Genomic DNA, 131,819 nt, shown 5'->3' on the forward strand with positions numbered 1-131,819 from the left:
CTTCCCTTGCCTTCCCTTCCCGGGCAGACCCAGGAAGCAGCCCAGCCACTCACGCGCGGCAACGGAACCATCAGGCACAGCATCAGGGTTTGTTTACTGCAGGCAGGCCTGTGCCCAGGGGGATCTGAAGTGCTTCAGTGAGATCCTCTAGACGGTAGTTTTTTTTTTAGTTATTTTAAAATAACTGTTTACCTTCAGTAAACTACTTCAACAATATAACTTAACGTTTCTTGATTTGCCTCTGCTATTTTGACAAATTACAGTTATGTGAAATATGTTGGCCTTCTCCCCTTCTAATCTTTGTAGTCCACTCAGGAAGCCTCTGAAAGACAACCCCCACCCACCCACTCCTCCCCACCCCCACCCACTGTTTCTCTCTGCCTTTGGCTCTGCTCGGTAAGTGAAACGGGAAGGGAGGTATTTAATACACCTGCTTTGACTATGCGAGCCATCGCTTCACTATCCCAGTCTTGTTTGACTTTACTAGAGGTTCCTGTGGGCTGCCTCACCTAATTGGACTCCAGTTGTCGGTTTCGTACTGCTGGAGAAATCTTCTGGATTTGGATGGAAGAGTGAAGGACAACAGACACTGCCAGGCAGCTCCATTGGCCCCACTAAGAATTCCCCTTCCTGCAACACAGCAGTTTGCTCCCCTGCGAACCTGTCCGTTTTAACAGAGGCACAGGGGGGCTTGGGTGGGAAAGGCAAGGCAGAGAGGGACCATATGCTCGCAGGTTTCAGTACTCCGAGGGTCCTGCACTTTCCATGCGCCCTTTCCTGCAGCCTGAGATGAAAATGAAAGTGGGTGGATCTGAAGTAAATGGGCAAGTAACGGTGGCTTACACTTATGTGTAAGATTTATGAAGAATAACACTTAATTCTGGGAGATGAACACATCACTTGTAAAACGTTTCCTTTTTCAGCTCATAGCTTGCCCTTTAGCCTGTGATGGCTTTTTCTTTTAATGGCGGAGGCTTCAGTTGTGACACTTTCCAAACCTTCGTAAAGAAATACATTTCTTCAGACAAGTGTGCACTGAATGTCTCTACTTCTTCCCACATTTTCTGTACCTGCTTGTTTGACAGGGCACATGGGAAAATAACATGGGCAGATTCTACCGTGGCAGAAAGTGCCGGGAAGGCCTGACTTTCTCAAAGAGTCACATTTTTCAGCTGTGAGATAAAAGGGACTTACAGCGCGGTTTGTCTGGGGCCTTCCCTGGGCTCCTGGTGCCTGCAGACACCAGCGTGAGCCACAGAGCTGCTCCGGGCGTCTCACAGAGTGGGAGGGACCAGTCCGTGGGTCCTCTCGATCGGCGTTGCGCAAGCGAACATCAAACACTTGCATTTCTCGGCCCCTTCGTGCGGGGCTGGCCGTGGGTGCGTCAAGCCGAGGTCCACTCCCTGTTTCTGTGTTGCAGAATTACAGTTGGACTGGATCGACGGGTCAGGTTATGTGAGTGCCTCGGAGGGAGAGAAATTCCTTACCATGACAGCTTAGGTCAGATGCAACAGTGGGGAGTCTCTCGTGGGCTTCCAAGGACAGAAAATACGTGTGCTGAAATGAAAAGGCTTTTTCTTGAGGGAATCAAGGGATAGCTGCCGCGGAAAGTGGGCGGGGAGGCGTGTTGCCACAGCAGCGGCAGGAGTAGCCGCAGCAAGAAGCAGAGTTAAAAACCCTGACTCCCTGTACCACGTACCTGCTGTGAAACTCTAAGAACGTTGCTCAACCTCTCTGAATCTCTGTTTCTTCATCAGTGAAATGAAGATGATAAAAGTGCTTTAGAAAGTTGCGAGGCTGAAATCAGATAAGGTGTAAGCTCCCCTCAGCTTATCTGACACAGTAAGTGGCCCAGAAGCGGTTCCCCGGAGCTTTGGATGGGCTCTGGTCTCTCTTCCACACAAACGAAGTTATTGGATCTTTGGCAAGTCACCTGACCAGACCTCAGTATTTTTGTCTTGAAAATGAATTTTTAACTGAATGTTTATGATCTTTTTTTAGCATTTCCCCTCCACAGGGAGAGGAGGAAAAATAGGAGGCATGTTCTCCCCTGGCGTTAGTGGCACAGACCAGAGGGTGGCCCAGAACTACCGGCTCTGGTGACTGCAGACCATTCTTCCCATGGCCATTATTATTATTATTATTTTACCATATTATCATCATGCTACAACAGCAGAGCTGAGTTTGGGGGCATTGCTGACAAAGCCTAAAATAAGATATTCAATATTTACTATCTGGCCCATTCAGAAAGAAACCACTAACCTGTGGCCATAGCTAAAAGAACAAAGAGGAGGGTTGATTCTAAGTTGTATCAGTTATGTTAATAATAAAAGCTTTTTATTTTCCTTTGATAACGTTTTTATTCTCTCGATGCTACCATATTGACCTTTGTCTCTGCCTGTGCTCACAGCCGAGGAGTGTCACATTGTATTACTAACGTAGGGTTTGTAAATGAGGATCCTGATGGCTTCTTGGAAATTTCCTGTTGGGGAGGAAGTGTTCCATGAAATGCACTTTGTTTTGGGTAACTCGCATATTTTAACAGCAGTGACTTTGGAATTATAGGTCAGTGATGCCTTTTATGTATAAAAATGAATGTAATCGAGTCTTTAGATTACTTTCCAGCCTGCCTTGGGAATTTGGTTTGTTAGTTGAAAATTCCCTCACTTTGTTTCCTTTTCTGCTTTAAGTATTAGTGATAGAACTGGTAACATTCAAGATTTGTATTTATGGTAGATATCTAAAAGTATAAGCATACATAATGTTTTAAAGGAGAGGGCTGAGGTGTTGGCAGGGGAAATTATGAAATCAAAGTGATAATAAGCTACACCAATTAGAGAGCATTTAAAATCACTGTTTTCTAGGGACATCACTAATTTTAGGAATTTTGTTTCAGTAAAGTTAACTTGTTACTTTAAATAATGCTTGGAAATTAAAATGTTTCTAGAATCTCTGCTCCCTTCTGCAGGGTTTATACTTAGATTACACGGAGTAAGGGAACTAGGAGCCTGGAGGTGAATTGTGAGGACGTGGGGGGAGGGGTGGGCACAGAAGTGAGTGGGAGAGGCTGTAGGTGTGGTCAGCAGGGGCCTTTCAGACACTGTGTGTGGAGAGGGAGCAGGACACTATTTGAGAGAGACTTGGTGGATGAGAATGTGTGAGAGGTAAAGAAAAACAGCTCCAGAGACCCAGACATGACTGAGGAGAACTGTTGGAACCACAGTTCTCCGATCTAGTCTGCCAAAGGCTGAGATGCTGGGGAGGTAGGTGCAGGGGAAGACAGGGCCTGATGGTGTCATTTTCCTGTCAGGTGTCTTCTACTCCACGTTCACATGTGTCACACGGCAATGCGAATGTGTTGATGAAGACACAGCCACTGAGCACTGGCCAGGTCAGGCCCAGCGTGGGCTCCTGCCCTGCAGACCTTTGCATTCTAACGGGGAAGACAAATTCGGGAGAGCTACTGACACGTGTGTGTGTGTTGATGTATAAATTTAATACATATGTGCTCTATATGTGTAAACCTAATAAATATGAGATATGCATGCATAAATATGTGTGTTACGTGTATAAATATGACCCTATGGAGGTATGTATATGTCTTTACACAGGCAATACATGCATAAATGTGTGTATGTTACATGTGTAAATATGACTCTATGGAGGTATGTATATGTCTTTACACAGGCAATATAGAGAGCTTAGGTATGTTTTCTCCAAGATTTAGCTTGAAACCAACACTCAAGCATCCAGTGATTATTTGAAAACATGTCTGTTAATATTGTTTATAGTACTTGTGAGTTGAATGAGTATTACATGTGTTTCTAGCATTTTATGAGATTTTTAATATATAAAATTTTAGATGTGGTCCTAAAGATGAGCATAGACTTTTATGTATTTATTTACTAAATCAAAAAATTGCATGCATTTTGAACTTTTGTTTACTTAACAAAATGCTTAGCTTTTGAAATTGTAAAAACTGACAAGGGTACAGAGAACACTGAGAAGGAGTAAAAACCTAACAGTTGCCGCAGACTGAGGAGTGTTCTCCCAGAGATGTCCATAGAATCTGGAACCTGTGAATATGTCACCTTGCTTGGCGAAAGGGACTTTGCACATATGATTAAATTTGGGCCTTGAGATTATCTGTGGGCCCCATGTAATCACATGTGTCCTTACGAGACAGAGACAGAAGGATCAGAGTCAGAAGTAGGAGATGTAATGACAGAGCAAGAGGTTGGAATGATGCAAGGAAGGGGTCGTGAATCAAGGGACACAGGTGGCCCCTAGAATGTGAAAAAGGCAGAAACGGATTTTTCCCTCGGAACCTCCAAGGCGACCAACCCTGCCAACACAATCACTTTAACCCAGTGCAACTGATCTCCAGAGCTGTCAGATAACAGTGAGGTTTTAAGGCACTAACTTTGCAGTAGTTCATTATGGCAGCAATGGGAAACTGATATAATAGTGTATTATAAAAGGAGCAATAAAATAGGTCAGGAAAGTAACAAAACACCACCATGATAGATGTGAAAACACTGAGGAAAGGAAAGAAGGGTTGGCACTAAGAGAGACAAATGCCAAGCCAAGCAAATAGAAGAGAATGTAAATAACAAGTTGCCATCCTTAAAAAAGGAATTATTGAATGCTACAGTAAACATTGCAATGCACATAAGCATCTCTCATTCTATTGCCCATAAATACTCCTTTCTCAGTCAAAACATGAGTTTCTTGCATGATAAGTCTTTTAGCAAATCCACCAATAATTCATCACCAAGTCCCAGGGAACTGAGTCTTGAGAGGCTTGTAGAGGAGGAAAAATAATTTTTCTCCTACCCTTCTAAATTCTCCTACTGGCTGGTCTAACCATCAATTTGACACGAGACAGATTAACTGGAGAAAAGAACCAAATTTATTACGTCCTCAGGGGCTCCATAAGAACTCAGGACAACACAGGCAGCTGAGGCTTTATGCCATTCCGAGCTCAGGAGAAAAGCGGTACTGGCTTGTACTTCAAAGGGAAAGTGGGCAATTCTTAGGCAGAGGAGAAGGAGCAGACGTTTGGTAAATACATCTTGCTCGCAGAAGCAAAGGGACTTGGAGGAGAGTTAACAGATAGCCTGTGCGTGACTCTTCCCTGCCTGCTCACTCAGTGCCTGTGACGATCAAGTGGGGGCTCCCTTCCTTTAGACAGGTGTTTCTGTTTGAATTCCTTCAGGCACATAAGGGGGAGGTAAAAGGCTCTGAGTCTTTCTTAGAAATAACCAGCTTACAAAACAAAAACACAAAAGGCATATTTTGGGATTACACACTCTGCTCCCTCTGAGGATCTTCACTTCTAAAACCCATGTTTAGTCCTAGACAAGCAGTTTTACAATGTTTGTTAAAGAGTTTAACCATTGGATACAGCAAGCGTGTCTCGAAGAGTGGGTTATTAATTGTGCTTACACTCTTGTTCTTCCCAGACGCATTTCATGTGTGAGTAGACAGAATGCATTTGTGTCTTACTAATAGCTAATTTTTAGGTAGCACCTTACTAAGTTACAGGACCTATTCTAAGTGCTGTTTCTATATTAATGCAGTTGTCACCAGGACGCTATGTAGGGAATATTATTTCATGATCCCGATTTGCAGATGAGGAGACCGAAACAAGAGGAGCTAAATGACTAGCACAAGGTTGTGCAAGCAGTCACTGGCAGGCGCCGTATGGCACCCGAGTTGTGTGCTCTTACGCTCTAGCCACACTGTGTTCACTCTGAAGGTCTTCTAGAAGTGTGTGTGGTACACTGGGTACAACTAGTTTATCCCATATGCAGTTAAATGCTGTAATAAGTGCATACAGACTCTCCTTGGAGCAGAAAGGAAGGGGTACCTGCCTGTAACTGGGGTGCGAGACGGTAGGAAAATCTTCACAGAGCAGGTTATGTGCTTGCTGGGCTTTAAAGGTGAGTAAGACATTACCAGATGCACAAGAGGCAAGGATATTCCGGGTCACAAAATGGCCCAAGGACAAACATTAAAGGCCTGAGCTGTACAGTATGTTTGGGCAACAGCGAGGATTTTTATGTGGTGAGAGCATTTATGTGAGGGTGCACAGGGGAGGAGGTGGGCGATGAGCCTGGAACCGTCGAAAGTAGCCTTAAGAGGTAGCAAGATCAACCTTCTGCTTATCCTGTCTATTCTGTCCGGTATGATATTTGCAGTGTGGCTTGTACGACTATAGAACATAATTTTAACATTTATTTATTTGATTATAATTTGGTTACTTGAAGTTTAAATAGCCACACATGGTTAGTGTCTGCTGCATTGGACAATGTAGTCCGTCCTGTATGGATATAAGGTGTTTAAATTTTAGGAGGCATAGGGGAAGTTACAATGAGTTTGAAGCTGGGGAGTGACATGATGGCATTTGTGTTGGAAAACTCATGTTCAGCTGTGTCCTTACTAGGGAGACAGTTATAAGTTGCTGTGTGCTATGCCTGGAACCCACTGCTGAGTGTGTGCAAGGCTTAGAGGAACCGTGCAGTGCTGGTGCTTTGGTCACTGCTGGCTGATGTAAGGTGGGTGTCCGAGAAAAACTGTCCTGCTATGGCTCACCAGCAGCCCCGGAGATGGGCGGGTACAGACTTCTACCTATGGGAACTGAGGGTGGGATGGTGGCTGACCAACTCAGACAGATCTCTCTCAGGGGATTTAAACTGCTACTTGTGGAGACTGTGTTAAATTGGTACCATGTTGGAGAGAAGAAGCAGGAAGAGTCAGAGGTAGGGGAACTGAGTCATGGTAAGGAGACTCGTGGAGGTGCTATTAGCCGCCCAGAGTTGCACCAAACAGCTTGTGTTGCTTTTGCAAAGTAACCAGCAGGAAATACTTAATTTCTCAGAAAGGCTGCTGACACTGCATACTGTCTTCCTTTCAGTCCCCTGAATCTTTACACTAAACCTCCTGTGCTGTGAGGGTTAAGTCCAGCAGTCTCGGTCATTCTACAGAAAAAAGAAATAAATAATGCACAGCTCTGATCTGAAGCACACCAGCTTACAGTGTTGCTTTGTAACCGTGCGCCCTAGAGTTTCAGGATGGTTTGTCAGCATTGTTTATGGGTAGCGGTGAGACTGAAGGCTTGTGTCTGGGGAGACTTCAGAAGGCCTGGTCACATTGCAGGAATGTGCGTATGTGACCAGCAGGGTGTTAGGAATTCCAGCTGAGTTTCCATTTGGGTGTTCTGTTCACAAGTCAGCGGTTCTTTTTTTTCTTTTTCTTTTTCCTTTTTTTCATGAGGTGAAAACTTTAATTGGCTTGATTTGGGGTCAGATGCATGATTCAGACATTTTTCTACCAATTGAAAGATACAAAATATCCTAGACTTTTCCCACAATTTTCTTTTTGCCCATTTGATTTTATTCCTTCCTTCCTTCCTTCCTTCCTTCCTTCCTTCCTTCCTTCCTTCCTTCCTTCTCTCTTTCTCTCTTTCTCTCTTTCTCTCTTTCTCTCTCTCTTTCTTTCTTTCTTTCTTTCTTCTTCCTTCTCCCTTTCTTTCTTACTGTTCATCTTTTCATATAAATGTAGTGGTTCTTGATCTGAGAGAGAAAGTGCATCCTGTAAAAACACTTTTGAGGGAAGGCAACTGGAGCTTGCAAGTGGCTTCGCTGACCCTTTGCTGTGAAGAGACAGCCTTTAGATGTGACGCTTCTCTTTAAAGTGCTTGCTACATTGCATCTCTTCCCTGCAATAAACTGCAGAGTTCTAGGTGTTGTTGTTTTGGGGAGTGTGGGTCTTCCCTGTTGAACTGCCACTGTCAGTGTGCTTCTATCGACCTCTGATCTTTGCAGCCTGAGAGGGGCTGACACAGTAGAGGAAAGGTTTGACCAGGGAAGAGCCCAGTTTGCAGTCGTTTGGAGCAGTGTTCCCTTACGATGATGAGGTTGGAACCAAAGAAGGGGCGGTGGGAGTCAACGGGAAGGGGAGGGTTAGACTGAATTAGGAAGTATTTGGAGTCGACAATAATGGGCAAGTGACCATTTAACTGGGTGTAGATGTGAAGAGGGTGAGGGAGGAGGTTTCAACCTTGGGCAATAAATTCAGCTATGGTCATTGTTATTTGAGCAATTTCCATATATAATCTAGAGAAATCTTCTCTTGTTTTAAGAGAACACTGAGTGTTATGGTGAGTTGAAGAGCTGATGTTATGGTCTTTAGTTCAGGCTATTAGAGTCTATTCATTAGCCAGGGATAGAAAGGTCTGATAAGAAGAACAGATTTCTAAAACAGATAAGCCAGAGTTTTGGCAAACAGTGAATACCCTTTGCGTGTGCACACTTGTTGTTAATGATCATTATTCCTTCATTAAAGAGCTAGTACTAAGTGCTATTCTGAGTCAAGAACTGTGCTATGTATTTAGATAGAATAAGGACAAATTGAAAGGCCTGGTCTATAGAATATTTAGTGATGAAGAGACTAGTGCAAAGTGGAAAAACTGCCTGCCAAGTGAAAAAAATCAGAAATGATGATTATGGAATTATGATATAACTATCTAGATTTAAAAGTAAGACTTTAATTATAAAATTAGATTTGCAATTCTAAGTTCTTCAGTGGAAGAAAGAGCAATTCTTCTGATCTTTGTGGAATTGTTTATTTTCACATGTGGCCAGGAGGATTAGGGTATGTTTGCTGTGTCACATGTTTCTCCAGCTGTGAGACTAGGAAAATGTAGACACATAGCCCCCCGAGTACTGCTGGGCAGCAAACATGCTGGTTTGGGGGGCGTAGGAATTTCAAGCAGGATTTGTCAACACTGGCACTGCTGAGGAGAGTTTGGCAGCGAGTCCTGCCTACTCCATTATATCTCTGCTCCTGCTTCTCCCACTGATTGGAGAGATCGGTGATTGCTCAGATCGCCAAACCATGACCTACATTCATAAGCAGAAATCTGGAAGATGTTAAGAAGAGGATCCAGGAAGGCAGAGTGGACCAATGACCCTTTTTCCTCTTGACCATCTAATTAGTGTCCACTCAAACTTTGAAACAGTCCACGTCACCTCCACAGTCCAGGTGGAATTCTTAGTCTCTCTCCTGTCCTTACCCATGCTTGAACATTACTCTGTACCACTCTGTCCTGCTGTGTTACAGCTGTTTGATTCATCTGTCTCCCTGAACACAGTGAATTCTTGGAGAGCAAGCACCAGGCCTCCCTGATGTTTCTGTCCCTTGGGACTGAAACAGTTCTAGAAGCATATTGGGTGCCTAGTATTTGTTAAATGAACACATGATGAAAGAAACAAATGCAAATAGGAGGAATAAACTGGTAAATCCATTACAGAGGACAATTTGGTAATATTTATCCCCCAAAGTTAAAATGTACAAATCCTTGGATCTAGCAAGTGTACCTCTCAGAATTGACCCTACAGATATATACACGTGTCAAATGTTTGTTCACAGTGTTACTCACTGCAGCATTGTGTGTTAGCAAACCTTAGAAATGATGGGACTATCTGTTAATATTAATGACATAGGTTGTGAAATACCCATGCTGTGGAATGCCAAGCAGCTGTGAAAAACACAATGCAGAAAGATCTTCAGGATATAATGTGACAGGAAAAAAAGCAAGGTTCAAAACAGTGTAACATGCAAACAATAGTGTAAAAATGGAGGGAATAACCATATATTACATTTGCTTATATACATATAAATGTCTCTGGAAGGACCCTGATGAAACTAATAATTGCTTTTTATTTGGAGACTGAAGTTTAGAGGGAGAGAAAGACTTTTATTGTACTCCTTTTTATACTTTTAATTTCTGAAAAATATAAATAAATGACTGATTCAAAATATTGCATAAATTTTTTAAAAAACTGCATATAGATGGTTATATAAAACTTTATTCATAAAAATTGCAAAGACTTGGCAGCAACCAGATGGCCTTCATTAAATAAATAAGCTGTGGCATACTAAGACAATGGAGTATTATTCAGCACTAAAAAGGGAGATGCTATTAAGCCATGAAAGGTGTGGAGGAAACTTAAATGCAATATACAAAGTGAAAGAAGCCATTCCGAAAAAGCTACATGCTATCTGATTCCAGCTCTATGATACTCTGGAAAAGACAGAACTGTGGAGGCTATAAAAGGTCCATAGTTGCCAGGTGCTGGGAGTAGGGAGGGATGACTAGGCAGAGCACAGAGAGTTTTAGGGCATGAAACTACTCTGCATGATACTATAATGCCAGATACATGTCATACATTCATAAAAACCCATAAAATGTTTTTTTATGACCCATAAAATGGTTAAAACCACCAAAAGTGACAGCCTGGTAGAAATTGTAGACACTGGGTGATTATGATATGTCAGTGCAAGTCCATCAGATACAATAAATGTACCACCGTGTAGGAGATGTTGATAATAAAGGAGATGTGTGTGTGAAGGTAGGTGCGTAAGGGAAAGCTCTGTACCTTACTTTCCATTTTGCTATAATCCTAAAACTACTCTAAAAATAGTCTGTTTTAAACCCTGTCCTGTGTGGCTCAGTTGGTTGTACATCGCCCTGCAAACCAAAAGGTCGCCAGTTCAATTCCATGGAAGGCAATGGGAGGAGGCAACTAATTGATGTTTCCCTCTTGCATCAAAGTTTCTCTCTGTCTTTTTCTCCCTCCCTTCCCCCACTTAAAAATCAAAAGTAAAATACAATAATTATAAACAATTCTTCCATGAAATCATCAACAACTGGAGTTATAAAAAATTTTATTTAAAAGGAAAAAAGTAAAAAAAAATTACTGTTAGATTTACACTATGCATAAAGGACCCTAAATTCTGAAGCGATTCCAGGTCATTCTGCGGTCTGACGTTGTGATTCAATGTACGTAGGCTATGATATATTACTTTTGGTGCTATGAGGGAGATAGGTACATACATTTATACATATTACATGTGTTTTCTGCTAAAAGCCACTGTTCTTTTCTGTCACCTAATAGTCAGGGCTCAGGCCTGCTGTAAATTTAGCTCACCCTGTACCCTGGCCACAGTCTCCTGATTCAAGCGCCTGCTCTTTCTGGTGCTTTGGAGAAATGGTAGAGCTTCCTGTCCAAGAATGCGGTCTCTGCAGCCAGCCTGTCTAGACTGGAATTTTGGACACATCTACTTCCTCGCTGTGTGACCTTACACCTTTGTTTTCTTATCTCTGTCATAGATATAATAACAGGTCCTTGGAGAGTAGGGTTTTTGTGAGGATCAAGTGAAATAATACATGTAGTGCACACAGCAGTGATTGGCACATACTTAAACTATTGTTGTGTTGTTCTCGTTATTTTTATTATCATCATTATGATCATCACCAGCCATGCCTAATCTCGGCTAATTTCATCGGGAAAGAGTAAGTTCATTGCCTGTTTGAAGCATGAAGAAGACTCAGAAAGCTAGGAACTCTGGCCTAAGTCTTCTTGGTTCCTCCTGATGTTGCTGGTTGGAGCACAGGTTTGAGGTCCTGGTTTAAGACACCTGATATCCTCATTGTGACCTGTCCAGTTGGTGAAGAGATTGATCTCATCAGTCTTACTGCACCAAGGAAGCCATGGGCGAAGGGGCAAGAGGTTTGCCATAGTGAATAGCGGGTCTGCACAGACAATGGATTCTCGTCTCCTGTGGGCTCTCTGCTGTGCTCTGCTGTGCCCTGCACCTGCTTCACGGTGGTGCCGTTGATGCGAATGAAGCAATGCACCAGCTCTAGCAGCGCTGGCAGTAATTCATGAATTCTGGCATCCATCTACTCTCAGCCAAAGAGAAATGGTTCCATAATTATCCCCATAATGACATATTCTTGTTTTAACGTGCACGTTGCATATGCTTTCTCCACCTAGGAAGACCATTGGGAACCCTCTATCTTCCAACCCCTCAAAAAGGCCCAGCCCAATATTGGTAGCTAGAGATGCTGATTTGCTCTATCACTATTTTTTTTTTTGCATTTTAAGCATCACTTTTGGAATCTTTCTGGGGTGAAGATATATCTTAGTCCATTCCAGTTGCTTTAACAATATACCATGGACGAGGCAGCTTAAAAACAACAGAAGTTTGATTCTCACATTCTGGAGGCTGCAAGTCTGACACCAGGGTGCCAGCATGCTTGGGTGAGGGCCCTGGTCCTCATTCATAGCAGCAGCTTCTTGCTGTGTCCTCCCATGGTGGAAGGGACTCTGTAGGGTCTTTTATAAGGACACTAATCTCATTCATAAGGGCTCTACCCACTTGACCTAAGCACTTGGCAAAGGCCTCCCTCCCCATACCATCATATGGGGGTCAGGATTTCAACATATGGGTTTGTCAGGGCATGAGTGACCACAAACATGCAGACCATAGCAGGAGGGAACAACCATTTAATAACAATTGTTAACTTAATGTATGACAAGCAGTTAGAAAGATGCCTGGCACATTCACAGTGTTATATACATTTTTCTATATTCATTATAATGTAGGGATAAGTGCCCTTTTCTGACTGGCTGTTTCATTGGATCCAACACATAGAAAAAGCACTGTCCTGTGTCAGGAGACAGGGTCAGCCAACACTTCCCCGTCTGGGAGTGGTGGCAGACACTGCTAACTAACCATGGCGCTCTCCCCGGGAAGTCCGAATCTGTCCTACAAACCTCATGGTATCTCCAGGGCAGCCAGCACTCAGCAGGGCCAGCCAAGAATACCATGTGCCATCGCAGGCCTAGGAGCGCATGCTCCAAACAGACCTCAGGAACTCCGACACTCACAGTGAAGTAGGTGTGGTGGAGTCAAGTTATGCTAAGTATGCTCAAGGCTTCCTAGTTCAAGGCCCGAGTGAAACCAAGGCCAAACCCTATTTGGCCACCTTCACACCCATGCACGTTCTTGACTGACCTCTTCACACTCTGAAATTCTTAGTTTGGGGCAGATTTTTTGCTGAATGCCTGTTTAGTGATAAGGTCTGAATTTTCCCCGAGCATTTAGAACTAGCTCTTCTTTGGAATCAAAGATTTGGTTCCAAATGAAAGGACACTGGTGTGGTTTAGTGGTGTGGGTTCCTGGTACGAAAAATAAGAGAAACCCTCAATTATGCACAGAAATAATTGCTTAAAAGCTCAGAAGACTTAAATGCAGTGCATTTTACTTCATTACATGGTAAAAACTTATTTTTCTGGTTCTATATTTTATGAAGAACAGAACCATACATTTAAACATTCCCTATAATGGAAGTCACTACCTGTCCCTACAAGTCAGCTCTGAAACTGTGTTAGCCCTTCATTTGGCCAAATGAATGCTGAATATAACTTTTAATTTATTTTTTTAGTTCAGCCACATCATACCTTGATGTTTTAATTTTCTCATCTGTAGTATTAACATCCAACCTCAATCCAGCCAACATTTATGGGCATTGCCAAATTTAAAACATATTTCTATCATATTTTGCACACATAAAATTCCATAAAAGGGCTGAATAAACATACACACATGTATGCATGTTACTTTGAAGAACAATTTCCGTTTTGGATTTTTGAATCCTTCAGCCAAGAATAAGGGCGCCTTAAAGAGCTGATGTCCCCGTTCACAGTGGCTGCACACTGCAACTGCTGTGACTTCCAATCTGAATCTTTCTGCTTCTTGTTATAGTCACTTCTGTGACAATAGTTCAGCTGAACTGTCGTTTTCAGGAGCTGTCTTAAAGCTGGGAGGATGGGTTGATTGCTGGTGTGACAGATTAATAAAGATGACCCATGGAATTCTAATTACCCGGCTTCTCTCAGCGATGTTCCAGATGTGCTGAGCCCCTTTACGGCCTCTGCAGCCGTGACAGAAGGTGTGTTTCAGAACCTGTGTGTTAGGAGCCCCCTCCTGTGCTGTTCCTTCCTCACCAGAAGCAGGTGCTGGGTTTCTGTTCGGGAGCAGGTGGAGTCTGCTGCTGCCCCTCAGATGGGAAAGGAGTTTTAAGCATTCTTTCCACATTATTGTGCATGGTGAAATAATAAAAGGATCAGAATTCTTATATTTCAGAATATATTTTCCCTCTGAGAGTTTTACAAAACACTCCCTGTGTAGAATTTGTGTAACAGATTCCTCTCATATTTTCTGATCTCAGGGTTCCAAAGGACTTTTCTCTCTTTAAGGATCTTGGTTCCTCTGAGTGATGTACTTCCTGTGGGTATATCTGTACCCCAGCCTTCGGGTACTATGAGCAGATAGAGATTTCCCGTATCATGAGTTTTTTCTTTTCTTTTCTTTTTTTTTTTCAAAAAGAATCCAAAATGGGTTGGGTACTATGCCACCTTATCAGTGATATAGTTGTGTGTGTTGTTGATAGCAGTTAAAAGAGCAATAACACCAACACATTTTTTTTATTTGTCTGGGTGTTTGGCCAAACAAGGCCATAAATTATATGAAGAATTCACCAAACAAAGATGGTGGGTCTGTGAGAGAGCCTGTTTTAATTGAATTGGTATTTATACAAGGTGACACCCTGTTTCACACCACCCACATCCTCCCTGCCTGAATGACTCAGACACTGAGGGAGAAGCCTCTGAACTGTTCATTAACACAGTCAGGTGGAGGTGGAAACCAGACTCAGTAAACTCCAGGCACACACATCGGTTTCAGCTGGACCCACCTGGGGAATCACTGTCGGCTGTTCAGACAAAAAGTCCTGGTTTTCTGCTCAAGAGAGGTAAGTTGAATTATATCTGCAAACATAAGTATGTCTGCTTTCACCTGTATAACTTTCTCTGTTTTCTAAGCAAATGATGAAAATGAGAACTTACTGTATTAACTTTGTCTTTTTTCCAGTTAACATTTTGACAGCTTCCAATGGGCTGTTCTGCTTGTCGACAGCTCGTTACTCCTTGTTGTGATTTAGATCACATTGTTCTCAACTCCCTGGCAGTTTTACACATCTGCAGGCATCACAGAAATACCTGGGAGCCTTTTCGAGTTTCTGTTTGGGAGCTGTCAGCCAGAGAGTCCCATCCTGCCTAGGAGAGGAAATTCTTTCAGTCATGGGACCAGCACCCACCCGCTGGTCTATTTTCTCAAGTGACTACAAAAACATTTTTTAAAAAAGGATCTCCCTGTTTCTACAGATGATGCTTGTAGTGAAATGATGAAACCTATTGTTTTATAGATAATAAATTCTATCTGGGGGGTTTCGACTACTAGAAACATTACACGTCACAGAGCTGTGGGAGAGGTGCCAGACACATTCCCCATCCTCTCTGTTTTCCCCATTAAGAAAGTCACGCAGTTTGCATTAATGTGCCAAGGAATGAAGCAGGTTGGGGTTAAATAGGGTGTGTGGTTTCACAGGGATTTGTGTGCATGGTCAGCTTCTCTACGTCATGCCCTGAGTTTCTGCCCTGAGAACTGATGAATGTGTATGGGGGCAGTTTTCAATTTCTATTCATATCCTCATCCTGAAAAACCAGTTTTAGAAGCCCTTTGATAAGAATAGAAAAGTTATTTTCGTCAGGCTTTCCTTTATAAATAATAGCTAAATTGACTTGTCTGACGTATTTTTTTCTCCACCGTCTCCATTCGTGATGCAGAGCTGCAGGAATCAAATGCAGGGGCCACTCAAAATTTGCAACTAGCAGCTCTGTGTCCTTCAGAGAGGCACCTCCCACAGTGTCACCAGGCTGAACCTTAAGTTCTAGAGTTGTCATCACTTCCCTCGCTGACCAGGTCACATCTGTCTCAGGAGGGCCTGGGGCTCAGGTCCTGAAGGTTTACTGAAGAATTTTGTAACTTGGCTTTCAAACATTTATAGTGATCAGAGAGCTAAAGTTTAACATTTGTGAATTATAATTTTACTTTGCATGAAACATGATCAAATTTAAAACTGACTTTCACTTCCACAGTTATAACACAGATATAGTCTTTCTAGTATTTGCTGTACCAGTGTTTCAAGCACTGAAAAATCAATTTGAGAAAACAGATATGACATCAGTACAAATTTTAGTAAAACATTTGCTTGATTCTAAATGTCAGGATAGAAAGAGAATGGAGATAAACAGGCCAGGAATTTTATTAAAATTTCAGCTTCTCAGATCCAGCTGACATAATTTTCAGTTAGAAAAGGCATGGGGTCTTCTAGTCTAACTCATGAATTTTCTAGATGAGGACAACAAAATATAAATGTTAAGCAGCTAGTCAAGATCACAGTAAAAGAACCAGAGCAGAAGCCAGGTCACCTACCTGACTTTTGTCTTACTAAATTTCCTCAGTGATTTTTCAAATTTCTTTTGCATTGAATATGTAGTAGCAATAACTGAACTTTTTTCTGGTTTTGTAAATGGACTACAAATGATATAGAAATGAGAATTCTTACCCAGTGACACTTGAAAATTTATTACAGGGTGCATGGTATGACTATGATATAATGAGGTATATTTTTAATTTGTGGCTTATGGAGTCCATCTTGTTATTTATCATGTTGATGAGGTTTTAATCTCAGGAACTGTTAGCCCCTCTGTAGGAAGGTAATGCCTTTTATTTCTTTTTCTTGCCTAATTGCTGTGGCTAGCTAGGACTTCCAATACTATGTTGAGTAAAAGTAGTGAGAGTGGAAAATGTAGACAACTGTACAACAGTTTTAAAAAATAGAGAGTAAAAAATAAAGTAGTGAAAGAAGGCATCTTTGTCTTGTTCCTGATTATATAAGAAATTCAGCTTTTCACCTTAGGGTATGATATAAGCTATCATTTTGTTATATATATATATATATATATATATATATCTTTTATTATGTTAAGGTATGCTCTGTCTGTACCCACTTGATGAGAGGTTTTTATCACATAGGGGGCTCAAATTTTGCATCTATTGAGATAACCAGGTGATTTCTATCCTTCATTTTGTTAATATGGTATATCACATTGATTGATTTGCAAATGGAAAAACATCTTTGCATCCCTGGAATAAACCCCACTTTATTATGGTGTTGATCCTTTTATTTTATTGTTGATTTTGGTTTGCTAATATTTTGTTGAACTTTTTGCGTTTATATCTTCAGGGACAGTGTTATTTATTTGTAATTTTATTTTCTTGGAGTGTTTTTGTCTCGTTTTTGTATCAGGGTAATGCTGACCTCATAAAATGAGTTTGAAAGAGTTCCTTCCTCCTCTGTTTTTTGAAAGAGTTTGTGATGGATTGATATTAATTCTTCTTTGCCTGTTTGGTAGAGTTTCCCAGTGAAGCTGTCTGGTCTTTGACTTTTGTTTGCTGGGAGGTTTTTGATTAACCACAGGAATTTGGAATGCAATACCTGAGAGGTTTATTTTTCTGGTGACTTTATAAACAAAACAGAGGATGTGTTTTGAATGACTGAACTCATACTGTGGAATAAATCGCATGTAATCATATTATTCACTAAGCAGTAAACTAAAGAAAACATGATTTAGCTGATAATGTCACCTATGATTTTGCCATTAACTTAAAATGTTCTTTAAGAAGGAAGTGATAAAATCCTTGGCCAGCAGTCCAAAGGCAATCTTTGTTGGTTTCATACAGCTTATCTGCTGATATCCTGCTTCTAAGCCCTTTGTTGATTTCTTTTCCCTTGCTGAGAACTTTGAAATAAGGGTTTGACATGTTAATTGCTGCATATCTGTCTGCAATTGTTAAGTTCACTTTTTAATCAAAAGTCTTTATCACATATATCTATGTATTTCTAGTTTATTATAAAAATTCATGAGATTTTAGAATTTAGGAAAGATCTCTTCACAAGTGGATGCTTTGTCAAGTTACAACTACATTTACTAAGTTTGCATTTTATATTAGTTGCTATACTTTTTAGAGATATAAATCATCCTTTTATTGTGATCATTAATTGGAAGAATGCACTTTATAGCTATCTATTAAAGACAACTGGCTTACTTGTAGACATGGGAACACATTTGAGTCCCGAATAGTCATTGTAATTGTATGCTTGAAAGTTCTAAACATCTAAATAATTTATTCTGTGTTTCTAGACCCAATTTCTCTGGCCTTAAATCTGATTATGTTTGCTTTATATGGACTCTTTGGGGGAAAGCAGCGAACAATAAACCACACTTTCAAACTGGGATACACACATCCGAGAGACTATGGCAATGTTCCAGAAAAGCATAGAAGCCACAAGATAAGCATTGTACATCTACATTGAGAGTTAATTTTACTTAATTTTTATTTTTTATTGTTGTTCAATTACAGTTGTCCCCTTCCCCCTCCCCATTGCTCTCCCCTGCCTCCCCACCCCTCACCTCCCACAGTCAATCCTCCCCCCGCCCCATTGTCTGCATCCACGGCTCCTTCACACTTACTTGCTTCTCAACTTGATCTTTCCCCTTCTTTCCAGCATTATCCCCTTCCCTCCTTGCCTCTGGTCACTGTCTGTTCTTTATTTCCATGTCTCTGGTTATATTTTTGCTTGTTTCTTTTGTTGATTATGTTCCACTTATAGGTGAGATCATATGGTGTTTGTCTTTCACCACCTGACTTATTTCACTTAGCATAATGCTCTCCAGTTCCATCCATGCTGTAGTGAGGGGTAGGAGTTCCTTCTTTCTTTCTGCTCTGTAGTATTCCATTGTGTAAATGTACCATAGTTTTTGATCCATTCATTTACTGATGGACACTTGGCTGTTTCTAGCACTTGGCTACTGTAAATAATGCTACTATGAACATTGGGGTACATAGGTTCTTTTGAATTGGTGTTTCGGGATTCTTAGGGTATAATCCTAGCAGTGGAATTGCCAGGTCAAATGGCAGTTCCATTTCTATTTTTTTGAGGAAATTCCATAGTGTTTTCCATAGTGGTTGTACCAGTCTGCAATCCCACCAACAGTGCACTAGGGTTCCCTTTGCTCTGCAACCTCACTGGTACTTGTTATTTGTTGATTTGTTTATAATGGCCATTCTGACTGCTGTTAAACAGTATCTCATTGTGGTTTTAATTTGCATCTTTGTGATGGCTAGTGATGCTATGCATCCTTTTATGTGTCTCTGGGCCCTCTGTATGTCCTCCTTAGAGAAGTCTGTTCCAGTCCTTTGCCCACTTCTTAACTGGGTTGAGTATCTTCCTGGTGTGGAGTCCTGTGAGTTCTTTATATATTGTGGAGATTAAATCCTTGTCGGAAGTATCACTGGCAAATACATTTTCCCACATGGTTGTTTCCCTTTTCATTTTTGCTAATGTTTTCTTTAGCTGTGCAGAAGCTTTTAAATTTGATAAAGTCCCATTTGTTTATTCTTTCCTTTATGTCCCTTGCTCTAGGGGACCTATCAGTGAAAATATGCTGTGTGGGATAGCTGAAATTTTCCTGCCTGTGTTCTCCTCTAGGAATTTTGTGATATCATGACTTATATTATTTCATTTTAGTTAAAACATTTTTCAAAAACCCACTCACCTGACACCCTGCCCTCTTCCCTGCTCCTTCCCAGCATACTCTTTTGTCATTAGTTAACAGTTCGAAAGGATTAAATCCACGTCCACCTGACATGGATTTAATCACAACCCCACTTTAGCCAAGGGTAGCTTGCATGATTCTGCTTATCTCACAGCACCAACACATAAAGAGAAAATTTCGGGTTCTTAGTGAATGATATATAAACATGTATATATCATATGACATCCTATAACCCTTTATATTATTATTTCTTTCATAGTAGCACAAAGAAATGTAAAACATCAAGAAAAAAATCTCTGCAAGAAAAATGTGGTTCTCAGATGAAGAAAATAAAAGTATTTACTGTAAAATCTCCTTTAAGCACTGTTCCTGGATGGGCAAATTGAGTAGCACAAATGTCAGCTCTCCCTAAACCATTACATAGGACTCATGCAATTCTAATAAAAAGTTCCAATAGAATATGTATCCCAACATTTGGGAATCAGACAAAATGATTTTCAAGTTTATCTGAAAGAAATGAATGAGTGAAGATAGCTGATAGAATTTCAGCAAAGAAAATTAATCAGGGAATGTTTGTTTAGATATTAAAATATATTATTAAAAAAGAATAATTAACAAATTTCTTGAATAGAAAAGATGACTACAGAGCATATTCTAGACTATATTAGAGTTTAATGCATGGCAAATGAATTATATATCAATGAGCACCAACCATGACCAAAGTAAACCCACATAGGTTAGAGAAAAAAAGTGTAAACATATAATTAATCTCATTTGTCCAACAAAATATTCCTCTGAAACTGACTATGTGCCAGATGCTATGATAAACTTTTGAAATACAACTGGGGAGAAGACAGTCTTGGTTATGCTCTCAAGATTTACATGTATGTGTGTGTGTTGGGGATGAGGGAAGAATACTCAGTCAGACAAACAGGCAGTCAGTATGGAAATGTTATAAAGAAGGACCCCTTGCCCTTTGAATACTTAGTAGGGCCCTTCACTCCACCTGAGCAGGAAGGCATGGGACAGGTTGGGATGATATCACTGAATACTTCCAGGAGAATATCTAATGCATGACTTCAAATACTAGTCTTTCCTGAAAATAAATTACACAGTGAACAGAGTATTCTAGACACACGCCATAGAGTGAGCTCAATAGCTTAAAGGTGATGAAAAGGATGGAGCCCTCAAGGAATTGTAATGACTCACTGTAGCTGAATGAAGTTGGAATTGAGTGAGGAATGGGAAGTTGGAAGAAATAAGGCTGTAGAGTGTGGACTTGTGAGCCGTATTAACTATTTGGATTTTATCCTGACCAAAACAGAGCACCACTGAAGAGTTTTAAGGTGATAACGGATTAGAAGAGAGCAAATCTAGAGATCAGAAATGGAGCTGGGAGGCTTTTAAAACAGTAAGGTTATGGTAACTTGAACTGGTGTCCTGAAAGTAAAAAGTAACTCAATCCAGAGATATGTAGAAGTAGAGTTGTAGGACTTGGGTGACTTCATGGATTTCGAGGTCAGAAAGTTTCATGAATGGGCTACAGGGATCGTTAAGGACTAGAAGAGTCCATAAGACAGGGAATGCAAAATAGAAAGCTGCCAATCAAAAGAAAAATCACAATTAGAAGCTCAATGAAAACCTGGGAAAATACAGATGAGTATCTCTGATAAAGAAAATATTAAGAAATCCATAATAATAACCAATGGGTAATTTACAAAACAAGAAACAACCAATAAAATTAGAGAAAACACAATTGAAGCAGAAAAAATGTCATCTATTAAATTATTAAACAGATTAATAAGTGATGATTCAAACTCCTGGCAAACATATGGACACTTATATGTTGCTGGTGGATTATAAATTTGTATAAGGTTTATGGAAAGAAATTTGACAATAGGGACCAAGAACATTTTAAAAGTTATACCCCTTGGCAAGTAATTTCACCTTTAAGGATCTGTTCAAAGAAAACAATCAGAAAGATATTCAATGATTTTTGTATGGTTTTGTTGCAGAAAAATAGAAAACTTACACTATATTGATAAGTAGACCCATAAGATGAAATACTCTATAGTTGCAAAAGAAATAATTTTTAAGTGGCATTTGAAAAACATGTAACTGTAGCATCTAATAGGCACAATGATTGATGAAAAGTGTCTGATTTTTTCTTCGTACTTTCTTGTATTTTCCACATTCTCTTTAATAAGCATGCATGACTAATATAATGAGAGAGACATAAAATTGCTTATATATAAAATTGAGATAATAAATGACCACATGACAGAGATGTTGTGAATATGAAATATGATAAAGTATTTAAGGTAACTAACAGGGCTTTGGCTCATGGTACATGGTCAAGTTTGGGTCTTCACTCATTTAACAAATATTCTCAGAACTGGCAATAACCTGTGAGTGGCTCTGGTGATAGGTCATTCTTATTAGACAGTATTCTTATTAATGAATATTAGGCCAGTGTTTTTCTCAAATGAAACAGATCAGTGTCTCACAGAGTGGCATACTTTATGTTTATACTGAATGTTATCATTCTGCAGGAAAGATAACTGGTGGGAACAAGGGTGGGTGAGGGTTTTTTATCAAAAATAAAATAAAACAGTAAGAAAATCTTATGGTTGGTGGGTATCAGACTCTAGACCTCTAGCTAGCTAAAAGATTTCATCTGTGCTACATTCTGAACTTTTTCATCACCAGTGAGCAGGTTTCCCAATGTTAAACTCAGATTGTGAGACCATGTGACTAAAGAAATAGTCAGTTTACAACCCTTATGAGACACAAGATGGCAGAGGAGTAAGTGGAAGCTACAATAACCTCCTTCCAGGACCAATCTGGAATTCAACTTACAACCACTGCAGCAGGCTATATGTGTCTGCCAGCCTGATTATTTTCAATTTCCTTCTCCACTGCACATTTAGAATAAACATGGCCCATTAATTTAAATGGACTTGTTGACATTTACACTTTATGAAACCCTGTTTGTTTCCTCCTTAGGTAGTATTTCATGTTCTTTTAGGTAATAAGTAGTTGTTTGATGTTTTGTTTAATTTATCATCTAGAAGATAATGCTTCTTTTTTATGTGCACTTTATTTTATTTGTTAAATTATATTTTGATTATGCTATTACAGTTGTCCTTATTTTTCCCCTTTTGTCCCCCCACTAAGTACCTCCAGTCCCTCAGACAATCCTCCCACCATTGTTCATGTCCATGAGCCATGCACATAAGTTCTCTGGCTACTCTGTTTCCTATACTGTACTTTACATCCCCATGGCTATTCTGCAACTACCTATTTGTGCTTCTTAATCCCCTCACCTCTTCCCCCATTCTCCCCCACAACCCTCTCCCATCTGCCAACCATCAAAACACTCTCTGTATCCATGATTCTATCTCTGCTCTTCTTGTTTGCTTAGTTTGTTTTTTAGATTCAATTATCGATAGATTTGTGAGGGTTGTGTTTTTTTGCCATTTTATTGTTCATAGTTTTGATTTTATTCTTTTTCTTAAAAATGTCCCTTTAACATTTCATATAATATTGGTTTGGTGATGATCAACTCTAGTTTTTTTCTTGTCTGGGAAGCTGTTTATCTGCCTTTCAATTTTAACTGATATTTTTGCTAGGTAGAGCAATCTTGGCTGTGAGTCCCTGTTTGTCATGACTTGGACTATTTCTTGCCAATCCCTTCTAACCTGCAGTTTCTTTTGAGAAATCAGCTGATAGTCTTATGGGAACTCCTTTGTAAGTAATTATGTGTTTTTCTGTTGCTGATTTTAAGATTCTCTCTTTATCTTTAACCTTTGGCATTTTAATTATGATGGGTCTTGGAGTGGACCTCTTTGCATCCATCTTGTTTGGGACTCTGTGCTTCCTGGAGTTGCTCATCTATTTCCTTCACCAGATTAGGGAAGTTTTTCTTTTTTTTTTTTTCCAAACAAATATCCAATTTCTTTCTCTTTCTCTTCTTCTTCTGGCATCCCTATGATGAGAATGCTGGACCTTTTGAAGTTGTCTCAGAGGCTGCTTGCACTATTCTCATTTTTTTTGGATCCTTTTTTCTTCTTCTTGTTCTGATTGATTGTCTTTTGCTTCTTTACATTCCATATCATTGATTTGATTCCCGGCTTCATCCACTCTACTGTTGTTTACCTGTAGATTGTTCTTTACTTCAATTAGTTTCTCCTTTGTTTCTGACTGGATCTTTTTATGCTGTTGAGGTCCTCACTAAGTTCCTTGAGCATCCTTATAAACAGTGTTTTAAACTTTGCAACTGATAGATTCTTTATCTCCATTTTGTTTAGTTCTTTTTCTGGAGTTTTGATCTGTTTGTTCATTTGGGCCATGTTTCTTTGTCTCCTCATTTTGACAGGTTCTCCTCTATTTGACAGATTTGTATTAGGTAGAGCTGCTTTGACTCTGTGTCTTGGTAGTGTGGCCTAATGTAGTAGATGTCATGTTGGGTCCAGTGGCATAGCCTCCCCTATCACCTATGCTGGGTACCCAAGGTGTGCCCTTTCTACTGGCTAAGTATATCTTCCTTTGTAGTTGAGCCTTGGATGCTGTTGGCAGATCAATGGGAGGAATTTACCTGGGCCCATCAGCTGCAAGGATTGGCTGTGACATTTACCACCAATCTCACCCTCTGTGGCAGATCAGCTGTGTAGGGGAAGGGTGGTGGTGCTCCTACTTGGTCTGTAGCTGCCTACTGGGTGCACCAGCTCTGAGGTCCCAGGTGGTGTAGGCTAATGTCATCCCCCACTTGTGTTTTCCCCGGGGCCACCCTACCTAAGCTATAATTCAATCTGAGATGGCTGCTACTTGTGCTGGGATTGGAGATTCCCAGGCACAGCCAAGCTGTGAATCTAGGCTGGCTGCTGCTAGTGCCAGGTCTGAGGCTCACTGAGGCCAGCTGTTGCTTGTTCCAGAGGATTTATGAAGTTGTAAAGCATGAGCCAAGATAAGCCATTCATATGGAAAAGCAGCTTGGGTGGTATGGAGTTTCTGGAGATCTCCAAGGTAGGTCAAACAGTGTTAGCCAAGCTGATGGAGTCTAGATATGACACCAGCTTGCCAGCTGTGTGGGGGCATAGTTTAGAAAAGGAACAATGGTGTCTGTTTGCCTTGATGCTAGACACTTCAGTCTCTCCCTATATACCACTGGTGCCTTTCAAGCTGCTAGGGTAGTGCTGGAGCTCAGAGGGAGTGAGTCTGAGTAGGTGAGTCTGTGTGTGGGTTCAATAAGAGGAACTGCTTGGGGCTCCAGCAGTTTCTCCACTGACTCAATCCTCATTGGTTTTTATAACCACGAATTGTGGGGACTTCCCATCACTGGAACCCTGGGCTGGGGGGTCTGGTGTGGAGATGGGGATGCGACTCCTTGCTCCTAAGATATCTCTCCTGAATTCGTATCCACCACATGTGTGTGTGGGATCAGCCAGATCTATGTCTGTGCCCTTCCTACCAGTTGTGATGATATGGTTTCTTTAAGTCTGTAGTTGTCAGACTTCCATTTGACTCAATTTATGGTGGTTCTGAGTGATGGTTGTTCTATATTTTAGTTGTAATTTTGATGTGGTGGTGCAAAGAGGTGAGCCATGTCTGCCAATGTTGCCATCTTGACTGGAAGTCTTGATAATGCTTCTGTTTATTGGTTTGCAATTATTGCATCCCACATATTCTTCTATTGAAAAATGGTTTAATAGAATGTGTCCTTTTGAAGTTTCTCAGGAGTTTTCCCTATTACAACTAATTTCTAAGATTGAAATGCTAGCAGTAATGGCACTATTATTGGGCTATGAAACCCTCAAGACTTTTCATACACAAAGGTGAATTCCACCAGGGTGTGTACATATGCCATTTCCTGGACATTTTTGCTGTATTTCTTTCCTTATTTTCTGTTAGCTTTTTAATATTTTCTATCACTATGAAGATTTTCCCTAGGTGACTATTTATATTTGTTTTTTCTGTGAAGACATTAATTCACATAAGTTTATAGAGACTTGATAAATTGATTAGAAAATTTTGGAGCAGTTACTATATTCAATTATCACTCTGTGCTGATCTCATGAGACTTTGGAAAACAATCAAAGAAAGTCTGCTCCATGTCTCACTCTTGGTTGAGGCCCGTCATGAATCTGTACTGCAAAGGGGATGTCATTCTTCTCACCCTTTCTTTCAGTCTGGTAACTTTGTACCTGTTGGTCCTTTTATGTTTCCTGGGCTTCTGGGACAGGAACTTTGGTGTCAGGCTGATTTGGGTTAGAATCCCAAAGGTGTACTAGCTATGTAACCTCAGGCAAACTACTCATCCTAAAACCTCTTTCCAGAAAGAACCAGTTTTACCCACTTCCAGCTCCTGCCCTGCTCTTTTACAAAAGGAGTCTGACTTCATTGAAACCATTGGTCATAAAGTGTCACTTAGGTATGCAGTGAGAATAATAACAGTGTCATCTTTAAAGCCTGTGTGAGTCTTACATGAAACAGCACATATAAGTTTTAGCTCAGGCAGCTGAGACTATCACATGTTCCAAAATATCAAGAGTCAGAATAGGATTCTCTTTCTTGTTTTTTTCTCATCCTCTATTTTGTTCATTTATTTTTGTTTTATTTTTTTCCTTTTCTGTCCTACTTTTCCTATTCTCTCTTTTTTTGGTCCTCCCACTTAATTCCAGTTTCTTTGCTTATATCATCTTTCTTAAGAGAAAGTTAGCAGGGAATGGTACAAATGATATTATAAGGCAAGTCAAGAGACATTTTGTCCTTAGGTGGGAAGGGAACAGTGAGACTACAAAGGTTTTATGTCACGAGGACCCAAAAGATGAAGAATAAGATTGTACTTTAGCTGGGAGGTGGCCCAGGGAATTCTTGGAGCTGGGACAGGAGGAAACTGGACTACTACTGGGGTATGGGAATAGCAGATTACCTAATGGACCTCTATATGGTCCCAGGGAAGCGCTATTTATTACTAAAAAGAGAAATGTAGTGAAGGAAATTGAGAACAATCACAAGGAGATAAAGATAAGCCCAATAGAAGACAATTTTAAAAATAGGAGATGTTTTAGAGTTTCAAATACATCCAAAGAGAACTAAGAAAGTTGATTATTCATGATTCAGAACTGTAGATGAGTGGTTTCATCTAAAACTTAAAGACAGATGTCTTTGGGCAAAAGCTGTAGGCCAGAGGTGGGCCGGAAGTTGAAAAGGTTTTTTTCCCCTTTATTCTCATTAACTTTGACATCATGATTTCACATCAGAGTTTCCAGCTTGTGTATTAATGCTTTTTTAAAGGGAAAGAAGGTTTTTGTAGTTTCTAGCAAAATGGAGGCACACAGTTTCCACATATATTTGCCATAATATTCCACAATAAAGCACAGTTGCTGGCATCTGGCACTGTTAGTCATATGCAATGGTAATAGTTTTTGGAGGGGCCAAGATCAGAGTTTCCTTTTTTTGTGGGAAGTTAAAAACTTCATTAGAATGAAGCTGAATGGTCACACTAAGATATCAGCCCAGTTGGCTGAGCTAAGACTGGTAAGGTGTCATTATTTGGGTGTTGAGTAGATTTGTAACTCAGGATAACCTCAGTCCCTAAATAAGTAATTCCTTTAAAGAATGTAAAATTAACATTTAGCTGCACATATTTTTTATACTACCAATTTGAGAGGTTTGTAGTCTCTAATCCACTCTATGAAAGGCTGTGTTTTTAACAAAGGCATTATTCACAGAGACATATGTGGTTCATCCATTTATAATAACGAGAAATATTCAGGTATAAAAATACTGCTTTATATTCTGGGCAAGATGAAAAGAGTCCCATTGCAGTAACATTTCTGTGAAATTAGAGGTTGATGAATTAGGGGCTTGCGCTTCAGCAGTTCTGGATTGGAGTCTCTAAACTTGTTCTGAGGTCCCTGATGGGTTGACATGAGGAGATGGTTAGGGTGAAATGGCCGGTGGGTTCTAAGGAAAGAAAAGAAAGAAATCCAGAGCAGGTGGGGCCAACAGAGGTGGTACAGGAGATGGAGGAGAAACACACATAGATTTGAAGAGAAACATTTTACTTTCTACAATATTGGTCACCTGCATTAAAAACTCCTGCATACTCATTCAACTATGATCACCTAAAAATAGAATACATGATAGTTTTTTTCTCATTTACCTTCTGTCAATGAGTAGGAAAAAGTATAAAATATTATCAAGCTCTCTAGCAGGGTGACAGATCCTGGGAAGGATATAGTGTGAGGCTACTCATGGCTTCAATGTGGCTGTGAAGCAGGTGAGGCTCGAGGCTGAGCTGTCCAGGGATGATGGAGCAGTCATTCATTGCTGCTGTGCCTCCCAGCTACTCTCCCATTACCTTCCACTTTCTGGGACTCCAAGGTATTGACCATCTCACGTGGTTCTTTAGCTGACTTATAGTATGGTGTACAGTAAAAAGACCGTAGGGCTGTAGTCATCTACACTTAATCACCGTATCTGGTTCTGTCATTTACTGTGTGACCTTGGGCAGATTATTCAGCCTCTCTGAGTTTTGGGTTCCCATAACTAAATATAGTAATACTCACCTGGGAGAATTAAGTAAGATAACATGCATCACACATGTGGCACAACTTGAAACATATAGTAGAGACTCAGCATGTAATCCTTGCTGGGAACATTGAACAAATAAACATATTTGCTAGAAATAGTATTTTACTAATAAATAAGTCACTAATATCTTATAATTTTTAGACTTTCTATTTGCTCCACAATAACTTCATAACAGGTAGAAAGGACATAGGCTTGAGTAACTGAAATATGGAAATACAATCTCCTGAACAAATTAGGAGGTTTGTTCTTCTCTTGCAAGGAGAAGTTCAGAGATCAATACTCCAGAGCTATTGTGGCAGCTCTATGACACTGTGAAGGAGCCAGGCTCCTCCTAACCTCCTGCTCTGCCACTGCTAATATGTGACTTTAGTCCTTAGGGTCGGTTCATGGCCCCAGGTTGTCTGCACCTACCTTCTGCAGGGCATGCTAGTTTCGGAGCAGGGGAGGGTGAGGCTAAAAGGCCAAGGGACTTTCATGCAAGAGGCAACAAGATAATACAATTGGGAAAGCAAGTGGGTTTGTTGGAAACTATTCCTAGAAAATGCATCAGAGACTGGGGTGGAGCTAAAGAGGTGTTCTAGGATACCCAGGGCTATTGATTGGCAGGGAGAGAGAGGTTAAGAGCCATGCACTTGTCTGGAAGTCTCATCTCATTCAATCCCATTTCGTTAGGCCTTCTGGAGAATGCCTAGCTGCCAAAGGCATGAAACTATCAGACCCTCTCACAGGATGTTGGATCTGACTAGAGCCAGCCCTAGATATAAAGAAGAAATACCTGCTTTTCTCTAGACAACTTTCTGCAGGAATTGCTGACCATCTGGAGTCTCTGGCATAGAGAAAAAATGATGAGTCTTGAGCTAGAAAGCCTCAGGTTGAGTCCCAGCTTTGCCACGCATCATCAGCTACTCAAGCTGATTCTCCGCTTCTGTATCTGCACAGGATGGATTATGTCACTCTTAAAGTGCTGTTGTGGAAACTAAATGAGATCAAATATAAGTTACTATAAAATCATCTAAAGTATTAGTATTGTCTGAACTCTCCTCCTTGCCCAGCAGAGCCAAAGAGAAGAGGACTGAGGTGGGACACCATGGAAAATCTAAAAAACAACATCCATGTAGAATCATACATGTGTTATCTTTTACGTCTGGCTTTCATCATTTAGCATGTTTCAAGTTTCATCCATGTTGTAACATGTTTCAGTACTTTGTCTTTATTGCAAAGTAATAATACCATTGTAGGGATATAACACATGTTATGTATCCATTCTTTCCTTGGTGGGCATTTGGGCTCTTTTCATTTTTTGGCTATTTTAAATAATGCTGCTGTGACCGTTGGTGCACAAGTCTTTGTGTTGACATGTGACAAGGGAGTATCAGGGAGGACACGAGAAGGCTGCTCTGTGCGGGTTTGTCTGCTGCAGTGATGCCTTGGGAGGCTGCCCCGGCGCTCCTGCTTCCAGGCACTGGAGGCAGAAACCACGGGCCTTCCAAACAGTGAGCTGTCAGGAGTCATACAAGGAGCCGTGTATGGCGCCTGCTGTCTACCTTCCCTCTCTCACTCTAATGCCAGGGGACCAGTCCGGACTTGCAAAGATCCGTGATGAGCATTACTTCTGGTTGCTGAAGAAGGAGTTGGCTTTCGTTTAGAAACTAGATTCTGCTTCTTATAACCCTTCCCATGTTGGATACTCCCTCTGAGCTTCAGTTGTTTCATCTGAGAGGAGAAGGTAATGATAGCTGTCTTGCAGAGTTGATTTGAGACTGAGAGGCAATGTCTATGAGGTAAACTGTTCAGAGCAGGTGCTCAACTCGTGGATATGGACATTATTAGCAATTGCCCTGTGCAGTAGGACAATTGAAGACACAAGGGCATAGGTCAGAGACAGTGTGGCACAAAGTTCTTGGAACAACCTAGCTCCTATAAAAATGATTGCATGCCATTTCCCATAATTACTCTGTTCATGTGAGAGGATTGCTATAACAAAGCCTCAGACTGGGTGACCTAAACAACAGAAATCTGTAGTCTCCCAGTTTTGGAGACTAGAAGTCCAAGGTCAAGGTGTTGTCAGGTTTTTTTTCTCCTTGGCTTGCAGAGGGCTACCTTCTCTGTGTGTCCTTGCAGGGCCCTTTCTTTGTGCACGCACGCCTCTGGCATCTCTGTGTGTGTCCAAATGTCTGCCTCTTACTAGGATACAAGTCAGACTGGATTAGGGCCCATCCTAAAGGTCTCATTTAACTTAATCACTTTAAAGACATTAAAAGTGATAATGTCTTTAAAGACATTATCTCCAAATACAGTCACATCCTAAGGTACTGAGGCTTAGGGCTACAATGTGTGGATTTTGGGGGTGATGCAGTTCAGCCCACAACAAGCATCTAGGGAGCACCTACTCTGGGGATATAGGAGAGAAAGACTTCGGCCTCACCCACAGGAAATTCAGTCTTTGGGAGAGATGGACAAATCAGCAGATAATAATAAAATGCCTTTTCTCCCTTTATTCTACTCTGTGTCTCACTGCTGAATTTGCTGTCTCTGCAAATGTATCATCAAATATACATTCAGCATTTTGACCACCTCAAAGCCGAATTCTATCCACTATAAGCCCTTCAGGTCTTTCACTTGTTCAGAGGAAAAGAATTTATCAGAGCCCAGTTTAGAAACAGGGAACACATTAGCCAAGAACTCAGAAAAGCAAGGCCGGACTGAGGCAAAATGAAGAGGTAGTTGAGACTGAAATTTGTCATAAGATGCTTCTTTACCTCTCTTTCTGCCAAAGTTTTAGCAACTTCCAAATGCAGACAGCCAGAGGCTCCCTGCTTGCCCAGGACCCAAATTCAAGGCTGCTCCACACCCCTGTGCCGCACACCCAACCACACCTCCCCTCTGTCTTGGCTCTCGGCTTTCTGAGGCAGTGGAGGAATGGAGTTAAGACTTACTGAGCACCTACTGTGTATTGGGCAATAATTAGACACTTTACATGTCACCTAATTTGATCTTCAAAACAGCTCTCTTTCATCAGGGGGCTGAACTATATAACATACCCAAGGTGACACAGTCAGTAAAGAGCATCTTTACATGCAGATCTAACATCAGAAAGACCTTTGAACCCTCAGCCCTTGGTATAGTGAGCAGCTGCTGGTCGCTGTAAAGATAAAGCCTAGGCTGACTACACTGGTTGCTGGTCTTAGGTTGGGTCCCTTAGAAGCAGTGCCTGAGGGTGTCTGTGACTTACTGGGAGTGTGCTCTTGGGACAAGGGGGAAAGGGAAGCAAGAAGGGGAGGCAGGGAAGGGGGCTGAGTGGGCTGCGCTCTCTGCTGGCCTAACTCAGCCGGACCCCTTGGTGAACTCTGGGGCACAGACCACCTGCAGAACTGGCTCTGCCTTGAGGCAGGAGAGTGACCTTTTTTATCCTGAGTCAGTCAGTCATCTGCTACAGGTTGTGGTGGCTAAGGGCTCTTCCCCAGAGCAGGTGCAGCCTGGACTTAGAGCCACGAAGCACCAGACTGGTCAAGGGGACCTGTCCGGGGCATCAGTAGCTTCCGTTTCTCATGGACTACAGGGGAATTTACATTCTATAAAGGATTCCGGGGAAAACAATGCCTTGATCCAAAGGAATGTATCTTTACCACTTCAGGTCATATGACAGTTTACTGTAGGAGATACTTTTGCATCAGAGGTCAGGAGATGAAGGCTTTCAGGAACCCCAAGTTTTACCTATAAACAGCTGTCTGATGATAGTACCTTAAGTCCAAGTAGCATTTATTGTTGAAAAAAATGATTTTGTGCACATTATTCATTGGCTCATGACAAAACCCTCATGGAGTCCACGGCAGGTTTCATGAGCCCCATCTGACAGGGAGACTAAATGCTCAGCACAGAACCTGGATGGGATAAAGCTGCACCTTGAACTTGCTTCTGACATGAGGTCTAACCCCCCTCCAACATTCCATAGCCTGCCTGCTCGGATGAACTCTGCAGAAACATAATACCCCACCTAGGGTGACCAGACACCTCTGGTTGCCCAAGTATTTTCCAGTTTTAGAACTGAAAGTCTCACATTAGGGGAAACTCAGAGGCCGAATTGCCCATCAAATAGAAAGGCGATGCCTAGGGCCCATGATTCTATGAGGGGCCCACAAAAAGGTTCTAATATTAATTTATTTTACTGGCAGAAGAAAAAATGAATAATGAATATAATAATAATGAATATATAATACTGAAGCCAGCCTGGATTATTATTCGTCTTTATACTAACACAGTCAACATTAAAACTTTTAAGTGTGTGTGTATATAAAGGAAGTTTCTAAAAATTTGGTATGTCCTAGTGTGTTATCAGTCGAAATTAAAAAATGCATGTTACAGAAAAAAACAAGGAAGAGAACTGCAAAAGCTCCTAGGATTCACAGAGTCGTAACTCAGCCCTGCACACCCAGTCAGCACCCAGTCAGTTCCAGACAAACCGGGACTGCGGGCTGTCTTCACTCCTGCACAGCTCAGAAGTGGTGGAGAGCTGACACTCTGGGCTTTCCCAAGCAGTGGTCACCTATAATCATCCATGTTTCCCAGACCTGTGACTTCCATGCCTCTGGCTGCTTCCTTTCTGATCACGCACCAGCTGCCTGGGTTCCTGCTGGCTTCCCCAGAGGAGCCCCACACCCTCCTCAGGGCACTCTGCAAAACGTGCTCTCAGCTCCACATCTTTTTATTGACCCGACCAGACACTTATCTTACTCATCTCTTGTCCCCAGCTCCTGGCTCAGTGCCGGGCATGTCAGAAGCATTCAGTGCATGTTTATCGATCGAATAAATGGGTTAGCTGGTGGCCTGATTCAGCCAACTATTTGTTCTCTAACATCAGGGGCACTACACACTCTGGGCCTCAGTTCCTTCATCTGCAGAACAAACACAGCGGAAGAGATGAACTCGCGGATCCTTAGGGGGCACTTTATGTCATGTGCTCATGATATGAGATCCGGTGACTGCGCCAATGCCATTGAAAAAGGTGTCTTGTCAGCAGTGGAAGAGCCACTTGTAGATTGCTAGAGTCATTGTCATGTTTCCCCTGCCCCCGTTTTTCTTTTAGATCTGTGCTGGAAGGCAGTATGTCCAATTTTGCCTTAAGAAAAACGTCTCCCACAGGAAATGGCAATGTAGATGATATTTCCCTTACTCAGAAAACTCAAAAATCTGGGGAAAATAACTCACAGGTCCTAATTATTTTATATAGATATCGAATGCTTAGAAGCAACAGTCTAATGTAATTGCTAAAGCTAGGCTGAAGAAAAAAGTGAGGCTGCAACAGCTTTTACTTACATAATTGCAATTCAAACATTTTTCAATTAAATCAGCAAAAATTGTTTTGTGTGTGACCTTTTATGTTTCTGACTCCTGTGAGATCAAAGAATTAAGTTATTTATAATCAAAAGCACCAGGCCTGGTTGACTATCATTTTACTAGGTGCCTTTAGAATAGTCCTGTGTGTATTTCTGAGGTATATTTCTTCTCTGGGTAAGGTGGCCTCCCACCGAGCCCTGCCCTGGTTTATCCCAGGCCCAGGGTTCCACGTCCCCAGGTGCCAGTGGGGCCGCCTGAGCTGCATGGGCAGTTTCAGTTGGCACCTGAGCAGCTGCACGTTATCTTTGATGATGGGGTGTGGGATTTGTTTTTTCTTGCTGGTGCATCCTACTTTGAAACAGTACTGGACTTGCCAGCCTAGAAGATTGATGCTGGCCAATCAGATGTGCCTTTTGAGATTTCCAAGTTAACAAACCCACACTCACCTCCATGCCTTTACATCTCCCTCTCTGTTTTCGTTTTTCTGTTGATAGCTATGACGAGCACTACTCGCGGGACCACACAGAGACAGCAGGGCTTTCTGGAGGTGAACAAAAGAAGGACTTTCTTACAGGATAGCAGCTGGATAAAGAGCCGCCCTGAGGAAGAAAGGTAAGACAAGGTGGAGTGGGTGGATGAGGAGAGAGAGAGCCAGTCTCTGTGTGGGAGGCTAATGGCCATCTAAAAACGGGATACTTTCATTGTAAAACACTATGTCGCATGGCCTAACTTTTGGTAAGGTTTATTAAGCATAAATTGGTAACATCAGATTTTCAAGAATATCGCCACCATTTCTAATATCCACATACCAGAGAACAGGAGTCATCGGTGAGAGAAAGCAGAGTCTCGTGGCTGTAACTGAACAGACCTTGTGGTAGGGGGGGCTTCCCGCCGCACGGTGGTCATGTCGGTTGTGTCAAACACAGTCTGTATGATTGTACATTTAAAAATGTAATAATGATTTAAAATAATTTAAAATAAAATTTATGCACAAGTGAAATCAATAAATTCTTAACTTATTTTAGCCCCAACTAGCCATATACCTGCAGGTAGTAGTAAATATGGTATTACTTTGCAGGGGAAAGGCTCAACATTGAGAAAGTTTCATCTGCTTTGAGCATTATTTCAACTATGATTTTAGAGCTATGACCATGTCGCCTTTTTGCACACATAGATTCACAGCAGATGTTCGTCCAGCCCAGATGTCCATTCGTTATAAATTCTGTACATACACACGCACACATGTTCTGATTCCCTCTTTTGTGTTAGGCTTGATACTGGGAACTTTACACATCGAGCATTACTAGATCTCACGGCAATCACACAAGTGGGCATTATATCCTCGTTACACAGATGGGAAATCTGAGGCTCGGAGAAGTTGAGTGGCTTGTCCAGTGACACACAGCTGTTAGGTGGTGGAGTAGAGATGTTAATGTGATCCTTGTCCTTCATGCTACCAATGGTTTTCACTCCGGTCAGGGAAACTTCACCCCTCGGGGATGTTTGGCAAGGACACAAGAAACGTTTTCAGTTGACATCCGGAGGGTAGATGCCGGTGTTGCTGCTAAATGTCCTACAATTCACAGGGCACTTCCCAGAACTAAAAATGGTCAAATCCATAATGTCAGCAACACTGAAGTTTGGAAACTTCACCTCATAAGATACTTACCTTAAATTTACTGCCAAACTGTCTATGGGTGGTTATCCAAGAAGTGTACTTGTAACTGTTACGTAAAAATGGCTATTGATTTCTGTTATTAAATATTATTTTAAGGGACTGTTGGGGGTGTTTGGGGACTCACACTTTCAGAGTTAACACTCTCGGACAACAATTATTTCCTTCTGTGAAGCAACACTTCTTACTTCTGTCAGAGCCTGATGTGGCATTTCTGCGTTTTCATAGTGGCAGAGTGATGTCAAATATAGAACATCAATTTTGGGTTGCAAATATTTGCACAGATGGGTAAAGATAGAGATGTCTAAGACAAATTACAGTTGGCAGGAATGGTGGTTTTATGCCTGGCATGCCTCCTTAAAAAGACCCAGGGAAGCCAGCGTGGATGGTATAACAGCTGCTGATGAAGGGGAGTTTGGCTCCGCCGCCTCCCCTACTCCCACCAGCTCAGTTCTGGGCTACGTGTTATAACTTTTCTTCAGGTGAAGACATGTCCCATGGCTGCTACGCTCTCATAAGTTTAGGGAGGGATACCAAGGGAGATAGAAAAGTCCTCTTGGGATTTTTGAGGGTGTATATTTGCTGGAGCTGTTTCACTAACCCTTCTTTTTAATTGTCTACTTATAGCTTTTTATAGCTTTATGCTACATGGTTTCAGAGTGTTGAGTAACAGGAGTGGAGGAGAACCAGGAGAAATGTGGTATTTCAGGTTCGATGAGGTTGACATGAAAGAGGTTCAGGCGCTCACTCTCTGCCTTGGCTGAAGGCCAAAGGCTCCACTACATGTTTTGACATTTCCTCCCATCGCCTGTACTTTCCGTCCTGCTGTAGAAAGGAGGAAGGACATGGCTGTGGGGTTTTCAGCCTGAAGGTCTTTTGCAGGGTTGACCGACAGGAAACGCAAAGGCTTGGAAGAAATTGATATGGATCCTAGACCCACCACTGCCACTTGCTCACCTTTTTGCCCTAGGAAAGCCACAAAGTCGCTTTCCGTGCCTGTGAATTGGGTGTGACAGTGTCTTCCCTGCCTGATTCATAGGGTTATTTTAAAGGCCACACAGAGCAAAGTGTATATTCTCGTAGTTCAAAAACAAGCTAAGTCTCCTATGAATAATCAACCTCTTTAACCACAGCTATTGGCAATTATTTTCCTCCTCTCGTCAAGGAAAACGGTCAAGTCCATAAAATGAAGATGCCCAGACATAATGGGCTTCATTAAACTTAGAATGCTATTATAGAAAACTTTTGCCTTCCTGCAGAAAAAAAATGACTCTCCTAATAGATACAAAGTAGATGGCCTTGTGCTCCCACACTCGGATGGAAAGTCAGCACAGAACAACAGACACTTACTCCATTGTTGAATCACTTGGAAATCTCATGCAGTAAATTAGAATGATGATCATTTGTACGGACAAACTTGTTTCTTTTCACCATGCTCTTTCAAGTGGTGACTGGTTAAAATAAATGCATAGATATGTTTTTATGCCTGAAGTAAAATGAATTAACCTTGCCAAAAGTTGTGAGCTGTTTCATGTCTCCCTTATTTGGTGCTTACTAAACACTGTGGCTACTTTCCATGTGACTTAATTCTGTTCTTTCTCTGCAGAGATGAAAATTATGGTAGGGTGGTGCTCAACCGACATAACTCCCAGGATGCTTTGGACAGGTGAGTGTTTCAGATGAGCTACATCATTAGCAGAAACACAAAGGCATCATTTTTGAGAAGACTTGTTCAAGACAGGCCGCATAGTTGTGGCTGCCCTCGGGCTTGCCCTGACACCCTGGGCACGTGAAGGCTCCTGGGTGATATCACCAGGGGTTCCCACAGGGCACGCTCTGTGCTGCTCCAGCCCCGTGCTGCCCTAACTACACAGCAGAATAACCAATTCCCTAGTCCTGACGGGAAAGGGAAAGGACTCCCACTGAGACATGACCTGATAAGATATCTCTGAGCCTTAGGGAAAGGAACTCTAAAATATAGACAGACCAGCCCCAGAGTTCACTACTTCCTGGGATAGTACAACTCTTTTTAGAAACTTGAAGGCTTGCAGAAAGTCAGTAAGTGATACTCAGTGGGAAATAGGCTGACAAGCACAAATTAGTAGGAAAATTCAGACAAAACTAGTAATCATAATGATTTAAATAATCTAAGATTGCTCAAATAAATACATCATGTTCTTATTAAAACACGTTTACACTCACACACACACAAGACCACACCCATCACAAGGAACCCAATTACTTATCAGACACAAGTTTTGTCTGGCCCGGTAGCCTGCGTGTCACCGAAAAGTACCTAGAAAAGGAGTGTGATTGTTTTCTGTGGTGTGGTGTTCAAAAAGTGAAGTAGGCACCCTGAATATGTCTGTTTTGGAAACTCGTATTTGTGAACTTCTCTGAACTCATAATCCTGACCTGTTGTAAGGGCCCTGAGCTTGCAGCCTTCTACACAGAGTATCTGGTCTTTTGATTCCCAGCCTCAGTCCACCTGTTCGAACGGCTGCTCCGGGACTCTGCAGACTCTCCCGGTGCCCTCTCCGGGGTCTTCACGGCTATGAAGACCACAGTCTGGTTCTCAGTTGGCCCCCCTGTCACCAAACAAAGAGACTCTGATCCTCTGAGTGCAGCCTCTATTTTACTGGCCTTTCTATGGGACTAAGAGCAAACATACTTGTTTTTCATTGTGACCGGGAAAACTAAGCTTCATATTCTCAGTGTGTTTTAAGTTAACAGGAGCTTAATGCCTCCTGTGCTTATTTTATATGTTAAACTACATCAGTTTCCCAAAACCTTGCTGTTGGTGGACAGCATTTTGGCTAAAGCAGCTCGTGAAGCTTTTATCTTTAATAACAAAACATTTTAAGCCCAAGACATTTTCCCCTTGACCTACAACTACTGTTTCTCAAACTACATTTTCTGAAAATGGTAGTGCAGGTTATTTTTTCTCCCTTGCGCTTGCTCAGATGGAAGCCCACTTGACACTTTTTGGCCCTCTTGCAGAGGATGTATCCACTTTGGTGTTTACCTAATACCACTTTGAAGCACCTACTATGTGCCGACATTGTGCCAGGTGCTGAGAATACAAAGATGTGTAAGACACCACCCAGCACCTTCAGGAACTCTGATGTTCACGAAAAGTATGGAGCCATAAGCCACAAGGCTAAATAAAATTTACCATGGAAAGTGCTCTTGCAGCAGCGGGCACAGAGGGAGGGAGGGAGGGAGGGAGGGACTCTCTCCACCTGAATACAGGAAGTGTTCATTCCTGTGGGTCCTGCTGCTTGGAGGGGGAGGAGGAGAGACATCCAGGTAGGGAAAGGCAGCTGGTGGGTGTGGGGTGTGGAAAGAAACACTCCCTGCAGAAGTGACAATGTGTGCAGAGAGCTCGTCGTGAACAGAGACTGAAAGTAAAGGAAAAAGAAAATGAGACATCCTTGTTGCCCTAGATAACAAGCTTCATCTTACCACAAACTAGGCAATTTCACTGTGAGCTTCTCTGCCAGATCGTTAAAACATGTCAAATAAGAACACATGATACCTGCACAGGTGCCTCCTGTGAGCCAGATGCTATGGTAAGGCCTGGGAGCCAAACAACATCCCTGCAGTCCTAGAACTCTCATCCCAGTGAAAGGAGGAGGAAGGGGAGACTGAAATGAAAGAAACACAGTATAGTAAGCTCTGCTGTGGTAGGTGCCAGGAAGGTGAAAGCCAGCTGATGAGACCAAAAGTGATTGTCTCAGAAGGGGCTGCTTTGTGGAGGGGCGTGAGTGGGGGGGGGGGGCCCTGCAGCGCCTGTTTGCACTCAGGCATCACACCCAGGGACACACTGCAGTGGGATTTACTCTGTTAGGCATTTTCCCTTCCTTCTCTCTTAACGACACTGCTGTCTTCACTCTGTTTCACTGCACCCACATTTAGGAACCCTCTGGGGCCCAGCTCCAAGTGCACTGCAGTCGTTCAGCCTTCTCTGGTTCCCACCTCTGGGAGTGAGCTTCCTCAGCCTAGAACTTCCCTGTACAACGCTTTCCTCCAGCCTCCTTTACGACACTGACCCCGCTGTGCCTGTGGGTGCAGGGAGGTGCCTAGTGTGTCCCTCCAGCTCTGTGTGTGTGCTGGGTCTGCAATTCTCTTTTAATTTTCTCATAGTCGTCAGCACTGTGCATCTTATACTGCTTACCTCCCAATATTGGCTTCATCAAAATATATGACGTCAAGTTAAAATTAAATCTTAAATATGCTATTTGGGGACTTCTTACTGATTAGATGCCTTTGATCTGTGTTTGCTCTGATGTACAAACACAGTAAATCATGGTTTAATTCCCCAATGAGCTTGCTTTCCCCATGTCACAGGGTTATATAAGATATTAAACAGGTCATGTGTGTGTGTGTGTGTGTGTGTGTGTTGCTGATTGATCATTCTGATGGAGACATTTCCACTGCTTTCATGATCACAATTCCTACTATTGAGCCTTCTGTCCTCTCTTACCTTATTTTCTTTTCCTCCCTCTCCCTTTTTTACGTCTTCCTCATCTCTCTCTGCCTCCTGTCTCTCCTCTCCCTGCTTCTCCCTGTCTCTCCTCCCTTCTCCTCTCCTTCCAACATCCATCTGTTCTCTCTTCTCCCACTTTCTTCTTTTCATTTCTTTCCACTTTTCCTGTTTCTCTCTTTTCCTTTCTTTCCTGTCCCTCCCTCTCTTCTGCCAGCACGTTATCTTTCAACTCTGTCCACAGTGCTGAACTTTAAACTAAAACCATTTGTATTTAGCCTGTTGGGCTGCCAAAACCCTGCAAATAAAATGTAGTTGCTTGTAAGGGACTGGAGCTCCTCGTGTGTAAAAATCAACACCAATACTTCCCTGGCAGGGGAGATGCCATGATCACGAAGGTGGTTTTCCCGGGGCGAGGCGTATCCATTGCACTCCAGATGTGCTGACCCCTGTGATGTCCCCAAACGTGGGAAACTTGATTGCATAATTTGTGGTAGTGGGGGGCTGTGTTCTCATTCTCCCCTAAAAAATAAAATACTAAAATAAAATAAAAATCAACACCACTGACAAGATGTGTATTAGTTACCACCCATCTTCATGTTGTGTTGTTTCCTCAATTGCAGTAGGTTACACTCTAGTTAGAAATAGTGGACTTAGAGAACAACTTCTTTATTAGCATGATGAATTGGGTTTGCTATAATTTAGTCTTTCAAACTACAAACTTTGGAATATTTGGATACTTCAAATCTGTCTTTTCTTGGTAATATATGCTTCTCCTACTGAACAGACCAAAATTTTGCCAAATGCATGACAGGTTTTATGAACTATTTTTTTGTTAATTTATTTTATCTGTCTCTAATTACCTTTGCTACAGGAACACGAATGAGAGAAATGAGCTAAAAGCCACACTTAGTCGGTACAGATCTGATGACACTTTGGACAGGTAAGGTGTTTTGAACTAAGTCATCAGAAAGCATAGCATATTAAATCCCATTTCTTATAGAGCAGGAGGTATTTAAATGCTTACCAAGGTAAACCTTGAACCATGATATTTTATATGCAGATATAGAAGGGCTATAGTAATTGAATTATCTTCATCAAAACTTAAAATCTTGACTCAACAACACAGTTTTCCTAAAATCCTGCTAACAGTAGATTGATAGAAAAATACTGAAACTGGTTTGAAGAAACCGGTTTGAGCATAGATAGAGTGGACATCGTGTGGAGTCTGTTCCATTTAAAGTGCAGAATATAGTTGTGTTTGTGGATCTGAGTTGTCGGTCCTTTCCACCTCAGTGGTGGGGGAACAACGGTTTCTGTATGGATACTTTATGGAGAGACTGTACCTGTTCATAACACAATAATTTTGATCCATTCTAAGGTGAAGATGCTAGCTCTTTTTTTTAAAAAAGATTCTACTTATTTATTTTCAGAGAGAAGGGAAGGGAAGGAGAAAGAGAGGGAGAGAAACATCAATGTGTGGTTGCCTCTCGCATGCCCCCTACTGGGGACCTGGCCCTCAACCCAAGGATGTGCCCTAGACTGGGAATTGAACCAGCAATCCTTTGGTTTACATGCTGGTGCTCAATCCACTGAGCCACACCAGCCAGGGCAAGATGTTAGCTCTTTAGAAAGTGAACCTAATCTTTCTGCCCTGGCGTTACCATATGGCTTATAGAATGAATCTATTATGTTGTACCTGTTGTCAGTTTCTTCTCATACAGAACGAGAGGGCTCATCTCTGTAGGGAAAATTAAACGTTTATTCAGGGTGAAGTGTAAATGCTACAGATCACATTTAAGTTTTATTTTGGGTGGAGATGCATATAAGCATAAGTGGAGAGCAAAGTTAACACCTTTAACTGGAGTCTAGGCACAATGGACGCGTGAGGCCGTTGATAGCTGGGATCACTTCTTGTAGCAGAACATGTGCTGTTATTGTAGACAAAAATGCTGCCTGCTGCTGTTTAAGCAGATGTGTTGAAACCTGATATCCAATTTGTTCTATATTCAGACTATGCCAGTGTTAATTCACATAGCAAATGTACATACTTCACTCATAGGTTTTCAAAGTCAGCCTGCCCAAAGGAGGACAGTCAGCACTGGCATCCCTCAGGTGACGTCTCCCCTGTAATTAACAGCCTTGACGAGGGTGAGCTCGTAGGAGTCCGGCATATGACCCAGGCCTCATCTCCACAACACGGAGTGGAGAGAGGAGTCGAACACCTCTGCCACTCACCTGGCCTTGCAGGCTTCTCCTATTGCATCGTTAAATGAGAAAAAAAGCACTATTTCTAGGGGTGAATTTGAAAGTGCGACAATTATGCCTCGAGAACAGTAAAGATGTGGGAGACCTCGGCCTTTGTAGGCTGAGTGTCCGAAAGTCGGTACCAGGCCAGTGGGGACAGAGCCTGGGAGCACTGGCAGCGCCCAGACCAGCACACGCAGACGAGCTGGCTGAGTCCCTCGCTGTCAGCCTCCGCTGCAGATGAGAGTGACTGCGAGAGCTTTTACATTCGATGGGTAACTTGTTCCCACCACCTACCACCCCCCAAATTCTGATTTGATTAGTCTGAGGTGGGTCACAGGCATTTCTGAAACCTTATAAAGTAACTCTAATGTGCAGCCAAAATTCGGAACCACCAATATAACCCCAAACCTTAATTTTTTAAAAAGATTTTTATTATTTATTTTAGAGAGGGAAGGGAGGAACATCAATGTGCGGTTGCTGGGGGCCGTGGCCTGCAACCCAGGCATGTGCCCTGACTGGGAATCGAAACTGCGATGCTTTGTTTTGCAGCCCATGCTCAATCCACTGAGCTACGCCAGCCAGGGCCAAAACCTTCATTTTATACATTAGAAAAAAATGAAGCCAGAGATTACTACTTTATTGATGCAGGAGTTTAGTGGCATGTTTGGAAAAAATATCCTGGTCAGCTCATTTCCCAGGCAGCCCCGTCTCCCAACATTAACCTGTGTCTGTCTGGGTGTGGAGACAGATGGGAGGGACAGGACCGGGTCAGTGGAGAAAGGAAGTCCCATCAGGAGAGCTTGGGCCCCATAATGCAGGCCACTCCAAAGGCAAGCTGGGAAATAATTTCATGAGGAAGATGATTAAGTATATCTGGTGTGTATGTATGTGCATTTCAATAATAATGCATTCATTTTAAATAAATATGAATATGAACATGAAAAAAGTACTGAGTTTACCCTTGATGCGTCCCCTTTAAAAATGTACATATGAGGTGTTCTAAAGAAACTACGTAAATAACCACGTATGTAGTATGTTATATGGCCCAAATCCTGACTGGTTTAATAACTAATTTGGAAAACCTAGGTTTTGGCGCCCTCTAGTGTTTCGTTGTAGAAATGTAACTCTCTCCCCGAGCCCACCTTTTAAAAAGCAGCATTGCTGATAACAATGTTTGGGTAATTCCTGTCCCCAAAACTGTTTCCTATTAAACAACCCATTTCATACCACAAGTTGGAAGGAAGGCAATTTCCAAGGGAAGCACAAAGTTAATTTCTGTAAGTAATAAGACAGTGACGTATGAATTGGAGAGTTTTCCCCACGATGATTCGTAAACCAGAGGAGAGAGAGCGGAGGCGAGGGCTAACCACCGAAGGAAGACGTGAGCGCTGGCGCAATCACACAACAGGATTAGGCGCCTGCTGGCTTATGGCCCCGCTGGGAGGAGTCTGAAGATAGGCTGCTTCCTAGCTGTGTGGCCAAGGCTTCATTTCTTTTTCTGTAAAATGAAAATAATTGCACCCGCATTGTAGGGATGTTCTGAAGAGTAAAGGAAAATGTATAAAATGAGCAGTAACGAGTAACTGGCAGCTGTTTTTATTATGACATGCAGTATTGCGCACATAGACTTACACTGTAGAATTTTGATTAAATTCATTTAACTTGAACATCAGAACCCACCGCTTATTTAAACCTTGAGAACGTTTGGTATTATGGTTCCATATGCTTTAGACTGATCGTTGCTTTCAATGTTCCAGAGTAGCAATTTCCCCAGACGACTTTCATGTTTTATGAAGGTCTCACAGACGGCTATACAGTCTGATAGATTTAAGATTCAGGATTACTGACATCTGACTTACGGGATTCACGGTGGTTCACTGCAGAGCCCTGTGGACAGAAACATCTCGGCGGCTCAGTAGCAGTCAGTGCAGGGGAGGTACTCATAGTCTTTGGCCTGATGATCACCTTAGGTATAAGGTTTCTACGCGTGGTTCCAGGATTCTGTGTAAGTTAATGCTTGTATTGTAAACAGTCTGTTGAGACTAAGCCGTTTGGAAGGATTCCAACCTTCCTACCCTTTTGCATTCAGGAGTTGCCAGTTTGTGGCATTGCTTACCACAAACCTAAACCGTTTGGGGTTGACTCATAACATTTCAAACCTATTAGAGTCATTCCTTGGCATTTTAGGTACACATGTGAAAATGACATCTAGGAATTTATTTTAAATGTATGACAAGTCAGATTCTTTTTCATAGAAAATTTTTTAAGAATGTGGCATAGTGTCCATCTTCTCAGAAAGAGTTTATGCAATAAACAGCCTCATACTAAAGCTGATGGTAAAAGTGGAAGTTCAGAGAAAGTTGTAGGAGACTCACAGCGTGGGATCCTGCTGCCCTTGCGTCTCCCGGAGCCCAGTTTTGCTGCATCCTAGTTTCGTGCAGGCCTGCAGCCCGCGCCAGAAGGCAGCCCATGTCTCAGGAAGAACCTGGTGTGCAGGAGGGATGGGATGAAACAGGGCAGCAATCATGAGATCCCGCCATGGGCATGCAGACTGCAGGATTTCTCATTTCTCTTTCCTGGCCCAAGGGGCAGGCAAACACACCCCTTCCAGACCTTCCCTCCTTGTGGAGTCCTGAGATTAGAGGGTTGAAACCCTCTGACCACTGGGGGGGCCCTATTAACAAAATGTGTTAGTCAAAGTGAATCAGCTCTCCAGGGTAATGCAACTCTTTTAACAACTCTGGGGTTTAGCACAATAGATTTCTGCTTGCTCTCGTCAGAGTCCAGCCTGATTTGCTGAAAGAATGGGGGGCATCTCTGCTCCACAAAGTGATTCAGAACATACGTTCTGTGTTTCTTTATATATACTGCCTTATATAACCTGCTTAAGGAAGGTGGGCACTGTGCCACACTCTTAGCGCTGAATTTAATGCTGCCCTCTTCCATCCATGGGCACCAAAGACATAATGGAAGGAGAATAAACAGCACACGGTATCATGCAAGAGGTGTTAGGATGTGTCTGGAGGTGGCAAACGACATTTCTGCCCACAGCCTTTAGCCCAGAACTCAGGGTCCTGGTCCCAACGGAACTGCAATGCAGACTGAGAAGTGTGGCCCTCCTGTGAGCTCAGAGGAAAACGAAACGAGTTCAGCAAGCATATAGCATTGTCTGTGCCGCAAAACATTTAAAAACAGTTAAGTTTTCCCAAGATGGATTTTATCAACATAGGAGGTACTGTCATTGGCTATGTGTATTATTGAACAGTGATGAATATAAAACAGTTACTGAGTTAAATGCTCCATGAGTCAGAAAGGCTAATTGAAAAGCATGAACTTTAACAATTCCAAACTCTAACAAAATTGCCTTGTGAATAAATTTTGGCACAAGTAGCTTTTTATTGTAAAATTTTCTAAAATGTAACACCTGAAAAGCATTTCATTTTACTAGAGAAAGGTTCTGTTACGAACTTACCCAGCATAAAAGAAGTCTGAAAGGTGTTTAATACATAACGTTCACCCAGTCTTTTGTCTTGTTTCTCTGCGAAGGATCTCAGACAGACACGATGCTGCTAAATCGTATAAGGCCTTGGATAACCAACCAACCAACAGGTACCAGTATTCACTAACTTTGGGAAAGGCTCAAGTTCAATATTTTTCTAAGCAGTACTTATTTACTTGCTATTCTTTAGTCCTACTTAATATCTTTCAGTTAATTCTTATCCTCTATTTTTTTTTTCACACAAAAAGTTTGGAGTAAAATCTTTTACCCCTGCTCATGGTTAGAGAAAAGTAAAATCTTGCTGCCTGGCTTAAAAATCAAGAGAACTTATTGCTTCAGGCCATCATTTTTTGTTTGTTTGTTTATTTGTTTTCTAACTACATTTATGTTTCTATTTAAGGTATCCTGATAGAAAGATTACCAGATACATGTAAATGTCAATTTCTTATTCTTATTGCTAAACAAAATTACTGAAAAAATACTGAATTTTCTGAAAGAAAATGATTCCCTTCGCAATCTAGTATAAGACACAAAAAGATTACGAAATCATGTTACCAAATTTATTCAAACACTGATGCTTTCCTTTTTGTTCTCTCAGATAATGTCTAAAACCTTAATAATCAGAATCCTAAATTCATGGACAATTTCAAATAGATGCAAGTATTAATTTTTCATTGCTGCTCATTTTTTTGCCTTTTTTTTCTTACCAGGCACATGTCCACATTTAGATCACCAGAAGCAACAAAAATGTATGTACTTTTCTAACTGAAGTTACATTTTAAGAGTAAAGTGTATTTCTTTGTATGCATTTAAGAAAAGCCAGGGTATACTGCCCTCAGGCCGAAGTTTCACTGTGATGTAGCCACGCCCCTATCGCTTAGGCAGAGGGAAGTAGTGGAAAGAAACTAAAATGGTTTATATATTCAAATATTACTGTGTGAACTTTGATGAAAGTTCGTTGACCTCTGCTCTCACTAAACATCAAAGTATAACTTTTTTCTTTTTTTAAGTCTAGATTTTTTGTTTCTTTCCCCACAGAACCTTTTTTATTTTTTCTTAGTCCTATGCAATCAACTCATTCTTCCTGCTTTTCACATGCCTCCCCGAACCCCTGTCACACCTGCAACTCAACCGAGTCACGAAATCATGGGCTTGCTAACGATCTATTTGGATGACGTGTATTTTCCTGGGAACGTACTACTGGCACTTACAACCTACCCAAACTAGGTTGATTTTTGAAAACTTGATTAGTTTTAAATTTGTATTTACATGTAGAATAGTTTTTGCACTGGACTGAAACTTTCAGTAGTTGAAACAGGCCTGGGTCATTTCCATTTTTTTGAGAGTTTGTGCATGTTAAGAAATACTAAATAGAGATTTAAAGTGGCATGTTTTTTAGATGTTTTCTTAAACAAATTAATGCTTTTAATGCAAAAATTATTGCAATATAATTTTTAGCTGCAATATAATTAGAGGATTAAAATATATGTATACATAAAATATGTGTGTATGTATATGTATATGTGTGTGTGTGTGTGTAAATGTGTGTGTGTGTGTATATATATCTCCATAGCACACCTAAATTGATCAGTCTGGATTTCAGACACACTGGAATCCAGATTGGTAAAATAAATGATATCTTCATTCAGTTCCTTTGGTTTTAGTTATGTAGATGATAGCCTGCCAGTTTATAAAATGGGTAAACTGAGGAAGAACTTTTTGTGGTTTGTTCTTCCATCTTCAAGAGAAACATTCTGTGGTGGATGGAGAGCAGATAGGAGCGTGAAGAGATCACGTGACCTTTAACAGTGGGGTGGAATGGGAATGTTTTAGTAATGTAATATAGCTGTTGTTCTGGTGGTTAACAGGCAGCCCGGAGGTTTTCTGGGTGCGAGCACCACCAGCACCCCGGCTCCCAGCTCTGCTACAGCGCCGGTGAAGAAGAAGAGGTATGATGGGTTCATGGTGTCAGCCTCTTGCTGATACTCTGCTGGGGATTCTTCTTTGTTAGTTCCTGAACCAGATCGTCCACCGAGGCTCCAGGCTGCATTCAGAAGTTGCTCTGCGCTTCCTCCCTGTTCCCTCCTTCCCTTCTCAGGGACCCAAGGCCTGTGAGATCTGTTGTCCTCAAACTTCAGTCTCCCCCCCAACCCACCCCCAATCTCCTTCACAAATACTTGCTCTTTCTTCCAGTTTCCTCAGGGTCTTGAATATCTAAGTAATGATTTGATGATAGAGCCCCGATATTCACGTAACACATTTTAATAGAGTCCTACTACAGCGAATGTCTTACCCTGAAATAGTGACCGGCGTGGCCATAGGTTGCCCCTGAAACCAGCCTGCATTGTGGCCGCCTCCTCTGCTCTGTGGATTGGGTGGACCCTTCTTCCAAGGAGAGAGGCAAAGACCATATCTGGAGACACTGATCTGTGCTTGTGTGATTATTGCCTCCTCCAACTTCTCCTGCGCAGCCTCCCTCATTCTGTCCATGCTGAGTCTGTTTATCCAGCAAGCACAGAGAATCTATAGCTAGGCCGGTGGTGGCAGAATGTTCTTCGAGACTGAATGTGATGGTGAAAGGAATTTTTGCTCATTGAAGAGAACGCATTGCTAGGGCATCATGACGCTCATGGAAGACAAGCATTTGTGAACCTCAGTGCTTTCAGCAGTTGCCTATTTTCTCTGCCTGCAGCTGGGACTGTGCCAGGTCTAGGGTAGGTGGTGCTCAGTGTTTGTTGATGGAATAACTGATGGCCATGGTGCTGCCATTGTCCTCCTGGAGAAAAAAGGCTGAGTCCCTTTGCCCTGTGGTTGGAATTCCATGTGTATCTGCAGAGTCTCAGAAAATGGGATCATCTTTCTCTTGGACCCCAAATTCACATTGCCCTCACCTTTTGCTTGTTAGAAACAGATTTCTAAGGTAGGAGGGGAAATTTAAAGTCAGTGAGTTCAATCTCACACCCGGCTTAACAGTCTTCCCTCTGACAGCCCAGGCATAATCCAGGACCACAGGGCCTAGCAGTAGACTCGCAGCTCTGTGATGCGCCTCTGGCTAACTCTCATGGGGAGCATCTACGACTTAAATCAAGGTGAAATCCACTTTGATTTTCTCCCATTTCATCTTTGTCTAGTCCTGTAGTGCTTCAGAGAATACAGCTTCTTCAAGAATTTTGTTTAATTTTGTTTGTAGTACTTCCTTTTTAATAACACAAGAAATACTTAGAGAACAGGTCTTCTCTTATGAGTGGGCCTTCTCTGCTTCCAGACCAAGGTACTTTTAAAAAAAGTCTTTACTGTAATTTTTCCCATTACCATTTAGAACCCTTATAGCCTCCCCCCACCAGCAGTCACCACACTGTTGTCCATGTCCATGAGCCCTTTTTCCTGACCAAGGCACTTTGTGACAGGGCTGGATGTCCATGGATGACAAAGAAGGAGGGGAAATCCCCAGTCCCGAAACTTCTGAGGTTCAGCTTTCAGCGCTGGCTGCAGACCTGGGTGTCATTCGCGGCTCCCTTTTCACGACATGCTACAGACTTTTCAAGTTCCCACTTAGCTGCCGGTTGCTAAGGGCAAGCCGAGCCGATTGAACCGTGCATTCCTTTCCTAAAAGACAGGCTGGCAGTTGTTTTTCCCACTGTAAATACCAGAAAGTCAGGGTCCTCCCCACTCCAAACCAGTGCTTGTGCTACAACATTGAAGCCATCTTTCATCACGGCGGAAAGTCAATTATTTTATTCAGTCGCTTTTGCTGTCTCAGCCAGAAGTCTTGGCAATGTGGAATATTATTCTGTACAGTGAATCTTCTTATCAGACACATGGCTTCATTTTTCTCTTGATAATGATGGGTATTTAAAATCATGTGAAAAGGGAGCCTGACTATTGGATAATAAAAGAAAACTCTCATTGTTCCAAGTCTTTCTTCTTTTCTCTGTTGGGTTTTTTGGTTTGTTTGTTTGTTTGTTTGTTTGTTTGTTTAACTGTGACCTCATGAATATATATCCACTTAAGGGTGTTTTGAAGAGGAATGAAGGAAACAGATAGGACTTGGAGAGGAAAAATGGACATCTAATTGGATGTTTCCTGCAGACCCCTCGGTGACCCAGCACTGGAAACTGCTGATGTACCTGTATGACACTGGAGCCTCCACTGTGATTTTTCATGCCATTAACTTGTTTTTCTGCAGCAGAATTTATTTATTTACTTACTTATTTATTACTTACTTATTTATTACTTATTTACTTACTTATTTATTACTTATTTATTGATGTGCAATATTATACTAGTTTTGGGTGTACAGCACAGTGGTTTGACACTTACATACCTTACAAAGTGATTACCGTGGTTGGTCTGCTACCCACCTGGCACCGTGCATAGTTATTACAGTGTTAGTGACTGTCTTACCTGTGCTGTACATTACAACCCTATGATGAACTTTATTGCTGGTAGTTTATTTTTCCTTTTTACAGTGTGAGTTTTCCTTTTACAGTACGGGGTGACACTCATTAACAAAAGTGTACAGGTTCCAGATGCACCGCTCCACAGCAGGTGATCTGTCACTGCAGTGCGTGGTCTCCACCGCAAGTCAAGTCTGCATCCATCACCATGTGTCCCCCGATGCCCTCCTCCCCCTCCTCCCCCTCCCCTCCCCTCCCCCCAGCAATCCCCACACTCTTGACCATGTCCATGAAGGGTTTTCTCTTTTTCCTTTTATTCAATCCCTTTACCCACTACCTTCTAATTCACCCCCCTCCCCGACAGCTGTCAGCCCACTCTCAACCTGTGAGCCTGACTCTATTTTGCTTGTTACAACGGGCACTTTGAACTTCCTAATCTCCTTCACCGTTTTTGTTCATACTCCCCCCCCCCCCATCTGACAACCATCAGCTTGCTTTCTGTATCTATGAGTTTGTTTTTGTGTTGTTTTGTTTGTTTGTTTTGTTTTTTAGATTCCACACATAAGTGGAATCATGTGGTATTTGTCTTTCTCTGACTTAATTTCCCTTAGCATAATACTGTGTAGGCTCTCCCATGTTGTTGCAAATGGCAAAATTTCATTCTTTTTATGGCTGAGTAGTGTTCCTGTATATATACACCACATCTTTATCCACTCATCTATCAGTGGACACCTAGCTTGCTTCAGTATGTTGGCTGTGGTAAATAATGGTGCAATGAATAGAGGGGTGCCTCTATCTTTTTGAATTGATGTTTTCAATTTCATCAGATAAATGCCCAGAGGTGGGGTTGTTGGGTCACATGGTAGTTATATTTTAAATTTTGGGGGAACCTCCATACTGTCCCCTATAGCGGCCGCACCACTTTACATTTCCATGAACAGTGCACAAGGGAGCACCTTGGGAGCGGCTCTGGGGCTGGCAGAGGCCAGCCACCATTTGTGTGGGTCTTGGGGCTGCTTGGTAGGAGCTATCAGGCAAGCTGAGACAGCAGCCGGCACTTGTGTGGAGCTTGAGGGCGTTTGGAAGAGTCTGCAGTGTAAGCAGAGGCCGGCTGCTGCTTGTGTAAGGGGCCTGCGCCTCTGGAAGGGGCGCTGGCTGGGTGACTGGGTTGGGCAGGGCCAGATCTCAGGGGATTGCTGGGGACTGGGACAACGGTATTAGCTGGGTTCATGGAGAGGGACAGGTTTTGCACCCACCCGTTCAGGGACAGCTGGGTAGGAGGGGAGCTCAACAGGAAGAACCTGCCAGCACTTCCTTCCCTTGAGAGAGTTCCCAACAATCTCTGCCCTCGTCCTAGAATTAGTCAACTTCATTCTTCCCCCATGTGACCAAGGCAGTTCTCTAACTGAGGTCTCTGGGCTGGAACCTGGAGCTGGTGAGTTTGCACATGTGCCCTTTAAGGCCAGGGTCTCAGTCTCCCACAGATCTTTTTCTCTCCCAGATGGAACCCCTGCCAGATGTTATGAGGACGTTGCTCCCAGCACAGGTTCCTCAAGCTGAAAAGCCCAATGTGGGGCTCAGACCCATTGCACCTCCCAGGGCCAATTTCAAGGCCAAGATATTCCTTCCGTTTATTAATCTTGGGTGCGGTACCTGCCTTGCCTGGACCATTCTCTGCCCCTCTTCCCTGTCTCGACGTGGCTACATCCTTCATTACAGGGATTCTGTCCGGCGAGTCTTCAGCTGGTTCTCACTGAGGGTGTTCTGTAACTCAGCTGAAGTTTTCCTGTGTTTGTGGGAGGAGGCGAACCCGGAGTTCACCTGCTCTGCCATCCTGACTCTGCCTGGTGCTCCGAGAACTTAAAGCCAGTGCTCCGTCCTCCTCTCCCAGCCTTGTCTTTCTTCTCCAGGCCCGGCTGCCCTTCTCAGAACATCTGCGTGTTCGGTTCGCGTCTTAGTCTTCTTGATGGAGCCCTTAGCTCTGACTGAAATTATGCTCTCGTCACGTGAAAATATCTTTCCAATTAGATATACGCATATATGTATTTGTATATAAACATACACACATATAAGATTGAGGTTAGCAATGCTGTGGCGTTCATGTATGTTTTCAACATTCTTGTTGGAGTTCTCTTTCACACAGGTTGTTTTAAACCATACTTTGAGTAGAGCCTCAGATTGTTATTTTTGTTATGAAATATTTCAGATATGCAGCAAATAGAGAGAAAATGAGGCATGTTTATGATAAATACCCATGGACTTACCATCTAGACTTTAGAATATTATTTTCTAGATTTCCTTCAGCTTTCTTTTCAAAGAAACGTCCACACTGTTGAGTGTTGAAGAAAATGGGGAAAGGAGTTTCCATAGGGGAGCAGATCTCCTGGCACGTAGGACTGTGTCTTGCTACTGCATTTATGAAACAGCTTTTATTTTTACTCCCGAGGTCTTGTGGAAAAGTCACCTCGTTGCCTGCATAGTCTCTCTATTTCCACCTTTCCCGAAGACACGTGGGCGGGATCGGGCCTTTCGGGCGCCTCGCTCACACCCGTGCGCTTCCTTCACAGGCAGTCCTGGTTTCCTCCGCCCCCTCCGGGGTACAGCGCGGCTCCCAGCACCGGGGCGAGCAGAAGGTAAGGGGAAGGGGCCGGGGGTAGTTGCCATATACGGTAATCTGATGGGACAGTGTGTTAGTTATTGACAATGTCTAATTGTGGCTGCTTCGGAATTAATTGGAGGCAATTTTGGGAACTCGGAGCGCCGAACCAGCCAGCCATCGGGAGCCAGGCCAGGGCACAAGGGCCTCTGGTAGGAAACCTGTCGAGCTGCAAGGGGTCAGTCGGTAGCCGTATTCGTTCACGAAGGGCTGAGGGAACGAAGGGCCACCATCTGGGTGGCTTGACGGAAACTCACTGTCTCAGAGTCCCAGAGGCTGGAAGTCCAAGTTCAAAGGGTCCGCAGGGTTGCTTCCTTCTCAGGCCCCCCGGAGAGGATCTGTTCAGTGCTCTCCCCTGTGCCAGGTGGTTTCCTGACGATCTTCGCCATCCCCTGGTTTGCATCACTGTCTTCCCGATCCCTGCCTTCGGTTCCCATGGTGTTCTCCCTGTGTGCGTGTAGGGACACGGTCTCATCAGACACCGGGCCCCTTCTAGTCCAGTAGCGTCTAATCCTAACTCAGCTAATTACATCCGCGATGAGCCTATTTCCAAGTAGGGTCACAATCTGCAGCACTGTGCACCAGGGCTTCAACATACGAATTTTGGGGGACACAACTGAATCCCTAAGAGTGGCAGAGGAGAGAACAGTCAAGCGCCAGGCAGCGCTCCAAGGTGGGCTCCTGGCTCACAGCAGCCTCCAGTCCGCAGGGACCCCCAGGGGACTATGTGGGGGGGGGGGAAGGGGGGGAGCATGTGGGCCAAGTTCTCTATAAACCCTAAGTGATACATGGGTGCTTTCTATTTTTAGTTTTTGTTTGTTGAGAGCAATAATGAAACTAAAATTATAGACCATGTTGGGGCTGCCTTGTTCCACAACTTCCCTATAGGAATGCCAGCAACAATTCAGTAAGTATTTAGTGAGTGGTCACTGTGTGCCAGATATGGTTCTAGGGTCTTGGGATGCGTCTGTGAGCAAAACAGGGCGTCCACACTCCCGCCTTCAGAGACGCAGGGGCCAGTGTGGAGCACCCGGTAATCTCTGCCCTCCTCGCGTGGAGGAGAAAGGTCTCCTATCTGGTTTGGCCTTAGGGTACCCAAAAATTGTTTTCATGTATACCATCCACCCCTAGAATATCTTTACCGAGTATTTTTATGTTCCAGGGGGACTTATTTTCCCAATTCAACAACTAGAAAAGAGAGTTATTAAATGATGTGTATGTTTAATATTAGAATGTTTTATTTCTTAAAAGTTTTATCTGCTATGCAGGCTTCTAATACCTCTTTTATTTCCAAATAATAGAGATATTTGGAAATAAATGTCTTTTATTATAATTTAGGTTGGATTTCTAAGGACATAAACTTCAGTCCATAAATAGACACAAAGAGCTCAAGCTGCTTTTTTCACACATGTTGTTGCATCTATGTGCGTGTGTGTGTGTGTGTGTGTTATTTATATCTATTAATACATAAAATTATTGAACATGTTGAATAATCAGAGCTTGGAATCATATCCACCTTCTGTTAAAACATTTTCTTTTTAAACCTGCTTGTCAGTAGGTGACTTCCAATTATATGAACTGCCGAGTACAGATTGTATTTCTAGTTTAAAACCTTTTTTCCCCTCTAGCTGTGTTTAGATATTTCTCTATGAGTGACACCTTTCACAGAGCTACTTAAGTGGGAAAAATGTCTAGTAGGAGTTTTGCTAGTTGCGATTGTGTCCTGAACATTAGAAGACCCACCTAATTTTGTCTTGATAGACAACAACTGGTACTTAGAAATGTATATCAAAATACTTATTTTGAAAATGACTTTTTATTTTTGTCTTCTATTCAGTATTCCAGTATTATCATAAATGATCGTTATAATAAGCAACTGGTTATATAACTGTGTAAAAATATGGAGGGATTATTCAGGAGCTAACATAGCATGTTTTCAGAGCCCATTCAGGCTGTGGATCTCCGCACAGAACTGACAGTTCTTGGCTCTCTGCCCTCACAATTAATGCATTGCTGGCTGTAATTTACATGGAGGATGAAATGAGTTACAACGCTCCCATTTCTGATTCCTGGCTCAGATCCATCACACCAGAACTAAGGAAAAGAGAAGATTATTGGACTGGGTTGATCAATTTAGATATCCATTCCTTTCATAAGGCACAGATTGTAAATACAATGGTTAAACGGAAAGATTTCTCGGCGAGGATCAGAGCTAATGTCATCCCAAGCTTTGGAGGGAAGAAGAGAATGATAGCAATATAGAGATGTCTTTGATTTCTAAAGTGCTTTTCTCCAGGAGAGCTCAGAGGACAGCTTCTGTTTCTCACCTTTAGTGCCAGTGCATTCCCAGGGCTGAGAAAGCACTTTTTAGTAAAAGCTGAAAAATAGAAGCAATTATTAAATGATGAAAGGAAGCAAAAGCTTCCAAAAGAGATTTTTGTCCCCACAAGAGCCCAGAGAAAATGGAAATAGGTCAAAAACAGATAAAAATATGATTTTGAATAACAGCTCAATGCTAACTTTATTTCCCTTCATCATTTACTGTTACACTGGTTTCCTTCTCCCCTTTCTCTCCCCTCCTCTCTTCTGCAAAGGAATTTTCCCTTAATACTGACACTCTCGCTGCTCTCTTTTCTGTTCTTCACTTGTGAACCTTTATTTTTTCCATCCCATCATCTTTCTCAGAGATTTCTCCCACACACCTGTGTCCATGCAGCATGTTTGGGAAGACCACCAGACTTCCCACTCGTTGCAGGAATGAGTATTTTTACTGAAATTTTTTTTGAATTTTTAACCCTTGACCTCTCTGTGGCCTTCGAAACCATGGACCATCCCATCTCCCCACTGTTTCTGTCTTGACTTCTATAGTGTGGAACAATCAAATTTAGTTGTATTTGGACTGAAGACTTCTGTTGGTGTTGGGTTGGCATTAAAATCTATTACAGGTTTAATGTAAGCTGCACCCAAAAAGTCTCAAGCTTTTTTATCAACAGAAGAACCCACAATATCATACCTTTATTTCTATATATATAGAATATATATGTATTTCATCCAGCTACACACACATAAAACGTGAAAACTGTTATTGATGTTTCCCTCTGTCTCCCATGCTCCCCTTACCCAATGGTTGTAGAGTCCAGAGATGTGCCGACCAAGGAAAAGATGTGGCCCCCTGGTGGCAGTAGCACTGCAGGCTTCATTTGGACGGTGCTTTGGCAGGTTTTAATGGGGAGGAAGTCACTAACAGCATGAGACTTTCCAAAGGGGCCACCACCCAGAAGGAGAGGAGGACAGGGAACTCCTAAGGGACGGGGGGGATCAGAGATGAGGCTTACATGCCACTTGGCAGCATGGGGGGTGGGGGTGTTCCTGGGTCAGAGAACTCCAAAGGGTCTTTTACTGCCCCCAAAGTTGGATAAGGTAGTTGCACAAGTAATTGTAACCAAGGTTAACTGTGGGATCATGAGAAAATCATGAACATTTTCTGGGAGCTCTGATGTGGTGAGAAAAGCTTCTAATGAGGAATTTGGGAGGAAAAGTCCCTGCAAGAGGTGGGGTGGGGGAGGCAGGGAGAAGAGAAATCACACATGCTGGGTTTTCAGTCCCTCGATTATGTTAAGCATAGTGATGCCACCAATCAGTGGAGGAAGAAGTGGGAGCATCATGAGAAGTACGTAATTGGTCTCATGAGGCTGAATGAATGTGCATTGGTTTGAGCAGGCAGAGCCTTGCATACTGAAAGGATACATTTGCAGAGGTAATTTCCAAGCAGTGAGAAATGAGGGAGATGCTCAGATAAGAGATTGGACGGAGAGCCTGATTTGTGAACGAGTTCCCAAATTTAAATACGGCATCCTCAGAGTGAGGTTACCTATGGAGAAAAGATTAAACCAGAAGAGAATGAAAGTTGGACGTTGATGTGTCTGTACACCTGAGGTGGTAGAGGAGGAACCAGAAAAGGAGACCTCACCTAGTGCGGCAATGTGGTCAAGGTGAGGCGCAGTGAGAAGGAGGGAGGGTGGAGGCAGCGTGTGTAGATGCATTCTACATCCAAAACCAGCCCGCTCTTCAAAGTCTGTTATGGGCCTTACTTCCTCCATTGAGATTTCTCAGCCCAAGGGCTTGTCTTTGTCGTCAACTCAAAAGCTTATTATCTGCAATCCTCACTTGGCGATTCATTGTTCACGGCCTTAAAACATTACTTACTGTTGGGATATACTCATAGACAGCATCATCTTACAATCCCTTGGATTATCAGCAAATTTGTCCATAGTAATTTGTTGATAAATACATATCGATTAATTAATTTAAATATTTCTTATTAATATTTCAAGGTAAGCATTTTCTCTCAACCCTTCTAGTTAGGGTATTGTCTCTTTGTCTCTTTGTAGTTAGGCTGTATTCTACGGGCTTAAGTTATAGCCACTGTTTAAACACGGCTCTCTCCTTCTCCCTCTCCTCCCAAAAACACTCCTTCCACTCTGACTATGTGCTAGGGAAGCCCCTTGCAGAATCCAGGAATACATGGATGTGTGAGACCCAGTCCCTATTTCAAGCAACTCAGGGTCTGTCGGGAGTGCAATTTGAGGTAAACGTGAAGGCTGTCCTTGATGAGTGATTTTGGGGGGCATGATAAAACACAAAGGGCGAGACAGCCACAGAATATGTGGCAGCATGGAGAGGGAGGCAGTGGAGGAGGGTGTGTCTGAGGGACAGTAGAGTCAAAGGGGGAGACTCGTGAGGAGGCAGCCATTCCAAACAGAAAGGGGAGAAGGAACAGCAGTTCCGATGTCAGAGAGTGTGCAGTGTGTGCGCGCATGCAGCGTGTGTCTGTTCGCGCGTGTAGAACTGTGGGCTTTCTCTCCAGGACGCCTTCTTCACCTTCACCTCTATCAGTTGTGTTCAGTGATAGCGAGAAATCCAGTAATTCCAAATGTCATGTCATGTGAAAAAATGTTATTTAGTATAAGAAATTATGGGTGATGTATGCATTTGTGATAAGCATTGGTACCTTTTCAGAACATTGTTTCTGTTTTAAGAGTTAGTGCTTTGCTGTTATGTAATTTGAACTCCAACTATGTGCTGAAGATTGTGAAATATATATATATATATATAAAATAAAATACAAATATAATCATTATAGAAAATTATTAGAAGGTCAGAGCCAGTGAAAGTTTTTCCCTTTCCACTTCTTTTTTTGAAGATATTAAAAAGTCAGACACAAAACCATTTGCCGCCGATTATTAGTGTATGTCATAATTTTCACGTTCTTAAACCTTTTCTCACCTTTGAGTCCTTCAAGAATGATAATATTTTCCAGGCTTGGACCAACAGAGCAGAGAATAGGTGCCAGGCATGAGAAATGTTCAGGTGCATCACAATGGCATACAGAAACAAGATTTCTAGGAGGCTGAGGCTGAAACTGCTTCTGATTTCAGAACGTACCATTCAATATTCGTGTTCTGTTTATAGTAAAGTCAGTGCTTCTGACTCTGCATGTAGGTGGCTTAGAGATTCACATGGATTAAATAGCAAGTGAAGCTCATTTAAGAAACTCACAGAAGCCAAATTAAGGTATTGCTTAATAGGCAATATGAATGTTTATGATTATTACCCATTTTAATGATTCAGGATTAATAATGAAGACACTGCCACTAGTAACAACAAAACAAGATGTTTTTTTTTCTGGAATCATTTTCAAAGACAGAGAACAGAATATGTAATATCTGATAAAGTTAAAATTGTGGAAACACACCTAGAAAAATTACCATATAGTTGAGGTGCTTGCTTGCTATGTTCTTTCATAATTTCTCATCCATATTTGTTTCAGCCTCTTCTCCTTCAGTGGATTTTCACTGTCAGCTAGCTGATTGGTAGATTTTGAAAGAAAAATCCTGATTGAGAAGTGAGTTGCCATGGCAACCTTGCACTACACTTCTATTTTTCTGTCTGTAACTATAAATGGTAAAATGTAACCTTTCTAATTATGCTGTGATTTTTTTTAACTCTATTGGTACCAAACCCTCTACAAAGTTTGCTATTATTCTAAATAAAAACAATATATTTTATTTCTCCCCCAACAAAACTGTTCTTTATATTAGCTAGATTCTGTTTTGTAAAAATTAAGATTCTAATAGACCCAGTGAAAGGTCTAAGTTCAGTGGTTTTACAATCTTAACAGAATGCTTAGAATGCCCATTCTAAACATTCAGAGTAAATAAAACTTTATCTTGAGTAAAGGTTTATTGTTTTAGAAAAGTATTGTTCAACTAAAACAAGGAGGAAATTAGTTCACAGTGTGGTCATGGAGGGCTGAACCTTCAGCAGTCAGCTACCTTTTCCCCAGTCCCATGGGGTCAACACTGCCAGCCTGACCCCCTCACACTAGCTGTAAGGAACTTGTATGTTCAAACAGCAACAACAATCGAAAAACAACCCTGTTTCCCCTTCATCCAGATTCCCACTGCCCCTCCCTCCCATGGAGCCCTTGCTGCCTCTGCCGTTGCCAGGGGAGCTCCGTGAAGTATGACAAAGGAGGGAACCTTCAGGTTCAGAAGTAGGAGCAAACAGGCAGCCGTGAGAATCGGGATACCTTGGGGCGAGCTCTCTGCCCAAAACACGAGCCTTTAAGCTGCAGCTCCCTCTGCTCCAGCCATAAAAACCAAGCTCTTTGATGAGAAAAAATTTAGAGAAAGGTGAGAAAAAATTAGAAAAATGAGAAAAAGGTGAGATTAGAAAAATTTCACCATTCAGTAGTATTGCGTGAAAGTCTACCAGCTAGAGATTATGCATCTCCCCTCAGTTAATAGCGTGGACAGCTGACAGGCTAAAGGGCTGTCTGTGGTCATCCAAATCTTAGTGTCACTGACATAAATCAGGTCTCATTGCTGCTAAAACTGGGTGGAGTTGGAGCAAACTGAGGGAATGGTGGTTCGGATTTTGTGGAGAGGAGAGGCTTTGGAGCAAGTAGAGTCCGGGAGGCGGGGAAGCCTGGGTGTGGTGTTGTGTGGGTGATAGGGGCATAGTGTGACAGAGGGGCTGTGCTTCCATGACCGTGGGGCTACTAGGTTGGGGTGCAAGGTCTAATATTTTACTTAGGACTCTGCTCATACACGGCAAACTGGGGGCACTTCTCTCTCTCAGAGGTGTGCAGAATATCATGTAAGCAGATCACACAATATGCAGACAGAGCCTTTTGAACCTGGCTCCTTTCACTGCATGTGTTTCATGTGAGATTCATTCATGCTGTTGCATGGATGATAGGTCATCCCTTTTCACTACTGAGTAGTATTCCACTGAGTGGAGATAACAAAATCCATGTATCTGTTTGCTAGTTGAAATACATATCTTTTGTTTCCAACATTTAATGCTTTAAATGTTCACATATAGGTTTTCATATGAACATATGTACTTATTTCTCTTAAATGCCTACAAGTGAAATTGCTAGGTCATATAGTGAGAAACTGCCGAACATTTTTTAAAGTGGGTGTACCACTTTGCATTCCCACCAGCTATGAATGAGAACTCAAGTTTTTTCACTTTCTTAACATCACTTAATACCGTCAGTTTAAAAAACATATTTTAGCCATTCAAATAAGGGTGCAATATATCTCATCATGGTTTAAATTTGCATTTTCCTTAAGACTAATGATGTTGAACATCTTTTCATATGCTTATTTGTCATATATATATCTTTGGTGAAATATCTCTTCAAGTCATGTACCTATTATTTAATTTATTTTTTATTGTACTTTTTTCCATTACCATTTATCCCCCTTATAGGTCCCTCCCCACCCACTGCAACCCCCACACTGTTGTCCAGGTCCACGAGTCCTTTTTCCTTTTTGCTTGATGTCAGTTTTTTTGATCAGTCCTTAAACTTACTGGTTATGTTTAAGGGTTTTTTAAAAAATATGTTCTGTTTACAAGTTCTTTGTCAAATATGTGATTGGCAAATATTTTTTTTCACAGTGTATGGCTTGTATTTTTATCCTCTTAATTTTTTTTGTAAAGCAAAGGTTTTTAAATTTAATTAAGCCCAATATATCATGTTTTTTAAAACATGAGTTGTGCTGTTGGTGTTGTATGTAAGAACCCTGCCTACCCCACGTTCATGAATCTTTTTCTTCTAAAAGTTTTATTGTTGTATGTTTTACATGTAGGTCTATGATTCATGTCGAGTAGACTCATTTTTAATGCTGAAAATGTTTACAATTTCACCTGATAATAGTTGGATTATTCTTAGTATGTCTTTGAAAAAACATCTAAAGACCAAAGGATGCGAGGAATTCACCAGTACTTTAAAATGTGTGTCTCTTTGTGTCTACTGACGAGCTAGTTTATTTATGTTCTTATAGATCCAGCATCAATTATACTGATTATGATTTTATTAACCACAACAGCACCTACATACATATGGGACGTGTAGTGTATGAATGTGCAAGGCGCATAGTCTAGAGTGTGCATTTGGGGTGCTCTGGAACTGAGGATTCCTTACGATTACTCTGCTTGTCTATAATACGCAGTGGTTTGAAGCCACAGGTCTGGACTGATTTTTTCCTTCTATGTATAAATAAGCAGAGGTCCAGAGAGAACCAGTGCTCTTTCTGGGCCCAACCTGAAGGTTGGTGGCAGAGCTAGCCTGCAGCCGGGTCTCTGGAATTCTGCCCACTGCGTGCTCCATTGCACTGTCATGACCTATGTAAATGGCCACTGGCTGCTGGAAAGTGAGAGGTCTGTGGCAGTCATTCTTTTGAACATGTGCCTTGCCCAGTGCAAGCTCTCTGACAGCATGGGCTCCATCTTGTTTGGAAACAGCAGTTTGACCTCCTGCACAGCGGTGGGTCCTAACAGTGTAACGGGGGCAGTTGTGGAATAGGGATTGTTGAGCTGACGGCACCTCCCTTGGTCAGAGAAGTGATAACGCAAGACCATCTGTTGCTATTAGGTTTTCATTGGAAACACCAGGAAGAGTATTGGTTGGATACAGTGTGACAGAGAGGAAAATGGCATGGGAATGATGGCAGAAAGACTAAATTGAAACCCTGGCTGAGCCAAGGACTAGCCATGTGATCCAGGGCATATTACTCAACATGTTTGAGACTCAGTGAATAATAACAGTAATAATAATAATGATGGCGACGCACACTCCACAGGATAGATGTATGTATGGATGGATGGATGTGGAAGCCTACGTTATTAAAAACTGGCGTGTTGCCGGAACGCAGTAAACATGAGTTCCAACTCCTTTGTCATTGTTGGAATAAAAAAATAAAATCTGTGGGATACAAAAGCTAAGCACAATGGAAAGTGAAGAAGAAACTAATGATTATATAGTAGAGTCAGTTATTCTCATGTCAGCCTAGATCTGTGTTGCAATAACAGAAATATTCTTCACGAAGTCAGTTTGAATTCACAGAGCTCAGTGAATGAAACCAAATGAAAAGAAGTGATGCCTACAGTAGCACATGAAAATGAAGCAATATGAACAGCTTTACAGTGTTATCACTATTAGCTCTGGCCCTTGAGATACCTTCTGCACGTTTTCATATGTTGCTTGTGAGCACTGCCCTTTTACCCCTGAAAGTTATTCTTTACAACCGTGGCTACTAACGTGCTGGCATTGGTCCTGCAAAGGTCTGTGAGATTGAGGGAAGGACAAAGGGGAGAGCTGGGGTCAGTTTATCCAAGCTTAAACATTGCATCTCAAAGTGGCATTCAGACAGGATCATTCCACATGAATGTCTCTTGTTTCCTTTTCTTCAAAACATTCCGGGCCACAGCTTCCTGCTTCGCTCTTGCATTTTAATCCCCCACTTGGCACCACATCGAGCTCCTGGCATGGCGTGAATGATTTCTCTCATCGCCCCGAGGGCTTGGGTTCTGTCATCTGTGGCTGTCGTTGCAGACAGGCAAATGAAACCTCCTTTGAGGTGAATTGAAGTGAATGTGGCATCGCCTGGCCCCTGCCCAGCAGGGGCGTAAATGCATTACCCTCGGAAACAGATACACTTCTCTGCTTTTCTTGGCCTTGACAACCACACGCCCACCTTTTCTTTCCTGGGCGCGCTCCAAACAATCACTGCACTTAGTGCTCAAATCCACTTCTCGCCCCATCTTCCTCCCAGACACGCCCAGTCGGTATTTACTGGTCTTTTTGAGCCCTTAGCCATGCCAAACTGGAAGAAATGTAACTTTTCCTCGGTGGGAGTCTGGCGTAAGCACAGTTTGGCATCATCCTTTTTTAATCCTCCTTTTCGTCTTGTTACGCCTCTGTGCCTGCTCTGAGATGCCCAGGGCCCTGTGCAGGTCTAGTATGACCTGGGACCGACCACCTCCTCACCCATTTCCTTTACCCCTGGGAGGAAAACATGCGATCAGCTAATCCACACAGATACAATAAAGACATTATCATATGAGTGATATACCATTATCTCCCAAAAAGGGATATGTTTTAAGAAGAGAAGATGATGGCAACAAAATAAATTACTATCTAATTGTAAAGTCTAACTCTGAGCCAGAATGAGAAGATCATTTTTTTGTAAACCATTTTTCTAGGCATATCATGTAACGCAGTAACCCACCTGAGCACCTGGCACCTACTAGGCAGTTGGTAGTGCAGCGACCAACGGACTTCTCCCGTGGCACGGCGAAACTTGACATTTTGGAAGTTTCAGGCTCCTCTTTAGTACACAATTCCTTCTTCGTCAAACAGAAATTCATCTGATCACTCCTTTCATTCATTTCATGCATCTTTATTGGACACCCACATCATACACAGTGCTGCTTACTTGAGATTTAACTCTCCTTCTAGGAGAGCTTAGTCCAGTGTGGAGACAGAAAATTATGTGTCATCCAGAATAGTGTGATACATTCCATGAGGAGGGTGTGCTATGCAGAAACACAGGGATGATGTGTCCCCCACAGCTGTGGGTACCCCTGGAGAGGGTAACACCCAAGCCAAAGTTGGAAGGGCCAGGAGGACGTGTCCAGGTAACAGGGAGAAGGCAGTGCTCCAGAGAGGAGCCAGAAGGTGGTGATGGTTGGGAGCACCACAGGTAGGATGTGCGAGTAGTTTGGCACAGGCGGAAAACTGGGTTCAGGTGGGGAAACCCCCGCCACAGCACTGGACACTTCCTGAGCACTTACAGTGAGCCAGACAGCATCCTCATGCTTTGTGTGGCCTCCTCCCGGCTTCAGGGCCGCGTGAATGCAAGAGTCAGAGAGCCGCCACGCTCCATTCTCTGCTGCGCTACTGCCCATCCCCTGGAGTCTCACTACCACACTCTGCCAAGAAGGCCTCAGGACCAATTCAGCTATATTTTCCACCCTACAGCCAGGGATCCCCATGGGAACCACAGTGATCATTTTTCATCACCTGGACCATCCCCACAAAACTGTGTATCACTTAACATCATCCAGACCCCTTACACTCCCCACAGTGCTTCCCTGCATGTGTCATCCGTTATCATCAAGACTGGCTGCTCTTCAACCTCGTCTCTGACCAACTGGTCTCTCCCTTTGTTGGGTGCTCCCCAGGGCCCCTGCTCCCCCAGCCTTCCTCTGGGTGAGGGCTGTCCTTCTCCTAACCCCTCATATCACAGGGTTCTGCTTGCTCCTCATCGCCTTTTCCTATCAATTTTAACTCGCACCCCTCCTCCACACTCCTCATCTTCCTCGAGCCATGCCATCAGAGCCTCTCTTCCTCCCTGGAGTTGTCTGAAGGCCTCTGAGTCACTCACCTTCACTCTCTGAAGATGTTGGCACCAGGCTCGTGGTCTCTGACAACACGCCCCTGGTCATAATGCTCGGTGACTTCCAAATCTAGGGAGAGGACCTCTCCCCACGCCAGCCTCTCACTTTCCTGACCTCTCCAGTGAGCTTCACCGTCCCGGAGCCGCCCATAGGCCTTGCCCTTGTACGTGACCACATACAGCACAGCACAACACTTCAATTTCAAAGCTTCTCTCTGGCTCTCATTTTCTGTCTGTCTAGCTCCCTCCCTCCAGTTTTCTGATTCTAGAAATTCCTCAAGCCTACCCCAACCACCAATCCGTTGAGCTTACTATCTCTTCACAGTTCCTCCCTTCCTCACTCCCCACCCCCGCCATATCCTCATGTCCCTCCATGTCCATCTTAGATCTCACGGTCCCTCACTGTAATCACTCCATGTGTATCCCTACCCTCCCTTGCTGTTATTCTTCTGTTGTACTCACTTGGATGAATCATAAACTTACTGAAAGCCAATTCTCTGTGTATTCTCTCGCTGCCCCCAAAGCAGCTGAGTATGATAAAACAGTGTTAACCAGCCTTGTTTTAATTACATGAGTACTACCCTCCACTGAGACGTTGGAGCTGCCCAAGGAGCCACTAGGAGGCAGTGTAGCAGGGGGAGGGCTTACAGAGCCAGGCGTCCTGGTTCACAGTCCTGACTTCCTGCACCATCTAATTCAGCCTCTTTGCTGGATGTCATTCCCATCGTCATATCTAACTGTTCTAGTACCCTTCCTGAACCTGTCAACCTGCAGGGAGCTACGCGGTCCTCACTTCCCTCTTCCCTGCAGAGAGCATCTCAACATCACTGCCTCCTGTTTTATCTTAAATCTACTTAAATCTACTCCTGTAAAGTTTTTGCACTACTGTGCTACCAAAAATGCCCTTCTCTGGGTGGCAAATGACCACCATAATAGCACCCATACCATGGTAACCTGCCAATCCTGTTTCATTTGATCTATCAGTAGCATTTGGCATGGCCAATTCCTGCTTGAAACACTATTGTTCCTTAATACCACACTTTTATAGTTCTTTTCTCCCTGGCCAGTTCTCCCCACACCCCTTTGCTGTTTTCTTCTCATATTCTTAACATCTACAAACATGGCAGGGCCCAGGGTCCAACACTCGGCCCACCTCCCGTCTCTACGCACACTGACACCCTTGGCGACCTTGTCCAGTTTCAAGAATTAAACACGACCACGATGCTGACCCTGCCTGTGTTCACACGCTCTTCCATGTGTGTTCTTGTGGCTCATGTCCTCCAGGCCTTGGCTCAAATTCTCCCTCACAGAGAGGCCTTCCCGGGCCAGTCTATATACAACACTTTCGCTACCCCATCACTCCACATCCCCTGACTCTTTTATCTTTCTTCATCGCACTTTTCTCTGTTCTATATCTATTTGTGCTGAAAGCCTTTTGAGAGCAGGGAAATTGACCACTCTGTAGGGTGCTTTATACGTAGGAAGCTACCAAAAAAAGATGTTTGTTAAATAAAAGCATGGTCTCATTCAGTGCTGACAACACCCCAGCGATCCTGTTAGGAGGTTTATTACAGATGAAAACATTGAATCAGGTTAAGTCATCATCACACAGGTGACAATTCAGGCAGCTGGGTGTAGAGCCCACACACTCGCCTAGGGAGCTGCAGAAGCCAGGGAGGCACATGGAGTCCGGGTCCCAAGGCCGCTTTCACCAGGTATGGAGTTTATCTTGAGGATAAAACGGAATAACCGGAGTGGCTGTAGGGGTGAGAGGAGAGACGTGCCTGGGTAAGATGCTGGCTCCACCCAAAACAGGCACGATTCACATAATTGCCTTACTCCAGTTAATAGGGTATCCAATCATACCCGCTTAGAGGCCACCTGGGCACTGTGTTGTGAAGTTTAGGCTGACAATGTGTGTATATGTGTGTGTGTGTGTGTGTGTGTGTGTACACACACACAGGAATACATATGCTTCCTAGCATCAAACTGGCCTATACTAACAATATTAAAGTCAGATTTGGTAAAGAGCTTCACATCAACTTTACCTTGAGGCCTGTGGAATTGCAAACCTTCCTTGCTGTTTCTGTAGCAGCCTGATAGCTGACATAATTCCTAAAGAAGCTTATCTATTAATGCCCAAGGACCATTTACTATGCTCATGTGCTGCCAGCCCAAAATGCCATGACTAGCTAGATAGCCTAGGAAAATATTAAGCTGTTTAAAGAAAAAATATTGTGTTTCAAACCATAGTTAAAGAAGATATGACTTCCAAAAATTTGACTAAATATTTAAAATACCCATACTTTAAATAGTTGACTTCTTCAAAGTTTAGTGCTTTCAGTGTCCTCATGTTTGGGGGGCTTTAGATGCATAAGATATTTTCATGTAGGTAACAAATGCATTCGATTAATAGATGCTGAAACAGACCGTGTTTCCATGGTGAAGTGAACTGCTGTTTTCTATTTTAAAGGGAACCAGCTGCTCACCCTCCAATACCCCCAAAGCCCAAGTCTCCTGCTTTATCTCCTCACCAGCTGAGACGGGATAATAGGTAAGACCCAGCACGCCAAAATTTCCAAAATGAAGAAGTTCAACGGACATGAAAGCGATTGAACTGTGACCTGCCTTGTGGAAAGCGTGGGTTTGTCTTGTGTGCACATTAGTTTAGGCAGCACTCGTAAAGCGTTTCTGCTTCTATTTGTCAACACAAGTGCATGTGTGTGTTTGCCTTTGAGGACGTAGGACCATTACTTGTCCCTGGAAAGACCCTTTCAAGACAGAACTGAACAGTGTCCATGCCCAGGAAGTGTTCATGGCAGGGTCCTCTAATTTATGTATGAGGAACCCTCTCTTTCCCTTTCTTTGTACATAAATATATATGTCCATATATGTGTGTGTGTGTGTACACACACACACACATTTGGCTTATATTCACTCATAGTGAAGTTTCCCATTAAGAGCTACAATGTCTGATGAAAGATGTTTTCAAAACTTTGTGTTACTGCTCAAACCCTCCCTTAGGTTAAAAATACTTTTACGTAGTTTTCTAGCCCTGTTTTAGTTAAGGAATTCATAATTTACTTCAAAACTATCACAAATTTTGAAAAATGTTCTAATTAACTTGTCTCCGAGTCGAGGAAAAAAGACAGGCTGCGTTTCCACTTTGAATCTCTGACACTCTGTAATTAATACTGAGAAACAAAGTCAGAGACTTGAAAATCTCCCCATGTGTTCCCATTAAACTATTTAATCACCTCAAGTCATTTTTCAATATGCACCTTGTACATTTCCATTATTATTGTGAAATTTAAAAATGGTATCACAATGAAGACAATACCTCATATCCATTCCATTGCCTGCCTTTGATTCTTTTGGACTTTTGCCTTTTGATGGTGATTTTTTTTGACAGCATGTAAGACAGTTTTAGAACTACCGTTCAGTAAGAGGGTAGCTTCAGCTAGAAAATGCTAATTAGGCAATGGAGCTATGTAGTACTAAGTGTTCAGCCTGTTGAGTCAAAAACCCTGGTTAGAATTTCTACCCAGTGAAACTTCACAGGGCCTTTGAAATGTCCTTAGGATAAGAAGACACATTTTTTAATGAGTCAAGAGAATACTTCTTCACTGAATTAATTAAAAATATAGGCCATATTGAAAACCTTTTATTTGTACAATGGTTATAATTATGCTCTTAAAAATAACTTCTCAAGCTTTGTGTTTTACCTTATATTTTCTTTTATAATATTGACCAATTAAATCTTAATTTGAATAGCATTTTTAGGGGGCTAAAATAAATTGGATGGAGTGCTTCCTAAACTCTAAAATCAGCGACTCTAGAGCAGTGAACTTATGTAGATTCAAAAGAAGCCAAATTTCACGGGAATTGGTCTAATCCATTTTTATTATTCTAATTTATTTTTTCTACCAATGATCTTAAAAATAAAATTAGGGCAACTTACATGCTTTAAATCTTGATTACTTTAATCACAGCAAGATGATTTTAATGAAAGAATATGAAAGAGAAGTGTTTCCTAAGTAATTAACACATGTCCTCAGGAGTACAAAAAAAATAGTTGAGTATAGCTTCCTGAGAACAAGCAAGAATGTATAAGTAGGTCAATAAGATACTTGGGAAAAAAGCAAAGCCTTATGTCATAAATTGTGACGGAACCTACCACCATAAAATTTCATTCTGTCAACTCAGTGTGGTCATTTCTCGATGGAGGGATATCATGGAAATTTAAAAATATTTCCCATCCTATCTGAGCAGTTTATTTATTCATAAAATTCAAATGGAATGTCCTTCAGAAAAAAATCATCTGATGCCTGATAACAGAAATGATTCTCTATCTTTTAAAATATATCATTATCTGAAAGAGATAAGTATGACAATGCTTTATTGATGACTGGAAACTAAAATAAAATGAACATAAAGTGGCCCTGGATGGTGTGGCTCATTTGGTTGGAGCTATGTCCCATAACTGAAAGGTCATGGGTTCGATTCCCAGTCAGGGCCCATACCTGGGTTGCGGTTCCCATCCCTGGTCCGGGTGCCTGTGGAAGGCAACCAATGGATGCTTCTCTCTTGCATCAATGTTTCTCTCTCTCTTTTCCTCTCTCTCTGGAAGCAATGAAAAAAATGTCCTCAGGTGAGGGGAAAAAGAACATAAAATGAACATATTTAAATAGATATTTCTATATATATTCAATGGTTAAAATATATTAAATGAGATAGGCTAAATTGCAAAGGTAGTATATTGGACTGTATAATCTCAAATAAAATATGTGGTTCAGTTCTAGTGAAGTTGGTTATCTCAAATAGTGTTCCAATAAACTTTGATGTTTTTGAACATGAATGCTTTCTTATAAGTTTAAATTTAACAAAGAAGTGTTTCTTACCTAACAAACATTATCTTTAACTTCTAAACTACAGGCAGATTTGTCCACCTGCAGCAGGTGTATATACAGAAACCAACAGGCCTGCTGAAAGGAAGTTAAGGTACAATGAACTGTTTCTATATCTATGTAACTGTACAAATGATCAAGTATGCTCTATTAGAACACTTAAAAACACAAAATAATTAATAATAAAATACATAAAATGAGCTTTCCAACTAGCTTTAATATAGTGGGTAGTGAACATTTTTAGATGTATGTAAGAATTTTATTTCTTTAATTTCTACTCTAATGTTTACATTACGAAAACAACCAAAATGGCCTGAACATGGCAATAGAATAAGGTGAGACTGCTTAGGAACACACCTCTTGATTGCCAGCACTTGTCCCAGGGTTGGTGCTAAATAGGTAAAAATCCGGTCGTTTGACTGAACTTTTTCTACAAAAGCTTTGCCTGGAACTCCTGTATAATCAGGTCACATCCAGCCGCACCAGCATCTTCGGGAAGAGGCTCACAGATTGTGCCGACACCTTTGGGGAAGGTTCCCCGTGACCGCTCGGATTCACGCCTGTCGCCTGGCACATCTCATCTAGTTTAGGGTTTGTGGTGGATATGTTGTCGTGATACTGTTTTAGGAAAAAACCTATTTTTGAAGTTAGTTTTTGAGCCAGTGCTATTTTATATGAAAGATGATTTATTCTGGTATCATATTTTTATGGAGTCAAAGATATATTTTAAAGGATAGTAGTTAAAATTTAACACATCAATACGATAAGCCCATTTTTATTATGGTAAAAAGAAAAGCCACCCTAAGTTTAGTATTGTAATTATTATGATAAACCAGTTTTTCAGTCAAAACTTCCTTTGGACTGAAAACTTCCTTTGGACTGAAAACAGTTTCGAAGTTCAAAACTTACATGTTTTTAATTTGTTTAATCATTTGCTTTGACTCTCACAACAGAGTTTGAAACATGCAACACACGGATCCTTTCTTTACCTTTGGAGAACAGCTCGTTTCTCCCTGGTAACTTCAAGTGCGGCTCTACCTCGGCGCTTCCTGTGTTGCGCCCCCTGTGGCACGACCTGTTAATGCAGGCTGTGGGGGGAGGGTCGGAGGGCGGGACACACAGAGGAAATGCAGTTAGAGTTCTCTAACCTACGACTTGTCAAAGTCCTCATTCAGTGTGCTTGTTTATCTTCTGAATCTCCGAAAGCTGGTTACACTTCCCAAATTTACTTGACTACCAATTTTTTCTTCATAGAGTCCTAACCTGTATTAGAGATTGTTTGTGAAAAACATTACAGGGAAACGTATAAGGATTTTCCCAGTTATTTCTTTTCATGATCGACAGGGACCCACATGGATCTAAGCTATCTATATGTCCTATCCTATAGTTTACAATGTACTTTCTTTCCCCGCGGAAGGCAGTGCATTTTCCCCTCATGTGAGGCATGCATTAATCATCTGAATGCTTAATGTTCCTTGGTTCTGGGACAAAAATTCTGAGCACACTTCTTTGCTTACTGGTGCAGCTAACTGTATTCTCTTTTTCCATATCTTTTTTTAGGAATAGAATTTTGTAGCAGCCAATGACATCTTTAGGAGAAACTGTAGTTATTTCAGTGAGCACTAGGTGGCAGAATCAACACCCAGGTGGAAGGACGGCTGGGGGGCGGGGTTGGTGGTGTGTGTCATTGTGATGAGCTGATATTATAGAACTATTGTTATTCGGTTAGGCTCAAAAATTCCTAAATAACACATGAACTATCACTTCCTTCACTGAGAACAGATGAAAAAGTTAGCTGTTTCAAAGGTGGGTGTACTGTCATTGACCTGTATTTACTTTTCGTTGTTTGAAGGAGTGAGGATCTCGAGAACATCGTCAAAGTGGCCACTTCACTTCAGAAAACTGACAAGGGGTGAGATCTCAGAGCTTTCAGCTTGTTTTTTTCCTCTGTCCATGTTTCAAAATGCTTAATCAGTGCCTTAAACTTCCCACTAAAAACAAAATTCTGATGCTATTTATTATGTAGAATTTAAAAGAAGAATCAGTGCCTATAGATGTATCCCTGAAAATTGGTACAGATATTTATAGGTGCTTTTCTTCCTTGCCTCATTTTCTGGTAACCGTGCGTGTCCTAGTGACCTCAGCTGCCCATGGTCTTGACCCCATTCCAAACCGTAAGCCCTGTACTTACGTTGCTTGTCTAGATCTCTGTTTATCTGTCTCCTTAGCACCCCCATTTAGAATGTCCTAGGTCACACTGGACTTCCTTCCCAAATAGGCTATTTCCTGGCTTCTCCTCAGTTCTGTTATTCACTGTTCTGGGATCATTCCCGGTCTGCCCATGTCTGTGTCCCTCTATGTAGTATCAGGCAAGTATGGATTAAATGTCTCCAGTGTCCCGCATGCCCCATGGCCTCACCTCTCTTCAAACTCTCACTGACTCCTGCCCATGTTGTTAGGGTAGCTTTCCAGGTTGGCTTATGCTCCTCCCATCTCTGCTCCCACCACTGTCCAAATTCTCTTCCTAAGATTCTGCATGAACTACCCTCCACAGGCTCCCCATGGTGCACTCAGTCACATGAAACCTCATGCAAGGCCCTTGCTAACCAGGATCCCACCTAACATTCTAGAGTTATTTCTGACTTTGCCCTTACAGTTAGTTATCCTGCATTCAATACCAACTTAAATTACTGCCTTTCTATAGTTTCCGGCTACTCTGCCTTTGTTCATGCCTTTGTTCATTCTACCCAATGGCAGCCCTTTCCAGCCTCTGGATCACCAGACCAGTCCCTACAAGCCCCACCTGTTATTCAGGATCCAAATCAAATATCACCTCCTCTTTGAAGTCTTCCCTGAGTGATCTAGTGAAATGTGACTTCTGTTCCTCTAGACTATTAGAGCTCCACTATTTATATTTTATAACAATGAATCATATTTGGTGCTGTTTCATGTTATTTATATGTAAATGCCTCATCGTCTGTATCATCTCCTAAATGTCTTAGAGTAGATATTGTTTCTTACTCATCATCTGTCACTTACTGAGCCTGACCTGATGCTTTGCACAGAGTAGGTGTTTATAAAGTAGAGTATGGTAAAATAATGAAGAGCAGTGAGAAAACCTTGGGTCTAAACATTTCATAGTCTAAATCCCCTGCCTACAAGTTTTTCTTGCTTCATGGAACTTGGCAATGCTGAGAGTGTTGTTAGGGATTGAGGTCTCAGTCAGAGAACTGAAGAGGAAAGCAGAGGCAACATTTGGCTGTTCTGTGCAAATTCGTCATCAGAAGAGGAGCTCTGAATCCAAAAGGGAGCTCTAGAAAGTGTCCTAAATTTGTTCTCCATTTCTTCTCTCATCCAAGTGCCTAGATATCTCATTTTATTTACCAATTTTTGTTTGAGGTAATATCTTGTTTTTAATAGGGATTTAAAATAGTGTTTGGTGAGTAAAAGTGATGTTTAAGAGAGAGATGAGTGAGTGATACTGCAGAGAAAGTGTGGTTTGTCATCGGTCAGACAGAAACAATGAGAACTGCAGTTTGTTTAACTTTCCCTCTCCTTGGTCACAACGCATGAATTCCACAGCCAGATACATTCTTCCCAGAGAGATGGGGGGGCTTTGGGGTGGGAGTGGAGGTTGGGGGGACCAGGGAAAACGTCTGCTGCATCCATAGCTGGGTGTTGTTTCTGTGGGTTGCTCACAGAGACTGGAAATAGCTTTATTTCTCCCAGCTGCTCTTTGTGATGTTCCTTTGTGACATGGGCTGTTACTCTTATCTGATTAAGAGTGCATTTAATTTATTGCAAATGCGATGGTGAAACTTAATATCCAAAGCTTTCATCAATTTAAGGTCATTTTAAAAGCTGAACTTCTTCATTCAGGATGCAATCTCCATTTTATTTAATTTACCACAGAGTGTCTTCTCATGATTTATGCTAATTTTCTGTGATAAACACGAGCAACCCCCAATCCTGATAATCTCATCATTGTGACTCATACCAGCCAGAAAGGTCTGTGGCTAAAATTTACAGGATTCTTCGGTTTGCTCTTTCCCTTGGGGACACAGACAGATTCACAGCCTCAGGGTTGGGAGGTAGGGTTTCAAGCAAGCAAAGACAATAGGGCATTGTGTCAAGGGACTGGGGAATGTTCATCCCACAACAGGCTAGAACATGAATCATTTTTTTTCACAGTCAGTAACTTTTCTGTTTCATTATTTTTTCTCAGCCTTCAATCCTACCATCAAACACACAATATCACCTGAAAGGGTTCATGTGGTGGTCGCTGATTTAACGTGTTCTTAAGGGTCTCTAAAAGGATTGCCCCAACAGCTATTCTGTTGCTACCTTCAAAACACATAAGTGACTCAACAACTGTCCCTCGCTAAAGGCTAAGCCAAATTCTTGGCATTTTTAAATGCAGTAAAAAATAAACATAGCCACCATTTACTAATGAAAAACTTAGTGTTGACTGGGACCTGTTTAATATAATGGCCAACATTAAAGTATGGCTTGCCAGGCATCATAGTAAGCACTTTATTCTCGTTAGCTGATAGATTCTTTTCTGCGGTGGGTACCATTAGTATTCTCACTTCACAGGTGGGGAAGCCCAGGCAGTAAGACGTTAGGTAACTCAGCCAGAGTCACCAACTAAATACGTGGTGCATCCTGCATTGGAATCCAGGGATCCTCACTTGGGAGCCTGAATGTGTAACTACTGAGTTACTGGGCCTCACAGCTTCCTGGTTAGCACCAGTGATGAATCAAGAAAAAAATAGAAATATTGAGAAAGTGTGGAAAATGTGAATGTGTAAATCAGGAAGAAGAGAGAAACAGAATTTGTGAATAGAAACCCTAGATGACAAACGCAAGAGAATGGGAGCAAACGCAAGACAGGGGAGGACGTGTGAGGAGTGAAGGAGAGCAAGCAACCCACTGAGTCTGCGCTGTGGGGGGGAGGGCTGAGCTCACGGTCGTTCTAAGGGATTCCTGGAACCCTGGGGATTCACTTAAGCAGGTTGCCCCTGAAGAAGCAACCAGGGAAATCTTGACAGTCCTAAAACATGGAAACAGGATACCCAATTTACCTGGCCTGGAATGAGGTTGAGTAGAATTCAAGAAAGTAGTCAGACGTACCAATGAACAAGTGTTCTTTAGCAGCTGCTTTGTGCAAGTACATTGTGCAAAAATAGAACCTATAATAAGTCAATGTACCTGTATTTTTGATTCAATTAAAACCCAGTATTAAGCATCTACTGGATGAAAGACACTATAGTAAAGACTGAAGAGGATCCAAGGTAAACTTTAGTTCTAAATTTTAAGTGATGTGTGTGTGTGCACACTTGTGTGTGTAGGAGCAGGGACGTGAATATGAGACAAACGTGCAGTTGGTAAGTTAGATGAATAGTAATGGAAGTACCATAGAGGAGATGCCAAAAAAAAAAGGCTGCTAGCGTTCCAAAAATGGAGGGGGCTCTATTCAGTTGGAGGGCTGGGAAAGAGTTCTTGGAGAGAGAGGTATTTGAGGACAGCTTTGAAGGATAGACAGCATTTCCGTAATCGCTGAAGGTGAGACATGTGTTGTATTTCAGAGAACTCAGAAATAGTTGTTCTAAGGTGAATCTGCCCTTAGACTCTGAGCAGGCTTTTACTGATGTGAGATTTATTTTGTTTTTACTTCCAAAAGAGAAGAATTGGATAATATCATCAAAATGAACAAAAGCTTGAATAGGTAAGATTTAAAAACATTTACTTTTTGCTTTATTACCGAATTACATATTGTGAATTTTCATGTCTTTTCAGTAGTTGAGCCTGAGGACCCACATCCTGAATTAGTCAAAAGTATCCTACAAATATTGAATAAAAAGCCTGCAGAAATCACCATTTCATCATTATTATGAATGGTTATTACAATCCAAGGATCCTAATATTAAAGTGTCTTTGATTTTCCTTCTCCATTTATTCAGTAGAGCAGTTAAAGAAATAACCATATTTCTCTTCCTGAAATATGAATATGTTAGCATGTAAACAGAGTTTGGTTTGACCACTAAACACTGTTAGTTTAACCATTACAAAAACTACTTATTACCTCAGTTAACATTACCTCCTTATTTTGAATCATTTGTAATTGCATACTTTAAAAATCCTAGAAGTTGAGGTTTATGTTAGGGGTATGTGGAATATTAGTTATTTCTCTTTTCCTTTGCCTTCTACTGTAGTAAAGGGACAGGGACCAAAGTAAAGAAGAAGCAAAGCAAATGTCGAAGGAGTTAGTTGATCAGGAGATGTGGTTTTCCTACTCTGTTCTGACAGTAAGGATCCGACTATCAACAACTCACTGACATCCGCTGCTTCTTAGTTTTCTCATTCGTTGGTATAAGGAGTGGGTGTTGGGTCATGAACCCCAGACTCAGGGCCTGTTGAGGCCAGGCAGGTGAAGGAGTGAAGGCAGCTGACTGGATGGAACCAAGGGGCGTGCCCGGCCATAGACTCCAGCTGTTTCTCCGCTCCAGCTGGTTGCTGCCCTGTGAGAATCTGAGCCAGCGTTGGCTGGACAGTTTCAGGAGGCCCTGAAAATCCAGATTTCTTTGTTTCCCAGCCATCCTGTACAATAAATATAGACTCACATGAAAAACAAAAACACTCCATGAATGCAAATAACACATCTGTATACCTATTATGGGTTGTGTGTCCCCAATTTGTGACCTTAGTCCCGCGGCAGTTTAAATTTTAACTCTATGAAAATATCTGTTTGGAATAAAGCAGTTTCCAGAATTGTGCCTCATCTTTTCCAATAAGCTTCTATTTCCTGTCTTAGATGTAAACTGGTCTATGTTTTTATAAAGTATCTATTATTATCACTGACAAAGTTTTTTTATTTAATACCTTTGAAGAAATCAAGGTCTGGATAGTATCTTCAGAACAACTCCTAAGGCAGAGCAGATAGAGAAAAGGTAAGTGCATCTGTCTCTACCCTGAACATACGATCTCCCAGGTTGCTTGTTTCGTTCCTTCCCCCATTATCGGGAAGGGAGGTGTGTTCCTCTGGCATAAAAATGCGCTAGCCGGTGGGGCAGGGCCCTCAGTATTGTACATCGTTCAGACCTAATTGCTCAGAAGGGTTTCTGCTCTTATGTTCACGAAGTAAATGAGCAACTCATGGAGAACGTTTATTGTATCTGCTCTTTCAAGATACCACACAATTTTATTCCAATGTGTGGTTTGTAATTTAAATTTCTTTCTGTTTTACAGAGCCCAAAGCCTTGAAAGTCTCATCTTTCTGAATGCCCGGACAAACAAAGATTGCAGAGGGTAAGGTCTGACCGAGACTCTCACGGGCCTCCTTGATGGAGTCCTAGGCTGTACACCATCTCCAGGGGCGGGGAGACCTCTCGCTCAGAACAAGGGCCAGGAAGGCTGGTGGACCAGGACCCGGATACTTTACAACTGATTCACTCATAACCGAATAATGGTTGGGACCTTACTATTAGGACAGTTAGTGTATCTTGTCAATATTTTGTACGAGTAGAGCCACTTCAACGCTTTAGGTACTGATAACATCTTACTCCTGTTGTGAGGAATCTGCTATTGTTGGAAGAGACTGAATTTTTGCTCTCTTTCTCTCTCTGTTGCTTGCTGCCCCCGGCTCCCCGCAATGTTTTAAAGAAACCAAGGCCTTGGAAGTCTTATTAATCTTAATCAGAGGACTGACAGAAATGAGAAAGGGTAAGTAACACTCCTAACTTGATGGGGCTCTCTTTTTTTCAGGTTAGCTTCTTACACCTCATCAGAAATGAGGGGGGAATGTTTTCCTCTGTCACAGATGAAGTTGCCGAGTAGCAATAGGCCTAGTGGAAATGGTAGTAAGCAAAGGAATAGGATGAATTCTGTTTCCATAGGGCCACATATTTGAGGGGCATTAAAGTAAGTTCAGGAAAACCTGCTACATAATCTCTTATTCTATGCTTTCTGAAACAATTTAAAAATGAGCCAAATTTTACATTTAGATTAAGAAATATAATAAAGGACAATATTGCAAAGTCAGAGGTATATTAGCAGGTTTTTCTGAAGTGATTTAAAACAAGGACTCCTGTGGAAATTAATAAAGATAAGCTAAGAATAATTACATCAAAGCTTTTTCTAGCCATTTCGCCCTGGAAACCTCTGACACCCGTTCAGGGACATTCTTATTTACCCAGATTTCAGATCAAATTCAGATGTGACCTAATTGGCATAAAGCGGTCATGGTTTTCCAAAGAAGCCAAGATCTCACCACAGATAGCAAAGCAAAAGCCAGGGCAGATAAAACTATCAGAGAGTGAGAGCTGCTTTGATGTTTCTGAATCTTGGTTATTTTCTCCCAGATTAATTGTGATTTCTTCTTAGTGATACTGAGGGGGTCACACCTTCAGGTTTGTCTTCTCTCATCTGTGTCTGAGCCCTATGGCCCCGACCTTCACTTTGGAGAGTCCACAGTACATTCTATGTGAATTTACATTTACATATTGCCCAACTGAATCCCAAAGATTAATTTCACTATATTATTTATAGGCAATTTTTATAATAAAAATGAATTTAAATATCAGTATAATTTTCTGTAAAATATTAAATGAACCATTACTAATATGGAATATATATATGTATGCATACACACACAATACTTTGAAACTAACCTAAACTCTGTTTTTAAGAAATGAAGACCTTGATTATGGTACCAAAATGGATTCCAGAGGAAGTGAAAATACCGCTGGGTAAGACTGATTAGTGCCTTAAATCTGATACCTGTGGCAATAAGGTAAAACAATTTGTCACTTTAATTTCATGAACATATTTTATTTGCATGGGTTTGGACAATAACTACAGACCACATGACCTTCTCTCCTTGCTCTCAAAAAATCATTTATTTTTGAAGCATTGTCCCAATGTCACCTTTTCTCCCAGATTTTGGACTTTAGCCTGTTTTTAGGGCTAAGTTACTGAACTGAATTTCATGTGTCTAAAGAAAGCACAATCTAGATAGCATTTTCAAAGTGGGTCTCCGAAATGATTAAGATAGCCAAGAGGGAGGTTGGATGGAAACCCTTGCAAGTCAACCTCCCCAAGGGTGGTGGTCTCCGAAGGCAGCCCCGTGGAGGGGCTGGGCAAGCGCACACCCCAGGAGGAGGGCCCTCTCCCACCCACCTCTTCTCTCCCAGGGAGCGGATGTGGCAGTGATGCTGGGTCACAGCACTTTTGCCATCCTCTATGGTCCCTTTTGGGTCCAGGGTCCATGTGTTTTGGCATTGCTCAGTGCCTTTTCGTGAGGGGAACACATGTGCTCTGAGAAGTGCGGCATTAATTTTTCTACCATCTAAGGTTTTTTTCTTTTTGTCCTTTGTAACTCACCATAACCCAATTATATTTAAAAGGTTCGAGTTGGGGAAATGGCTGAATTTATATGAAAGCATATATTTGTATTACTTAAAAATGTAATATTTGTTATTAATAATATTTACTAGTTTTAATATTTTAAATTTATTATCATTGTTATTAACATGACTCTTACCTAAAAACAGAATAGGCGACTATATCTGATTTGCTGAGTAAAATGTATATTCTGACTGGATCCAGCATAAAAACTTTTCTAACTTCAGTGCTGACCATTTCGGGTCTTCTAACAAGATGTGTCTGAGGGCAAAGTTGATTTTCTTTAATAGCAGGTTTCACATACACTTATGCATTTTGAGGACAAAACAAAAAAGCATGTTTCTTGTTAATGAAAAAGGAATCTTAAACAGTTTTCAGCTCAAGCTGTAAGAAAATTGTCATTTGCCTTTAGAGCTTAAAAAACTGCAATGATAGAGAACTTGTATGTGTACCACTTAATTTTTCCAGTCATTGTTCATGTGATTAGTGTTTTGTTTTAACAACATTCATTAAAATGTATTTACTTCCTCAAAGAAAACAAGATCGCAGTGGGTGTATTAAAGTGAATCCTGAAACAAATAAAAATATCAAGAGGTAAGGCATTTAAAGCATCTTCCTCCCTTTGTCTGGCATTTGTAGGCACGTTAGCATTCCGAGTGCTTGTTTTCGGAGATTAGATTGAAATTCAAGCCAAAACAGACCTCTCGTTTTTTGAAACACGTCATATTAAGCAATTCTATATAACTTATACACAGAAATGATCTCTTGCATTTTATTCTTGGGAGAAGTTTGCTGGGAGGTAGATTCTGAGATATTAAGTGGAAATTTTGACTGACATTTTCTGAGCTTAGTGATTAATTTCTGTGTGTGTGTGTGTGTGTGTATAAGTAGTGTGTGTATATACAGGGTGGGATGAAAGTAGGTTTGTTTACATTCATCCATGTGGAAAGTAATACAATTATTAATAAATACTAATGCAAGAATAAACTGTGTTTTGCTTACTGACAACTGTAACCCTCCATGCAGATGTGTGTACACATGAGTAGTATGTGTGTGTCTAAGTATATGTGGATGTATTAATTAGGGTTCTTCAAAGAAACAGAACCAATAGGAGATAGATAGATAGATGGATGGATAGATAGATAGATAGGTAGATAGATAGATTTATTATAAGGTATTGGCTATGCTGAGAACTCTCAAGATCTGAATTTAGCAAGCTGGTGACCTAGGTCAGCCCGTGGTGTCCAACCGAAGTCTGAAGGCGTGAGAACCAGCAGAGCTGAGGGTGTCGGTTCCAGTCCATGGGCAGGAGAAGACCGAAGTTGCAGATGAAGCAGTCAGGCAGCCCAAGTCCCCTTTCACTCAGCCATTTCGTTCTGCCCAGGACTTCCCCTGATAGGACTGGGCCTTCACATGTTAGGGGGCCCATCTGCTTTACTCAGTTTATGGATTCAAAGGTTAATCTCATCCAAAAACTCCTCCACAGACACACCCAGAATGATGTTTGACGAAATCCCTGGCTCCCCTGTGGTCCAGTCAAGCTGAAACATGAAATTAACCATCACAATATGCCCATTTGTGTGTGTGTGTGTGTATCAGTGGTATGTGTGTGTCCAAGTGATATATGTGTATAAGTGTATGTATGGGTGTGTGAGTAGTGTGTGTGTGTTTATATGTGAACTGTCTTCAACGTGTAGTGGATTTGTGTGCCACATGTGTTATCTGTATGAAGTGTGGTGTGTATTTAAAATAAAGAGCTTAACCAAGTGCACTTCATTAAGAGTTCTCCTACCCATGAATTGTCAAGTAAATCTGGAAAGCTTATGTCCTCTTGCTTTTCATTTTTAAAAAAGCAGATGGAGTATATTTGAAACTGAGCTCACTGGCATGTCACTGGAAACAGTGCATCAAATAATTCCATGTGGTTTTAGTTGAACTCTTTTCCATTCGGTTAACTCAGTACATGATATTATTAGATTCTAAAATGTGTCACTGGTACCCGCAGGCACTGTCAGCAGAGCCAGGGCTTGGCCAGCTGGGGCACTCACTGTCCGGCTGTCGTCCTCTTAGCAGCCTGGCCAGTCAGTGTTGCAGAGACTTGGACAATTTTGCAACCAACAGACTGAGAGAAAAACACTGATTTCCCTGGCTGCTTGCAGGCTCAGGGAGGTAACTTGAGGTAGTGACTGAGAGCGAGGAGTCCAAAAGTCCTGGTGCAAAATCTGTCCCTGTCACCGGCTAGCTGTGTCCCTGTGCCTCAATGTACTCGTCTACAAAATCGGAATCAGAATCCTATTGTGCCTAGCACAGAGGAGATACAAGTAACTGTTAGCTGTAATAAAGATCGGGTGAATATGTGTTTTCTTAATGATTTAGATACTGTTCAAATATTTAATTTATTTTGACTCTAAAAAATACCCATGTTTTCCTTTCTGATTTTTTATTAGAGAGAATATTTCAAATCATGACCTATTGTTTTTCTTATGTTGGTGCATCTGTGTGTACCCACATGCCTATGTGAGCACGCATACATAGACATACAAAAGTTTGTGTGATTTGTGTGTATGATTATGTGATCATGTACGTATGGATCATGTACATATGATTCATGTGTGTATGACTCATTGTGTGGATCCATGTGTGTGTGATTATGTGATCGTGTGTGTATGATCCATGTGCATATGACTCATTGTGTGGATTCATGTGTGTGTGATTACATATGCACCATCAGGTAGAATAAAATTCTCATCCTTAGCTACAGCCTTTTACTTGTTCAATGAAGTTTAGCCTTTTTCTACTCCAGGCTCATCCCTGCCTGATCGACTTTATGAACTTTGAAATTTAATAACCTTGCACTGATATGTAGTTTGTTTAATATGTTTTTTAATGTACTGAATGCAGTTTTATATTTTTTTAATTGAAATATAATGACATAACAGTTTCAGGTATCTAACATAATGATTCAATGTTTACATATATTGCAAAATGAAACCACAATAAGCTTAGTTAACAAGTGAGGTGATAGAAGTGATCTTACTTAGTCCTTAATTATTTAATATGTTTAAAGAGATCAAGGTCTTTACAATATAATTAAAGCAAACCCCACAACAAACACAAATATTGCAAGGGAGGAGTCACAACGCCTATTGTTTTGTTTTGTTTTGTTTTGTTTTTCTTGAGTTTTCAAATCTGGACATAGAATTCTAGGAATTTTTATTTTTAGTCACTGGCATTTAGATCTCATATACTTTGTTTATGCAGAAACCAACAAAGTGTTAAAAAATCAATAAGGAGTATACTAGAGCAGAATAGCTCTTTCTGTTGGGTTACTTCATTATTTGAATGAAAAAAGGTTCAAACTCTTTTTGCTGCTTTTAGCCTGGGTATACACATTCTCAGACATTTGGATATGAGTAAAAACTTGAGTTAGCATCTGCTTCCTTCCATATATCTGTATCTTTGATGTGTACACGCACAGAGTTTTATGATATGATTGTAGTAGGGCCACAGGGTATGGGAAAATGGTAAGAAAAGCAAAATTCCATCAAGGTCAGCAGCAGATATGTTAAAAGGTAAAGATAAAATACTGACATGTTTGCAGTGACTATACAGAGTTTCATACTATAGTAAATATATTTTACCTTTCAGAATGCCATAGATTTTAATCTTTTTGTTTATGGCCAACACAGAACTAGTCAAAATCTATAGTTTTAACACACAGTTATAAGTACCAGAAACAGATATCAAGTTGTATATCATGTACTTCAACAAACTAGTATATTAATCTTAATCCATTGCTGTGAATAGAAAACTTGCTAATGAATGTCATTTACAAAACATACATTCTCCAAAGTTGATTTGAAAGTCTCCCAGCATGTTTGAGGTTGATATTAGAAGGATGCCTTTCTGGCCAGGTGGCTCCATCAGTTGGAACACCATCCCACACACCAAAAAGTTGTGGGTTCATCCTTGGTCAAGGTACATACCTGTGTTGTGAGTTCCATCCTCCGTGAGGGCATGTACAGTAGGGAATGGGAAACTACCAATTGATGTTTCTCTCTCTAAAAGTCAATAAATATATCCTCAGATTAGGATTAAAAAAAGGATACCTTTTGGAATCTTCCACGAGATGTATTTGTACACTGTTGCAAAATGTTGAGTGCATCTGGCAAAGGTTAAGGTTATAGCATTATAAATCATAGAAACAGAGTCCTAGTATAGCATTTGCTTGCTGCTGGTATCATGGCTCCAAGATTAAAATATTGTCTCATTGAGCCTCAGTGAGTTTGAGAGATGTATAAAGCCCTATATACTCTGCTTAGTCACCTTTAACAGTCTTCAACTCATTGCTGTGATCTCAGTACATGTTGATACTGTTTCTGAATTTTGACAAATAATTTTACCCACTCAGTATTAATCTGTCATTAATTTCATCATTTTTTAATGTTTTAAAGGGGCCAGAGTCTTGACAATCTCAACGCAGTCACCCCTGAAGTAAACAGAAGTACCTCAGGGTGAGGATTATGTCTTATCTTTCTTCCTTCGCCATCAGCGTCCATTTGTGGCACTCTTCAGAGAGGTTGTGTGGGAAAGTCTTTGAGCAGAAATCAGAAAGTCTGGACTCCATTATTGGCCACATGGGTGCCGTGCACACGCTGCACTTCTGCTCCTTCAGTTACAAAATCAGGAGAGTTGTGGTTCTTCTGCCTTTCCACTTGATTGTTTTGAGAATCAAGTAACATAATGGACATAAAATTCATTTAAAGCAAAAATGTACTATAAATATAAATTATTAACAAAATAGAGTATAGCTACAGCATTAGATAGACTACTTAGAGGGGGCAGGTCAGAGTTTTTGGCAAATCACAATATAATTTCTGAATTGATATTTTTAAAACTCAATCTTGCCTATATTTATGGTTTTATTTTCAGGGTAAATGAGAAACTTAGCTAGTGTGTCAATGATTTGTATAGAGGTCAAATTTTTTCCTCTTTTAAATGAAGGGTGTAGATTGGTATTAATTCAAATACAAAAACTTAATATAATCATCTTGAGTACGTATATTCTTTAAATTAAAATACTTAGTTGATTTAATTCCTTTTTCACTGACTGTGTGTTTGTTTGCCTTTTTGTTTAAAGTTTCAGAGACCTTGATAACCTCATCAGAGTGAATCCAAGAACAGAAAAAAGTGTGCAAGGGTAAGATTTAATACGCTGTTCTTTGTTGTTCCATGCTGACCAATGCTTAAAATGAAATTAAACCATCATTTCAGCTGACTGACCCTGAACTCAATGAGCGGCGAAGCAAAGCCATGTGATCTCCACCACCTCGTACCTAACATGTAAACGATTTTGGTCAATTAGGTGAATAGTGTTTCCAAGATGGACAGGACGCGTTTATTCATTGATTTGTTTATTTTTCTTATGCGGAGGGATAGTGCAAGACAAGGGAAGGAGAACTGGGCCGGAACCCATAGATGTGGGTCTGCCCTCACTAACTATTGAAGCAGGCTGGCCACTTCCCCTGTTTGGGCTTCAGTTTTCTCATCCTCAAAGTGAGGAAGGTGGACCAGTGCTCTCTAGTGACATCCAGCCCCAATTCTACTACTCTGTCCCAGTAAGGTGGCTGGAGCAATGGAACGTGCACGCAGTCTGGAGTTAGGTTGCTTAGCTTTAAATCCCAACCCTGTCCCTATTAGCCATGTAGGGAAATCCTGATCTCCCTGCATCTCAGTTTTTCCCTCTGTGAAACTGAGATGATAGTTCTTCCGGTCATAGAACTGGCATAGGGATTAAATCACACAAATCATGTACCACTTAGAACAGTGCCTGGCACATCACAAATTTCCTAAAAGCATTAGTTATTGTTTATTATTTCTATGCAGTCATAGTTAGGTCCAAAATTTATGCATTCATTGCACAGAAAAACACCAACCCTTTGAGATGATCTCTGTTTTAATATTTCATAATAAAATATTTTTACAATAAAAATGTTTCTAAGTTTTAATAAATGTTTGCAACCTTGTGATATAAACTGCCCGCTGACTTGAGCATTTCTATTTTAAATGGGCCAAAGCCTTGACAGCCTCATCAAAGTGGCTCCAGAGACACACAGAACTAACCGAAGGTGAGATTCCTAGAACTCTCCTACCTCTCCCCTCTCTTCTCTATTCAGCTTAAAAAAGTGATACAATTCATTGTCCCATCATAGGGACAGCTGGTGGTAGAACCCAAAATCAACAGCTCTGTGTCAGCAATCTGGTTGTGAGCTTTAGTGGAGGAGAGAGAATTCTTTGAAGTATCTCTTATCAGTATGGCATTTGTGATCCATGCTTGGAATTTCCTGAAAATGAATTGGGATTGCCCGTGAGATGGGTCATCATCCCAAAACAATTCCCCAGAGTGGAGCAGTCTAAAGAAGTTTCATGTGAAGAAAATTCCTCCTTCCATCTTCCTTCTTCCTTCCTCATTTATTCCCTTCTCCTTACTGTCTGCCACTCAAAAAACCTAAAGCTGGGAGGTCATTTTAAAAAATTAGTCTTAGTTCATTGAAATGAATAAGGAACACAGAGAATTCTCTTTAAGGTACATCATGTTAAGTAAGCAAAACTTACAAAACTAGGAAGCTATAAATATATATTGCTATGGTAGTTTGAACATGAGTTGCATATGAAAGACACTAAGGAATGTATCTTCTTTCTGATAGATTTCCTATCCTACTTTACATATAGGAATGCTGTTTTTTATGCTCTGTAGCTCTCACATAAAGTTTCTTAGGCTAGCCTTGGCCACTATGACTTGGCTGGTTGGAGTGTTGGCCGGTAACCCGGTCAGGGCACAGGACTAGGTTGAGGGTTGATCCCAGGTCCGAGTATATACTAGAGGCAACAGATCAATGCTTTTCTCTCCCATTGATGTTTCTCTCCCTCTCCCTTCCTCTCTCTCTAAAAAGCAAGGAAAATAATGTCCTTGGGTGAGGATAAAAAAATAAAATAAAATAAATTTCTTAGGCTAGATCAGGGGTCAGCCATTTTTACTCAAAGGTCTTCTAGACAGTAAATATTTCAGGTTTAGGGGGCAAAGCCGTCTCTGTGTTACCTAGTCAACTAGCAGCCATAGATAATACATTCTAAAAACAGGCATGGCTGTGCTCCAATAAACCTTTACTTACAAAACCAGAAACTGCAGGCTGGGTTTCGTTTGAGGACCATAGTCTACTGACCCTTGGGTGGGACAGTGTTTTATGTGGGTGGAGGAGAAAGATCAGTTCTGAATGTAGCTGGGGTAGCTTCTGAAACATAGCCAGCTGCCCACCCATCCTCACCCTTTGCATACATTTTCATTCACTTTAGGGTTACCCAAAATTTCATTGCTCTTCTATCTGAATGTTCAGTGCTAAATTGTCCTTAGATGTTTTTTTAACCAAATAAGAATATAAGATTCTGTCATTTACTGGGGGTCAGATACTGACTCTAGAGACTGTGTAATACTTTACATCGCAGATTAAGATGCAATGAAAGATAGGTCTCCTTTGTCCCTCTTCCAAGAGGACTTAGTTTCTAAGGCTGAAGATGACCTTAATCATGTGACTTTTCCCGTGTAACATTTGAGCCTCTGCTTTAGTAGCTGCATCCTACCACGTATTGCATTAGGTTATGCGTCCTTCTCTTCCACTTGATAATGAATTTTTTGAGTTAAGAGAATGCTTACTAGCTGCACAGTCTTGGACAAATGGCTTAATCCCCTTTAAGCTTCAGCTTCTTTATCTGCAAAGTAAGGATTATAAAAGTTACCTTCCTCAAGAGTTACCACAAAAATTAGATAAAATTTTTTTTATCTAAGCACTCAGTGCTCAAAAACTTATCAGACATTATCTGATGGTGCTATTGTTGCTGTTACATGTTTTCCTCATTGTTGATTCCCTATTGCACTACTCAATGCTTAATTCAAAATAGATATAGATAGCAAAGAAATTATCCTATTATGTTGAGCCTTATGAAATTATTGACATTTATCCATTTTTGTCATTTACCTACTAAATGACAATTCCATGTAGTTCAACATAGTGTTCATAGGAGGATATGTACATGATAAAATGAGTTTATGGATTAACCCTAAAAACTAATTAAGTGATATTGCCTTTCTGATCTTTTTTCTCCTCTGGATATATAACATATTGTCCTCATAATGAAGTGTATTATGTTAGGCTTCTTGTTCAGATTTTGGTATTAGGGTTTGTATGACAGCCCAATGTAATAATAGAAATGTCCCTTTTGAGCTATGACTGCCTATTTAAATGTTTAGAATAAAAACAAGTTATATAATCTGAAGTCTTACTAGTTCTGATTTAGCATTGCATGAAGTATGATTCTGAAATGATTTGCTTTATATCTTGCAGTAGTCTTAATATTACATATTCATGTTATGTATATTAACTACATGCCTTAGAATCAGAAAATAACTTTTATTTTTGGAGGAGAGGGAGGGAAATAAGGAACACAGAAATGATGAGCAATTTTATATTTTTCTCCCATCAATTACAACCTCCAAAAATATTCTAAATGCTAATTCTACTGTAAAAATGCAATATGGACAACAGTAAGGAATTTATAAGTAACTTAAATTTGAGGTTGTCTTTAAAGAAATAAGAATAAAATGGAGATGATTTTCACATGTATAAAATTATGCAAGAAATGAATCAGTAGTGACAATCTGCTTTTCCCTAGGGGGATAAAGAGATTCAAGTAATGATGAAATTTTAAATTACCAATAATCATTCAATTAAATATTAATGTTGAAAAAATATACAAATTGTTGATTTTAGTTGGTTTTACCAGCTATTAAACCCTACGCCATTGTTTTAGGGACCAGGACCTAAACAATATCAGCAAACAAAAATTAAGCTTATTAAGATTATTCAGAACTCCTAACCAAGCCTCCAATTTATGACAAAAATAAGATTAACTATTTGTCTAAGGACATTTTGAAAGGAGACATGAGAAAATAGGAAAACAAATTGATTTGTTGATGTGTAATTATACTGTATAAATTTTTCTTTTATTATTATTTCCACTTCACTAGAATGTTATTTAAAATGTTAATATTGATGCTAATTCTGTATAATTACTACTTGAGAAATTCATTTTGACATGAAACAGCAAAACTAGTTTATTACTGTAAATTTATAGTTAATAAATATTAAGTTTATAACTGAATAAATGAAAGAACATTGGCTTTCTACTCCTTCACATACCCAAGAATCAATTTTTAAATGACTCCTAAGAAAATCAGCAACATAATATTCTTATACTTGGTTAAAATAGTTATGCCTGATATTAAATTTACTTCTGTCTTCTTGAGAAGTTAAGAACCATTATACCCTGGAGCGTAAGTTGAGAAAAGCATGGCAGAGCAGCTCCACGCTACCTCTCAATTCCTGTGAAGGTAACAGTGGTGACAAGCACTGTGAAAATGTAAGGAATCATTATGAACACAGAGGGAGGAAGGATGCTAGTAGAAAGGAACATGGATTTGGGATCCAGTTGCCATGGTTTCAACCCTGTTTCACCCTCAGTCACTTCTTAGGTACCTGGCCCCAAGGAATGTCTTAATTCCTCTGAAGTTCAGTTTCTTTATTTGTTAGCAGGGGGGATGGTAGTATACATCTTATTAGGTTGTTTTGAGGATTTTAAACAGGTAACTAATGTGTATAAAGTAGAAGCAATAAATTTATCACTATCCAGGATTTCACTGAATGATTCAAGTGTCAAAAGAAAAAAATGCCAGTTATAAAATTTACTGATTTCCAGCTGAATTTGACCTTTTATCTTATTTTGTTTTAGCAACGAACAAGGTCTTGATGGACTTATTAATCCAAGCCCCAAAGCTGTCAGAAACATGGCTGGGTAAGAGAAGGATGTTTTTCTTTTCTTTTCTTTTTCTTTGGAGGGGGGTGTTGTGTCTTTTTAACTAAGTACAATATGAACATAAATGACATAATCCTTCCATTTACAAATTGAATATAAACCTTTTAAAAGCACCACAATTTGTATATGTCCCTGGAAATTAGATTATCTGTTTGTTAATAACAAGATAGGCAGGTGAAGAAAACATACAGTAGTGGCTTCACTGCTTTCAGTCTCAAGTAAAGCAGTTGATGAGAGAGATTGTGGTGGAAACATAACTACTCTGTGTTGTTTGTTCTGTGGAATTAACATGGACACTTTTGTCTCTCCAATTGATTAAAAATTATTAATCATAATTTTTTAAAAGATCTAGATACTTCCTTAGGCTCATCACGAGCAAATATCATTCACCTTGTTTTTGGAGAGTATTTTCTGGTAGTTAGTGGAAATTTTATGAGGTTCATTGTTTTTTTTTTTAGATGGCTTGCTACTCCCAGCAAAGTTATAGACCTAAATTTTGATGATTTTTTAAATAGTATCTGTAAGATGATGAAATTCACTTTTTGTCTCTGGTTATGTGAAGATTTTATATTATTATATACCTCTATTAATATATATTTTGACAATGTTTTCATAATTTTTCTTCTTGAGTTTAGTTGATACATGTAGAATTATAAAATTTTAGAGGTGGAATGATGGAACCTCAGAAAGCCCAAGACCCATGGTTTGAACAACTTGGAAACCTCAGTTTCAGCTGAACCTAATCAATTTACAGAAGAGGAATGTAAGATTCAGGAAGGTTACTTGACCAGGGTCACAGAGGAACACTCGTGGAGGACTGACAGTAGTTCTGTGATCTGTTAGGCAGTGAGTCATTGCTGAGCACCTCCTGGGTTTGAAGAGTACAAGTAGGTATCATGAGTAGCACACTAGATATAATTATAGGCCATGGATGCCAAAAAGAGAATTCCACAGACAAAGTGAATCCTATTAACAGATGGCAATTATCCTAGATTAAAGCTAATTATGTATCAGGGCACAGAGATGTTATTCCGAGACAATAATAGGTTGTCAATTTAATATATTACATTTTGGAATACGCACATACTGCTTGCTGGATATAGACTGCGTGGTTAGTGTGTTTTATTTAAAAAGAAAAAGGAGGCATCGGCTAGCTAGTTTAACAAACAGGGCAAGCAGTAAATTTCAGATTCATAGATTCTCAGAAGCAGATGTTAGAGATGGGAAGAGACTTAGTAATGATCCAATCCAATCTCCTCATTTTACAGATGAGAATACTGAGGCCAGGAGCAAAAAGCAGTCATCTGTGCGTTCTACTTTCCAGCCTAACTCCCAGCCCAGTTCCAGTTCTTGAAACCACAGCACAGGGACTTTTCAGAGGGAAAAGTTCTTAATTACCACATTTGCTCTGAATAATTTGTCAGTGTGTGCTGGTGATGTGCTCTGGCAGGAAAGCCTGTGAAATCAGAGAATTTTCCTTCTGATCCAGCATAATTCATCCTTCCCTGGATTGGTTAAAAAACTTACTTCAAGGCTATTCCATGCCAAATCAGGACATCTCAAACTAAACGATGAGATAGCCAATCCTTCCTATTTTCAGCCAGCTTAAACTCTTACTACCTCTAACCTAGCTCTTTTAATTTTTTTCCGCTTACAGAAATCAAGATCTTGACAAGCTCATCAAAGTGAATCCTGAAACTCTCTCCAATAACCGCAGGTAACAACTACATTCATTATTGTGCTTCAGTCAGGAAGACTGTTTTGTTTTATTAGTGCTCTAAGCAGATTTATAACCTTAATGACATTATCAAAAGAACCTCATAATTAATCAGCCATCGTTTTATTTTTCTATTTAAAGAAACCAGGATCTTGATAACCTCATCAAAGTGAATCCTGCAGTGATCAGAAGCAATCAGAGGTAACCACAAAAAAGCAGTCATTTTGTCTTTTCATCTGTCTGTTGTAGTGGATTTATAATGTTTCTTTGCTGAACTGGCAACACAAAAGATCCTTTCACTAATCCAAACTTATTTCCTTCTCTTTGAATAGCCAAGACTTGGACAAGCTTATCAAAGTGAAACCTTCGGCTCTTAGGAACACGGAACGGTTAAGTGACTTTCCCTAACTATCTTAACATGATCTCAAGGTTCTGGCTTAGGCATTTTCTTTCTTTTCTCTTTCCTTTTCTTTTCTTCTCTTTTCTTTTTTTTCCTTGAAGTTTTTTGTCATTCTTTACTGTCAGATGGGGACGCGTTTGTCACCCATGTGTCTCCTGTTCAGCAAGAAAACACGCTGAGTTCTTCTGGAATCCCTTGTTTGATTTTAGACTCAGCTCTGCACTTCTCATTTGCACTAAAGCTTCTCAGTGTGTGTTGTCTTTACAAAAATAGTGTCAGGACTGAAGTGAAAAATGAGTGAAATCAAATAAGAAAAAAGTATTTCGGAGAAGCAGACCCAAACTTAGGGTTTACATAGATACCTGCAGAGACTGGAGAGGATATCAGGGTTTTCGGTCTCTACCTACGGACGAGATAGGTCCATAGCTAGTGTGGGCTCACAAAATATGGGAGCATATCTTAGCATTGGAATTCCATTTGAGTTCTGCAAATATCTTATAATTCACTATCTTTGTGGCATATTATTCACCTAAAAGGCTTTATCAATAGTTAATAGATAACGTACCAGAGTGCATTGCATTAGAAATCCAAATTGTTCTACTGACTTGAAATTTTATCATAAGAAATGTATAGATGGGAATCATAGTCTCAATATCCTGTGGTGAAAAAAGCAGATTAACACGGAAAAGTGCTTCGAACCCACTGGGAGAAGGAGGGCAGGGCTTACACTCACTGATCTAACTCTTACCTCTCCTAGTCTGTTTTCTACATTAATGCTGCATTTTACTTTTCCTGTTGGTATGTTTTTATCATGTTGTAGGAGTTTCTGAAGCAGGAAGGCACCAAGGCGGTTGTTACTTAGAGAGCAGCATTTATTAAGTGCCTATCATGGCACTGGCGACTCATATACATTTAACCTTCATGACAACCCCGTGAGAAATCCATCAGTATATCATCCTTTTAAAAGAGGGAACTATAGCTGAAAGATATGAAATAGCCTTTTTAAGAAAGAAAACACATCCTGGGTCTAAACTCAAGTCCTTCTGATGCCACTGCCTACGAGAAAAGCGAGAGTTCTGTGGCTCAAACAGCTCAGACTCCCCTTTCTTTTAATTCTTCATACTCTTCACAGTGCCTTCCCTTCTAATCGCTCACCTCCCTCTGCAGTTAGAGGACTGCAGTTAGACACATTTATTCCAGAAAATTATTGTTAAAATGAGGGGCAGGAGAGAAAGTACCTATCTCACAGAGGTTTCCTAATAGCTGAAATACCAGCAGACTCGGGGTGTCAGCCCTGCCATTAATAATTGTACAGAAATGTCGTAAGAAGAACCATTTCTTCACAGTGAACTGGTGGGGGCAGATTTTCTTTTATTGTAACATGGAGGTTTCCAACCATGTTGGGAGTGATTAGGTTTAATGATCACGTGTGGCTACTGCAGCAAAAATCCCCCTTCTCCCCCCCTCTCCAACCCTCCCTCACCACCTTCTTCTAAATTTCTTCTCCTTCCCTCCCTCCCTCTAGTGCATGTGCTATGTTGGCAGACAGTGCTAACTTCCTCACAAGAGTTTTGCCTTTTGTTTATTAGAAGAAGCTAATTTTTAAAAAAATATTGTTTGTATTTCAGCAACTCTTAGTAAAATATCTATAAAAAGATGACATTTTCCTTATACGCATAGGATTTTTATTTTAAAATATTTTTAAAATATTGGCCATGATGTTGTCTTAAGATGGCAGCTTGATCCACAAATGTAACCTAAGTGATATCTGATGATTCCTCAGTATTTGATATAATCTGCTCTGACATTCAAGAATGATCCCAGAACATACAAACAAGAAAGACTAAGCTGCCTATTTGAAAATAAGTGACTTCATTCAGTCGGTGCAGCCACCTATATCTATAATGTGTCTACACTGACTGCTTGATGCCAGTGGGTAAAGAGAAGGATATTTTAAAGTGCCTCTCAGTGGGAATAACAGCCACGAGGAACTTTTACCACAATTTCCATCCAATTTTACCATCCAGTTCCATGTGACGTGAACGCTGATTATTTAATAGTGTAACAGCAGTGAATCAGAGCTCTTTTATGTGATTTTGCTGACATTTCCAACAGCTGTATACTTAGTTCAGAATTGGGGGCGGAATAAACTTCAGTCATCGATCAGAATGTAAGCAGGTGTCCCTGAGCTCCTTCTAGGAGCACAACGACCTGAACACACGCAGACGTGCACAGAATTTGCATTGATTCAGGGTGAAACTGCCTGGCTTTTGGCAGTGACAGTTTCACATCTTCATAAGCAAAGAAATATTAAAGAGAGAAATTCAATTATTTGTAGTCTATACACTGCTTTTCCCAAATGAAGGTTGAAAAGCATGCCCTGGCTGGTGTGGCTCAGTGGATTAAATGCCAGACTGTGAAGCGAAGGGTCATTGGTTCGATTCCCAGTCAGGGCACATGCCTGGGTTGTGGGCCAGGTCCCCAGTGGGGGTTGTGGCAGAAGCAACCACACTTTGATGTTTCTTGTCCTCTTTTTCTCTCTCTCTTCCCCCCTCTCTAAAAATAAAGAAAATCTCAAAAGAAAGAAAGAAAGAAGGAAAGAAAGGAAGGAAGGAAGGAAGGAAGGAAGGAAGGAAGGAAGAAAGGAAGGAAGGAAGGAAGGAAAGCATCTAGTGACATTTAGACCTTTACATTAGAAAAGGCACTCTTCATCTGAAACAGAAAAAAAAACCCCCACAAATCTCTGAACTATTAGTAGTATTATATTGAATACTTTTACCTTTTGAAGGGCTTCCTATTTGCTGAGACATACCTCCAAGTTTTTAGTATTTTAGTTAAGAGTCCCTTCCTACTGTATTTTTAAAATATTTCTGCTCCAGATAGAAAGCTGGAGGGTGGGGAAGAGAGTGACATTGATTCTTTCCATTGCCTCATCGCCCATAATCAATAGGTCACTTTGCATGCTCCTAATTCCATCAGGAGCAGAGACACTCCATCATCCCCAGGACTACTATAGTCTAGATTACCGGGCAGTCTCCTGACTAGTTCCTCTGCTGCCGGTCATACCTTCTACCCTCTAGTCCCTTGGCCACACTGCAGAGTGATCTTCCCAAAACAGCAATCTGATCACATCATTCTTCTGATGAAATCCTTCAGTGGCTTCTCACTGCCACTGGATAATGGCCAGACTCCTCAACCTGGTTTCCAAAGTCCCTGCCCCCATCCTGCCTCCATAGGCCTTCTCACTACATCCTCTATTATGTTCCATAGACATGCCCCAACTTATGCACACTCCTCACTCCTTCTTCCTCATTATTGTGTGGGTAACTTCTGCTCATCCTTCAGGTCTCGGCCTGGGCATCTGTCTCTCAGGCTCTGGAAATTTCATCCCTCCACCCTGCCCACCACATCTGCCTCAAGTCTTTCTAGACATTCTCAAGCTCTCTACACTTTCTGTCCCATTGCGCTCGTCTCTTAGAGGGAATGATTATTTAATCATCTCTCTTTAACTACAGGATTTTAATGTTCTCTTCACTGCTTTATCTTCAGTGCATAGCACTATTCATGGCTCATATCAAGGGCTTAATGAGTACTCTGTGAATTAAAGGCTAAGTTTCAAACTAATCAAGGCCCTATAATAATCCCCCTACATAAAGCCTATTGCTTTCCAGCTCTGACATTCTGAGACCCTTAAATGAAACCAGAATGAAGAATCTGATATCTCCTAAATGGTCTCCTGGAGCCAATGACTACCTCCTGCTTGTGGCAAAATCTCAGTGAACCACGATATAGTAGCACCATTGACATTCTTGGTCATGTTTCATATTTCAAATATCTAAATTCTTCAGTTTCTTTATGGACCTGTGAATTTCTTCAATATATAATCTTTAGAACTCCCTGATTGAAAAAGGTCATTAAAAAGTATAAAGCTGGGTCCACTCGGCAACGTCAACAGAGCTGAAGAAGTGCGATCGTCTCCCTGTGTTCTGTACGCCCTTCAGAGACAGATACTCCTTTCGAACTAAAGTTAAAGGCAAGGGTTTGTTCTTGGCATACAAGAAGTACCATAGTAAAAATTTTATGTGGACACTCTTAATTTTGCAAATGTGTTTGATACTAGACAGAAGCAATTTAAGTAGGCTGTAGTGAGAGAAACATATTGAAGCTTTTCACAAATACCTCCCACACCTTCGTGAGAGAAGAGCAGTTGGGAGTAAGCTGATAACCTTCTCTCACACAGTGCTTATCCTAGGAGAGGTTGCATAATAAGAGATAATAATTAAAGGGAGTCAAATATACGGGGACAGAAGGAGGCGAGACTTTGGGTGGTAAACACACGATGCTACAATCTACAGATGATGAGTTATAGAATTGTACACTTGAAACTTATGTTTTTAACTAATATCACCCCAATAAATTTAATTTTAAAAAAGAGACAATAATATTTTCATCCAGCAAATCTCTATTTGTCCCTTAATCTGCTCTGTAAGGCAGTGTTATATTCCTTAAAGAGACAGTAAAAATTGAATTACATGACAACAAAGATAAATGCTTATATTCAAATGTGTGCTCTGACCCTATACACATCTCATATTTTCTCCCAAACATTTTACAGTCTACATAGAGAAAAGCATTTTAGTTGCTATTATTAACAGAATTTCTTTTTAGCATTTCTCACTGTATCCGCAGAGAGGTGATGATTTTTCTTAGTGTTAATTCCAGATGCTCATAAACTATAAAATTTTAAGGCCTTCCTTCTGCTGCAACTGCCACAGAAAGTGTTGGAATCAAGTCTGCTCCACCCTGCAGCATTTGGCTGGGCTTCTATTAAAATCTCTTTTCACGCTTTGACTCACAACTCTTCATCTTCTACCACAGTGCAAAAGACACAATGCAATAGATGTGATCTTAATTAAAGAATGGAATTTATTTTTACTTCCTTCAGCTTGGGAAGTTTATGGGCAATCTGAACTTTTTTATTGAGTCTTCAAGTGCTGAAGACATTAATCAGCCAAAGCAAATATACATTTTATTCTTTACATAATCTGGAACTTTTTATTTTGCCTTAAATATTAGTATAGACTATTCAGAATTGCATCTTATAATCTGCCCTACCAAAGTTGATGTGTGGCACTATTTAACAAAAACACCAAAAATTCTATGAAACCACCAATAATATGGTTTGTTTGATCGTTCCCTTAGACCACTATGGGAGTGTGCACCTTTGAAAGCGTGCACAGGTTCCAGTTTTGAGTTATCTGCCTATATCGTTGTTACATGTGTAAGATCCTGGTTTCTTTTCTCTCCTCCAGTCCAAACCAGCTCCTGTTCTCCCTCACAAGAGCTGGGGTCCAATAAGACTTGGAGGGGGAGTGAGGGAAGTGGTGGTAGGGGGTTGGGGGAGTGTAAGCTGAGCAAAGACACAGCCAACAGGCTTGAGAAATGCCAGAGGAAGTGAGGGTGTCCACCATCAGGCTGAGAAACTTAACATAATCGTGTTGTGAGGGCAGAAGGGGATTTGTGTTAGTTTGCTAGGGCTACTGTAACCAGAAGCACAGACTAGGTAGCTCAAAGCAGACATTTATTTTCTCACAGTTCTGGAGACTAGAAGTCCAAGATCAAGATCAGTAGGGTAGGTTCCTTCTGAAGGCCACGAGGAAGGGCTCTCTATTGTAGGTCTCTCTCCTTGTCTTGTAGGGGGCTGTCTTCACCCTGCATCTTCACGTGGTCTTCCTCGTATATGAGTCTGAGTCCAAATTCCCTCCTCTTACAAGGATTCCAGTCATATTGGATTAGAGCCCATCCTAATACCTCCTTTGAACTCGATTATCTCTACAAAGACCCTATCTCCAAGTAAAGCCTCATACTGACATAATGTCATCTGGGCTTCAACATATGAATGTGGTGGTGGTGGTGGTGGTGGGCGGGGGGCACAATTCATCCCCAAAAGGAAACAAAACCAGGGTGGGGAAATGTGTAAAAAAAGAAAGAAATATGTTCAGTCCAGGGGTGAGGTAAGGCAGGTTCCAGGTGGCTGACACAAACGGAGGTGGACTGTCCGTTGCTGCCCTTACTGATCGTTTCTCTCTGGCTGTAGTGCGCGCTGTGTGCCTGGGTGTGGGCGGGGCTGCCTGCCCTAGAGGTTCAGGGTCTGATGTTTTTCCCTTAGGGCTCCTTTCATGTCTTTCCCAGAGCTGGGTAAGGTAATAATAGATTTCCCCCAAAGAAGGAGAAAAAGAGATCTTAAATTAATTTAGTTAAACTTCCCAGCTATGTTTGGAGAGCTCACTGTGTGCAAGGTGTTAGGTCATGGTCACGGGTCGCTGCTCTCAAGTTATAATGAAAAAAGGCGGTCCGTCCGCCCAAGGTTAGCAATGGGATGCTGACTAACTTACGGACTTACCAATTGTCAATGATTTGGATGTTATAAAGAAGAATATTAAATCTTATTCTACATCTAAGGGAATTTTAATATTATTTTTCATCCTTATCGATATTAATTTTGAGAGTGAGAGTTCCTACATTGATTATAGGTAAAATAACCTTATCTAAATCTACTATTCAGTCTCAGAAAGGAGATTTAGAAAAACTGAAGTTAATTCTAAAAATGTGAAAAGGTAGGGCAGAAAGAAAAAAGGGGAAGGGCTTACAGGAATGAATATAAAGGACATATGGACAACAATTAAGGGAATTGGAAAAGGAAGAGAGGTGGGGAGGGATGGGAGTAAAGGACAGAAAACTGCTTGAACAACGATTAAAATAAAATTTAAAAAAGAAAAAAAAATTAAAAAAGAAAAAAATGCAACAGTAATCCCTCAACATTTTGGAATCAGTAACACCTACTGCCACTTCACTACACTTCTATTAACTATGATTTACTTATGCTTATTCAGTTCACCTGCAATTGTAGTCATTGTGCCCACAAAATTTATTTACACAAACTCATGCATTCTCCCCGCAATCTTACATGTTTAGATACTACCATCCTAGTTTACAAAAGGAAGCTGAGAAATGTCGTCACACTTGCTCAGAGGAGTGGGTAGATGGCCTCACTCTGACTGTTACACCGCGCTCCGAGCCAGCAAGGTCCATGACAAAGGCTTTTCCAAACTCATGAAAAAAATCAAGAACTGCCAGTATTATGGCAAAGATGTGCTGTAAATAACTAATATATGAATAACATACCAGAGGATATTTATTGTATCTTATGAAAGTGTGTCAAATTATAAATATAGCCCAAAATTTAAGAATCTAATTGTCCCATTTATCCTTCACATTATGAATTATTAACTCAAATTTTGGGTTGATTTTTCATATTTCCATAATCCAGAAAGCTGGAATGAAATCTCTAATTAAATACCCAAGAATTGATTTCAGATGGACAGATGGCTCAGCCTCAAATCTTGACTCTTTTACAAATTAGTTAATTGACCTTGGAAAATTCACTTAGCCTTTCTGAGCCCCAGATGCTGTCCTGCAAGATTTCATGAGATCTGAGTGAGATAATCCCCATGGAAACACACAATTAGTGCTTTGTGGCTCACCGTAGTACTCATTGAATATTAGCTGAATGTGAATAGCAGTGGTTCCTTTCAGACCAGATTTCTCAATCCTCCCCAAAATTAGTTCCCATCCCTCCCTCCCTATCACTCTCTCATGCTTTGGTTGCACAGATCTATAGTTCAATGTCAGCTATAGCTCAATGTCAGACTGTCAATGTCCCATGTCCTTATACCACAATGACTATGTCCAAGATTGTGTGCTGATTTTAATGTTTGAGTTCTGTTTTTCTAATTTCCTAAAATCATATTGTAACTAAAATACATATATATATAATTTTTATATTTTTTCTATAGAGATCGGGACCTGGAAAATTTAACTGAAGGAAATTCTAATGTGTCTAAAAATGAGAGTGGAAGGTAAGTGAGGCTTATTATAATTTACTTTTGCTTTATGAATTCCATATGAGCCTGCATTAGTTATGTAAACTTGGAATATTTTCTGAGAAATCAGACTACAGACTACATTAAATATAAATACTACGTCAATACAAAAAAAGAACAATGTACAGGGTGTTTAATAAACTGATATAGAAGAAACTTAACAAAACTCAAACTGTTGAAATTTCTGACTGAAAAACCTGCTGTTCTATTGCTTAGTGTAAAAGGCGTCATGGAAATTCAAATTTCTGCACTTGGTCTGTGAAGGCTTATTTTTACCGACTGTTGCTTGGTAGCCTTTCAGTGGTGCAGAAAGCACCCTGAGAATATCTTCCTTGGATGTCTGGTGCTAAAAGAACACACAGATTCATCACAGCCACAAAACAGGACCTCAGTGTGAAATGTTTTTACACCACACAGTATACTGGCTTTAAAACTATTGTACTTGGTTGCTTTCACAGGAAGGTTTGGGTAGAAGCTGTACTTTGTTATTGTTACAAGCTGTTTAAATTAGGAAATAATGCTAAAAATTATTCCATGTTTAGCAATTCTTCCCCCAGCATATGTAGGAAGGGATCCTAAAAACAATAGGGTCCTATTTTATCAGTTTCTCTAAGGTTCACCTGCCTCTTCTGTTTAAAAATTACTTTTAATTTTAATATAAAGAAATGATATTGTTTATATTTTATGCAGAGAATAGAAAAGCAGGAAAAGATCTGGGTTACTTACTTTTTCCCCCAATGTATACAAAAGGTTCTTGCATCTAACAGGTAGTTTCTTTCTGTTCCCTTAATTCCCCAAATCATCCACCTCCTTTTTCGTGGCGTACTAAGCGAGCCTTTGATAAAACGAGAGACCAATTTTCAGTAAGATCTGTTTTTCTTGGAAAAACACTCACTACTTTGAGAGCAGGACAGGGCTTATGATGAACTGATCTCATTCAAATATTATTTGGAAGTGATCACAGTGAAAAACAAATACAAGTAAATGATGGAGTATGATTTAGAAACTTCCTATTTAATATGATTTGAGAGGTGCTTTAGTGTCAGGCGGGCTTGCTCATGAAATGGGGGCTTATTGGAAGGACACATGGGAAAATATCGACTGAATTCCATCAAAACTCAAGAGCAGCAATGGCAGCATGGCCTAGCTTCCCAGGAGCCTGAACTGGAAGGTTGTTCATTCTTGACCGGCAGTCATGCCCTTAGGAAAACCTGGACATTAACCCTAGGTTTTTGGTTTTTTGTTTTCTGTCATTAATATAACGTAGCTACTTCCCAAATGTTGGTTTCTGCCTATTTTTCTCCTGCTCCTTTCTCTACTAATTAGCTTCCTTATTCTCTACTCTTTATCAGTTTGATAACCAAGAATTTTTGCTGTCTCACAGCTTCTGCTTTCTCACAACTTCAGCTTACCCCAGTTTTCCGTGGTGTGTCAGGCACCTTTAGCAAGGTTGTGTGGGCCTGGCCACCTGCCTAGAAGGTGTGGAAATGAAAATGCCACCTGGGGCTCCAAAGGGCACACACTGTCCTTTCCCTTTCTGCAGTTTGGTCTGTGCCTCCTACAGGATATGCTGCATTTTGCCATATATAATGCACATGCTTTTGCCCAAATTTTTGAGGGGGAAATAAGGATGTGCATCATACATGGGCATAATGATTACATACCATGAGGATAATAATCCTGTGTATAACACGCATAAAAACATGAGTGCGCATTATGCACAGCAAAATACAGTAATCCAACTGTCACATATACATTCACAAGTGCACCCACCTTCTCCCTGGTGGGAGGGTGATGACCCTCAGTTACTACCTCCAGAGGCTTTAACTGTCCCGACTGCAACACGATTTGCAGATCCCTGAGTTCTGTTGCCAGGTGGTAGTCATCCTCCTTCAGCTCTGTCACAGTCATGCACAGGTATGAGTCCTCATGACTCTGCTATTCACACATGAAATAGTAAATGTACTCACTGCCCAAGCACTGACAGAACAACTAGAATAAAATTTTTCATTTGAGAAAAGAAGAAATCTTTGGCCTCAATTCTTACATCTATGCATTCTGGCTACAGAAAGGAAAAGTTCACTTGTTAGTAATTCTTCCCCCAGCATATGTAGGAAGGGATCCTAAAAACAATAGGGTCCTATCTTAAAATGAGCAAACAACAGGAAAAAAACCCTGATGATCAGAGAGTAAGAGAAATGACCAGGGTAGTAAATTACAGCAGTGGAATGAACACAAGTTTTCTGGCATCAAGTTCTCTGTACATTTTTCTATGGTAGTTATTTTTATACACTTAACATGTATAACCTTCACAGTTTTATAGAAGTAAACCCTAACACATATGATACAGGATGGTAAACTCTTAATAAGCCTTTATTCTCTATGCAAACAAGATTTATGAAGTTTGTGATAATAGGGTGTTTATGGGTTGAAATTGATTTTGCTTTTTAGTCTCAGAGTGTTAAGGTTAAGTTAATAAGACAATGGAAATTAACTAAGAATCTGGAACCAGTCTATTGAACTGGGACTTGATTCACTTTATGGATGTATTTACTTTGTACAGTAATTAGATGTCCAAGTAAATATACATGTTCTAATTAGTATATCCACCGAGTTATGCAACCATTACCACGATCAATTTTAGAACCTTTTTATCACCTTGAAAAGAAATCCCATGCCCATCAGCGGTCACACATCATTTCCCCCAACCCCTCAGCCCAGGCACTGCGAATCCACTCCCTGCCTCCATGAATTGCCGCATTCTGGATATTGCGTACACATGGGATCCTATAACATGTGGTCCTTTGTGATGAGCCTCTGTTACATAGCACAATGTGTTTCAAGATCTGTCCATATTATAGCATGTCTCAGTATTTCATTTCTTTTTACTGCCAAATAATATTCCATTGTATGTATTTCCAGCATTTTGTTTATGTATTCATCAACTTATGGACATTTAGGTTGTTTCTACTACTGGATTATAATTCACCCTTGTGAAAAATGCTGCTATAAACATTTGTACATAAGTTTTTCTATGGCATATGCTTTCATTTCTCTTGGGTGTATACCTAGGAGTGGAATTGCTGGATTGCCTAGTAGCTCTATATTGAACAATTTGAAGAATTGACGGACGGTTTATCAAATCGGCTGTGCCATTGGATGTTCTCATTAGCAGTGTGTGAGCATTCCAGATAGGTGAATGTTCAAGCTGAGGTTCCCCTGCAGGAAACACCTTCTCAGGTGTAATTCCATTTGGAGTCTCTGAGATCCAACAGAATGTTTGGGTTTATATTTTATAGAGTTACTGATTAATTAATAACACTATGCAACATAGAAAAGCTATGACCGTTAATCAGAATTTACAATCTCTCCGTTTGTTGCAATGAAAGATAACTTAACAATCAGGCTGTCAAGGGACAAACATTGTGAGCCATGAGTTCTCTTTCATGACTGTCACTCAAGGCACTGGAGAGGGGTAAGTTGGCAGAGAGTCCCCCGGGGCACTGGTTCCCAGACTTCAGTGCCCATCAGCATCACCTGCGGGTCCAGGGACCACGCTGGGAGAACCTCTGCTCCTCTGAGTGAGACGTCAGACTGTCCGGCCTCCAATGTGGCCATTCCCAGCCTTGATGCACATGCAGACTCACTGGAGGGGTTGAGAAGAATCCCAGTGCCCAAGCTGTTCCTCCAGCTAATTAAATCAGTAGCATTTTGGAAATCACTACAGGTTATTTCACTGGTTGTCAGAGTATTATCTAGCTATTTTCACAGTTCTTAATAATAAAAAAATTAGTGTTACCACTTAATGACATCAAGATAAAATTTCCTTTGTAAAATCTATCACCATCCCATGGGAAAAAAATGCTTTGAAACTATCACATGATGATTATGTGGAAGTGGTATCCTGATTTAGATTCTGGAAGTGTCAAGGGGAAGATGAGTGAAAGACAAATAAACTCCTTACATCAGTTAAATGTATTGTGGCCATGTTAACTCCTCAGGATTGCCAATGTGCCGTGGTTATGTAAGATGTCAGCACCAGGAGAAGCTGGGTGCAGGGTGTATGGGGATTCATAGTACTATCTGTGCAGCTTTTCTTTACATTTAAAATCATTCCAAAATAAGAAGTCCATTTTTAAAAACTCTTATCACTTCCCTAACCTAGTTGAGAAGCAAAATCCATGAGAACTTATTGTTCCACAGTCCAAATTTATTTATTAACATTTGGTTTTTATTCACAATTATAAAACCTAAATCTTTCATGAAGGCATTGTCATTAATCTCATAAACCCAACTAAGAAATGCTACTTTTATTAGTCTGTTCAGGCCACTATAACAAAATACCCCAGACTGGGTGGCTTAAACCACAGAAATTTATTTTCTCACAGTTCTGGAGGCTGTGGTCCAGGATTGGGATACCGCCAGGGTCAGGTCCTGGGGAAGCCTCAGTCCTTGCCCTGCAGACGGCCCCTCCTCACGGTGTCCTCAGGCGGCCTCTCCTCCGCAAATGCACGCGCACGGTGGGAGACCTCTGAGGTCTCTTCCTCTTCTCATAAGGACACCAGTCCTGTGGGCTTAAGGCTCCATCTGCCCTTATGACCTCACTTCACCCTTATTATCTCCTCATTGGCCCTGTCTCCAAATCACACTGGGAGTTAGGGCTTCCACATGTGAATGTTGGGGGGACACAGTTCAGTTCATTACATTTCTATTTGCAAGTTATTTCCCTCTTCTACCTGCAGTTTTTACAAACCAGTGGTATTTGATTTTTACGTTGTTAAGGACCATGTGAACGCATTTCAAACTCGCTGACAGCCTTTGTCCTTTGAAGCTGTTTGTTTCTTAACATTGGGTTTTGTATTGTACATTTTTGTTTGAATATTTCCAAACAGTTCCTCACTGGGTGTATTATTCCTGGAATGACATATTCTAATAATCACATTAGAAAATCTTCTCATAGTATTAATTCCACTTTCTCATTACTTAGTATCATTTTTGTGAAGCATCTATCTTAAAACTAGAAGATGACCTTCCACATGCCAGAGATGATAATATGTGAACAAATGTTTTCCTCTCTTTTAAGAGCTTTTTGGACATGGGAGGAACAGTTCATTTACCAATGATAAGGCATGACTGAGATCTAAACTTTGCTTTTGATTCTCGTGTCTCTTCTCTATTAGAGTTTACTAACGTGGAGGAGGAAGGAGCTAAAGCTTTCTGTCTTCTGGCTTTAGAAATCTGTTTCTAGGAAAAAGCAAATATGCCTATACTTTGTTAAGCGTAGTGACATTTGAGATGAGCAGAAATCTAGGTCAAAGTTCTTCTGCAATCTTCAAAGTATTGCTTTCCATTAAAAATAAAATGAAAACTGGAATTTCTCCAAGCAACCCCTGGATAATTTTCACTAAACTGATAAACGCTCAGATGTATTGTACATGAAAAGCTTTCTGAAATGGCACTGCTGCTGTGAAAATGTTGCTGGAATGATTTCAGATGATTCCTGCCCTTTGTAAAATATCTACCCCAGCATTGGATAATGAGTCACATGCCTACAGATTAGTCTCGAAGAGACGGCAGTGGCATCTGTGAAGAAGTGAAATAGTGCGTGCACTCTGTCTGCACAACTGTGCAGAAACCAGGCGAATTTAAAGAGGTTCATGTTACATGAACACAATTTTAATAAAGTAAAATAAAATTTTAAGATAAAAAAATTATAAATGGCTTTGATTTTAAGTGCCAAATGTTTGTTTGCTTTCTCAGGCAAGAGGGCCGAGTCAATGGACCCACCAGTGCTCTGAACAACCGGTCTGCCGGAACCCCGGCCCGTGCTTTTGAAGCCAGGAGGAATTTCAGGTGGGGCCAGGGCCACTTACGAAGCAAATGAAAGGGCTGTCTCCTTCTGTTTTTAATAACCGATATACCTGCAACCTGACCCTTCTTTTGAAATTCAGGGATTTCTAATTGTATTAGTGGCTCAACAGGCTTACACAAAGGTGTTGAGTTAGCAACTTGGTCATTGGTAAGTTGTGACTCCTGGAGAGGAAAGTGTAAAATGTGGTTGTCCCTTAAAAAGCCTCTATTTAAAAAAAAAGTGATTGTGACATTGGTGTTGACATTCTTTAGATAGATCTCAAAGTTTCTTTAAATCAGATGTTGTGTTAGCTCAGGTCCATTTTGGTTGGAGGCTTGTGGGGCCAGGATGGTTTGGAGCTATGAACAGGATGTCAGGGAAGCGGACACTACGACATATTACACAGGTGTTCAGAGGCATCCTCACGCTGCACCGCAGACTTAGGGAGTGACTGATTTGCATGCAGCATTCCGGGGACAGGCCAGGCTGTGGAAGGGAGGACCAGAATGGGAGACTGAAAGGAGCTATGCAGAAATGAGTGAATACCGCTCGAATCTTTGCATTTCAGAGGTGTAGTTTAGAAATGGTACAGCATTTGTGCATTGGGTTGAATACTAGCCTTGTTATTTTAATTATTCTTGTAAACAAACTTTAAATACAAAGTAAAATGGTTTTCCCCAGCTCCGACGCTGACCCCAGGCCCGCAGGACCCCAGGATACGGTGGTGTACACGAGGACGTATGTGGAGGATAGGTACTGGAAATTCATTTAAAATCTTGTGCTCTACTGATGATTTTGCAATGATCTATGTTTAAGAAGAAATGGCATTATGTTTGAGTATGCTTGCTGTTTTCAAGTAGAAGACCATTTAAAAGTATTTTGGATTCTAGGTATATAATTATTTATAATGTTTCCAATATTAAGTAGTTGTCAAATAATCCTAAAAAATCACTCAATGGACTAAATAATGTTTTAATATAACATATATATACGTAGTAGGATAGTCATTTGAAAGTTTTCATATAGTTTATCTAAGAATATGACTATATGTTTATAATTACCTTTATACAAATCACACAAAAATGTCTATGCTAATTTGGAGTTGCACTTTAATTAAATGGTTCTGTCTATCATTATTTACCTCTTTTCTGAAATAAGTGGTATAAGTGAAATAAGTGGTATACAGGTTTCAATAGATATACTCTGGTCCAAATTACAGGAATTAATTAATGCTTGTGAAATCTGCTGGTTGTGTGATAGATGTTGAGGAAAACATCAGCGGAGGCCAGGGATGAGCAATCCCTTTGATTGTCAGAGAGTAAAGAGAAGGATTAGTCCAATTGTGGGGTAATATAATGGTAGGGCATGTGACTGTGGCATTGGTGACATGTGGTAGTCAGAGCCTGTTTCTCGGACACGCCAAATACACAACTACACGTGAACCAGTTCCGTCTCAGTGACATGCAGGACGAGTGGACTGACTCACCCCCTGCATGTGAATGACTAAGAAAACACATCAAAATGGGTAGGAAAGGCTGAAACACACTTTTGCCATAAACCCTCCCCTCCAGCACAGCACTTTATAATCAATCAGGAGGGACCCCCAGACTCCCAGATTGTCCCCAAAGAGCGAAGGGTTTGGGTCACACATCCAGAGCCCCAAATGTTGTGGCTGCCACACAGAGGCAGGCCCGCAGGTATGGCACCTGCCTGACAGCCAGCTGGGCTCAGCGTTCGAGACTCTCACAGAAAACAAAAAGAAAAAAAAATTAAAGAAAGAGACAGAAGAAGAAGAAAAAAATGAAAGACAAAGAGACCAAAGAGCAGAGCACCTGGGAGGGTTTCCGTGCGGCGGGGACTCCAGGAAATTCAGGACATTCAGTGTCAAAAGGCGAACAACCATCCAACAATGACAAAATAAAAAAGGTTTCTCAACCTCACATGTAATTTACCTTGTAAAATGCAACCCCAATTTTGGTTTCTCCGCTTAATCCTATTCTCCCTAAAATCTTCACTGATAGTATAGTACAGAGGCCTGAGAATCGGACTTGGGATTGAGTCTTTGTCATTTACTGACCGTGTGGCCCTGGGAAAGCTACTGATCCTCTTCAAGTCTCAGTTTCCTCATTTAAAAAACAAAACAAAAAATGGGGGTAGTGATACATGTGCCATGCATAAATGCACGCAAACTCTTATTTAGCATTGTGAATTATATGTTCCATAAAGTAGATTCTATTTCTGACAGCAGTGTGCCTACAGGCAGTTTGGAGGGAAAGAGAGGTTTCTCATTAAAAAAAAAATCCCAAGTGAGGGCTGTGGAGTTATCACTCACTCTATAAAATCAGAGGAACATATTGCTTCCAATCCTAATATACTCACAGGTAGCATATGTACTTGGGAAGCAATTATGGGCAGCCAGTTGGTTAGTGCATTACAGATTGCATTTGTCTCGAGGAAGGAGTGGCCTTTACAAACTGGAGCAATCTAAGAAATGAAACAAAGAGAACTTTTTAAAATTACTCTCTTTTTTTTTTGCTTTCATGCTAAACTAATTTTTCTTGGATGTTTTCAAGTAAAAAATAAAAATTTGTATAGCTTTGTATACAAGTTCAAGTTTCTAGTTCTCCGTGTGAATGGTGTGTATGTAAATGTGTTTTCACTGGCTCTTGCTTTATGCATTTCCTTTATGTTAGACTACATGTAGCTTTCTGTTGGTAAATCAATGAGGGAGGTGCAAGCATGAATTTCATTGAAAAATGGCATCTCCTGCTGTGCACCCTTGCCCCATTCTCTGTTTACTTCGGTAGATATGCCAGCTTACGCCAACTTGGAGGTAGCTTGTGCATCAAGTTTTCTCCAGATTAAAAAAAAAAGCCCTGGCTGGTGTGGCTCAGTTGGCTGGAACATTGCCCTGTAACCTAAAGGTTGTGAGTTCAGTTCCCGGTCAGGGGATATGCATAGGCTGTAGGCATGGTCTAGATTCCCAGTAAGGGCTTGTATAGGAGAGAGTCAGTCAATGCTTCTCTCTCTCTCTTTCTTTCTCCATTCCTCTCTCTCTAAAGCAATGAAAAAATGTCCTCAGGTGGGGATAAAAATAAATGATATCAGTATATTGTCCTGGCTTGTAACATCACCAAGAATACAATAATAAGGCTGTCTGAGGAGGTATGTGTGCTTTCTCACCTGCACACAGGCGAGTATACGCGAGTGTGTTAATACTAGGGACATAGCCCAGTTCTCACATGTGCACATGTGTTGTTTCTAGTAAATCACCAAAGGATGCCTACGAGGAGAATGCCTCTCGAAAATACATACAAACTGTTTATTCTACTTCAGATAGGTGAGTATGTCCGTATTTCCATATGTAAAAGCCTATGTGCACACACTTGTATGTACATTTTATATATATTCTTGTTGTTGTACTTGGAGAGGGTGCTCCTGATGGTGACTGTTACATACAGGGTGGGGCGAAAGTAGGTTTACAGTTGTGTGCACATGGACACACTTTATTCTTGTACTATTGTAGATTAATTATTGAATTGTTTTCCACATGAACAACTGTAAACCTACTTTTGCCCCACCCTATAAGTGTGTGAAGTACAACAACCTCTGCATCTAGAATTTGTTCCTTGGCTCCTGGGCTGTTGCTAATGCTCTTTATTCCAGTAGAGCTTTTCGTGCCTTACAGAGGGCCACTGCCTCTGCTGCGGCTGATTCCCAGGGGTCCCCAGAACTGCCATATTATTAGAGTCTAGGTTGCATTGCATCACCGGACGGTGCCCTGCAGCCCTCCCCGGTGGCGGTTTCCCACAGCCGTGTCACCTTACAACAGCTGCGTGGATGGGCTGCTATGATCCGCCCCGGGCCCACACTCCGTTCCCAGGAGGACGTTCCAATGAGTATCAGTTTTGTGCTGGTAAATTGACCCCAGGCTCGTGCTGTTGGTAATCATCTTTTACCATTTAGTGTTCAGTGGGGCACATCGATGACACTTGTGAGAGTGTGGCCCGCAGATTTCCAGTGGAGGAAATGAAAATAAATAATTAGCATTTCATCCTAACCACTGGGAATCAGCTGCAATGCAAATGTCTGATATTCTCCTGATGGCGTTTCTGTATAGAAGGGGCTGGAAATAAGGCTCATCGAGGGTAAAGACATACCTAATTTTTATGCACAACCTCAATTTGCAATGCAGTGCTTGGCCCTGACAAGAAACTCAGTAAATGTTTTCTGAAAAAATGAACCTATGTGCTGTTTGCTAAGGGGAACATGGATAAACCAGGCCTCAAAATTATATCCCCTTCCTGCCACTGTTATAACATCTTGCCCATCACCAATGCTCTCTGAGTATCTTCCTTTAAGTCACTGCTCTTCAAGGAGTGAAGTCATCTGCACAAGCATGAAACACACATACTGCTCGGTAACCAGATTCCAGAGCTGGATTCTTCGTAAGACTTTGAAAAAGACCTTTGACTAACAGTATGGGTTTAACAAGGACAGCGCCAACATCAGAGCTCTCCCTGGGCTCATATTTTTACTGTTAACTTAAGAAAGGAAAGCACTCCCATACCAGTATTGCTCTTAACATGAAGAATTTCAATCCTGTTCTTCAAGTGGCCCTTGAAACTCTTCTTAGCCATCAGAACAAAAGTCAATTTTCTGTTAAGACCAGTGAATCCCACAACTTTTTCTGTGGATTATTGTGTGAAATGAGCCATGTCCCCACGGTTCTTATCCAAGCACATTAATCCCGTCTGAAGTGGCTTCCCACTGCACAGGTTAAGGCGAACTCCTCCGCACATTGTTTACCGGCCTTCAGCGCCTGCTCCTGCACGTTGCCTGCTGTTGAGTCACCCCAGACACCCTCACTGCGCAGCACTCTGGTACCACCTGTCCACTCTGCCTGGAATCCCCCATCACGCCCCTCCCGCCTCGCCGCTCACTGTGAGAGCTCCTTCATCCCCAGGCTGTAGCTCACAGGACACTCTGGGCAAGCCTCTCCTGCCTTCACCGCAGGGGCGAGTTGCTCCCTGGGCCGTGCTCTCCTAGCTCTTTCCACGTGTCTGTAAAATGCTGTGGTCCTCTAATCATGCACTTGGCTAACCTGAGTAGACAGGAAGCTTCTCATCGGAGGACACTGTCTCACTCTTCTTTACGTTCCCAGCTCCTAGCTCATTGCCCCTGGAATGGAGAATGATACAGAGCGCCTGTTTTCTACTCTTGCAGTGCTTGCATGGGACATTTCAGTGTGTGTGTGTACATATGTAGGTGTATATATGGATACTCCATAGGAAAATATCTGCCAGGAGCATATAAGCCAGCAACTGTAGAGTGAGGTGGAAGAGGAAAATGTTATTTATATACATAAGGGTTAGGGAGAAGTTACTGGAATGACTGAATGTGTAAAACCAGACAGGGTTCTCTACTCCAATCCCTTTCCTCTCTCGCCTCCTCCTCCCTTCTGTTCCCCCGCTCTCTGCTCCTAGGCCTGGGTTGGGCGATAGGATCGTGGTTCCCGGGCATGACTTGTTTATTGCAACGAAGTGAGCCCACAGTCCTCAGGGCCAGGCCCAAAGGTAGCACCGCGACACTGGGGCCATGCCGCCTTTATTCAAACCCTACCTCTGCTGCTCACCAGCTGCATGACAGGCACCCTGCTGTGCCTCAGTTTCCTCTTCTGTAAAGTGATGATAAAAACAATAGCATCTGCTTCTCAGGGATATTGTTTAGGATAAATGGGTTTATGTAAGCTAAGTGCATGAAAAATATACTGCACATATTAAGCATATTAGTACTAGGTAAGTATTGGGTATTTTTATTTCACCACCCCATTATGTACCAACTCTGGAAATTTCCAACCTGCATGCCACTCCCTGACACTAGTGCAGCCCTGAAGTTGTTATTTAAGACAGTCCTAAGACCTTCCCAAAGGAAAAAGAATCACATAGTTATCGGCCTTTCTTAAGGCTCTGGTGTGACCCAAGGTCTTTTGAATGTGCTGATTAAATATCTACAGTTCAGTTATTATTGAACATATTTTTCCACAGTAAATAATGAAGCTCTGTTTTCTTCATCAGAGTTTTGGGGGGATAATGTCATGATAATATGACAGTGTTGGAGAATATAAATTTTGTCATACAAGGTAACCCAGTATTCTGAGTCTCACAATGACACCAAGAATATTGTCATAGGAAGCAGGTTGGTGACTCTAGACCCTAGACTCTTGAATGGATTTCTATTTCTGTCCTAGAACATGTTTTGAGAGTTAAATTTTTATATTAATCTACAGTATAATTTTTCTATGATGTATGTAAATGAATAATTCAAAGCCCTCTTCAAGCTTCAAGGGGTTCTCATGAATGAGCTCAATGAAGAAACTGTAATTATCTCTGCCCTGCCCAGCTGCACTTTTGATTGCTAATGAATTAATAATTTGAGACTTTCCTTTATGTTCATTCTTTGATGTCATTTTGAGGCAACTAGAAGAATCAGTTCTATCACTAGAGTAAGTAAATCCCAAACTTTCCTTGATTTTTATACAGTCTCCTAAAGTATCAACAAAATTAACATATCTCCACATGACTTTATGGGGAATACATCTGCCTTTTGAGTGATGACAAATCTATTCTGGATTGCTTACATCTCTCTAGGTCTGTCATCGAAAGAGATATGTGCACTTACTGCCGAAAACCCTTGGGCACGAACACTAAGATGATTTTAGATGAATTACAAATTTGCTGCCATTCCACTTGCTTCAAGGTAAGGATGCGTTTATTGTCTTTAACTAAATGCATAGCTGCATAATGACTGGAATAAAAACAATTATTTAATGACATACATGAGATAAAGTTAAAGCTTTCAGAAACACTCTCATCCACATTAATAATGCACCACTTAAATACCTCCCAGAGGTCTGCAGCCAAACCTCAAAGGTTTGTAATTACTTCCTTGGCTTTAGGCTTCAAGTTGATCACTAACGCATTTATTCCACTTACCCTAGAGATTTAAATCTATAAAAGATAAGCACTTGTTTTCTTTATAAAAGTTTTCATGACATTTTAATAAATCATACATTACATAAAATATACAGGGTCCAGCAAAAGTAAGGCCTGCTTGAGTGTGGTTGGTGGGGTAATAATATGGGTGTAATAATTTATAGTTTTAGTTTGAACATTTCACCTAAAATGTCACATGGTGTGCTTGAGTGCCATCTTGTTATGTTACAGAATTACATGCTTATGATTTTTGTAATAAAAGATTTGTAATTAAAAAGGAGCATTATTTGTGCTGGACCCTGTCTAATGGAGTCCAAAAAGGAAAAGGAATTGTTGGGAAGAAGCTAGCAGCTCCTAATATCACAAAGTTAGGACTGATAGGCTTAACAATAGTGGAAACTCAGTCTGCTCAGTGTAGTGACAATAAAGCGGACATAGTAGGATGCTTCACTGTTTGTGTTTCACATTTCATTGCTTTTACTTCCATAATAATACAGGGTAGATCAACATTATCATAGTTTCTGTTGTAACTGATGGGCGCTGAACTGGGACTCTGAAGGCCTGGGTTACAGTTCTAATTCTATCACTAACTGGTGCCGTGTAACTTGTGGAACAGTCACCTAAATTAGCATGGCCTCGGTTTTCTCATCTGTAAAATGAGGAAGCCAACTAGATGAATGGTTCTCAACTGTGGTGGTCCATCATAATCACCAGGGTAGGTCAGGAGAAAAACAGAATGCTTGGACTAGCGCTAATTCAATCAAGAGTCACAGAGATGATTCCCAGGCATTGGTATTTTTTAAATCTCCTTAAATGGATCTAATGGGCAGCCAGTGTGAGAACTACTTGCCCAAATCTATGGGTTCTTTCTGTGCTGACAGTCTATGATTGATGGGAATTACCTCATTCAATCCAGTAGCTGTAATACTTTGATAACTGATGGCTTTTCCTCCAATTAGCTTCAGACAGTGATACATAGTAATCAGCAGCATCATGCCTCATTTTGAGCAAAAAATTACCTAACTTTAGGCTATAATATATAGAATATTGTATAAAATGTATTCTGAAAATTGTATTATTTAGTTATGAGGAAATAAAATTTCCTTTTAGCTATTAAAATTTACTCAATAAAAAAATTATAGTTTTCTCTTTAAAATTAGTATGCAGAAAACTATTTAAAACAAAGGAATTATCCTGGTTATGGCTTTTGGTAAGTGCAAATAGTTTTATTTTATTGTATTTTGGATGATTTGTAAAATACCACTAAGAATAAAAATGTCCCCACTGTCCTGGAAAAAGATGAATTATCGTATAGCCTTGATAATAGAGAACCAGGTAGACTGGTTTAAGCATGTCGGATTGAGCAATGGCTGTTTGCTTCAAAGAACTTGCCTCTGAAAGCCAGCCATCAGTGACAGCCTCATGCTTGAAAGTTAGCCAGCTGACCGTGGACTTGCTGCAATAAACACAGGTCCAAAGCAAACGTCAACCCTCCTGACCAGCACAACTCAAAACATGCTTTCCCTTATACCCTGCCTAAGATCAGAAATTGGTTTTGCTTAATGTTTGCTTAGTGTCCAGTGTGTATGCCTGGACAGCATAGGTCTCCCTAATCAAGCAACCTGTCAATACCCTTAGTATTTCTGCTTGAGATATCAAGCGGTGGTGGTCTTGTCCTTGGCATACCCATTTTTTGAAAATTGATATCTACCCTGGAGTGAGTTAAGTGGACATTTCAGTGATAGACATGCCCTGAAATGCACACCTGCACACTAAGGAGATGCTGTGAGAATATGTCGGAAAAGTTCTGCATGTGGATTGGAGATAAGTGCATTCTCACTCCCCCTGTGGATTCTCACGAGGCTTCATCTGAGTGTGAATACGGAGACTAGCACTGAATGAATTGGAAGTGTTTTCTATCGAGTTACATGAAGAATCTAGACTTTACTTGCAATATAAACTTTGTATGTTGTTTTTTCCCTTTAGTGTGAAATATGCAAACAGTCTTTGGAAAACCTGAAGGCGGGAGACAGTATTTGGATTTATAGACAGACAATACACTGTGAACCTTGCTACTCTAAAGTTGTGGGTAAGTGTTAAGCTCTGCAAGAAACTATTACTTTTGCTAATATTAATGAGCTTTAAATTATTGAAGGATTTCAATTTAGCAAAAATATTTTTGCTATATTTAGTTAAATTCAGCTGTAGACACTATGGTAGTATTTTGTCTTATGGTATAAAATCTGTAAAAATTTACATTTTCTTTTGATATCAAATCAGACAGATACAACTAAGCAAGGAGGTTATTTATTATAGAATATTTTCCATTTTTTTTCTGGAATTCAAGTCCACATCTGCCAATGACCTTATACATTTGCACTGAAATATATACTTTTTACCTAATCTGATTATGCGAAATGCCTTTTAATGTTTCTTTTAAATGGGGAATTTAAAGTTAATTCTGTATAATTCTATATTAAATATAGCATCTAAATATTTTTATCAGTTTAAGATCAACATTGCTATAAGCTGCGCTGTTCATTAGCATAAACAATGTGAGAAGCAAACATTAATGACCTGCATTTTTAACTCAGATTTCCTCTGAACTTAGCATGAAAGCTTTAAAAGTTGATTTAAAAGATACGCACAGTGCCCAGTAAGTTAGTAAAATAAAATCCTATAAAACTTGATTAGTTTTTTAAAGCCAGTATCAACACTTTATTTTTAATTCGGTAGCAAGTAGAATAACCAAGGTGATATTGGGGAGCTGGTCAACTGGCAAGCTTCCTGATGTCTTTGTATGCTGAATGCAAGAGGCACATTTGTGATTCTCACATGGGGTCCAAAATATGGGATTTAGTGACAAATGTGTAACATAAATGAGGTACTGGGAGGCTACGTCTGTAAACTGCTCAGAAAAATATTTAAAAAACCCACGTTCCATCAGGCTACAGAATCAATTATAGAAGCAAAAAACTAATTACATTCATAGTTTGCCTTCTATTTTCTGCTGTCCCCCAGCCAGTTCTCATATTGCATTTTCTTCCTGATTTGGCAGCCTTGTCGTGATCCAATATGATGTCAAGAGCCTCAATGCATATGGTGGCAGCTCTAAAACTTTCAGCCCCCAGAGGCCCATGATATGGCTTACGAGATACAGAATTGTATCTCGTAAGACACAGAATTGTGTCCTCCTCCCTGCTTATGTGCATTTTACCCACGTGCAAGTGCCTCCACAGGCATTGCATTTTTACAGTAAATTTAAGTTGTGAAGACACAACTCAGGCATCAGCCCTTCCTGTCTGTGGTGGGACGGAAAGCCACCGCCGTGGTGAATGCAGTGGAAGGAAAAAGTAAAATGCCAACCCTACCATGGGCCCCTTGATGAATGATTATTTTTAAAAATTTTAGTTCTAGGCTTGTTTTTTTGGTACTGAATTTACATCTCTAACTCTGATTTCCTTTAACATTTTCAGCAAAGTGGATTCAATAATTCTGGCACACGGAAATCAAGATGAAAACATTCATTAAGGAATTCAAATTTTTATTTTGAGATTATGTAATTTAGAAAACCCTTTTCCACTGAAGATTGACTTTGGTATACAATTAACTATCCTGCTGGTGCATAAATAATCTAATTGCCTTCAATAAGGTCACACACATAAAGGGAACCATCTGTCATCTTGCTAGATTCAGTCATCAAAAATTCAAGGGGTTTCAGTTACCGATGTCGGAGGAAGGTGCTCCTGACAGCTGCGGGCTTGGGGCCCCAGCAGGTCCGCCCCAGCTCCCTATCCGGGCTGTGCACCATGGTTTCCGTGACATACACGTTCCTCATTTCCTCACCTTTGCTTCTCTAAGAATTTGGCCTTGCAGACATTATTGACATCTTGACAAACTGTCGAGAAAGCAGGATATGTCTCCTTCATGTGCAAAAGAAACATTGTAGAAATTTCCTGATAAGGTTGGGCAGGAAGATGGGAACATACAAAGTCCTATGGACCTCAGAAAATCATGTGCACTTTCTGGGTCTCTGAGCTTGTATCTGAAACAGGAAGGGTATTGAAAATTGTTCCTGAGGTCTCTTTCTGCTCCCAAATTATTCTAAAGCAAGTTTCTGTTCCTTCTTTAGAAGTATATCTGAATATGGGCTTGTTAATCGTATTGAACTTGAGAGGACATCTGAACAATATAATCTTTGGGTCACCCTTCATTTTATTGCAGATATAATTTTTAAAAACAGAAAGACATTGATTTGTGGGTAATGGGCAAAATTGTATGATGTGTATTCTACATATTATAATTTGTTAATTTTTTGCATGTATTTCAAAATCTGGGTATATAAATAATCTATGAGAAAATAATGGTTATGGACTACAACGACATGTTCTTTATCATGTTACATGTATTCGTATTACATAGCACTTTATATTTACAGATGGCTGATGAAAATAAAATGAACTGCCAGTGACAGAATGTTTTTGTGGAGTGTCTATAAATATCATTCATTGACACTGATTTTGTCAATTATAGTGATGACGATTTATTATGTTCTGTGCCACACACTGGTTAACTTAATTATTTAACTGCTTAAACTATATAACTTTTATTTTTAAAGAGCTTTTCTTTAGGAATTGAAAATTCAGCATATTTGAGGAACTAGTATTATTATTAAGATTGAGAAATTGAACTTATAAACAATTTTATATGTACATAGCAACTGCTTCTTGAAGGAAGGCATATGGAACATTGAGGAGAGGGTGGAATTTTGGGGGAAATTTGAGGCAATTGTAAAAAAGTGACATAAACTAGGGAGATTAAAAAAGATAATCACGTATTTTCCAAATGTTGATAAATTTAAAGAATTATTCTTCTGTACGATGATTTCAAGCATCTGCTCTCCTGAGAGACTAGTCCACACAGTGTTAAACACAAAATCCTTATCAAAATTCAGCAATGTATAAGTGTTGCCATACCAAAAGGGAGCCAGAAAAAACAATGAAAAATAATTTGATACTCATTAATTCATGCTTGATGAGAAGCAGCGGTAATTGAGCCATATGTTTTATTGTTCTTTTTTTACATGCTCTCGGAGTGGATCAAAAGAAATAATTTTGTTAGAGTTGGAATTTGTGGCAGAAAAGGACGAATGGAATAGTATCTCTCCCTTTTATATAAAATGTATTAACATCTAAATGCCTTTGTAGTAATTAAAAATCATTTGAATGTCATTTTTTAAGTATTCTACTTCATAATGATTCATTTTTAAAAACCGTAAAAGGAATATATTTCTCACTTTCCTGTGGCTGTTTAATGGACAGTTTCTTCTACAACAATGTATTAAATTAAACTAAAAACTGTTGTAAAAATGGAAGAAATACAGAGTGGAGGGAGAAGGGCTTCTGATTCACCCAGTCAGCTTCATTGTGTCTGGGTTTATTTGCATCAGAGGAATGACAGACTCCTAAAACAATTTGGAAGATCTCCTTATATTGCAGCTAATTAAGAGATGATGCTAAAAGAGAATTGATTGTTCCAACAGGACAATATCCTTCTAAGAAAAGCAAAATGAAAGAAATATAGGGTCTTTTACTTCATTGCCTCTGTATTCTTTTTGATATATTCTTCTCATTAATACATGGAAATGCCCAATTTTTTAGGCTCTGTCTAAAAGAAATTCTTGCTTTCTAATCTACCATCATTCATTCATTCTGCTATTCAGTAACTTAAAAATCTTCATTTTGAACCTGTGTTCCAGATCTTAGCAATGACCAGGAGCCAAGGTTCCTGCCCTCAGGGAATTTACATTCCAACAGGAGAGCTGAGAAGTAGTTTGAAAGACAGAAAACAAACACCAGTTTCTGAAAGTAAGAAGACCCAGGAAGAAAATAAAACATAGTGATTGGGTGAAAGGGGGGTTTAAAAATAATGTGGTCAACTGGTAATTCAAATGAGACCCGAATGACAATGAAAAGGAACCAGCCAGGGGGAAAGCCGTCCAGGAGGACCTATGGTGGTGTCTGTCACAATCAGACCATTTTCTGGGCTAAACCTACCCTTGCTTGTTTTAAACAAGATGAGGTGGAAGGTCAAAGATTCTAGGAGACGGTGACCAAAGAGCTTTTAAGCTTTCTCTATTCCCCCTGCAAGACAATATTGAGATATTACTTAGATAGATTTCAGCTCTCTGCCCTGGGGTGAGTTACACCAAAAGGCTGCTTTTTCCTGGGCCTCAGATTAAAGTCTCACACTTGGATACAGGAGCCTGCACCTGGTGGCTGCGTCAAAGGCTGGCCGCACCAGCCTCAAGCTGGAGTGCAATCAATGGGTTGGTGCGGTTTCCTCGCCTCATTTAAAGCGCTAAGAAGCAAACCCCTTTCTGTTTTCCAAAAAGCAACATTAGAAGATTAGGCAGCATCATTTCCGAGTTAGGAGAAAATTCTCGCAGGAATTTGGTAAACATTGCATGTTCCCTTGTTGCGATATGAATAATGTATCTAGTGGAAAGGAACATTCGGATCTTGATATAACTTTCTCGACTGTCACAATTTGTTAATTTTACATTCTTTCCCACGAGAAAAGGAAAGATCATGAGCTTCAAGAGCCTTTCAGACCCAGAAAGTCGTATTGGACTGAATGTCTCGCACAGGACAGTGCCCAGGCCCACGGGCGAGTACAGCTCTGGCGTGGCTGAGGGATGGAAGGACTGCCAGAGGGCTGGGGTCACTGACCGGGGAGTGATGAGGGGAAGCGGCGGGCAGCAGACAGGGCACGGCGGTTCCACCGTGAGTCGTTAAACATTTTCATCATCGAGTGCATGTTGATGTATGGTAGAATTTACTTATACCTTTTAGATTTGTGCCATTAAAATATTATTGAACATTGCTAATTTCATGAACAGGTTTACATTATGTAGAGACAAATGTAGTCTACCGATGATTGACAAAAGTCTTCAACAGATGCAACAGATGGTGCTGGAAAAATCTAACACCCATACGTGAAAAAATAGTACAAGAACCTAGACACAGATCTTATATTTATTTTTGACAAAAATTGACTCATGATGGATTGGAGATTTAAATGTAGGATGTAGGACTATAACATTTCTAAAAGAAAACATAGAAGAAAATCAACTTGGCCTTGAGCGCAGTAAAGAATTTTTAGATACAACACAAAAGCACTATCTATAAAAGAAAAAAATGGTAAGTTTGACTTTATTAAAATTGAAAACAAACTTGTGCTTGGTGACACTGTGAAGACAATGAAAAGATAAGCCACCAACTGGGAGAAAAATATTTGCAAAACACATGTTCCATAAAGAACTTGTCCCGCATGTATGAATAACTTAAAACTAAGCAATAAGAAAACAAAAATCCTAATTGAAAATGTGCAGAATATCTGAACAGACACCTAACCAAAGGTCTATAGGTGGCAAATACGCACATGAAAGATGTTCCACATCATTTGTGATTAAGGAAATGCAATTTAAAATGCGATATTATGTGACCTATTAAGATGACTAAAAGCGGAGAACACCTGTAGCTGGACGGGGTTTGAAGCAACAGGAATGCTCATTCATTGCCAGTGGGAATGCCACATGGTGCGGCCACTTTGGGAGACAGTTGGACCCTGTCTGATAAACCTAAACATAGTCTCACTGTATGATTCAGCAGTTACGCTCCTAGGTATTTGTTTACCCAGAGAATGTGAAAATGTATCCATATAAAAAGGTACACATGAATGTGTATAGCAGCTTTATTTATAATCATCCAAAACTGGAAGAAACCAAGATGTACTGCATAAACAAATGTCTCAGCAGACTGTGGTACATTCATATAATGGAGTAATATTCAGCAATGAAAAGAAATGATCTGCCCTGGTCAGGAGGCTCAGGTGGTTGGGACATTGTCCCGTATACTAAAAGACTGGGGGTTCGATTCTTGGTCAGGGTGCATATGGGAGGCAAGTAATTGATGCTTTCTTCTCCCTCCCCCCCTCTCTTTCTCTCATTGATAAACATATCCTCTGGTGAGGATTAAAAAAAGACTGGGGAAAAAAGTAAAAAAAAAACCACTGAACTATCAAATCTGCAGAAAAATGAATACTTCTTAAGTGAATATTGTGAATGAATAAAGCCAGTCTGAAAAAAGCTCTCTAGTATACTATTCCACTTTAATGACATTCTGGAAAAGGCAAAACCATAGACATTTAAGCAGGTAAGTGATTGCTGAGGGTTCAGGGAGATGGAGAGTTAAAATAGGTGAAGCACAGGGAATTTTTCTTAGCACAATTGAACTATTCTGTATGATACCATAGTGGTGAATAGATATAACTATGCACAAACCCAAAGAAACTTATGAGTACAAAGAGTGAGCCTTAATATATACAAATTAAAAATCTCAATTAGATGGTCAGGGGCAGAGGATCCCAGGATGGAGTGCAGCATATAACAAATGAATTCAACTGTGTTACAAGTGCGTGAAACAGTCTTACTAAAGCTTCTATTCCATTTGCTTCTAGTTAGTTGGTTAGTTCCATATGAAAGTTATCTTAGCAAAGGCCTTGGATGGTCATAGCTCTTCTGTCTGCTGATTCTCTTGTTACTGGCTTGTCCCTCTCTCCTTCAATTAAATGATCATTGCAATTGAGTTGATTCCTATTGTCTGAGGAAGAGCATTTAATGGAATACCCTGAAACAATTTCTGAGACAATGTTATCTCTTGCTCTTTGTCAGGAAGCTGCAGTTGGCTTTTCTAGTTTGGTTAAGCCTTCTATCACTGGCCTCTCAGTCCAGTTAGATTATAGGACTCTGACAGAGCAGAGCTACAATGTTTAAACATTCATGTTTGCAAGCTGGCTAATTTAGGCCTGAATTTCATCTGTCTCAGAGTATCTTGTTAAATGCAGTGAGGAGCAGCTAACACATATTAAAATTCTGAGTTTTCCCCATCTCTTATAAAAGAATGGGCTCCATAGCTGTGGTAAGTGAGAACTTTGCCAAGTGTTTTGCCACGGCGTAGCAAGGGCCACCAGATTTGCAGCCTGCAACATTTATTTCCTCCTTCCCTATTTCACAAGCAGTTAGCCAATGTGTTTTCGGCTTCTGTTTGACAGCACACTAGTTCTACTACCAGTTTCCAAATGTGTTAGGGCACAACTAGGGGGCTGTAACAAAAAAAAACTTCTAAAATACTGTGGCTCAAACGTGACAGATTTTTTTCCCCCTCTTTGTCAGAGCAGAGAAGAAGTCGTCTCTCTGTTTGTGAAATTGTCTAGAGCATATTTCTGTGCTGCCCTCTTCTAGTATCTCATGGTCAAAGCCAGCTCACCAGCTCCATGACCGCGCCCCTGTCTGAGAGAAGAGAAAAAGAAAGGATGTGGGGAGGAAGCTGCCCCCATTCCTGACACCCTGTCCCAGTGGCCTCACCTCACTGCAAGGGAGGTTGTGAAGTGTTGTTCCCACTTGTGTGTCTGCTCGCACGTGTGGAGGTTTCTATTTCTAAGGGGAAATGGAGAAACGGGTTGTGGCAGCAGGCTGCAGTCTCGGCACAGAGCCGTGAGAGCTGGGGCTCCTAACCTGTCCCCTGAGATAGCTCATCAGGGGCTTCTACAATGTGTCTCTTTGTACATACAAAGACATTATAATTAGATCATCCCGTTGTTGCTAATAATGTCTTTTCCAGATGAACAGATTTGAGATCTGTGTGGGTATTTGAGAATGGTTCTGGCCACATGCCCTTAATTTACAGGGTCTGCAGATGCCCAGGGAAGCAGGGACCTAAATCCCTGAACAGCTCCATCTCACCACCAGGTTGTCTGTGGCAAAGGGGGATTGGAAACCAGCATGCTGCAGTCTCTGTCACTAAATGTGGGGTTTTACCATGAATAGAGTCATCGAAAAATGATCTCACCAGAACAGAACAGAGCAACAGATTAAACCTCACATGCCATTCCCTTATTTAGATAATTCAGTGCTTTATTAACTTTAAAAATTCCTGTGACACACTGCAAACTCCTACTTAACTTGTGGTTTTTATGATTCTGCATTAGTTTTTTGCCATACATTTGCAAAGTAAGTACTGTCCTAGCTTGCCTTTGTATAGATTTCTTCTTTCACCAGTTACGTTTTTTTGTATCAAATTATATATGCATTTTCTCTTTTTTTAAACTCCTCACCCAAGGGCATGATTATCGATTTTAGAGGGAAAGGAAGAGAGCGGGAGAGACAGGGAGAGAAACATCAGTTGGTCACCTCTCATACAGGGCATGATCAGGCACTAAACGTGCAACCCAGGTGTGTATGTGCCTTGATTGGAAGTCGAACCCCTGACCTTTTGGTCTACAGGATGACTCTCCAACCAAGTAAGCCACACCAGCCTTCTTCTTATTTCTTTTTCCTTTTTATTAAATTTTTTGGGGGTGACACTGGTTCACAAAAAGGTATAGGTCTACCAGTAGATGAGTAGATAAAAAAGCTCTGGTACATTTATACAATGGAATACTACTCAGCCAGAAAAAAGAAAATGTTACTCTTTGTAACAGCATGGATGGACTTGGAGAGCATTATGCTAAGCGAAATAAGCCAGTCAGAGAAATACAAATACCACGCGATTTCACTCATATGTGGAACCTAATGAACAAACTGAACAAGCAAAATAGAGACAGACTCACAGCAAGCTGACAGCTGTTGAGTTGAGGAGGAGTAGGTACAATAGGACTGAGAAAAAGGGGAAAAATGAGAAGAAACTCATGGACACGGACAACAGTGTGGTGATTGCCTGAATGCCAGGGGAGGCGTGGGGGTGGGGGAAGGTAGAGGAGGGTGTGAGGGGAATAAACGGTGGTGGATGGAGACTTAGCCCGGGGTGAACACACACTGGAGCCTGTAGATGTGCTAGAGACCTGGGCACCTGACGCCTGCGTACTTCCGTTCACCAGTTACTTTTTGTGCTCGGTGTGTGTCATTGTTGACTCTGCTGAATTTACAGTCTTTTTGAATCCCATTGAACATGAGGTGCTTTCTAAAGTCAAACCCTGGGACTAAATGAAAATGTTCACTAGAGTTAAATATGTGTCATATCCATTATATGCTCCCCAATTTACTATATTTATCACTATTGTAAAAAAAGAGTTAGATTGGGATTTACTGCTTTAAATCCCAATGGGAAAATAGGGAAAATCAAACAATATACCACCATTAATCATATTTTTCTTGCACAATAATAACTCCCACTCCCTGGAAACCAACTGTGTTTCAGGCACTTTAAATATGTGTGTTTCTGGGCCTCACTTTTTCAAAGATTGTTACAACCTGGGAAAAATTTGTTCAGGAGTTGTTAAGTGTATGCAACTATTGAATATATTGCTGAAGTATACATGAAGTATATTCAATATACACATGAAGTAATATACTGCTGAAGTGCTTAATTCCATGATACTTTGAGATGGCAAAGGAACAATGTACCACAAGAAGAAAAATTTGTAAGCATCAACATATTCAGCCTTAAAGATCCCTCTTTGTTTATTTTTTGTTTATATGGTTTGTGGGTCTCTGCAAACCATCATCACTTCTGACACCTATTGCAGATTCAAGAGGTCCCAAGACCACAGGTAGATTTGTTAGTTTCCTTAACAGAGAAAAAAATGAACTAGAGAAAAACTTTTTCTATTACACATGTGCTTCACTGATATCATCAATTCATTTGCTCATGTACATGTTCTGGGTGAACTAAGACCAAATTTGAAATATTGCCGGGGTCCAGCCTTGGTGGGTCTCAGGGTCCCTGAAGGATGAACAAACGGCACAGGCGAAGAGACTGGAGCAAGACACCACGTGGGGTGCCAGAGGACAGCCAGGCTCTCTGGGCCTGACTGACTCATCAAGAAGAATCAATCTTTATTTTTATAGGGGAGGTTATACAACATTCGTGTATAGTGTGATTATTAAAACAGAAGGTTATAACAGGTGACTATAAGTACAAAAGGTTTTACAGATCGATCATGTTAACAAAGAAATAACTGAAAAGTACAGGAGGTTCCACAGATCAACCATATTAAACAAAGGTTATTTTGACCAAGAGGGTCATTAATCAGATAGCCAACGAAACTATATGGGCACAAACTTTCAGGTGCCAATTAGTAACTAGGTGTCTATTAAGATTCTAGGGATTGGTCTAAATTAAAAGGGTGCAAGGGGTGATTTATAGGTTATATAGAAATTAGCTATTGCCCATTGAGGTTAGATTAGTCTAGGTTAGGTAACTGGTTTCCTGCCTAGGTCTTTTGATTTATACATCTTGAGGGGGCCATGTTTTGTATTCATTTCCATGTATTGAGATTATTATTTCCAACTAGAACTCCTTGCTTCTTTACACCCCTGTCCAGGGTATGGGAGGGGTAGTGGGTCTAATAAATCTTAAGCTTTTGAGTGGTGACTCCTTAAGAAACATTCCTAGCAACAGCTTCCTTCAGCCCTCTGGCAGTTGGCCTGCCCATAGTTTAATTTTGTCCTTAACTTCCCAGGTGGGGGAAGTAGGCAGCATTAGGGTTGCTAGGGGTTTCTACTCTGTGGTCAGCAAGTTATTTCGCACAGAATCAGAGGCATCATGCAGAGTTTTTGTTATAACACACAGGTATCCAAAAATCCTACCACCTATTGCCAGCAGGGACAGGCATACAGGAAGAGACAGGCAGGAGATCCGGCCACAGTCGCTTCTGTGCATATGTGTCTCATCCGACCTGACTGTGTCAAGGGTTGGCTGTTGGTCAACTCTTGACAAAATATGATTTATAGCTTATTCTACTGGTTGCAGTAAGCAACAGACCCTCCTTTTCCACCTCCGCTTTTTCGTCCCCAGCCCACTGGCACAGCCTCCAGCTTCAGGAGACTGGTTCAATGATAGTTAATACAGTAAGCTTGTATATTATACTTCCTGTGCTTATATTTAAAAAACATAACACACTGTCCTCAATGGATCTCCCTCATCAGCTATAGTTCTTTAATCTCCTGTAATACCCAGGCAGTGCTCACATTTCCCAGATTGCGCTATAAATGTTCTCTACTGAAGAGTGTTTCAACCGTGATTCAACAAGCTCTGTACATTGCATTTGGTTAATATGCTCTTGTCTTTTATCATCTATAGATTCTTTCTCCATCTCTTTTTTCCATTTTCCCTTTGCAATTGTGTTGTGGTGGTGGTAGAAGAAGAAGGAGAAGGAGAAGAAAACAGGAAGGAAGGGGAAAGAGAAGAAGCAGAGTCACTTGTCTCATCATTTCCTGCAGTTTGTATTTTCATTTCATTTTGTTTTGTACCTGTTTCTTGGCCCTATTTCTGTGTCGTGAGATTTCGTCAGATTCAGGGGTGGTGGTGGTGATGATGTGTGGAAGTGTGTGTGTGTGTGTGTGTGTGTGTGTGTGAAATCTACTTAAGTGGTAGTGGGTGCTTTCATCAGAAGCACATAATGATTTTCTTTCTTTTTTTTTGCTTAGTGATTCATTTAGGTATTTAAGTATCATTTTGAAGTAATAGATTTCAACATAATTTGTGTTGCAATTGATAGGAGTTATTGTTCTTCTTGACATTTAAGTACTCTAATCTTTGGACACTGGGGACGTATTCATATCGAGTAATTCCTTTTGACATATTCCTACCAGCTTCAATCGCAAAAGTTCCAGGTTCATCTAGTCCATCTCCTTTCTACCTTAGACTTGCAATCAGCGCCTCTTTTTCAAGGCTTCTGGGCTCTTTTTATGAAAAAAAAATGTATTTAAAAAACAAAATCTAGGCACTAGGGTAACAACTCATTGCTGTTATGTTGGTTAATATCTCTAGGCCACTTCAGTGGATAATGCTGGAAAGTGTTTTTTCTTAACTGAATGAATAAAGGTGTTTGCACTGATATTCTAGTTAATTCAATTCAGAATTATAAAGTTAAAGTCATCGATCTTAGCGGATATCTCTTTTCTCTCATGCCATTAATACCACTTCTCAAAGACAAAAAACACAACATTTATTTGCTTTATACCACAGAGTACACATCACAGCCTCAAAATACCCTTATCAGCACCAATATCAACAGGATATTTTTAGTAATTTTTTCAACTCAAAAGTTCTCTAGGAAAGGGATGGTATTTGAAAACCGACCATATGGACCATTCGTTCTTAAGCAAATACTAATTGTTTGGCTTCGACATATTTATTAATCCTTGGTGTCATCTGATATCTGCAGAAAAGCACTGAAACACTCTGTGTGTAGAAGTTCATCTGAGGAGGATGGTACCATTTTCTGCTCAGAATTAGCACCTGGTAATTCATAGGAGTCACAAGAATGTCTCTAACTGCTTACCTCCAGGCCCTAACCAGAGGGCTAGCACATGTGTAGAGAAACTGTTGGGTGATGTGACAAGACTCACAACGAGTTTGTTAGACTCCCTCGGTCAGAAAGACACAGTAGGGGCAGGGCCATGCCCGATTAGACCACGGCCCTGCCTGGTATCCCTGCGCAGTTACCACCGCCGCTTTGAAGCACTGAAGTAGCAGATGGTAAATTTAAAACAACAGCTTTTTAAAAAATTTAAAACAAATCCAAATGTAAACCTCTCTCATCTTCTCCGTTCCACTCTTTGCCAAAAATAGGGAGAAAAATGTCTCAAGTATGATCTTGAGATGTTTATTTTAAAAGGATCATTTATCCACGATTTCAAAAGCCATCACAACTCTTATTAAACAGTGTCGTTTCCATTTCTTTTTTTTTTTTCGAGCCAATGCCTCTCTTCTGTCGGCTCCCCCCAGCTGGTGCCCAGCGTGCAGAAACAGGAGGCAGGAGGTGAACGCTGTGGAAGGCAGCTGCAGAGAGGTGGGCCCCAGCTGTGGCCCGGCTGACTCTTCCAGGTGGATGGATGCAAGGCATCCTATCACTATCCCTGAGTGACAGCCACCATTTCTAACCTTTAATTTTGTGAGAAAACACTTGTAAGGGAGAAGTGTAAAGCCACAGTAGCTTCCTCTCACTCTCTGGGCAGGGAGGGGTGTGCTGATGAAATAGAGGGCCGTGCAGGGCCCCACAGCCCGCTGACCCCAGCGCACAGCCAGCTTTCTGTGGTGCTCAAGTTCCCCATAGACTCCGCATCCAAGCATGCACCAATGGGAGAAACAAAAGTCCTCTTTATGGACCAGGATCTGAAGAGGTGTGCAAGATGGAAGGCGCAGGACTGAGCTTCCCTGTACCAGGTGTGGCAGAGATGAGGGATACCATCCCCCGCACCCCCCCCCCTGCCCAGGGCCTTGAAAAAGTGGGATGGGGTGGCAAGTCACTCCCCCATCTTTGCTTCCCCATCCTGGGAGCCCAGGAAGAGAAGGTGCCAGCCGGAGCTCCAGCTTCTGAGTCCAAGTGCCAAGGCAGGTGCGGAGTCAGACTCAACCTTCATGACCAAGTCTAGTTGGTTTATCATTTGACTTGAAACTTCCTAATGTCACGGTGGAATGGGAACCCTTGGCATTAAGAGAAGAAATGCTTTTGGACTTCAGGTCTTTGGGGCTGGGCGGAGGCAACCACAAAATCTCTAAGTTGTGGCAAGGAAGGAGAAAAACAGGACTACCAACTCAAGTGATCTAAAAACAAATCCCAAAGTATAAAAACAAAATTAACACTAAGAAAGACAGCAAGTAATATAAAATATTGGGAAATAAAATCATTCTAGACAAATGAAAATAAATGTGCTAACTTTAAAAGACTTTTAAGATTAGAACGTTTAGAGTTATCAAGGAGATACGAAAAGGAATAGCATCATTTCAAAGACATGCAAAATTATGCAAAAAGATAATTTTTAAAACTCAGTAAACTGAATCAACTCTAAACTGGGATAATCAAGATCTGAATAACATAAGTAAGCAACATGATTTTAAACATGTTATATACATTTATAAATATTGTAAGTTTAGATAAATGTTATATATTTCTGTTTGAATAAATTATATGTGTGCCTGTATTCTACACCTAACGAATAGAATACATACATACTGTTGAGGCACGCATAGAACTTTGGATGTTTCATCAAAATTCAATGAATCAGATTTATGTAGTAAAAGGTGATAAAAAATATGTATATGCACACACAAGCAAATAAAATTGTGTTTTTTAATTACAAATGAAACAAAGATACAGTAACAGTAAAATTACAGCCTATCAACCACAAAAACAGAAGATGCCAAAATTTATGGGAATCAGCCAAAATCTTTAAGGTAAATTGTAGCCTTAATTTATTTAGTAGCAGAAATAATTTACATAAAAGCATAGGCAGGGCTGTACACTAAGTATTTCTTGTTCTTCTGGTCATGTGGTAAGATCGCCGACTACTATTGCCTTGAAGTGACGTGTAGCCAAAGACTTGCTTTGGTCAATGAAATGAGTGGAAGGAATTTTGTGCCCGTCGTCGACAGGGACTTTGTGAGCTGGTACACGGGTTGGCCAGACCCTCTGTTCTTCCGTCAGCAATTAGGGAAGCACGGAGACAGAGCCCCTCTTAGCCTAGGCACCGAGTAAGCACGCCCATCTTCTGGGCCTGCTCTGACTCTCCTCTGTCCACGAGTGCGCCACAACAGCACCGTAGGGACAGACTGCCACCCTGTCGTCTCCAAGTTAGGTTTCCAGTTATCACCTGGACTTCTATCTTCTACAGGCTAAGTTTTTTTTAGATTTTCTTTTTTACAATCTGTTGGCCTAATCTTCTAATGAGCCTGGTCTTTTAAAATCATGTTTTGTTGTTTGTTGTTTTTTTCTGTCTCCAGTTTTTTAACTGCATGTGGGAGCTTTCAGACTCTGTTTTGCACGGACTAATAATAAAAAGCACTTACAAATACAATCAAATGGAGCCCTGAGTCTGAAAACCGGCTTTAAACTGGGTATAGAGCCAGAGAACTGTCCCCGTAGTGAAGCCCCATCTTACCACGTGACACTTCCTTACTCTCCAGGGCACATGCATCTTCCAAGCTCTTTGCATGCTGTCGGGGGAAGGCCCCCATATCCATGATAAAAGCATCCTCTGCTAACTGGCACGAATCCTCCTTTCAGAAGACAAACAAAAATACTCCTGAAGAAAAGAAATAAGAACGCATCTGTGATGGTTATGACAAATCCTCTTATGACACGATTATCATCGTTGTTTTTGTGAACGATTGAGCACGAGATGTTGTCGTCGAAACACAGATCACTCCCTTATGGTACAATTATTATTCTTTTCTAAAAATTAATTATGTGTGTGCACTATGATTAGGTACTCACTGATTGTTGGTTTCGAATACACTTGCAGCAACTTCTTTGAGGCTGGCTTATAACTTCTAGAAAGTGGTGACTTGCCCAAGAGGGCGCTGCCCTGTTCTCTGTGCGCTGCCGTCCACTGCCATTGACTCGGGTTCCAACAGCACGTCCCTGCAGCCGCGCTGGTCCCTGGAGAGGGGACTAAAAGGCCCCTCCTCATGGGAAGGCTCCTTGCCCTGTCACGTCACACAGGCTTTCAGGTGATTTCTGACTTTGGTTTGTGAACACGCTAGTGTAGTTGCAATTTTTTTTTTTTGCAAAAGAGTTTTATAAAAGTTTTGGAAATGATCAGAGAGAAATGTTTTCAACTGAAGAAAGAAAACCGTACCACGTGGACATTTATGATAAAACATTTGGGAGAGAGAAGAACACGAACTGATCTAAACCCAAACACTTTCAGGAGCTCTAGAGTAGACCCCAAGTGTAACGGTGTGTTGAAGTGCTGATTTTTGCCGGCAAGACTCAAGGCATACCAGATTCACTTTTCTCTTTGAACAAATTAAAAAAAATAAAGATGAGCTTATTCTTTTTTAAAAAAGATTTTATTTATTTATTTATTTTTAGAGAGGGAAGGGAGGGGGGAGAGAGAGAGAGAAACATCAATGTGCAGTTGCTGGGGGTCATGGCCTGCAACCCAGGCATGTACCCTGACTGGGAATCGAACCTGCGACACTTGGATGAGCTTATTCTTTAAGGTTGAAGTAATCATACAAGTCTTCCATGCTTATTGTTCAAAAATGTCTGTTTGTTTTGGGTAAAAAAGTTTCAGATTTTGAAAAAAGTTTCTGAATTTATTTATTACCTTTGAATTTTAAAATACCTCCCAAACTATTTGAGGGTCTGTTTGGGTCTGACATGGGCTGTGAGAGTGGTTATTGACCTATGAAGAATCCAAATGGCTGGAAATGCAAAACGAAGCGGTGACGGCTTACGCTCTTCAGTCATCTGAACTGAAACAAGTATTGTGTGAATGGCCATTGTGTTGTTAGAACTGTCTGGCCAGCAAGAGAAACCTTGTTGAACTTGGAAACCTGCTGTTTTCTAATCTGCGCTTGGGGACTTTTAAAGTTGCAGTGATATTTGCTTGCTAATGAATTGGACTTTGTTTCATGCATTCCTGACTATTGATTTTGCATTAGTCAATAGTTTTTATTGATAAGCCACTAAGACCAGAGCAGGACATTCTGCTGGGTGCTGCCTAGGACCGGAAAAGAGACACTGCCATTTTTGAGCTTCAGCTCTGAACCCAGGCTGCCTAGCTTCCAATCCTGGCTCAGCCAGTTCCTGGATGGGTAACTTTGGGCAGATTGTTTGACCCCCCTCTGCCTCAGTTTCCTCATTGATAAAATGACTATAACTATAGAAACTACCTCAAACAGTTGTTTGATGATTAAATGAGTTAATGCAAGTAAAGGGCTTAGAATAGTTGCTGGCATTTACTAAGCACCAATACCTACTTAAGATAAATTGTAACAAGTTTCCTTTTAATGGGAGTGGTAGATGTGTGAGCTGTTCATAGAAACAAAATAAATTAACCACTGAAAAGACAATGATAACTAGGAATCAGAGCTGAGCGCTGCGCCCTAGTTCTACTGTCGCTTTGATATTCTGTCTCATAGTGACTATCACTCTTGCCCTGATGCTTGCAGCTTGGTAAGGAGATCCAAATGAAATAATGAATGCTTTCTACATAAAGTCTTCCACAAATTTTTAGCCAAAATTGAGTGCTCCTTACTGGGCACTCCCTAGGCTGTTGACTTGTATTTTCTTTTTTTAATTTATTGGAGCAATGTTGGTTAATAAAACCACAGAGGTTCCAAGTGTACAATTCTGTAATACATCATCTGCCTCTTGCATCGTGTGCTGACTCCCCAAAGTCAAGTCTCTTTCCTCCACCATTTATCCCCCTTTTGCCCCCTCCCACCTCCCCCCACACCCCTTTCCCTCGGGTAATCACCATACTGCTGTCTTTGTTTTTTTTTCCCTTAATCTCTTCGCCTTTTCCACCCAGCTCCCCACCCCACCCCCTATGGCTGTTCGTCTGTTCCATGTTATTTTCATCATGATACTTATCACCCTAAGTCTTGTATTATAGCTAGTTTTTTACATGCTCTTTTTCTCCAACTAGATAAGGTCTTAGTGGCAGGGATACTGTTTTATTCACTTTTAAAATATCAGTTAGCATTGTGACTTGAACATAATAGACATGTAATAACTGTTTATTAGCAAAGGCTTTGTCAAGTAGGGCTTCCCAAATAAACAGAATTGTTATTATTACTATTATTGTTGTTTTAACCACTACTACATGTGACTTTACTGGGTATAATTACACGGGTTATTGGCATGAATTTGAGTAGTAGAGTGGAGTGCGGTCAGAATGGAGCAACCCACACAAGGATTACAGATGTACCATGGAGATACCGTGGGTTCAGCTCCAGACCGCAGCAATGAAGCGAAAAGTAACTTTCTTGTTGGTAGGGTTGCCTTCAATTTATTTTTAAAAAAGCAATAAAGTGAAGCACATGAAATAAAGCATGCCTGCATTTACATAAATTCTGGCTTCATGTATTTTTGTTTTCTCTGCATTAACCCTTTACATGAAAATACATACATTAGATGCATGCATTTTTCTAGCTTTTAGTGGAATGAAATGAGAAATAATCAATTATTATGAAGTTTGCATAAAGCCTTCTGATCCTCCCATGTTGTTACCATTTGATAAATAAGGTTTAGAGAAACAAGGTTCTTGTCTAAATTTCAGCTAGAACTGGGGGATTTATTTATTTATCTATGTGTTCTTTAAAAACCTATTTCAGTGTTTCTCTTCTATGTGCTAGACACTGTGCTAGGCACTACATAAGGACAGTGGGGACCCACAGACTTTTCAAGTCTGTTCTGTGTGGATAAACAGGTATCTCCATTAAGATGGGGGAAAAAAGCCAACACTAGTCTGGCTGAATCAATGTGAAAACACAGCTGGGGATCTTTGATCTTAGTTTAACACATTTGGTGCTTTTCTCTTGCAGTAATTGGATCTATCAACTTGAATGAATGTAGTGCTCATATTAAGGTATGTCCACTGCACTGATTGAAAATTTACATTTCAAACATATGGGTCTTACTCTTAGAGGAATTTTATTCTAACACAAAGGAGTGGTTGGACCACTAGAATCTCAGCCAAGAACTGTCATTTTCATGACTGAAGTTGGTCAAGTAACCTAACCTCGTTAGGTCATCTATAAAACTGGGATAATAACAAGGAATTCCTAGATTTCCTTGGGGAATTAGATTTACAGACTCAAGAAGAAACTATGCCGCTTCGCAATTCTGTGAC

At 40.8% G+C, this 131,819-nt stretch overlaps 1 protein-coding gene and 1 non-coding gene across 2 annotated transcripts; both read left to right on the plus strand.

Moving 5' to 3' along the window:
• The first annotated feature begins 14,523 nt into the window (after positions 1-14,523).
• On the plus strand, positions 14,524-115,640 carry SCEL (sciellin). The gene is made up of 31 exons (XM_045839253.1): positions 14,524-14,668; positions 33,806-33,923; positions 36,593-36,652; positions 40,347-40,415; positions 45,269-45,331; positions 45,932-45,970; positions 47,090-47,170; positions 52,186-52,251; positions 66,501-66,581; positions 68,963-69,028; positions 70,787-70,846; positions 74,618-74,662; positions 75,825-75,884; positions 76,183-76,242; positions 76,597-76,656; positions 77,622-77,681; positions 78,871-78,930; positions 82,791-82,850; positions 83,477-83,536; positions 84,414-84,464; positions 88,180-88,242; positions 89,921-89,980; positions 90,122-90,181; positions 90,313-90,369; positions 98,237-98,299; positions 104,084-104,176; positions 104,856-104,927; positions 107,440-107,514; positions 110,825-110,933; positions 113,156-113,258; positions 114,646-115,640. The coding sequence occupies exons 2-31, from the start codon at positions 33,808-33,810 to the stop codon at positions 114,660-114,662; spliced, it is 1,989 nt and encodes a 662-aa protein (XP_045695209.1). The 5' UTR covers positions 14,524-14,668; positions 33,806-33,807; the 3' UTR covers positions 114,663-115,640.
• Positions 39,834-39,997, plus strand: LOC123818959. The gene has a single exon (XR_006785735.1). It is a non-coding gene; the product is annotated as a U1 spliceosomal RNA (small nuclear RNA).
• Positions 115,641-131,819: the final 16,179 nt, after the last annotated feature.

This window comes from Phyllostomus hastatus, unplaced genomic scaffold (assembly GCF_019186645.2).
Source record: "Phyllostomus hastatus isolate PE091 unplaced genomic scaffold, TTU_PhHast_1.1 phas_contig_29, whole genome shotgun sequence".
NCBI classification, from domain to species: Eukaryota; Metazoa; Chordata; class Mammalia; order Chiroptera; family Phyllostomidae; genus Phyllostomus; species Phyllostomus hastatus.

Coding starts and splice junctions, on each gene's coding strand:
- SCEL (XM_045839253.1), top strand. CDS start 33,808: ATGACGAGCACTACTCGCGGGACCACACAGAGACAGCAGGGCTTTCTG. Junction 75,885..76,182: donor GCAGAGCAGATAGAGAAAAG/GTAAGTGCATCT, acceptor TCTGTTTTACAG/AGCCCAAAGCCTTGAAAGTC. Junction 83,537..84,413: donor ACAGAAAAAAGTGTGCAAGG/GTAAGATTTAAT, acceptor AATGGGCCAAAG/CCTTGACAGCCTCATCAAAG.